This window comes from Podarcis erhardii (genome assembly GCF_964252035.2).
Source record: "Podarcis erhardii genome assembly, chromosome: 5".
Classification (NCBI taxonomy): domain Eukaryota; kingdom Metazoa; phylum Chordata; class Lepidosauria; order Squamata; family Lacertidae; genus Podarcis; species Podarcis erhardii.
This window is the reverse complement of record NC_138509.1, coordinates 56,810,191-56,954,053: the sequence shown is the minus strand read 5'-3', so window position 1 is coordinate 56,954,053 and position 143,863 is coordinate 56,810,191. Positions and strand designations below refer to the sequence as shown.

The 143,863-nt window shown below is 42.5% G+C and overlaps 3 protein-coding genes and 2 pseudogenes across 8 annotated transcripts; 3 read left to right on the top strand and 2 right to left on the bottom strand.

Annotated features, from left to right (window-relative positions):
* The first annotated feature begins 4,035 nt into the window (after positions 1-4,035).
* MFSD13A (major facilitator superfamily domain containing 13A) lies at positions 4,036-20,112 on the top strand. 3 transcript variants are annotated; one of them, XM_081864004.1, is made up of 10 exons: positions 4,036-4,092; positions 5,581-5,675; positions 7,961-8,232; positions 8,683-8,762; positions 10,071-10,520; positions 11,799-11,916; positions 12,766-12,862; positions 13,354-13,525; positions 14,332-14,525; positions 15,983-20,112. In XM_081864004.1, the coding sequence occupies exons 3-10, from the start codon at positions 8,068-8,070 to the stop codon at positions 16,234-16,236; spliced, it is 1,530 nt and encodes a 509-aa protein (XP_081720130.1). In that variant the 5' UTR covers positions 4,036-4,092; positions 5,581-5,675; positions 7,961-8,067; the 3' UTR covers positions 16,237-20,112. The 3 variants fall into 3 exon arrangements, with proteins under 3 accessions (XP_081720130.1, XP_081720131.1, XP_081720132.1); XM_081864005.1 differs by having other exon boundaries at positions 4,051-4,069; XM_081864006.1 differs by lacking the exon at positions 4,036-4,092 and adding an exon at positions 4,273-4,511.
* A 792-nt stretch (positions 20,113-20,904) lies between these two features.
* On the bottom strand, positions 20,905-36,110 carry ACTR1A (actin related protein 1A). The gene is made up of 11 exons (XM_081864009.1): positions 35,960-36,110; positions 33,308-33,372; positions 32,767-32,842; positions 31,517-31,642; positions 30,673-30,797; positions 29,685-29,901; positions 28,852-28,944; positions 27,199-27,373; positions 26,418-26,479; positions 25,758-25,798; positions 20,905-24,960 (listed from the first exon to the last, which is right to left on the bottom strand). The coding sequence occupies exons 1-11, from the start codon at positions 36,005-36,007 to the stop codon at positions 24,858-24,860; spliced, it is 1,131 nt and encodes a 376-aa protein (XP_081720135.1). The 5' UTR covers positions 36,008-36,110; the 3' UTR covers positions 20,905-24,857.
* Positions 36,111-50,800: 14,690 nt separating this feature from the next.
* SUFU (SUFU negative regulator of hedgehog signaling) lies at positions 50,801-122,044 on the top strand. 2 transcript variants are annotated; one of them, XM_081864003.1, is made up of 12 exons: positions 50,801-51,117; positions 58,076-58,210; positions 66,012-66,148; positions 74,724-74,866; positions 77,585-77,670; positions 79,060-79,132; positions 81,881-82,034; positions 82,948-83,059; positions 96,889-97,023; positions 97,833-97,971; positions 110,928-110,996; positions 115,266-122,044. In XM_081864003.1, the coding sequence occupies exons 1-12, from the start codon at positions 50,849-50,851 to the stop codon at positions 115,353-115,355; spliced, it is 1,542 nt and encodes a 513-aa protein (XP_081720129.1). In that variant the 5' UTR covers positions 50,801-50,848; the 3' UTR covers positions 115,356-122,044. The 2 variants fall into 2 exon arrangements, with proteins under 2 accessions (XP_081720129.1, XP_081720128.1); XM_081864002.1 differs by having other exon boundaries at positions 50,802-51,117; positions 81,878-82,034.
* Positions 116,387-131,192, bottom strand: LOC309342773 (peptidyl-prolyl cis-trans isomerase FKBP3 pseudogene; annotated as a pseudogene). The gene is made up of 2 exons: positions 130,639-131,192; positions 116,387-116,482 (listed from the first exon to the last, which is right to left on the bottom strand). The product of its transcript is annotated as a peptidyl-prolyl cis-trans isomerase FKBP3 pseudogene (transcript).
* Positions 131,193-134,075: 2,883 nt separating this feature from the next.
* On the top strand, positions 134,076-134,658 carry LOC309342039 (large ribosomal subunit protein eL20 pseudogene; annotated as a pseudogene). Its single transcript has one exon. The product of its transcript is annotated as a large ribosomal subunit protein eL20 pseudogene (transcript).
* Positions 134,659-143,863: the final 9,205 nt, after the last annotated feature.

Here is a 143,863-nt window from a genome sequence, read left to right as displayed (position 1 = left end):
AAATAATTTTCCCTTTTAACAGGATATGTGAACCCCGATAACAAAGTGTTTGTCCCTTTTTTCTCCCACAACAACTTTCTTTCTGTTCTGTGAAATCCCTGCTGTATTAACTTTCTTTCTGTTCTGTGAAATCCCTGCTGTATTAACTTTCTTTCTGTTCTGTGAAATCCCTGCTGTATTAGTGACTTCCATCTCTTCGTGGCTTTGACACTTTTTAAGTTACAAATAATCTGTTTTCATTTATTTAATCCGTTTTTCCATGATGTCTATGAAGCTAATCGAAGCACAACCAAACATTGTTTGTGGAATGGTATTTGTTTACCTTTTGCCTGAGCATTTCTTATTAATTCTGTCATTTTGGCTAGTTCAAGGTACTTGCACAACTTTAAATTGCCATTCATTTTTTCTTGGTATTAAGTCATTTCCCAGTATTTTGCTGTTAACATTCTAGCCGATATGGTCACATCAAGAAACACTCTTTTATTTTCATTGTTACTTCAGATTTCTTAAAATTCTGTGTCTTAGCATTTATTTATTTTGGTTCCTCATAGGTCATTGTGTGTGTGTGTGTGTGTGTGTGTGTGTTTTATTATTATTTTAACTGTGTCTTTTAAGTCCACCCTGCCCTTACAGGATATCACTTCTACAAGTGTGTTATTACAGATCCAATGAAAGACTTCGCCACCACAACAGAAGACACCAAAGTTTCAAAGTGATGTCTCTTTCAAAGGATATAGACTGCCGGGGGGAGTGGGGCTGACAAAGGGGGGTGGAGTTGAATTACAAGGACATTTTCTGACTTTTGAACCTCAAGATACATATATAAAATATCCCAATTGTCTCAAGATATGCAACTGATATTTAATTAGTTTGTTTTGTATTATGTGTTATTACGTAGGAATGTTGAAATGTGTCTGACAGTGTGTCATTTCCACAAATGGGGGGGGCTATTTTGTGGCTATTTTTGTGTGTAAGTGTTTTATGTCTAATGTCTTATTCCTTACACCCCAGTGGAGGATCCTCATACATTTTATACCTTTTAACAGATCAGGATATTATGTAGTCCAATGTTTAGACTTAGATAAATTTATTACCATATTTCGTTGTTTCACCTGGCACTCTGCCAACTTCCCTACCCATTTTAAAAAATGTGCTAAAACCCACTTTACCAAGGAGAAGCTTCTAAGATACATGAAGGTGGATATGCTTTGGTTTAGCAGGAATGATCCCTTATACAGTTAAATTGACTTATTTCGACAAGTGCCCCTTTAAGAATGGTTTTCTTTTAACAGATTGGTTTGAAGAGTTGAGAACCATGGGGAAAGATAAATTCAAATTGGACTCAGTTTGAATTGGGCAAGTGTATCCAGGCTGCAATTAGCTTTTGGTCCTTAAAGTGCAAGTGTGCAACTTCCCATGACTGCAAGACCAATAATAAAACCCCCATAGGAAGCCAAGGCAAGGACATTTCCCTCAGGACGTGCCCGAACCTATGGCAGCTGTGGTGAGTGCCAGGCAACATGGTTAATATGAAAGCCCTAAGTGGATTCACCAGGGATTGCCACTACTGTGAGACCACAGAAAAGCTACCTTGACACCTGAGAACACAAAAATGGCGGGGGACAAAGCAAACTGCATTTTTTTTCAGTCAGTAGTGGACCTTCCTGCTAAATGTAAAGCATAGACCACTACTGAACAAAATACAACAGGTGTCCTTTTTGCACTACTATACTTGCAAATGGCCTTAAGAGGCATGATTTGCAAGTCCCCTTCAGGTTTGCACAAACCCACACATCTAGTACGATAGATACAAAGTTATTATTTAGTGCATATCTATATAACGTAAACATACATTGTCTTGGTCCGTGTTGCTCCCTCCTTTGTTGCCCTGCTCAACCCACCTCCTTTTCCATTAGGGCCTATTCCCACTCACACGGCACCCCTACCTTCACCGAGATTTAGGGTGCGGAGAAAAGATTTGCAAGTTCTTACAGAACTTTAATGCAAATCTATCTCCGAATGGGGGACTGTTACGGAAGGGGGGGGGCATGTCTTCTTCACCTTCTTCTTCGCTACAATATATCAATTTATTTCCAATTGTCAAAAGGGACTAAAATCTATAAAATTCATAGAAAATCAGCGTGCCAGTTTGCTCAATTACTCTAGGACTCCATCACATCTCCCCTGTCCAGCATAATCCCTCAAGCAAAGTGTCAAGACCTTAATCCTTTCAAATTGTTCTGATCAGCCTTTCCTCCAGACAATGTCAGGTGGCAGACTATGCATATTTGAGACCATTGTCTTTTCATCCCCAGGAAGTGTTTATCTGTGCATATCTCCAGCTCTGCATATTCCCCCCTCCCTCCTCCATATGTTAATCTGTGTAACCCAACCTCCCTTTAATATATTCATGATGTAATCTGTGTAACCAAACCTCTCTTTAATATATTCATGACGTGTTTTGCACTGTATTCTGGGACATGGAGGGAGTTTCAAAAACTCATGTCACCCCTTTCTCACTGTTCAATCTCGCCTTGAACCTGTTGCGCAATAAACTTGGATCTTCTGCAGTTTGCTCCTGTCTCCGGCTGAGCTCATTTTCCTCCGCAGGGACCCACGGACTTAGTCCGATGAGCTGGGTGGCAGAGCAGCCTCGCACCCAGATTTTTGCCGTAACAAATGGAACTTACTCCAAGGTAAGTGGAGTTACAGATAGGTAGCCGTGTTGGTCTGCCATAGTCAAAACAAAAAAAATTCCTTCCAGTAGCACCTTAAAGACCAACTAAGTTAGTTCTTGGTATGAGCTTTCGTGTGCATGCACACTTCTTCAGATACACTGAAACAGAAGTTTCCAGACCCTTCTATATAGAGAAGGTGGGGAGGGGTATTACTCAGAAGGGTGGTGGGATTGGGTGATTGGCAGATAGCTGTGATGAGCCTGTTGACGACTCTTAAGGACTGCAATAGGTCTTACAGGAGGAAGCAAGGGGTGAAAAGGTGAAAAATGGCTTTGTCATGTATAATGAGATAAGAATCCAAGGTCTTTGCAACGCTAAATAACATTTAATTCCACATATCCTCATGTGGTTCAAGATTACAATTCTGAATTCTGCCTCGATAACACATTTTATTTGTGAAAAATATTAAAGGCAACATTCAACAAGCTCATTAAGGCAATTTAACTTGAATGTTTTATTTATAGATTTATATCCTACCTTTTTACAGTGTTTCAAGACAGTTAACAGCTAGCTACAAGAAAACATAATCATAATAAACATCACAGCAGCCAGAATGAATAAATCAAACCAGGAGGAGCCAGTAGAAATTCAAAAACAGAAAGAGCAATCCAAATGCCATTAAAAACATCAATATGTTGGTAATAATATATAGCTGAAGTTGGAGTTTGTTGAATTTATTGCGATTTTATAAGTTTTGAAAATGTTTTAAATGGACATTTCTCCCCCAGTACATTTTCGGAGCCTTTTTGGAGACAAATCACTATAGTTTGGAGAAAAGTAACACATTTTGTCAAATCATAGTATGCACTTGTTTTACTACATATAAATACCTTTTGCTGCATTAAAGTCTATAATTATATAATATATAGTAATAATGCCCTCACCTTTAAAAAAGAGTTGATAAAAAACCTATTGTTTTGAAGAACTATGTCGATGAGACTATAAACTGAATAACAAAATGTACGGTAAAATTTTAAAAGGAAATAATGGATTTTAATTTAAAAATGGGTTTTAAGATTTAATTTTTTTAAACTGGGGAGAATATAAATCTCAGGCCTTCTACCCAAATCTAGGAGCCACTCTTCGCAGAATCAGGAGCCTCTCTCTCCCCGCCCACTGGAGCGGCAAAACCCGATTGGCCCCTGGCTGAACGGCCGCTGTCCGTCGCGCCCGCACCAAAGATGGCGTCAAAGGAGTATTCCTTCAGTGTCAAAAATGGCCGCCGCGCAGGAGTCGCTTGACGCCGTGTAAAAGAGGGCGGGTTAGTGGGAAATGAAGTACGACTGCGCAAGTTTGATAAGGAAGAGGGCGAATCTGGGCCGGAGGTACAGGTACCGTCGGAGGGTAGAAGAAGGTGGGCTCTCGATTATTTTCCTGTTTGTAATGATCTGCCTGCGAAAGAGCTTTGTCAGGATTCTCCTCTTCCCACCCACCCCCCGCCCGACTGCAGAATGGTGTCTCCCCATTCATTCTGCCTTAATTGCCTGCTCCATAGAGCTACGTTGGGGTTGACGCGCAAGCACGATTTACCTCCCGGTGGGCGGTGAGTTAGGTGGGTGATGAGTTGGCCAAGATCTCCTGCGCTTACAGGAGTTTCTGCACCGACCCTGCGAGGAAGGCGTGCGCTCCCCTCCCTGGCCTTTTGCCCAGCTGCCTTTCGGTTGAATCGTGCCTTTCCCACTCCCCGTTTGTAACCCAGATGAAGGCTGGAAGTGGACTCACAAAGCCCACGAAAAGCTTATCCAGCAGTCCGCTTGTAAGGTGTCGTAAGAGGTGTGTGTAGATGTCCCCTTTAAGCTCCTGGATGTGGGAGAGGGGCTGGGGCTTGGCTGCATTTAACGACTTGGGCAAAACCTTCTCCCCACAAAGCTCTTCTCACCTGGCAACTCGAGGTGTAATTTCCAGCATGTTGAAAGAGGCATTGTGGCGAAACCCATGTTACCTTTTCCGGCTATTTTCTGCCTCGGTCTAAAATTCCTTGCAAAAGCAACTGAATCTTTCGTTTTGCTATTACTTTCTGTGTTTTGCAGCCCATTCCCTCCCAACTAGACACAATATAGGGTCCCTGGCTGAGAACATAGACAAGGCATTTTGATTGATATGGTGCCATCATTGCTCATGGTACCTTAGAGAGTTATAGATGTAAAAATAGACATTTCCCTGCCTCCAAAGAACTTAAAATAGTCTAGAACAGACAATGAGAAAAATCAACTATCAGTAAAACTTAGGTACGTCAGTCTGATCTTTGCTTGGAAATGCTTTCCACCCCATTCAGTTTCCAGCAGAGGCTTGATTATTAAGTGTTCAAACTGTGTTATGTGCTTTCTTCCAGCAGAAGGTCCATGAATCTCTGGCGGCACAGTTTAGTTTTCTAGCTCAAGCTGCTAAGCATCTGCCGTTTTAGATGTGGGGAAGCATAGTTTGATTCTCAGTAATGTCTCGGCAACATTTTGACTAATGGGTGCATAGACAGAAAAGGCTGCCTACAATATTAGTCAAAGCTATAACTCTACTTTCATGTATGAGGACGTGGTTGCATGTTGCTGAAACACGTCAGCTGATGTGGCTGAAAAAGAAGCGAAACTTCCTAGTTTCATTTTCAGGCTAACTAGCTCTAGAAAGATACCCTGATACTTATTCCCCTTATTTTACATTAATAACGTATTGGGCCCTAACTCTGAATTTAACTAATTTTTGAACTAATTTGAACTAATTTTAATCATCTTGTTCAAGCCACATTGCTAAAATATAAATCTGAGTAAATGTTTCTAAGATTAACTGAGCCCACTTCTGAATACCCAATGTGCCACTTAGTGCAAGGATGTATGTGTTTCATTTTTAGTGATGTTACCTACTAATGCCTTCAAGTTAAGGCAGTGACTGAACCAATGTGCCACTGCTGCAAGAGTTCATCCCTTCTTGTGTCATCTCTGCAAGGTATTGTAGTGCAATTATTTATTTTTAATTCATTTTAAGTTGTGATGTGCTGCTGAAAGAGGACTTGACAATAACCACTCATCTGGGGCAAGTTAAAACAGTGTCCAGGGCAAGATAAACCTGTATGCATTGTTTCCTTGCAATTCAATAAACAGTGCATGGATTGCTCCTCTTCCCTGTTCCCTTCCTGTTATTACATAGGTGGGCAGATGCCTGTGCAACACTCTCTGCACTTGTGATTCCGAAGAACTGGTATTTAGAGGCGCATTGCAGCCAATACAGGAAATAATATACAATCGTACCTTGGTTGTCGCACGCCTTGGTACTCGTACGTTTTGGCTCCTGAACAATTGAAACCTGGAAGTGAGTGTTCCAGTTTTCGAACTTTTTTTGGATGCCTCACGTCCGATGCGGCTTCCGATTGGCGGCAGGAGCTTACTGCAGCCAATCAGAAGTTGTGCTTTGGTTTCCAAATGTTTTGGAAGTCGAACGGACTTCTGGAATGAATTCCATTTGACTTCCAAGGTATGACTATACAGCCTTCATGGGATAGTAGCCATTGATAGCCTTATTCTCCATGAATTTGTTTTATCTTTTTTACATCTTGTGGCAGAAAATTTCTTAAGTTTAACTATGTGTACTGTGAAGAAGTACTTCCATTTATCCTGAGTCTTTCAAACTTCAGCTTCCTTGAATGGCCCCAAGTTCTTGTATTTTGATCAGTTTCAAATAATGGTATGGTTTTACTCCCACGCTGTGTTTTGGGAGTGGGCTACAGGAGCCCACGTGTGCTTCCATTAACCATGATGGATCAGTGGCTATCCTCAAACGGAACAGGTGGGGTAGCCCTCAGCTGGGCAGATGAAACCAGTTGTGCTCTGAGAACAAATGGGGTGTGAGAGCTGTTGATTCAGGTGCAATCCACTGGATTCACTAAACAACTTAGCACCGCAAACATTGTGGCTTTAAAATGTGGGATTACAACAGAAAACACAGTAGTGATGTGGCTGGTCTATAGAGATATATGCATGCTATAGATATGTTACTTTTTAGCAATTCATTCTGCAGCTGTTAGATAGGATGGCTAAACAGAACCACAGTGTTCAGATGTAGAGGGAAGGAATGGCAAATGGTCACTGCTGCCATCATGCCTTGCTCATGAAATTTGATTCAGTACTTGCTATTATTCAGTCAACAGAACACTATTGTGGATACTATTGGAAGCAAAACACAGAGAGAGATGGACCCAAATTAAGAGCTCGTTGTTAATTAGAGTAGGCCTACTGAAATAATGGACCTAAGTAAATTGATTTCATTGAATTTACTCTCAGTATGATTATTGTTGGATATTGGTAACTTCATCCCTTAGATTTGTTCCTTGCCCTTTGCTCTCCTCCTCCCATTGCCTTTGACACACAACAGCTGTTTTTAACTCTACTATGTTAAACTATGTTAACTCTACTATGTTTTTAACTCTACTACGCCAGTGTGGTGTAGTGGTTAAGAGCGGTAGTCTTGTAATCTGGGGGACCGGGTTCGAGTCTCCGCTCCTCCACATGCAGCTGCTGGGTGACCTTGGGCCAGTCACACTTCTTTGAAGTCTCTCAGCCCCACTCACCTCACAGAGTGTTTGTTGTGGGGGAGGAAGGGAAAGGAGATTGTTAGCCGCTTTGAGACTCCTGAAGGGGAGTGAAAGGCGGGATATCAAATCCAAACTCTTCTTCTTCTACTATAATGGAAGGCACACAGGTGAGACTTATCTTCTGCCCACTAAAGCTGTAAATGTAGGCAGTTGAAGGGCTACTTTTGGCATTGGTGATGGCCTTGTTTTTGAGCTGTTCATGGAAACTAGGAGACAGCTCCGTTTTCTGCAGCTGGTGTCTCCATGCAGGTCTCCTAACTATTCCTCACCTCTACACTCTCACCTGAAGCTATGGATACAAGCTAATCTGGGTCTCAAGCAGACAATGAAGAGCATTATAGGCAGCATATAAAAGCACAGTAGGCCCTCCTCTGTCTTCCTCGGCTCTGAAGGCTGCAGCCATCTGATGCCCTGGCTTAGCAAACCTTCTTTGCTACTGTAAGACAGCCTTAGCCTTTAAATCCTATTAGAAATCTCCTTTTGAACCAGAGAGCAAAAACTGCCTGCAGCTGGATTTTTTATTTTTTTATTTTGCCCCAAGCTAAATGGACCTGGTTCTTTTGGTGATGGTAGGTGGGTCAGGAAGAGGAAATGCACTGAATCTAAGAAACTGAACTGCACAATTTTGTTGTCTCTCTGACAGGGGTAATGATGGTTCGGCTCCATCCAAGAACTAGTAGGTGCTGGAGGGAGAGACCCTATTGGAACTGGAGGTGATGTGGGCAGCCCAAGGACTCTGAGTGAGCCACCATGGGTTTCAGGCTGTTGGCTTGCCTCTTCAGCCTGCCTGTTGCAGTGGTCTACGGGTCTCTGTCCCTCTTCATTTCCATTTTGCACAACGTCTTCCTCCTCTACTACGTGGACACCTTTGTTTCTGTATATAAGATTGATAAACTCTCCTTCTGGGTTGGAGAGGTGAGTTTTGAACTTTTTAACAACTTACATATCCTCCCTGGCTCGTGGCATCTTAAAGGCTAAAAATAGTGTATATTTTATGGCACAGCTTTTGTGAATAAGGTTCCTAAACTGTTCATCCTCAGTTGGCAGTTGTCTCTATCTGAAACAGTGGTAAATAGCGAGATTAAATGGCAATGAAGTGTAAAAAGTACAGTGTGTGGTGGCGATTTTACGTCAAACTTAAAATCAAGTAAGTGACCATTCACAAGGGCAGTATTTGATCTGGAGAGCACTGGCATAGAAAAGCTGTTGCTTATCGGTGACCACTTCCGTTATTGTTTGCAGAAGTCTTTAAGCCGGACATTGTTAACTACTAAAATAATAATTATGTCTGCAGCAGGAGGATTGGATGTTGAAGTGGTTTTAACCACAGGCTGTCTCACTGGGTATTCTGTGCTTTTCCTCCAGACTGTGTTTCTGATTTGGAACAGCCTTAACGATCCTCTCTTTGGCTGGCTGAGTGATCGGGCTTTCCTTAGCACGCAACAGTAAGTAGAGCTTTATTTATGTCCTGCATTGAATATTAAAGAGTTCTGAATTGCTATGAAGGGTCAAGGAGACCACTGAAAGAACATGTTTAAATGATTAGTTTCTTTTAACAAGCATATTTCTCTGGAGGCAACTCTCACAACTTTTAACCCATTCAGTTGTACATGTGGGCCTCGTTTTGACTAGCAGTCTGGTTGCCTTTCATCTCGTCCTCCCTCCCTCGTCTGGTACCAATAATGAGTTATATCCTTTTCCTCTTCTTGGAAATGGTGGATACTTGTTTTTATTTCTCTGAATAATGAATTTGCACACTGTGGTGGTGAATTATCCAGGTTTAGCTTCTTTGAGGAAGGGCCAGCATTCAGAAGGTTCCATTTTCAATCCCTGGCATCTCTAGCAAGAACTGGGAGAGACCCTGGTCAGAAACCCTGGAGAGCCCCTGCCAGTCAGGGCAAACAGCACTGAGTTGGGTAGACCAATGGTATGAGTCAGTTTAAGGCCATTTCCTGTGTGCACAATGGCACGGTGTGAGCATTATAAACAGCAAAAGTGGGACCTACAACAGTACACTGCAATGGAGTCTAAGCTTCCAGCCAGTCATGCTCTTTTTAAGGAACTGCTGTTTCTCTCCCCTCTTCTCCTGTTTTCTGGTTTTCTACAGCAGGTAGACAGTGTACTGTGGCCCCTGAGAATGCTCAGTCTATATTGAGCTGTTTTGTGTCCTCATCCCCTTAAGTTTTTTTTTCATTTTTACAAAATTTTGGATTCTTCCAAGCCTGCTGATGCCTCATTCCTGTGGGAGGATGGTGCTATTGCTGCATGAAGGTCCACACTTGAAGAATGAGTTAATAATAATAATAATAATAATAATAATAATAATAATAATAATATTTATACCCTGCCCATCTGGCTGGGCTTCCCCAGCCACTCTGGGCGGCTTCCAAAAAAATATTAAAATACTTTGAGTTTGTGGTATATATGCATGTGTGATGACAATGAAGGGGAGGTGGACCAGTGTCCAGAGTGACAAAGCAAATTGGCTTGCTAGAATGGTTTTGAGAAAACTCTACCTACACACACACACACACACACACACACACACACACTGGTTTAATGGGCTACAAACTTTTAGGCAATCGAAACAAAGCAGGAAGCAGAGTGCTAAACAGTGATGAAAGAGGGTAGCAGAAAGGCGAGGTGAATGGATAACACAAAAGATTGAAGAGGAGGAAAACCACTATGTAATTTTATAGTTGTAGGAGAGGGCCCATCCAATTTTCATGGGCAATGTGTTTCTTCTCTTGTAGGTCTGGAGTGGCGATTTCCACTCCGGAAGTGGTTTTGAAGAGACTCAAGGCCCTGAGCCGCAATGGCCCCCTCTTTGCTATGTCATTCCTGGCTTTCTGGATTGCCTGGGCCACCCCAGGCCTGCAGTTCCTCATCTGCCTCTGCCTGTATGACAGCTTCCTCACCATGGTGGATCTCAACCAGAACGCTTTGCTCGCTGACCTCGCTGTGTCCGCAAAGGACAGGACCGGCCTCAATTTCTACTCCTCACTCTTCAGTGCCATTGGCTCTCTCTCTGTCTTCATGTCCTATGCTGTGTGGAACAAGGAGGACTTCTTCTCCTTCCGGATATTTTGCGTGGTGCTGGCATTTGGCTCGGCAGCTGGTTTCACCCTGGCCACATGGCTCCTGAGGCAGAGGTTTCAGACTGAGGGACACGTGAAGTGGGATGAAAACGCAGCTTTGAAAGAGTGAGTGGCGCCGGGTTGTATAATAACCATTCTCCTTTTAAATATGCTGTCCAATGAGCATAGTGTATTGCTTGTAGGCCAACAGCGGACACTTTAACACGCTGCAAGGTTCTTTGAAACAGCAGGCACAAACATTCCCAAGTTCAGGGAGAGTGATTTGTAAGTAATATGTGTGCAGTTTGGTTACAAAACGAAGCATGCATTTGGGCTTCTTTGATTCATGGTTGATGGGAGGGCAAGGAAGCCATGCCTTCCTAGTGTGATGGAAAGCTTTTACACATTGAATTAGCTACCTACATGTGACCATGGCTTCAGTACCTGGGCTAATGGGATTTTACACTTTCTGGATGTGACTAGCTGGCATAAGCAGTAGGGTCTTGCCGGCAAGTGTCTTCTGGAGTTACCTTGCTTCTTGTTCCTTTCCTCTATCAAGGTTAGGAGCAGTGCCTACTTAGTACTAGCCGTGGTCTTGTTGTCTTTTTAAAAATTGTGCTTTTAAAATCTCTCTCCCTCTGTGTGTATTTTGCAAAGTGAAGGAAAAAAAGCACTGCATATAATTCAATAGATGCTAAGGCCCAGGTGGTCTACAGTATCTCATATGATTAAATATATTTAGTGATAGCTGAGTGCCAGTCTTTGCCCTTGCTCTGCCTGCCTTTCTATGAAAGTGTTAGATTCAGTATTCTGAGATGCAGAAGGATGAAAGAAGGTATTAGTATCCACAGTGTATAGATCTCACAACTGAATGTCCAATGCTGGTAGCAAAAAACTGGGGCAAAATACTGTATCGAACAGTCTGTCGAAATGATTTTCCAAATGTTTCTCTGTAAAAAAAATATGGTTCTGGCCTTCTCTGCTGGAGTTAATTCAGTGATACTAGTTAACCCCTAGTAGTTTTATCCTAATCAATTTTTAATCAAGCATAAATTGTATTTTTATTGCCTTTTGATTTTGTAAACTAGTTCAAAACATATTCTATGAAAAAGACAAAAGGCAGACTTCTCTGGTAAGAACATTAAGAACACAGTGTGATGGTTGTTATTGTTACAGAATCTAAATTGGCTGCGCAATAACATATTGAGTCATTTGCATTCTGCCATTTCAAGAAGATCATTTGTGACTGCCTTGGGACTATCCTGTATAATCTTTTCAAAAGCTCTGTAAGACTGCAAAAGTGACATGCTCAACCAGGTGAAGTCCGTGACCGAATACAGATTTGAACTTGGCACCTTACCCATCACTTGATACTGACTGAAATGTGCCCGTTTGTTCCTCCAGACTGTATATTGACCATCCATCTGTGCAACAAGAGAAGAGAATCACTCTGGCCGAGTACCTCAAGCAGCTCTCTCGACACCGCAACTTTCTCTGGTTTGTCTCTATGAACCTGATCCAGGTAGGTGTAGCATGGGCCCACCTATCAGAGTCCAGGTGGCCTCCCACATGACAGAATAAATCTTTCTTGCTCCTGAGGCCAACCTCCTGCCTATTGTAGCCAATAAATATTTGGCGAGGTGTGGATTAGAATGTGACACTGATCTGGATTTTTGTAGAATGAATTTCACAGGTCAGTCTGCAGCTGATGCACAGGCTTTATCAAAATAGCCTTTGATTTCCTGCACAGGCTCAAAGAAGGGCTTGCATGATGCATGTCTGTGATAAGAATCTGTGTTCTCAGGAAAATCCTTCCCTCTCCCACAGCAAATCAAGGCCTTCTGTTTGAGGAACAGAGCTGGAGCCAGCCTTTCAATGCCTATAGCACAGGGGCAAACAAAGGCTCTCTCTTCACCCCTCATCACTGTCGCTTGGTTGCATGAGGACAGTCCAGAAGGCTATTGGCATCAGCCCTCCTCTTGCCTCCAGGCAGATGCTGATATAGATACAGCCATCCTATGGTGTGGCACAAATGGGATGAGGGGAAATCAGCTGCTTCTGCACCTTAAATGATTGGAGCACAGCCTTTCAGGGTAATTTTGAGAGAGTGTGATGTCAAAGCAGAGCCCACGAGAGAGCATTCCCATTCCTCCCCCCCCCCCAACTGCCTCCCTGTGTCATAGATATTCTCTTCCTGTGCTCCTCTAGAGATTGTTGTGCACTCTGAGCGTCTTGGCACAACACCTCCATTTACCTCCCCACATGGCATGTTTGGTGTGGTTGGAATGAAGATTCCTGTTTTATGGTTTGATACATTACGTACTCTTCTAATTGCCATTTTTAGAGGTCTGACAAATGTCGTCTTTTGTAGGTTTTTCACTGCCACTTTAACAGCAACTTCTTTCCCCTCTTCCTGGAGCACCTGCTGTCTGATCGTATCTCACTCTCCATGGGATCATTTCTGCTTGGTGAGTCCAAGGTTGGGCATAGGAGGGAATGGAGGCTTGATTTCTAGAAATGGACTAGAGAGATCTGCCTAGAAACTGGTGGGGATTTGGGTGGGGAGGATTTATCCAAATTCAGATAAATGCAGCTTCTGTGAAAGAAGGATGAAAACTTGTTGCTGGATCTGCCTCTAGTGTGTTGGTTAGAGAAATCTTAAGCAATGCTAACCAGGATTATTTTACTCCTTGTGTGAGACTAGATCAGCCTTGGCTAACCTGGTACTCTCCAGATGTTTTGAACTACAGCTGGGAGTTGCAGTCCAAAGAATGAGGGCACAAAGTTTTTGAAGGCTGGGCTAGACAGATGGTCTCAAATGAAATTTTATTGTTTCCAACAGAATGCAAGTTTGTTTATTGCTGGTTGCCTGCATTGATACTTCGTTTGTTCCTTGTGACAATAATGAGCCATAGCTGAATGCTTGCTTTCTTTGAACCCATTTGGTTCTTCTCCTTAGGAGTTTCCTACGTGGCTCCTCATCTCAACAACCTCTACTTCCTGTCTCTCTGCCAGAGGTGGGGGGTATATGCAGTGGTGCGAGGGCTCTTCTTCCTGAAGCTGTTGCTCGGTGTGATTATGCTCCTTGCTGGACCAGATTGGATCTACCTGCTCTGCTTCTTCATAGCCAGGTACCCCACTCTCCTGCTAAGGCCCTGGGGAACTGGCCTGGGTATGAACAACAGGCCATGTCCATGGCATTGGGGTAGTTGATTAAGCATGTATTATGAGTCATAGAGCCAAAGCTAGACTCTAGACAGGAGTAGCCAATACCCTCCAGATGTTCTTGGTCCACATCTCCCATCAGACCCAACCATAAAGTCCCAACGGTCAGGGATGGTGAGAATTGTCATTTTTGGAACATGCTTTTGTGTGTTCTGTACTCCACCTTGATAGCTTTCTACTATGAAACTATCTAAATAAAGATTTAAAAAAATTATAGCCCATCAACATCTAGGGCTGGGTTTCACATTCGCTGCTCCTGCTGAACTGTAAATTCTTGGCCGTGTGCTCAGCTGTTTATATCTGCTGAGAATATGTCTATTCTCAGGATCATCCAGAGAGGCAACAGGTGAGTCCTTTATCTTCAGACGGGGTGAGGTGTTAGTTATATGCATGGGCACATGGGAATTAAGATCCTTAAAAACTCAACGTTTGTTGGTTTTTAAATAAAAATCCAGCTTTCGTGAATTTGGGGGATGGACTTTTTTAAAATGTGCTAATCTAGCTAAGAGTTGCTTGTGGTGAAAGCCCATGTGATCCAAGGCAGAACCTTTTTCCATTTGTTTTGTACTACCTCCTTGTAGGTCATACCCCCAAGTATGTAAATAGTAAGTTTTTCTGGTTCTTCTGTATATATTTTGTTTATCTGCAACCCTTTCAGGGTCCGCAGTGCCCGTGTCTGCTGTTAACCTTCCTGTTCTTCTCTTCTCCCCAGCAACCGCGTGTTCACAGAAGGGACCTGTAAGCTGCTGAACTTGGTGGTCACCGACCTGGTAGATGAAGACTTGGTGCTGAATCGAAGGCAGCAGGCTGCCTCGGCCCTCTTGTTTGGCATGGTTGCCTTGGTAACCAAACCAGGCCAGACCTTTGCCCCCTTGATTGGCACCTGGCTCCTGTGTGCTTATACAGGTAGGTGATAGGCTGGGCACATGGCTGAGCAGTGGAATGGGAATTGAGACGACAACAATTGATGGTTTCTCTGACTTCAGAGTGGAGGATAATTGTTAATAATATAGGGGAGGATGTTCATTTGGGACTCCCTACCCCTGCAGGATATTTCTTGGGTGTAGCTTGTACAATCTGTACCCCATCCTGACATGTTATGTCCCTGCTTAGGACACACTGTTCAAGGGTTCAGTTGCTGGAACATGAACTTACCATTAAGGAAGACTGTCTCTCCACAATGGAATGTTCAGTATTTGCTCTGTCTCCAGAGGAGCGCCTAGTGAGCTTGCTACTTGAAGCTGCAGGCTAGGGTGCTTAGTTGTGCACAGATCCTAGTTCCTCAGTACATATAAAGAGCCAAAGGCCCATCTAGTCCAGCTTTCTGCTCTCTCAGTGGCCAGCCAGATGCCCGTGGGAAGCCTGCAAGCAGGACCTGAGCACAACAGTGCTCTTCCCGGTTGTGATTCCCAGCATCTGGCACTCACTCGAACATAACCATCATGGCTAGCAGCTATTGATCTAATTCTCTTTTAAAGCCATTGAAGTTGGTGGCCATCATTGTCTCCTGCGGGAGCAAATCCTACATTTTGACTGTGAAGAGGTATTTCCTTGTCTCTCCTGAATCTTCCAATATTTAGCTCCGTTGGACGGCCCAGAGTTCAAGTAACAGGTGGGAGAAAAACCTTTCTGTGTCCACTTTCTCCACACCATGCCTCCTTTTCACAGAATCATAGAATTGTAGAGTTGGAAGGCACCACAAAAGTCATCTAGTCCAACCCTTCAGTGCGGGAATCATTTGCCCAACGTGGAGCACGAACCATGACCCTCAGGTTCAGAGTCTCATGCTCGACCTCTACCATGTCCCCTCTTACTCTGCAGGCACCTCTATCATGTCCCCTCTTACTCTGCAGGCACCTCTGTCATGTCCCCTCTTACTCCCTTTTCTCTAAATTAAAAAGCCACAAACATTGCAACTTTTCCTCATAGGGGAGTTGCCCCATTCCCCTGATGGTTGGCTGCCTTTTTTGGAACCTTTTCTAGGTGCCTTTTGACTACAGTTTCAAGGGAAAGGATGGTGTGGTGGGGTGGGATGGGATGGGATTTCCACCTCATGTTTCAAGGATGGAGCCCTCCCTCCAAGCAAACTCTCCTAAGCAGCCAAGAAAATGTCGTTCTTGGGGAAAGGTGCTGCCTTCTCCCTTTAAAAAGGAAAGTTCACAAAGATTGCTGCTTCCAGTGAATGGAAAGGAGGCGCCTGGATTTGCGGCTAGCGTAATAGAGGGAAGAAATTAAGAAGAGGTTTCAAGTAGAAATCACAGTGTCTCTTTTGCATGATCAACAGCTAGATTGAAACTGGACGCTCTCAACACTCATAATGTCAACAAGTCCACATTCAGCTTACTCAGCAATTTATGTTCCAGGTTACGACATTTTCCAGCGGGATGCCCTGAGCAATATCGTGAGTGCCCAGCCCAAGTTGGCTTCCAACACAGCCTGGGAACCGACGCTGCGCCAGGGCTGCTTCTACCTCCTTGTTTTTGTCCCCATCACATGTGCATTGCTGCAGCTCCTCAGCTGGTCACAATTCACCCTGCATGGGAGGCACCTCCAGAGAGTGAAAGCTCAGCGCCAGACTTTCACGGAAAGTCAGTCCCAAGAAATCAAGACTGTTTAATTTTCCCGTGTATCAGCAAAAAATGTCACTGATCGTTCTGGACTTCTGCAGAATCAACTCAACAAGGCGTGGGTAGAAGAAAAAGGGCAACTGATACTCTTCTTGGTTAAAGTTGGTGAGTGGAAGCTTTTGAGTTGGCGCTGCCATTACCTGGTTTTCAGCGTCACTTAAAAATGCACCTCCTTACGCAAACTTTTGGAGGAAATTGATTCAGCAAGGCCACATGTAATTGATGAAGGTCACGGGCAGTATTGATATGGTTTGGTTTCTAGTTACTAATGGTTTGGTTCTTTTTTTTTTTCTTGCTCAATTTTCTTTATATAAATATACAAAAGTTAAACACTCTTCCTTGCTTTTGGCAGGTCCATGCCTCTTTCTCCGGCACATGGCAGCAGATACAGATGTTGCCCTCTCTGATCTCCCAAATCCTCCTTGGCTTGCAGCTCCAATATTCTCTGGCTTTGGCTCTTGCTGGTCTCTTGCAGCAGCTACAACTGCTCCACCAGCTGCTTCTCCCTCTCATGGCTCTCTTGGAGCTTCTGGGCTGAGGTCTTGGCCTCCTCACGCAGCTGCCAGTTGAGGGCCCTGACATTCTTTAGCTCCTCGTCTAGGTTGTCCTCCCTCTTGTGGCTGGCCAGGTCCGCATCTGCTCACTCAGCTTATTGTTGACTCCCTCCATCCTGTTCTCCTTCTCTTGGAGCTCCTGGGTCAAGGCCTTGTCCTTCAGCAGCTTCAGCTCCTCCCCCTCCTTTCTGTCTATGTTTTGTTGCTCCTTTTCAATAGTTAGGCACTGGTTCTGCTCCTTATAATTTTGTACTTGGGCCTTAGGGTCCCTGGAGGCCCGCTTCTTATCACCCCCGCCAGCACCAGCAGGAGCAGCAGCTGACTTAGGGGCTGGCGCAGCTGCCGTCCCACGGGATCCTTTGTCATTGACAACTCTGATTCTCTTATTTTGCTGTAATTGTTCTAAATTTTAAAACACAGTATCATAGGCAGTAACCAACTCCAGCAAAGTTTCTGGTTTGCAGCTAAAGCACTTCCATAGTCTTTCAGCCTGTATGGCTGATAGTCCTTTTTGACCAAAGCTTCGTAATAAGCCGTATTTTTTGCTCCATAAGATGCACCTGACCATAAGACGCACCTAGTTTTTAGAGGAGGAAAACAAGAAAAAAATATTCTGAACGAAATAGTGGATGTATGATTTTTGTGGTTCATGCCGTGGCCACAGACATGATATGTGATCTGATGGTGAATTTGGGGTGACCCAATGCAAAAATCCTGAGGATCCTTGTGGATCCGTGCTTTGCAACCACATTTTTGTGCCATTGCAGCCCCACGAAACAGTGGATGCATGATTTTTTTGGTGCAGGCTATAGCCATGAACATGCTATGTGATTTGATGCTGAATTTGGGGTGACCCAATGCAAAAATCCTGAGGATCCATGCTTTTACCTCCCCCCTTCCAAGCAGCCTCCTTTATCGCTAGCGTCCGTTATCTCCCTCCTGATCGCTTGCCGATCAGTTGCTCAGTGGCTTCGTTTCAACACCCCCTTCCCTCTTGTTTGCCTTAGCGTCTTTTCCTTAGCTGGAGCAGTTTTTTGCTCCTCCTTTTCTTCTAACTTCTCCTCATTGCTTGTTTTAGTATTCCTGTCTCCTCTCCTTGCAAGTTCGCTGTCTTTACCTCCCCCCTTTACCTGCACCCTATCTCCCTCCCGATCGCTTGCCGATCAACTGCTCAGCGGCTTCCTTTCAACACCACCTTTCAACACTTTTCAACACAATCTGCTTTTCACCCATGGGCAATTTGGCTCCAGGGACCACGCATTCGCTCCATAAGATGCACAGACATTACCCCTTACTTTTTAGGAGAAAAAAGTGTGTCTTATGGAGCGAAAAATATGGCACCTCCTGGAGTGTCCCCCGCCCCCAAGGCAGGACTGTGTAGGATCCACCTTGAAGAGGTCATGAGAGTGTTAAAAGCTTGCATCTGCTATCTTCAGCCAAAGTTGGTCCAGAAAAAGTCATCACCTTGCCTTAAAAAAGAAAAAAGAAAATTCTTAATATTGACTTGCTGATCATGTTTATTTTTATTCATTCCAGAGGAAGTCACTGGGAAGCTAAGTAGTCAGGTAAAGATGCTGTATGTTACTAACAAGTTGATGGGGAAACGTTGAGTAAACTAGGAGTATCCTGGTACTTGTATCCTCACCTCTTGGGAACTGCATACATAGAGCCTTGGCTCTGATTTGGGTGCTAGATAGTAGGGTTGATACTTTCATCCTTCCCCTCTGCACTGGATTTGATTGTTTGGCATACCTCGCTCCCTGCACCCATCCTATCAGGGCATAGTTTAACTGTGAAAGCCAGAATCTCTTCAAAATGTGACTTGATTCCTTCCAGAAGACATCTGGGTACTCCACTTATAGTACATGCTCACTCTGTGGGGAAACAGCACTCTTCCTTCTCGGAATTTATCCTTTTCAAGAAAACAAGTGTGCCTGTTCTTACACTATCGCAGCCATGGCAGGATTTGTGCTGAAAGCGGGGGGGTCTGTGAGGTGGATGCAGAGCTGTGTCACCAGAAGCTTGGAGGTATACCTGGCCACCAAGTTTTGACGTCACAATGGGCTCAACCTTGAATGAAGCTGTTCCAAGCTGTTCTAGAATGAATTTCTAAAATTTCCCCAAGTCCTGTCCCCCTGGTCAGCATGGCCTGTGGTCAGGGATGATGGGAGCTGTGGTCAAGCATCATCTGGGAAGAGGACACAATTTCCCCATCCCTTCGCTTGGATGAAAGACCAGCCTCCTTTGTCAGGAGACACTCATCCTAGTTTTTCTATGGGACCAGATATTTTTTAAGATTGTAGCTATTATACTTACCAGCACAGGAATCTCCAAGGGCAACTTGAGGCTTATACTTGAGGTACTAGTCATTGTCGTCCCTTTCCTCCTCATGAGCAAAGCAATTTGGAGTTACGCTAGTCCCTACAGAATTGACTTAAGTGGACAAGACCTTGGAGAGTGGTACTATGCACGTGGCTGAGGGGGGGAAATGATGCCTTTTCCGAAGAAATGTCCTGCCCTGGAGGAGAGTTGACAGTTGCAAAACCAAGCTTGGCTGCAGAGTATCAGTCACAGGAAGTGGCCCATCACCTAATGACAAAAAGATTTACTAGACTGTAGATTACGGCCAAGACAGGGAGGAGAGACTTCCTGAGTTATTCCCTCAGGCTCCTAGAGGTAGCAAGTACCTCACTCCTCCTATTGCCTCTACAACCTAGGAAGGGCAAGCAGAATTTCCTCAGGACTGTTCTGCTCTTTCCACAACTCTCTTTTTCTGATGAGTCACCTCTGAGGGAAGCTAGGGGAATGCCAGGCTTCCCTGAAGTTATTCCAGAGCTGAATCTTCTTGGGTCTCTGAGGGATTGAGAATCACATCCTGCCTTCATCAAGCAGTGAAGGAGGAAGGCAGCTGGCTGTGTGAATCAGGGTTCAAGGCCTGTGACCCCCGAGTTCAATAGCTGCCTTCACTGGAATATCCCTCTGCTCTGGGTCCGAGACCCTTCTGGCCGCCGTTGTAGAAAACGGAAGAATCCAGATCTCCTTGGGACCAAATTGCATCCTTCTCTTTGTGTGCCGAAGGAGGTGGCACTTGGAGGGGGTGGGGAAGCGTTCTGAAGTTTCTACAGGCAGTAGCTCAGCCAGCCACTGTAATTGCCATTTCCCCTCTTGATTTGTGAGAGCAATGATGATGAGAAAATGTTTACAGTATCACTTTTGTATCACTCGATGGCTACATTCTAATTTATTTGTCTAATTTAACAAGCCAAGTGCGTTAAAACTTATTTCATTAAAGTGTCTTTCTTTTTAAAGCTATTTTTGTAGTGTGGTGTTTTGGGAATGTACACGGTAATCAAGATGGAGGGCTCTTTTAAAGAGCTGGTGTGAAAAGTTTATCCCCTTGCCAAGCCAAAAATTCTCATGCCTTCAACTATACCACTGAGCACAGCTTGTAGGATGTCCTTACCAGCTTGTAGAGCATCCTTGTTCCTGCAAGCATCTGCTTTTTATTTATTTATTGTGTATTCTATCTCCAAGAATGCCTCGTTTGGTTGGAAAGCCATTTTTACGGCTGGAATGCCCCTTGCTATACAAAAGAGAATCACACCAATTGCTCTGGCATGTACCCTTTGAAACCTGACCCTGAGATAATAGAACCTTTGAGCTGAAAAAAAGATTCTCCATTCCAGGCAGATGGTGACCAAGTGTGCAGAGAAGATGGGATGTTACATACAGGTCTGTTCTCTGCACAAGTACAAAATCCATGCTAGAATGGAGAATTACAAGAGGAAAACTTGTTGGCTTATTATTCCTTGCATTTGCTGTTTGAACTAGCACTCTAAGCCAAACTGCTCTTTTTAGTCCTGGAGCTCTACTACTAATTTATTCTACATTAAGCCCATAAATAAAGGTTCTAGTATAAAGGAGAAGTAATTAGCTGAAGAATTAGGGAACATCTGTTCTGAACTAATAGGTAAGCTAAATGTTGGCACCTATTGTAAGGAGCATCTTCACGACCTTGATCTTGAGTAAGCTGTCATAGCTGTAAGGAGAATGGCACTTGCTCATATTCCAGATCTTTTACGGTCCCATTAAACAGACAACACATTGTATATTAACAACTTTATTTAAGTACATTGGGCAGCACCCAGCAGTGGTTCACACATCTGTGCAAAGTACAGTGTCAGCCTGATAGAACCAATGCTAGATTGTAGGAAGCACCTGTCAGTTTGTTCATTGTGTAACATTGCTGCTTCAGATAACTGATGCGGAAAAAAAGGAAAAAACACAAAGGACCAGAGAGCAGGGGGCTAATGACCTACAGGGTTCCTTCCAACTCTACAGTTCTAGGATTCTCTCTCCTCCCCTATGTATTGCCTGAAACAGACTATGACACTAACCTAGGAGTTGCTCTGTCATGTCTACCAGTAGAAGCTGACATGCACTGGCTGTCATTGTTACTGTTTCCCTAGATTTGAAATTAGACATTTCATTAACACAAAACATGTTTTCAAACAGTTATTGGGGGGGGGGGGGGGGTAAAAGCTCTACTCCTGGTGGAAACTGTGAGAATCAAGGCCTTTATAGAAGAGCCTGAACTGAGTATGCAGGTATTTTAGACATCAGGCAGGTCAAACACAATGACATTCTTCTAGTATAAGGCAAGAAATATGGGCCCTTCTCTTTTACCTATGGCAGAAGATCGTAAGTTTTGTAGACCCTCCCATAAACATCTCGGGCTACCCTAATGGATGTACATCTTGCCAGCGGAGATGCTAATAGTCAGGACGACCCCTTTGGTATCTGTTCCACTGAAATCAACACTAAGACCTCCTCTCTGTGTTGGTCAAAACACTCCAACAAGATTTATGCAGCTGCCACCAAGTGAGCATGAAGTGTCAAAGCAAAGAATCTGTTAGCAATCACATTCAGATCTACTTGCTTCTCAAGCTTCATCTCCCCGATAGCAAAAGCATGTTTGCTTGAACGCAGGCTGAAAACCCAAGCAGCTAAGTTGAATAGGAACTGCCAGAGAAGACCAGTTTCAAGGCCTCATTCAGGGATGCAACAAACCTTTACATTCGGGTGTAGCTTATTGAAACAGGATCTGGACGCCATTCAAAACCATTAGCTGCTAGGCTCATTCTAGGAGAAATGTCATTTTACTCCAGTTGAAAAACCTACAGGGCTTGGTTCAATGAAGATGTATTAATACAACTGCTACTGTCTGAAGCAGGGAAGGAGAACCTTTGGCCCTCCAGATGTTACTGGACAGCTCTCGTTATCCTTAATCCTTGGCCATGGTGGCTGGGCCTGATGGAAGGTCAGCAACATCTGGAAGGCCACAGGTGCCCAGCCCTGGCCTTAAGAAGTAGGGGAGAGAGGGGTCTCCTGGCCATGCATGTGTCTTAAGAGGGACATCTGAGATGATAAAACCTATAGTAGATCATTCACTGTAATATTGTAATATGGCTCTGTGCTAGCTTTCAGTGGCTATGTCCACACGTGCTGAAAAAATGTACATTGCCCCAGCATTTGCTGTCTGGGCAGTCTTGCCCGCTCCTGCTTGGGGAAGCTTCATGATACATCACCTATGGGCCATGTTACTTGGAACTAAAGAGAAGAGAATACTGCTGAGATCCTAATCAGGACCCACCAATGGCACTACTCTGCCCAAGCACATCCTCTTTGCAGGTGCAGGAGGGGAAATGCCCTTAAGTAGCATAAGTCCGTCTTTGAAACACCAGCTACAACTTCTCTTGGGGATTATCCACACTTGCCTTTTGCTCCACTATTTCCAGGCACAGGTTTGCACTTAAAAAGCTCTGTGTCTGGCTCAGGTTGCTAAAGAGCAGGTTTTCCCAGGGAAAGCACTGATGGAAAAAGTAGAAGGGTGTCCTGGAAAGAATGGAGGAAAGGTAGATGTGGCCCAGCTCTTGCTTAGCTCAGATATACACCCACTTTCTTTCCAAGTGTAAGCCTGTTATCCTAATAGAGAAGCCTAAAACTTCCAATTCAGCTACTCTTCCTAAGGGCGCACCTGCTTTTAAAATTAGGAAGGGACTGAAGGACTAGGAAAGCTTATATTGTCACTGTTATCACCTCACATTTTTATTTGCAAGGTTTTTTAACACTGTGTGTGTGTGTGTGTGTGTTGCATAATACACAAAATTTGCACTGCATTTTAACTACCTATCTATTGTGTAGGAGAGGTTATGAGATGTCCCCATCCCTTAGGCCAGACAACAACTGCAGCTTTGAGCACTGAAGGGGCTCGGGCTGCTCCTAACAAACTAAATGGCCTATTCTAATCCTCATGACATTTTCTGAGAAAGCTGATGAGTTGAAGGGCAAAACTGAAGTTTGCAGCTAAAGCACAAGGGGTCCACATTCAAAATCAATCAGTGGTAACAAACAGGACAATATTTTGCCTCCACCTTGGATTTCTTGAGTCCCTGCACTCTCGCTTCCTATTAAAGTTTCTCTTCCAATTGTTGCCTACAGAGAGACAAAATGCTTGTTTCCTGCTGTCTCATCTTCTAACACTTAAGTGGCCAAGAATGTGAAATATTTGGTTTTCAGCAGCAGCATTAAAACAACAAAAATAACCCTTTACAATAAGAAGCACCAAATGTGTATATTTAAAAAAAGAATAAAAAAATCGATTCAAAGCAGATGATTTTTCCATTCCATTTCTGTAGCAGTACTGAAGCAGTCAAAGGATTTAACAATTAACTCTGGGATGACAGCCTCCCTCTGGAGGCCTCTTACTCAACTCCTAGTGCTCTAACAGAGTTTGTTGTTTCATCCTGCGGTGCATTCATGGAAACAGCCACTCCAAAAGTAACAGGGTACTCTAAGGAGCAGGGATAGTTGCAGGACTGACCCAACACTACTAAGCAAGTATGGTATTCCCAGTGCCGGTGCACATGTTAAAACAGGACGTGTAGTAGATAGTAGGACAGATAAAAATGGGGGGAACTAACTTTGGGCCCAGTTAGTAGATCAGTTACCATCAAAAGCTTTCAATAAATAAATTCTAAGAGCAATTACGGGGCTTCCCAGCAAGCGTGGCTGAATAGCCCCTTTGTGCGGGGATTGGGACGTGGGCATAAAGCCTCGGCCTTTCGGAAAGAATGAACACTGTAAACCGTGAGAACACACATGAGGCAGGGGAGGGGCTTGGCAGAAGGAAGAGAGAATGAGGCCACATTGCAGAGTGGCCCTGGGCACTTGGCTGCATGACAGACAACTGACTCATCACCAGATGCCAATGCAAGGACTGTCTAGCATAAAAAGGGAAGGGTGTTTCTGCTCTACACCATGCATTACAAACTAGTTCCTAAAATTAACTGCTCCAACCATCCTGTTGTGGTCCAGATTCTCACACACCATACTACAGATTCTCTCTCTCTCTCTCTCTCTCTCTCTCTCTCTCTCTCACTCACACACACACACACACACACACACACACACAGCCGTAAATGGGTTTGTAACAGCTTGGAATGTGCTTATCCTCTTTTGTGTGCAAGAGAATTCTAAAAGTAGAGGGGGGAGGCGATGAACTGGCCATCTAAAAAACGACTGCTGAGCAACTGAGAGGAACTGGATCGTAGTCAGTTGCTGTGCTCAGAGTTCCATGACGGACCTTCAACGTGGCCCATGTTCTTCCACCAGTCATTGGGAGCCCTATGCACTGGCCGCTTTGCCGCACTCTCATTTTCATCCTGCTAAGTTGCTCAGCTCCACAGCCATACTTGCCATCTTCTGCAACATAAATGTACTCCCCTCCCCACCCCCAAAACAAAGTCTATGGGCCAGCTGAAAAGGGGACAGAGCTTGCCCACAGGTTCATTCCAATTTCTCACTTGCCACCTGCAAAACCAATCAAAAGTCAAGCCGAAACCCCAGCCTTCCCTTCCCTCGGGAAAGTCCAGGGCATGCTGGCACTCATCTACCCATACACATACACACCAGTGGGGAGCTCCTCAGACACTGACTCAGGAAAGTGAGCCGAGAACAGGAACGACGCTCCAAGGAGACCCCAGAATGCTGCCAGGCTAGAAGGTTTTTCGATGGATTGCCCGGGAACTATCTTCCTCATATTCTTTCTTCGAAACCCACATTTTCTTAAATGTGTCCAGTGAAGCCAAGATGGAGCCTCTGTGGGGAAGACCAGACAAGGAAGTCAGCTAGGCCTCGGCTGGCCATGTGGCTATTTTCCCTTTCTCCTACAGTTATTTGTATTCAAACTATCCTCTGGAGAACCAACGGGGTTTTTTTGTTGTTGTTTTTTTGGAGGTTTCTCAACACTAATGCCAGAAGAGGTGGCCCTCCTACATCTTTTCATATCATGCGCACATGCAGGGGACATTCCAGGTGGCATTCGGTTCTCGAGGCCACCATGGATTCCTGGGCTCTGGGTGAATCAACTCGTCACCCCACAACATGCCCCAAAATCTTGTTACAGAAGATATGTGGGAGCTCATCAAAAGACAAAGAAATTGGAAATGATTCCCCAAAGGCAGACACGATAAAGAATGCTGCGCTGCTACAGCTGCAACAGCAACCTGCCCCATCCCTGTTAGGAGGACACACAGACTGCCCTGCTAGGGTATCTCTCCTCTTCTCTGCAGCATCCTCAAGTTGTGGTGCAGTTTCACCCTCCTCCAAAGGAGCCACCACATCACTCTACAACTATAGTAATTAGCTGTAGCTAATGGAAATTACTTTTAACTGGTTTTAATTTTGTCTCTTTCTATTAATGGTAACCCACCCTGGGACCATACGGTGAAGGGTGGGTAAGACATTCAATAATATTAAAAATGTAATCATCCACACCACACTGGATATGACTACAGGCCAGATTCTCCCTTTGCACTAGCTGCAAGTCCCTTCTTCCTCCACCTGAATTCGTGAGAGCTTTCATAGCGCAGCAAGTGGACTGATGCTGTACGTACCCAATCCATGTGGAATATAATCTCTCTTGAGGAGCAGATATCTGAGAAATAAAAGAAAGGTGGATTTAGATGGAGCCAGTATTCTCCACAATCTAAGCTCACCAAGTTCTTCCCTAGCATATTATTGTCATCACTTCCCATCAGTCCCATCTATGCTCCATCCAACTGGTCTGCAGTCTAGGATAGAGAGCCTCTCTGCAGCCTTTCTGGGTTGCATTTCGACTGCAGAAGCCACAGAGCAAACCATGATATTTTGCATATGTCAAAATGGCCTTTGGCTCCCAAAAGCTTGCCACAATAAATATGCTGGTCTTTCAGGTATCACACGACTCTGCCAGTTTTGTTGCAATGGACAGCTAAATCTCTGGAATGAGTGCTTTTGGAAGTGTCTGGGTATCTTTGAGTTAAAAGCACAGAGCAGTGATTCCAGTGCTGTCTCCATACCACTGTGCACATTACTGCAAACGGGCTGTGCGGAAAGACAAGAGTGAGAAGAGGACCCTGCAGACAGCCATTAACAGAGGAACTGCTCACACTGAACAACTAATGCACCCACTAGATAGAGATGATCAAATCCCATCTTCCACAGAGACCCAGTTCTGCTGAGAATACCATGGGTTACCCTCAGAGAGGCAAAAACCTAGAGAAAACACTACCTACCCTGATTTTGACATCCTTGGGGGCCAGTTTCTTCACTTCGCTCAGAAGCCTATCGCCAAAACCTGAACCAAAGACAAAAGTCAACTTCAGTTTCAAGGCAGCTGATTAAGATTCTGGCTTCTTTCCCCTGCAATCGATGGAGGCCCTGCATCCCCAAAGGGCTTGATTTCGGGACTTGGTAGTGATGGAGGAAATCTCCCCATCTTTTCACTTCTCTTCCTGCCTCCCACCCAGTTGGTAATGACAAGGAGCCTGCAGCCTCCACTATGGATGGTGCTGTGCTCCATTTCTTGCCCATACTCCTCACTAAAGAAAATATTTAAAAAGTTGGGGCATACTTCAGGCTTCCAGGTCTACAGAAACACTGACCTGGAAAGAGAACCAGAAAGTGGGGGGTTGCTTACTATATGGCAAGGTGTTGTCAATCCACAAATCTCAGGTAAATGATGCAATGGAAGGAAGGAAACCAAGCAGGGCAGAATGATGATGTCCCTTTGGTATTATATAGAAGACATGAGGAGAAGCCATTGATACTATTTCCTCAGATACCCAGCCTGCATATAAAGCCCCTTCTCCTCCAACTGGGCTGAAACCAGCATCTTTCTGCAACTCTCCTTTCCCCAGGGAAAGGAACCATAAGGACTTCCTTCTGCCCATCCTCACTCCTGGGAAGATAATGTAAACCTTGCTAGCTTCAAGGAAGAAGGGACAGAAAGGAGTCTCAAGTTAAGCTCAAAGCGCCAAGCATGTCCCCCAAAGGCAAAGAACCAACAGAAAGAACCTTTGAAGAGTGTTGAGCCTCCAGAGAGGACAATGTTGGAGAAGAGTGTCCGCCTCAAGTCCATATCTGACTTCTGAATGGCAAAAACCAGGACTTCGTGCAGCCCCTCGCACTCCTCCCCAATCAGATCTGGCCGGAACAACAACTCAGGGGCTCGGAATCGGGCAGGGCCAATCTGCAAACAGCACAAAAGAGAGAGTGGGCTTTTTTAAAAAATAATAATAATTTTTTTATTAATTTTTAGCATATAAAAATTTTAAGACATACCACACAAATTATTATACATATATCCTTATTTAGACTTCCTTCAGCATCTCTGATAGCCTTCCGTCTTGATTATTTCTCCTGCAATTCTTAACTTAATATTGCCTTTACATTTTCTAACAAATTGTTTCTTCCTTTCCATTTTTACAATATTTCTTAAATTACTCCACACAGAGCTTCAAGAGAGTGGGCTTTCTTGTTCCTATATAAGCAGTCTTTATGTGCTGATAGTGAGAAATACTACTACTACTACTACTACTACTAATAATAATAATAATAATTTATACCCCGCCCATCTGGCTGTGTTTCCCCTCCCACTCTGGGCGGCTCCCAACAGAATATTAATAATCATAGTAAAGCAATGAAACATTAAACACTAAAAACTGCCTTCAGATGTCTTCTAAAAGTCAGATAGGTGGGTGCCACTACTGAGAAGGCCCTCTGCCTGAAGTGATATACATGTAGAAGCTCAGAGCCAAAGGTCATATACTCCAGCCTTTTTGAGCAGACAAACTCAAGGAAGCTCTCCCAGTGAAGAAAACATTCCTATCGAGATGGCACCACCAATTACTAACATACGTATTTGTAGGGAAGTGAGCTGGTAAAAATTGTTACTGACTTGTTTGCAGGGCTGGTCTATCAACTTTAAAAAACAAATAAATTGGAGGAAGAGTCTGTTTTATCAAAGCCAAGTCTCAAACGTTGTCATATTAGATTCCATCAAGTTAAGAAACAAGTTTTTCCCCAAGTTTAATCAAAAACAACAGTGACCCAGCTAGCAAAGTAGATTCTTTCAGATATGATGCCTAGGAAATCAACAAGAAGGGAACTTAACGGACTATAAATAGACACCTTTGTTGAGTTTTAGAATAGACCACACCTGCAATCCATGTTAACAATCATAGACTCATAGAATCATAGAGCTGGAAGGGACTTTGAGGGTCATCTAGGAATCCTGCCCACCCACAGCTGTCCCTGGGTGGGCTCAAACCACCAACCTTCTGATTAACCGTCAGATGCACTGAGCCATTGTGCCACAGAAGGAACTTCCCCACAGTTAGCCAGGGGGATTCATTAAGCCTCACCAGTGTTCGCTGACACAGCAAATGAGGAGGAACAAAGCCACCAAAGGCAAGAAAACTAGAATGCTGGGTAGGGAGGGACACGCCAATATACTCTGCCTCAGGGTCCAATTATAACACTTGAAACACTTGGGCTGGAGCTTTTTCTTCCTCCAGAAATTTTCACAGGAAGACTTCCTATGTTGAACACCACAGGCCTAAAGGCAGACAACAGCCACAATTCCTAACCAGTCTGTTGATCTGTAGAATAATAACTGAGGCTTATTTAGCAACATCTGACTTCCAACAGGGCTGTCTCTGCACAAACCTCAATGGTGCTTCCATCTGGAAGGTAGTACTGAGCTTTCTCGGTTTCTAATGTCTCATCCTTCTGTGGGTTTATTGACAGGTAACAGGCCCGCTGTGGAAGAAAGACAAGCAGAGAGTACTAGTCAGTCAAGCACATTTTTTAAAAAGACACACTAGACACAAACACTGGTGAGAATACTCACATTACTCATGGCCCAGACACAATACATGAGATTGCTAACCAGAGGTCTCCCACAATATGCCAAGCATAGGACACACTGTTCTCAATGACATCTAGTATGAAAGGGTTTGCACTATGTATATGTGTCAGCACATGGGCATGTTTGGAAGTCTTCCTAAAACGCTACCACTTCAGAAAGTGGTGGCGGGGAGAAGTCATGTTTGAAAGCTTCCCCTTTTTGTAGGTTTTAAAAAGACTTATCTGACCATCGAAAGCTAGCAAGGATTATGTTCATTTTTTTGGATGTGCTAGTTTGTAGAAAGTTTCTGGCATGAAGGAGCGTTCGAACTTGTTACGTTCTGAAGAGAGATAGCCCCAGAAGGGATGTATCATGTCATTTTTCTGAACCCAGATTGGTCTTCCCTTTCTGTCTGAGAGATGGACCTAGTGCTAAGGGAAGGTGCCGTTGAAGAGCAGGGAAAATGCAGTTCTGCACTGGAGCTCAAAGTTCAGCTTCAGGAGGCATCTGCAGCTGCAGCAGCCCTCTCTTCCCAAGTCTTCCTGAAATCTTGACACAGACCCTGCTGGATACGGTGAGATACACCAGGTGTGGCACCCCATCCCATTCTACAGCGCTCAGTTCCCGCAGAAGACTAAGGGCACCCAGGCACCTCTTTGATGGTTTTGACGATTTCAAATTCAGATGACGTGTGGAAGTCGTAGCCTTCCTTCCGGAGATAAAGGCGAAGGAAACGAGAGACATCACGGCCAGCTATGTCAATCCGCATAATGGAATGGGGCATGGCAAAGCCTTCATAAATAGGAACCGCATGGGTGACCCCATCCCCAGAGTCCAACACCACTCCCGTAGTTCGCCCTGTCGCATAACTGCAAAAAGGAAATATGTTTCAGAACACACACACAAAACAGAATTTGCGGAAGTCAACGTTAACTAATGGGGCTCCCCAACATCATTTCCTAAGGTAATTGTTACTCCAGGACAACTTAATTTATTCTGACTTCTCTAGAACTAAGGAGCTATCTTTAAAAACAAAAACATACTGATGGTGATACTTCATTGGCTCAGACAACAAAGGGAGAAAGTTTATACTATACAGATACGCTCTGAAAAAGTGATAGGCTGGAGAACAAAACTAGAATTGATACAGAATACGAACAATGGTGATAAATTCTAACACAAATAGACACCTGAGCATTCATTTAGTTAAGAAGCCAGCATTTCTCGACGTAATCTTTGACAAGATCCAGGATGCAATCCTGTGCACACTTAGCTGAGAGTAAGCCCTTCTGAACACAATGCGGCCCACTGCTGAGTAAAAATGCACACGATTACACAAGCTAGTCACCCCGGCCAGCCCGCTTTCTTAAGGGAAAACAGACCCCATGCAAACCCATGTTTTGCATTGCAAAAAAATTGTTTCTCCTTCAAAGAATGTAAGAATAGCCTGCTGGATCAGGCCAATGGCCCATCCAGCATCCTATAATCGCAGTGGCCAACCAGATTCCTGTGGGAAACCAGGGAACAGAGCATTAACGAAAGAGGTGGAGCATAGCCATCCTGGCTAGTAGCCATTAATAGCCCTCTCTTCCATGAAAGAGAGTTCCAAGAAAGCAAATGGGGTGGGGGAAAGTACTTACAGGCTAAGCACAGCTTGCATGGAGATGAACAGGGCTGGCACATTAAAGGTTTCAAAGAAAACTTCAGCTGCTCTTTCACGGTTCTTGCGTGGGTTCAGGGGAGCCTCCGTCAGGAGTACAGGATGCTGGTGGTTGGGGACACAAAAGATTTGGCTGGGTAGGGTTCCGCCAGTGATCATATGGATGTTTCCAGGTCTCCCAAAGCAATGAACAGGCAACCCCAAGACTTTATTCGGCAGTGGAAGAATTTGTCACCAGTTGCAATAGGTTGAAAGAAGGGAGATTTTGCCAGGTTCACAATGATCTTGAAGAAGTTGTCATTCTAGAGGTTTTTGCCCCACCCCTTGTAACATGCTCTAGAGTGCTTCGTGTGAAAGGGGACTAACAGTCAAGCAAAAACGTTTGAAATGCAGAGTGGGCACGAGGAAAAACAACCCAAGTTGAAGCAAATGGCCAGGCAAATGCTCTTCTCCATTAAGTTTTGATTCAATGAACTTTGCCTTATTTCATTTTAATTCTTTTCTGTGGTTATTTACTACCCATTCATCCAACATTCAATAGCTTACAAAGCTATTTTTAAGAATTCAGTGAAATCACATTACATCAAACATATCTTAAAACCCTGTAAACTTGACATCCCTAATATATATATATTTACTAGTAAATACTTGAGTTAGTGAATACCGGGAGCTGTATGCAGGATAGTTATGATGTGGATAGATGATAAAGAATGGAAAATCCAAGTACAGAAAGCAGTAAGGGTGCAAAGCACTTCTACCCAACCAGATATGGGAGGCTTTCTTTGTTTGGCCACTTGGGGCTTGTGGATATAGAGTTAGCTCACCTCTTCAGAGAAGGTCTGGAGCTGGTCTTTTGAGTACACGTATTGCCAAATGCGTTCCATGTCATTCCAGTCCTTCACTATGCCGTGCTCCATAGGGTAGCGGATAGAAAGAAGGCCTCTGTGCTCCTGGGCAAAGCAAAAAACAAAACAAGGTACTTAGTCAATCAGAGGAAGGTCAAAAGAATCACCCGCTGTGTCCATCACAGAGACTTTGTAGCTCATTTCTTAATGGAGCTACTTTCCAGGAACCCCACTGAGCAGCACCATTTTAATAATAATAATAATAATAATAATAATAATAATATAATGGCACGCCTCTTGTGCAGGATGGAATACAGTCATACCTCGGGTTGAAGTAGCTTCGGGATAAGTATTTTCGGGTTGTGTGCTGCGGCAACCCGGAAGTAACGGAGCGCGTTACTTCCAGGTTTCACCGCTCGTGCATGCGCAGGCGCTCAAAATGACGTCACGCGCATGCGCGGAAGCAGCAACCCACGCACGCGCAGGTTGCATTTGCTTCTGGATGTGAACAGGGCTCCGGAACAGATCGCGTTCGCATCCAGAGGTACCACTGTATGTTATTGACAGTATGGAAGCAATGTTAATGAGAATCTCTATTCTTCTATTTAGAAACAAGGAGACAAATATGAAGATGGCTACTGTAGCCACTGTCCTTCCTTCATTCTGAATGTTCACGGTTCAAATTCAGGGACCATGGAAGAGTCAGGTGGCGACAGGTCACATGTCAGACTGATCAGGAACTTTGTCCTGAAATCAGCTCTTCTCCATTAGTGCATTCACTTTTCACTGATTTGATCAGGTCTGGACTTTGGCAAGCAGAGATATTCAGTCAGGGTCAGGGATGGCTTGAGTTGTAGTCCAACAACATCCAGAGGGCCACAGGTTCCCCAGTCCACAGCAGCTACTGGGCCTGAATTGTAAATTATACTGGCAACAGAAATGATGCACGATACACATCAGAGGTGCCCTATTGCTTAACAAACATGTGCACATGTTATGCAAGCTCTGTTATGCATAAACAAGGCATTCAGATATACTAAAGGCCTTCTGACTCCAAGATATTTCTAATGTGACCTGGTATTCTGGGCAAAATGTCCCAATCCTGAACTTGTTATCAGAAGAACCATAAGACTGGCAAGTGATGGTAAGCTTGAACCAAAGAGAGGGGACAGGTTTTCCCTTTCAGGTGCCTTACCCAAGGACAGAGGAGCACAATACAGCTGCCTTACCTCTGCTTTTGGTCCAATGAAAATGTCACCTTCCAAAGCTCCAGCCATAACCCGAACATGCTTTGGTCTGCCCACGCTGTAAGACATAGTGGAAAAAATAATCTCACAACACAAGGAATAGATTAAATAGTACAATTTATTCCTCAGTTTACTGCTGAGAGAGCATCCTAGAACCACTGATTAAGAAGTAGTACTTGAACAGCCTTGGGCGATGTGTCATATGCAAATCTCAGTACAGAAATAATATAGTTATGAGTTGAGGACTTAGGGTCGGTTTGGAAAAGAATATTCAAGGATACAAAACCCACAAGCAGCTATTACAGAGAATCCCAAAGCCCTTAGTATTAAGGAATTCTGCTCCACCACACCCAGTCAGGGCACCACACGGCCAGTCAGGGCAGATCTGAGAAGCTTGTGGTTTCAAGTCCCAGAGCCAGGGTAGAACCCAAGACCTACTCTTCTCCACAATGGGCACTGTGCTTGATATGGAATTCATGGAGCCTCAATAATATAATCCAGAATTGTGCACCAAGCTACTTACTAGTTTGGAAAGCAGTACTTGGGTATCTGATCACCTGCAAAGCCAGCTTTAATCATGCCAGAGCCCTGTGGAGCAGAAAAGAATTGAAGACAATTATAGAAAAACAGACCATTATTGTAAGGTGCTTCAGTTCCTGAAATATTTCTGGTAAAAATAAAATGAACAGTGCATCAGCCTAAATGTAGCACAAGTGATTTATCTGTAACCATCCCAATCTGTGCAAACAATGGCAAAACACCCCAGAAATTCCATGATAGTACTGTAAATGTGTTTGGAATGTCCATGTTGTAAGTGACCACCAGAGGGAGCAAATCCTATTTCCACTCTTCTCATCCAGTCCAGTCAAGTTGCAGAGTGCATTCAAGAAACAGAAATAATGCAGCAGATAAAACCAGATGTATGACTTATACACTGAAGCCAAAGATCCTATGTCCTAGTAACGTAACAGAATACAGAATCATTGCACGTATCTGGGCAACATCTGCTTTTGCAAGTCCCTTGGAAAAACAGCATGCAAAGTACTTCAGAAAACGTAGATCAGAGATGCAGAACCAGTGGCTCTCCAGATGTTGCCCAATTACAACTCCCATCCTCCCTGACCACTGGATATGCTGGCCGGGACTGATGGGAATTGGAGTCCAGGAGCAGTGAGAAGACCAGAGATTCCTCATTCCAGATGGAAATGTACAGAACAGTCTTAATTCAGTTCATGTTTCTTGCATGCAAGCAGACCAGTACGTCCATTCTGTCCTAGATCCATTCAATTTTTAAGGCAAAATCCTAAATAAATCTGCACACCTTTCAATTTAAAAATAAATAAATTATGGGGCAGTTACAAGATCGTCTAAAGGTATCCCTTGCTTATTTACTTTTAAAAAACCATTTCTACTTGCTCCAATGGTTAAAAAAGAAAAGAGCCAGAGAAGCCCTTGGACCATCCTATTGTTGTTTTTAAGTTAAATTGGAGTAAATTATCCTTGCAAACTAATCCACATGTCTGTGTTATGATCATGATCCATCAAATGGGTGGGAAGGTTTTGGTGGAGTGAACAAAAATCCTTTTCCATCCCTAAACCTTCCATAGATTAAATTTCCTGATTTCTGAACAGTTTTAATTTACTGCTCTTCTGTCCCTCAATAGCATTAGCAGCACAGTATCCTTAAGAGATTCCTCAGCCTGGTGGTGGTGTTTTTTTTGGGGGGGGGGCGGATCTGGGGAAAATACTAAGCTTACAAGCCAAATGATCTTTTATTTAATATATCACACTCTCTGCCCCTGAGGTGGTATGTGTAAAGTACCCCCAAAATCTCCATCCAGGCACTGACTAAGACTACATGTGCTCAGCTTCAACAAGGTTGCTGTGTCATGTGGCTTCTGATGATGCCCTCATCTATTAGCTATTTAAATATTTAGGAGACACTGGATACAGGAGAGAAATGATGTCAGTTTTAACAAGCTACCTAGCACGCACCTCTACAAAGTCCATTATTGCAGAACATTAGTAAGAAAGGATTGCATTTCCAGAGATTTCAGAGGAAGCTTTATATACATATTTAAATTGGCAGATTAAGCCCTCATACTAGCAAACAGGCAATGAAAGTGCAGGAAAATTCACTGTACTGCCCAAGGCCAAACAGAATGAAGAAAAAGCACTGAAGCCTCTCTGGGTGTGTGGGTGGGTGATACAAGCTCATGCTTCTAAATGAGAAGCGTAAGGGTCAGCAGAGGCAGCGTGATTAAGGAGAATAAAGGGAATCTTACTCATTTTGGTATTTTATTATTTCATAAAATTTACCCACCACATGACAGTAAAAAACAACAACCCTTTGCTTTAGAGTCAGCCTGTTTTATCACCCCTGCCAGACCTTTAGTGTTATTGTTTGAATAAAGGCCCAGGAGAAAGGTGTCGAAGGAATATGTAACCGGGGTTTTTTCAAGGCATTCTGGGAAGCACTGTTCTTAATACAGAACACATCATGTTGGAACCAGAGGCAGCATCTAACACTGGTTTCTACCTGCAGAAATGCCTGCTGGGAAGAATGGATACTGGCTTCTAGAGGAAAGCAGGACCCACAACCGAGGCATCACAGGAGGCTACACTCTTAAGAACATCACCAGACCACATACTCATTTCTCCACCACTAACCAATCATAACAAACCAGGCGAAATTTAAGGGTCAAGAAGACCAACTAGCACCGTCTAATCTCCAATAATAGCCAATGAACTTCAAAAAGGCGGGACAAGCTGGGGTCCTGAAGGCTTGAGTGGATAAACCCAAGCGAGTAGCAACATAAGGAGCCAATCAGAGGACGAAGAAGCCCAAAGGGCGTGAACTACCCCTTAATTAAGGCTCTGTTGTTCTTCGCAATGCCCCGCCCAGCGACTGACTGGCAGAGGAAGCAGCCAATGGGAACCCGGGCTGGGTCATCGAAAGGGAGACAAGAAGGACCAGCTTCGGGAAGCAGGTGATGGTGCACGAAGGACCGGGTGGAAAGGAAGGGGGAGCCTCCTGGGAAGAGGAGGGGCACCGAACGGCTTCCAGAGGGGAGTCCAAGGCCCCGGCAGCCCGCAGGGATCGCGGCAGAACTCCCCCGCCCCCACCTCCCCAGGGGGCCACAGCACAGAGGGGCCCAGTCAGGGCCGGACTCACGTTATCAATCACCACCGGCTGGTTCGCGATCACATCGTAGGACTCCATGGCGAGCGCCCGCGCGCCGCCGCCGCCGCCGCCTCAGTCAATGCCAAAGCAAAGCGACAGCGCAAGCGGCAAAGCGCATGCTCGGGACGCGAAGCGAAGCATGCTGGGAAACCGAGTTTCTTGTCGGGGGAAAGGAAAGCCCTCCTCCAGTTGGCTCGCCCGGGGTTTCAGGGAGAGATAGAAAGGGCTAGAGGGGACCATCGCGCTGCTCGAACGTGTCGTTTCGTGTTTCCGAGAAGAAATCAAATACTGTATAATACATGGCCTTGGGGCGGAAGTGAGAAATCAAAGCTTTAAGGTAGCTGCGCGACTGTGCCTTGGCGCGTCCACTCGCAAACAGAACAGAGCAGCCAAGAGAGGAGTTCATCCTTAAAAAATAAAAAAAGTTGTGCATTTAAATATTGTTCCACCTTGTTAAAACTATAGTCCTGACGATTCAAATGCCAATGAAAATGTAGTGCATTACATATACTGCTGTTACGGAAGGGGGGGGGGGCATGTCTTCTTCACCTTCTTCTTCGCTACAATATATCAATTTATTTCCAATTGTCAAAAGGGACTAAAATCTATAAAATTCATAGAAAATCAGCGTGCCAGTTTGCTCAATTACTCTAGGACTCCATCACATCTCCCCTGTCCAGCATAATCCCTCAAGCAAAGCGTCAAGACCTTAATCCTTTCAAATTGTTCTGATCAGCCTTTCCTCCAGGCAATGTCAGGTGGCAGACTATGCATATTTGAGACCATTGTCTTTTCATCCCCAGGAAGTGTTTATCTGTGCATATCTCCAGCTCTGCATATTCCCCCCTCCCTCCTCCATATGTTAATCTGTGCAACCCCTACCTTACTGAACTGCTGATCTGTGTAACCCCACCTTTCTGTGATGTATTCATGACGTGTTTTGCACTGTATTCTGGGACATGGAGGGAGTTTCAAAAACTCATGTCACCCCTTTCTCACTGTTCAATCTCGCCTTGAACCTGTTGCGCAATAAACTTGGATCTTCTGCAGTTTGCTCCTGTCTCCGGCTGAGCTCATTTTCCTCCGCAGGGACCCACGGACTTAGTCCGATGAGCTGGGTGGCAGAGCAGCCTCGCACCCAGATTTTTGCCGTAACAGTTGGCGCCCCACGTGGGGCATGCGGTTCTCCCGCGTTGCTGACCGGGGGCCCTGAAATCTTCAGCCGGCACCAGGCCATTTTGCCTGGGAAGATCCTTTGGACCCCCGGCCATCCTCCGGGCGGTAATCGAAAGCCCCAGGAGTTCAGCCGGGGAGCAAAGAGGGATCCAGCCGGCTTATTCATCAATCCGGGGATCATCATAGAAGACATGTGAGTATAAGGAAAAGGAAAAATCCAGTGCACTGGTGGGAAAGGGGTGGAAATCTCCTGGCAACTGAATTCTCTGCCCTCCTCTCTATCGCTCCTTCTCGCCTGTCTCTTGGTCCAATTGGTGAGAGAGACCGTGGACTGCTGCTCGACCCGAAAGGGGGGTTCTGAGCTCTATCTCTTTCTCTAAAAACCCTCCAGCCAGCCGCACCAATTGGGAGTCCGAAAGTAAGACGGAGAGACCCGACTTGAAAGATAGCCGACTCTCCGCAACGGGTATCCCAGTTGAAAGCAAGGGGCTGGAGTTCTTCTTCCGAACTTCCCGAGCGCCCTTACGGAGGGGGCAGGAAGGGGTCTTGCTTTCTGTATCAATCCCAGCCACACTGGTCGGTGCCACGTAACACGTGTATCGTGCGTGAGCCCGCTTCCAAAAGCAAGGGGGATTTTCGGTTCGAAACTCTATCCAGGGATCACCCGATCTGGCACCGCACGGCGCGGGCGTTCAGTAGGGCCCCTTTTCCTGAGATTGACGATAGGTAGGAGGTTGCCAGGAGGGATAGCCCATGAGGAATTGGGCGGGATCGGCAGAGTGGAAAAGGACCCCAGGTTATTGACTAAGGAAATAGGAAGGAATACCGGATAGCTAGAGCTCTTTAAAAACCCTCTAAGGAAGTTGCCAAGCGACTAAAGACCCCTCTTTACTATAAATCCCGTATTAAGTATATCAATCTCCTAGATATACCAATCCTTACCACCCTTTCTCTTCCCTCTTTCTGTCTAGACACGCGTAAAACATAAAATGGGTACCCAGGCTTCCAAACGCGAGCGGGCTCACTCTGGGAAGAAGGCTTCTAGAAAGCCATCTCAGTCTCAGAAGGACCCTGACTCTCCTCTCCAATTTGTCATCACGTATTGGAAGACGATTCCTGGCCACAAATTATTATCGAAGCAAAATTAGAGAACCTCTGTTCTGAAATCTGGCCTGCCAGCACCGCCTCCGCCAAGCCCGAATTGCGTTGGCCGGCTGGTTAACTGGTGGTGTTTGAAGAGGCAAGGAGGCTCTTAAAACCATGTGGGACCTTCCTACTAATTTCACTTAATGAAGCTAAAGGAAGCAGCCCAACTCCTTGCAATAACCAACTAAAGGATGAGAGTATATATGTTTACATGTTGTCTGTTATGTGTGTTGTGTGTTAATACATATATGAGAATATGTGTGTTTACATGTCGTCTGTTATGTGTGTTGTCTGTTCCTTCTGTCTCTGACAGACTGCCTTTCTTAAGCGCGCATAGTTTAAACTGCAAGCTTGCTTCAAAATTTAATTTTTAAGGAAGCCATGCTGGACCTTATCAGTCCTAAATAAGACAAAATGAGAATGAAAGGTGCAAATGTTTACCCCACCTCGTGCTCTGCCGCAACTTTTCAGATTGTGAGTCTACAGTCTATTTTGGAATGTGAATGTTTCTAATGTTTCTGGAATGTGAATGTTTCTAATGTGAATTAGATGTTTCTGCTGCAAAAGCGTAGTCGAGCACAACTGCTCTCTCAAGCTAAAATGCAGTGTATTTATTTCATGAAGCACATGCCTATGAAAGTATGGTCTTCCTTCTAAGAAAATATCTGAGTCCAGTTTTAACTTTGATTTGGTTGGACAGAAGAGTTATTGTAAGGCTCCTGATATCAGGCCTCTTTTCTTAGAAAATGCCCCCCCCCCTTTCATTCTGTCTCTTTCAGGGTTTTTTTTTTTTCCTTTCTCTTCTTCTGTGCCAGGTAAATTTACTTCTGAGTAAGCTTCCTTTAAAGGAAACTGCAAAAGGGGGGGGCATAGATTAGGTTTACTATTCCTCTGCAAATTCAGGAAAAATTGTCACTTTTGTATTCCCTTTAAATCAAATCTATGGCTGTTTTAACTATGCTTTATAAGAGATCCTCTCCCTATCTTAAGAAAATGTTCACTTCAATCTTTCTTTAAAGATCATTTGTCTAGGAACTTGCACTCTAAGGAACTTGCACGTCTAAAGAAGTAAACTCAAACTAATCTCAAGATCTGCTAAAGGGTTCTGTATAAAGTTGGGAATTTTTATTTTCTTCTTCCTTAGTACATGATAGGAGCACTGATTGTGCTCTCTTCCCCAGTAGTGCCTGTGTACATAAGTATGTGTGTGTAGTACAAATCTTGCTGTGAAATCTTGCTGTGAACCCTTTATTTTGGAGGGTTGGACTAGATGACCCCAGGGTCCCTTTTAGCTCTCCCAATTTGAGGCTGTGTGGAAGGACATGTGTCTGCAAGCATTGGAGGATTTGAGGGTAATTCTTAAATTCTGGTGTGGTGATGGAGTTGAAATTCAGCCTAGCTTTGCTCTTTAGTTTTAAAACATGAGAGGTGAAGCCGAAGCACAACTGAGAATATCAAGCATTTGAGTGATTACAGTGTTTATCATTTTGTCTACTATTAAAAAAAATCAGACTTCAAAGTCAATTCAAAGTTTAAGCACATCAAATACATATGAGTCTTGACCATTTATCCTGTAAATAAAGGGCAGAAAAAATTTGTCTGCAAATGGTAAGGCTGAAATGATTGGGAATATTAAAAATCTTATGAATTCTGACTCTGGCCATTTTCCCCCATATATAAGGGCGTGGCATTGTTCCACGAATGGCCAGAGGGATATTAGCCCTTTCCTGTACATAAAGGAAGCAGTCGCTTTGCTTGGGCTGAAATTGCTAGCTTTTGTTGGTGAATACTTCAATTGCTGAGTTTCTCTCTTTTGTTTTAAATCTAACCCTCTTTTAAAATCTACTTACCCTTCCCTTATTCAAATTCTAATTTTGCCAAAAGATGCAACATTTCAATAGTATAAAAGGTTTGCTGAGACATGAACTCCACACATGCACAGAGACTAGATCAGCAAGAAAAAAAAAAAAAAAAAAGAGGATAGGAAAAGAAATGAGAGAGAGAGAGAGGAAGGAGGGGGAACTGTAGGGAGTGAGAGGAGCTTGGGCTGAAGGGGGAAATTTATCCTAATTTCCTTATGTAAAAACTTGGAGCCACTGAGGGAAATCACCCTTAATGTGTCCTTTGCTCCAGGGGCTTCGCAAGACAAAAGGTGTGCCAAGTTTCAAATCTTAACATGATTAACATGCCAAATTCTTTTCACAGGTAAATTTCAAAGCACTCCCCCCCCCCAAGGGATTTAAAATCACAGACTTTGTGTGCATTTTAGGAACAGCATTTCCTGACAGGCTTCTCACATGAAATAATTTTTCCCTTTTAACAGGATATGTGAACCCCGATAACAAAGGTTTTTGTCCCTTCTTTTCTCCCACAGCAACTTTCTTTCCTGTTCTGTGAAACATGTCTGAATCCCTGCTGTATTTGTGACTTCCATCTCTTCGTGCCTTTGACGCTTTAAGTTACAAATAATCTCTTTTCATTTATTTAATCAGTTTTCCATGATGTCTACGAAATTAAGCGAAGCACAACCTAACATTGTTTGTGGAATGGTATTTGTTTACCCTTTGCCTGATCATTTCTTATTAATTCTGCCATTTTGGCTAGTTCAAGGTACTTGCACAACTTTAAATTGCCATTCATTTTCTTGGTATTAAGTCATTTCCCAGTATTTTGCTATTAACATTCTAACTGATGTGGTCACATCAAGAAACACTCTTTTATTTTCATTGTTACTTCAGATTTCTTAAAATTCTGTGTCTTAGCATTTATTTATTTTGGTTCCTCATAGGTCATTGTGTGTGTGTGTGTGTGTGTGTGTGTGTGTGTGTTTTATTATTATTTTAACTGTGTCTTTTAAGTCCACCCTGCCCTTACAGGATATCACTTCTACAAGTGTGTTATTACAGATCCAATGAAAGACTTCGCCACCACAACAGAAGACACCAAAGTTTCAAAGTGATGTCTCTTTCAAAGGATATAGACTGCCGGGGGGAGTGGGGCTGACAAAGGGGGGTGGAGTTGAATTACAAGGACATTTTCTGACTTTTGAACCTCAAGATACATATATAAAATATCCCAATTGTCTCAAGATATGCAACTGATATTTAATTAGTTTGTTTTGTATTATGTGTTATTACGTAGGAATGTTGAAATGTGTCTGACAGTGTCATTTCCACAAATGGGGGGGCTATTTTGTGGCTATTTTTGTGTGTAAGTGTTTTATGTCTAATGTCTTATTCCTTACACCCCAGTGGAGGATCCTCATACATTTTATACCTTTTAACAGATCAGGATATTATGTAGTCCAATGTTTAGACTTAGATAAATTTATTACCATATTTCGTTGTTTCACCTGGCACACTGCCAACCTTCCCTACCCATTTTAAAATGTGTTAAAACTCGCTTTACCAAGGAGAAGCTTCAGGAAGGTGTATATGCCTTGATTTAGCAGGAATGATCCCTTATAGAGTTAAATTGACTTATTTGGACAAGTGCCCTTTTAAGAATGGTTTTCTTTTAACAGATTGGTTTGAAGAGTTGAGAACCATGGGGAAAGATAAATTCAAATTGGACTCAGTTTGAATTGGGCAAGTGTATCCAGGCTGCAATTAGCTTTTGGTCCTTAAAGTGCAAGTGCGCAACTTCCCATGACTGCAAGACCAATAATAAAACCCCATAGGAAGCCAAGGCAAGGACATTTCCCTCAGGACGTGCCCGAACCTATGGCAGCTGTGGTGAGTGCCAGGCAACATGGTTAATATGAAAGCCCTAAGTGGATTCACCAGGGATTGCCACTACTGTGAGACCACAGAAAAGCTACCTTGACACCTGAGAACACAAAAATGGCGGGGGACAAAGCAAACTGCATTTTTTTTTCAGTCAGTAGTGGACCTTCCTGCTAAATGTAAAGCATAGACCACTAATGAACAAAATACAACAGGTGTCCTTTTTGCACTACTATACTTGCAAATGGCCTTAAGAGGCATGATTTGCAAGTCCCCTTCAGGTTTGCACAAACCCACACATCTAGTACGATAGATACAAAGTTATTATTTAGTGCATATCTATATAACGTAAACATACATTGTCTTGGTCCGTGTTGCTCCCTCCTTTGTTGCCCTGCTCAACCCACCTCCTTTTCCATTAGGGCCTATTCCCACTCACACGGCACCCCTACCTTCACCGAGATTTAGGGTGCGGAGAAAAGATTTGCAAGTTCTTACAGAACTTTAATGCAAATCTATCTCCGAATGGGGGACTGTTACGGAAGGGGGGGGGCATGTCTTCTTCACCTTCTTCTTCGCTACAATATATCAATTTATTTCCAATTGTCAAAAGGGACTAAAATCTATAAAATTCATAGAAAATCAGCGTGCCAGTTTGCTCAATTACTCTAGGACTCCATCACATCTCCCCTGTCCAGCATAATCCCTCAAGCAAAGCGTCAAGACCTTAATCCTTTCAAATTGTTCTGATCAGCCTTTCCTCCAGGCAATGTCAGGTGGCAGACTATGCATATTTGAGACCATTGTCTTTTCATCCCCAGGAAGTGTTTATCTGTGCATATCTCCAGCTCTGCATATTCCCCCCTCCCTCCTCCATATGTTAATCTGTGCAACCCCTACCTTACTGAACTGCTGATCTGTGTAACCCCACCTTTCTGTGATGTATTCATGACGTGTTTTGCACTGTATTCTGGGACATGGAGGGAGTTTCAAAAACTCATGTCACCCCTTTCTCACTGTTCAATCTCGCCTTGAACCTGTTGCGCAATAAACTTGGATCTTCTGCAGTTTGCTCCTGTCTCCGGCTGAGCTCATTTTCCTCCGCAGGGACCCACGGACTTAGTCCGATGAGCTGGGTGGCAGAGCAGCCTCGCACCCAGATTTTTGCCGTAACACTGCAGAGGTGCGGATAGGAGAGCTTGGCTTTCAACATCCGTGCAATGAAGATCCTTCTGAACACGGCAGGTTAGAGTCCGGCTACAGCGGATAATTCTTTATAGCCCCGTTAGGTTGGTTGGCCATCCGTCTGTCTCGGGAGACAAGGGAAGAGTTGTATTATATGTCTTTCTGTCTACTGCGAATTTAGAATATTGCAAGATAGCATATAACCCCATTTCATGTTACACCCAGTACAAGGTAAAATCTTAGTTTTCATCATTTAACAAAATCTGTTTCGAAACCGGAAGTTGAAGGGATCCGTCTGCTAATCATTTTATATCCCTAACGTGATGTTTCTGTTACTCTTCCGAAAGTGTACTTGCACTGGGCCGGAAGGCTTTTCTTCGCGGTGGATTGTGGGAACTGTAGTTCCATTGTGTGAGAGCCTTACAGCGAGAGTTCTTTGTGCAATCCACCCAATGCACGGATCATTGCTGTGCTCCTTTATTCTGCGTTGCTTGGCTGACCTTTATAAACTTCGACTGTGCCAATTTCTAGTATTGAATATGTTTGATTTCTAGCCTATCTCTCACCTCCCTGAACACACTGCCAAACATATTTTTCATAATCTCAAATTCTAGATCTGTAACATTTTGAATAATAAAATTCTATTATGACAATCTCGACGGTTTGAACATCCTGCCCTCCCAAAGCAACCATGTAGTCTTTCTCCCCACAATCACCCCACCCAATTTTGGAAGGGGTATAATGGATTCTCCCGCTAAAGGTCATATATATGGCAATACTTTTCTGTTGCGGGAGTGGGGGAATACCAGTTTTGAAACCATCTGCTTCTCTACAAAATGTGAGAAGCTGGATGATGTGAGGAAAATAAAAACCATTAGAAATATGTGACTTTAAGTTAATAGAGGGGAAAGCATTCAGGAAGAACCAGCAATTTGGAATACAGTGGTACCTCGGGTTACAGACGCTTCAGGTTACAGACTCTGCTAACCCAGAAATAGTACCTCGGGTTAAGAAACTTTGCTTCAGGATGAGAACAGAAATTGAGCGACGGTGGCGCAGCAGCAATGGGAGACCCCATTAGCTAAAGTGGTACCTCAGGTTAAGAACAGTTTCAGGTTAAGAACGGACCTCCAGAACGAATTAAGTTCTCAGGTTAAGTACTTAATTTGTGAAGCGTCTGTAAACTGAAGCGTATGTAATCCGAGGTACCACTGTACTGGATTCAAACTGTTGTGGGGCGGATAGTATCACAACCAAGAAAAGTATTCTCTGACTATACCAGGCATATTGGATTCATGGAATCCTCTTGGAAGATTGCCAACTTGCATTGACAATCTGATTCAATAGACTTTCCAATTTAGATGAATTTTTGTGCAAATTAATGTCACAAAACATTTGTTAACAGACCAATAGCCATAATAATTAGTGTACACTGAAATTAAAATACTTCAAATATGCAATCCAACTAGTGTGATTTATGAATATGTATTTTGAAGATATCAAATTAACATTTTTAAGGTTGCAGGTTTATATGTACACTTTCTTGGGATTAAATTGCACTGAACACAGTACAGCACAGTAAAAAAAGCTTAGTATTGCTCTGTACATCAGCAAGATCAACAAAAATCATATACACACATTTCAGTCCAGGTCTTCCACCTCTTACAATACCTTCCTTTGTATGTTTATGTAAGTCCCTTTGTGTTCAAGTTCTACGGGTAAGTGTCTTTAGGACTTTAGCCTAAGAAAACACCAAGTGTGCGCATTTGTCCTTTTCCCAGTCTTTTTTCCTGTCAGATCATAGGCAAAGATCAAACCTAGATTATGATACAGTATAGTTTTGTATTCTATGTACAGTGGTACCTCGGGTTACATACGCTTCAGGTTACAGATGCTTCAGGTTACAGACTCCACTAACCCAGAAATATTACCTCGGGTTAAGAACTTTGCTTCAGGATGAGAACAGAAATTGTGCTCTGGCGGTGCGGCGCAGCAGGAGGCCCCATTAGCTAAAGTGGTACTTCAGGTTAAGAACAGTTTCAGGTTAAGAACGGACCTCCAGAACGAATTAGGTTCTTAACCCAAGGTACCACTGTATTGTATAGTACCCCCGAAGGAGGATTTATATTCAAAGCATATTGGGCTCAGTAAAATATTCCTGTGCTCCTGCAGGTGCCCCCCCCCCACACAGTTACCCAGGGTGGGACTTGAACCACTGTCTTGTGTGTCCAATTGCCTTGCCATTTCCTGCTGTGCTGCCTGCCTGCTGTTAAATTAATTGTTCTTATTTGTGCTTGTGATCAATTTCATCCCTATCCCCAGCAAAATGCTGATTTCCCTCAGGAAGCCAATAATATAAACATGTAATGTGCAGTTTTATGAGCTATTATCCCGACAACAGGAGTAAAGCCATTCTCATGGGAAGCCTGTTGCCTTCTCCAAGCAAACCTCCAGCCATAGAAGCTTTTGCAGAGGAAGGCACCATGGCCTTTTTCAGCTGCTGGCTTGGTGTTGTATTTGGAGAAAATGGGTAGAGTGACATTGTGGGATCATTCAGCTCTCATTGTGAGTTGGCTGGTGACTCACTTATGACTTCCTTAGCTCTGGCTAAGCAGCCACTCATCCTACTGAAACTATAGTAGTCTTCCCCAACCTGCTGCCCTCCATATGTTGTGGATTACAGCTCCCATCCTCCCCAACCAGCTTGGAACATGGTCAGGGATGATGGGAATTGTATTCCAAAATTTCCGGAGAGCACTAGATTGGAGAAGAAAGATAAATTACAGTATCTGATGATTTCTCCTGAAAGATGAAGAGCTCATTCAGATCCCTCCACATTGGAACAATGAATGCTAGAAATTTGCTCCTCATCCTTTAGGACTCACATTGTTCCTACTCTTGGGCTGTATGGCTGCTGCTGAGAAACAGAGATGGTTCCATAAATGCTACATAGCATTGGTATGGTGGGGGCCTCTCCAAACAATGTTTTACAATTGCATGGCTGTTACTCATTTGCTGGCTGAGATATTAGTGCCTTTCCCCTGGGTCAGTGGTTCCCAGTTAGGGGTCCACGGAATGCACCCAGGGGGGTTGTGGCTCCATCCTTTGCCTCACCCTCAACTAATTTTTTTTGGTCATTTTTGCATAGTAATATCACAAATTGAATGGTCTGTTTTTTTAGTACACCTAAAATCCTTTGCTTATTAGGGGCTACCCCACATTTTGTTTTTTAAAAAATTGCTTTGCAGAGGTAGCTACCATGGAGTTATAAAATTTACAAAACTAGGGGGTCTGTGGCATGGCTTTTAAAAAATAGGGGGTCCTCAGTAATTAGATAATTGGGAACCACTGCTCTAGGTTGCACTTCTGTTGTGGGAATGCTGCACTTTCCAAGCACTCAAGACTATAATATTTTGTTTCTGGGAACAAGTGAATTTGCTCCTCTTCTGTTCCTGCAGCTCAGCTATAGATCCAGAAGCATTTCAGGGAAACTGCTTGATAAAATTGCCCCCCCCCCATTATGGAAATCCTATCCAGAATAGGTCATAAAGCCATCATCTATAGACGATGGAGACGTTGGGATGGGACGCGGGTGGTGCTGTGGGTTAAACTACAAAACCTAGGGCTTGCTGATCAGAAGGTCAGCGGTTCGAATCCCTGCAATGGGGGGAGCTCCCGTTGCTCGGTCCCTGCTCCTGCCAACCTAGCAGTTCAAAAGCATGTCAAAGTGCAAGTAGATAAATAGGTACCGCTCCAGTGGGAAGGTAAACGGCAGTTCCGTGTGCTGCTCTGGTTCGCCAGAAGCGGCTCAGTCATGCTGGCCACATGACCCGGAAAAACTGTCTGCGGACAAACGTCGGCTCCCTCTGCTAGTAAAGCAAGATGAGCGCTGCAACCCCAGAGTCATCCGCGACTGGACCTAACGGTCGGGGTCCCTTTACCTTTACCTTTATAGATGATGGAAGGTGGGAAGGGCTAAACTCCACTGATAGTGATGGAAACCCAATTGCTTCCCTCTCCTGTGTTCATCATTATGTCTTTGGATGGATACATCTTGAATTAGTTTGCTTGTTTTCAGTCCTCAACTGCAGTCACACTGTGTAATTACTGAGACCGCAGAATCTGATTCAGAGAAAAAGGATAATAGCTGGTTATCAGCATACTGATCTCATTGAAATCCATCCAATCTTGTCTACTGACCTTATATAAGAAAGGTTCACACAAACCCTCTCATACATGCATGGTATGAAGGTAGTGGGACTATGAGCTAGCCAATTAGGCTATCCCCTTATGTGGAGGACCTCTAAACACATGTAGGGCTCCTTCCCATAGTTTTCTAATTTGTGGCTGTGGTGGGGCTAAGGTACATATGCTTTAAACATGCCAAGTTTGTCTGCCCCCTGTGACAGATACTGAGCAGCAGGGTACAGCGAGTGGGTGACAACAGAACAGAAACATGCAGGACACTACAGAAAATATCCCAGAAGGTCACTGATCCCAGGAGGTTCATCACTGCATTTCATGCACAAAATGAGAGCAAAACCTCTCTTATGAATGCATGTGTGTCATAACCTAGGTGTGTTACCAAAAAGACAGGGGCAGTACTGTTGTCTATTTGAGAGGTATAAATATACTGGTTTCTAACTGCCTTGCTATTTATTTGCTAAGGGTTTGCTTGCATGCTTGAAAGGTGATGTGTACATTGCCTTGGGGGGTGGAAACAATGATCAGAAACCCAGTAACTAAGGCACTAATCCTATGCACACTTAGACTATAATGCTATGCATACCTTCCAGGGAGTGATACCTATCAGCTAAAGAAAGACCAATTCTAGAGATTTGCTTCCCCTGCTCCCTGTCAACAAGAGTGCATGAGAAGTTTGCAATTGGGTTCCCTTTTCCCTCTTCCCTGCCAATCTCATTTTTGTGCTGTGACTTCTTTTATATTGTAAGCCCGAGGGTGGGGATTGTCTTATTTTTTATTGCTCAATGTTGCCCTTGGAGCTTTGTTTGGCTGAAGAGCAGGGTAAAAACACATTTTTTTAAAAAATCCCTGTTGTACTTAGTTGAATTTACTTCTGAGTAGACATGCATAGAATTGCACTGCAAGAGCTGTGCAATAAGCGCTAGGAATAAGCACTTTTGAACTGACTTATCACTAGACACACATTGTATTGAGCTCTCATGCTGCAATGCTGTGCACAGTTATAGGGAAGTAAGTCCCATTGGTCTCAATAGGACTTTATTCAGAGCAAACATGCACAGGATTGGGGGTGCTTCCAAATCAGCTGCCGCTCTTCGTTAAGGAACTTTCCAATGGACACATTGGAGAAACCTTTTCAGTCAAGCACCACATTCCCTGGGGTGGAGTGGTTACACATGCCAGTGTGGGGCAGGGCCAGAAGCAAAAGTGGGGTGGGGAGTGGGGCAACAAATGCAAATGTTACCTTTGTACAGTGGGCTGGCAAGAAGCATCATCAATGTTCAAAACACATTCCAGCCAGGCAAAAACACAGTGCAAAACAGAGCCTGTGAGGGGTGTGGTCTGGGGAGAGGATGTTGCCAGAGGAAAGTTCCAAGGGTCTGATAGAGAAGCCTGGAATACCACATTTGGCCCCCAGATGTTCCTCACCTCTGCCTTAGTGTTATCCGTTTCCTTTTCAAAAGAGGCATTACAATAATATTTCAGGCGTCTGAGATACCTCTTCACTTTGGCATGTGTTCCCTTTGGTATGCGTTTCCCATTAGTGCTATTTTAGCAGTGTTTACATGCACACCAAAATACTTTTTCACCTCTTTTTTTCCTTATTTGTATAACAAATTAATGCAATGAAACTTTTTTTAAAAGCATTTGGGTGCATATTTTAAAAATTGACCCTAAAATGCCATGCTTAGGTACCTTGTTACTCTTCCACCAATATGGCCATACTATGCCCTTCAGTGTGGCTGAAACATAACACAACATATACGTTTAGAAAGTGCTATTCTCGATGAAATACGGAAAATCATTTGCAATCTCAGATGCAACTCACAAAGAGAAACTACCAATCAACACTAAAAGCTTGCAATCTGGAATTATGATGTCAATAAGCCCTATCTTTTGCAGGAGTAGAATCAAAGATGTACAATGTGACTAGAGTTTACAGAGAATTATATAGATGCTAGCTGAAGTTTTGGAGAAGTGTGTCCCCAAAAGTTTGATGATACATGGCTGCTCTATTTCTCTCTGACATCTGAGTTGGGAGAGGCTGAATACAGTCCAGAACACTTGCCTGGATGAAGTTGTGGAATGGATGAAGGCTAATAAACTGAGCTTCAATCTTGGGAAGAGGGAAACACTTTGGGTAGGTGGTTCTTCAGGATATTGGACACTTGCCTTTTCTGGATTGGGTTGTTGTGCCGCAGAAAGAAAAGGTTTTATGGGGTGCTCCTGGATCCATCTTTGTGTCAACTACAGCCATTCTTGGTCAGGGATAGCTTAACTGCAGCAATTGGTAATTCAGGACTTGATTACTGGAGTACACTGCATGTGGGATTATCCTTGTGCCTGGTCCAAAAGCTCCAACTGGTGTAAACTTCTGTGGCTAGACTTTTGATGGGGACAGACTAACTTCAGCTCATAATACTGGTGCTTAAAAGCTTGCACTGGCTGCTCATATATTACTGGGTGAGGTTCAAGGTTGATGTATTTACAAGTCCCTTAGCAACTTTGGTCCATGATATCTTAAAGACCAACAGATTCCTTATATCCCAGCCCAATCACAGAGCATATCTTGTAAGTACTGTTTCACTGAGTGTTGCTGTCCCAAGCCTGTGTTGTGTTTTCTTCTTTTGGTTTCTATGATGAATTTTAATTGTTCTTATTCATCCTAATTTTATGTACGCTGCTTAGAAATTCTGACAATGAAGCAGTATACAAACACGTGAAATAAATAAAATAGAGAAGCATGTATTTGAAGGATCAATTTATTTAAATCATTTTTAAGAGACAGATGGCTTGATTCTAAAGTTACTGGATTCTAAAGTTACTGGATGAAAACCTGGATTCAAATCCCACTCATTCTGGATGATACCTGGGGGTGGTTTGGACCTGTCACTCTTTTAGCCTTAACCAACCTCACAAGGTTCTTTTGACCCTGTAATGAAGGAGGAAGGGTGGAATAATAATAAGAAAAACATGATCATTGATGCTTGTTATCCTGAAATGACCTCATGTCGCCTCTACTTTGGCGTCGCGCGGAGTCCCCATATAGAAAGGGAGCAACTGCCAACCCCCATAGCAGAGAGCGAGCAGATGGCAAAGGGGCTTCAGACCAAGAGGAGCCCACGCCGCAACACCCTTCTCCCAATTTTTGCCACAAAACCCTGCTTTCCCACAGCCTGGCTGAGCTTGAAGCTCGGGCGACTCTTCCTGCCCCCCCCCCAGCCCTCCCTCTTCCCCCGGGCAGAAAGGCGTCTTGCAATGGCAGCTGGGCGTCGCTAGGTGTCAGGGTTGTGCCTCAGGAAGGGGTTAACGCGGCGTCGGCCCTTTGGCTTCACGGCGCGGGGGATTGGCGAAGTGGCCTGCCCGTCAAGGCGGGAGGGGGCGGGCCGCCGCCGCTCGGGGCCGGGGTCGCGAAAGGAGTTGGGAGCGACCATTTGGGCTGTGCATGCGGGGCAGGGCTGTCGTCCTTCGCTCGGCCCTTCCGGTGCCCCGCGGGGTGCGCAGCTCCCGCGCGCCCTCTCTTCCTCCGCCCAGCTTTGCAGGCTCCTCCATGGAGACCGCCGCCCCCGCTCCCCCCGGCCCCGCGGCGGCGGCGGCGGCGGCCCCCTTCCCTCCGCTCTTCCCCCCGGGGCTGCACGGCATCTACGGCGAGTGCCGGCGCCTGTACCCGGAGCAGCCCAACCCGCTGCAGGTCACCGCCATCATCAAGTACTGGTGAGTGGAGGGGGAGGAAGGAAGGAAGGAGCCGCTGTGGGGGGCGAGGGGCTCCCAGGGAGGGAGGGAGGGAGGCCTTGGGGGTCCCTGAAGGAGGTCCAGGGCCTGGGGCACTTTCTACGGGACAGGCTGCTGCTTGTATGCTGTGGGGTCGGCATTGGCTGTGGGGATGAGGGGCAGCGGGTGGGCGAAGAAGCCCCGGGAGGTAGCTAGGGGGCCAGGACTTGGCGACGGAGCTCGAGTGGGGTTGGGGGGGGGGGAGGGTCCCTGGGAAGGCCCGGAGGGGCTTTGTGGTGGGAGAGTTGGGGGGTTTCCCGGATGCCCTGGGCCTTTTCGCCTCGGAGGTGCCTGCTTTTAGTTCGGGGAGTTGGTAGGTGAGGGGCTGAGGCGGGAGGAGGGAGGTGGGTAGGTAGGTGAGCAGCAGCAGCAGCAGCAGCTCGGAGGTGGCGGGAGGGCGGCATCTCTCTGAGCGAGGAGGTGGGGGTCAGCCTCTTGGCCAGAGTCCTCAGCCCTCACAGGATGTGCAGATTTAGGCCTCAGTTGGAATAGGGAGTTTTAAGAGGGGGCCGTGACCTTTGCAGAGCTTCGTTCATTGATCTGGGCACAGTGTTGTGAAGAGGTGAGGGTGGAGGCGGCGTTGATATGAGAGGTGGGTTTTGCTAGGGAGCAGGCCGGTGGAACCTTGACCTGTGTGTGAGGTGGGTTGAGAGAGCAGCCATTCTTAAACTTTGGTATAAGTAGTCCCCTTATCAAGGATGTTGAAATACCTCTCCACCATGAGTAATACACTAGCTAGAGGACTTAGCTGAAGGTACTTTCCTTTTATTGAGGTAGAATCAAGTACTGAGTGGTGTTCCACTTGCTGCTTGCAAGTTTTGCAAAAGTGGGTGCATAGACTTAAGGAAGCCTCTCTATATTGCATTTGTTATTCAGACTGCTTTGTGACATTCTTGTGTAATACTTTTTGCAGAAGTGTGTTCCTTTCCCTCTGTTTTTCTTTTTTTCTCTCTACCTTCCTTCATCTTTCCTTCTCTCTAATTTTGTGTGCCTCTATAGTTAAATATATGCACGTGCTCTCTTTGATCTTCAGACAGGCAAAGACTTATTGTGCATGCCCTGAATGATTGCATGCAACTGTTTACACAAGGACTCTGTACAATTTACATGAATTGCTTCACCTGTGCTGATACTTAATATGTACATGTTGATTTGTTAGTGTGGCCCAATGCTGCATGTCCATCTCCTATGCACATCTCTTATATACATCTCTTATACACTTACATGCTATGCCTTTAAAGCACATTCAAAGCACATTTCTCTCATGGAATTCTGGGCACAGTAGTTAAGGGTTGCTGGGATTATTGGTTGTAGTTTGAATGTCCCAGCTGGAACTGTCTGTTCTCCGTTTTGTCGTTATTGCGATTCTAGGCTTTGTTGAGTCAAAAATATGCTATTAGGAGAATATTATGCATCTATACTCTTTTCATAATGGGAGGCCCTATTCACAAATATAAGTGATACCCATCATACCCATATTCAGGACAGGAAACCTAGTTAGGCAGTAGTTAGCTTAAACTGGTTTAATATAGTAATGTGTGCATTACCTTTTCCAATAAAATTTTCTGGCCATTTATGTTTAGTGACACCAGAATATTTTGTGCTGTGATGTCTTTAACTACTTTCTATGAATCTGGCTAATTCTTACTGGATGCAGTTTTACCACAGGCTGTTGGCATCTGATGTGGCAATGAGTTCCATAGATTGGGCATGACAAATCTGTTGGAATTTGCAATAAGCTAAAAAAAATAAAATACTGCATAGGCATAGATAGGATTTCACTGTGTTTCCACAAAATAAAATGCAAACTAGGAACTGCATTAACCTTATGTTGGTGAGAGTCAGGATAATTCTGCTTGTAGCAGAGCCATATGTAGATTAAAAAAGAAACTCCACCTATTTCAAGTAGTGTTGCCTTAGCTACTTTTATTTGTAGTGGTATTTGTATCTCCTTCAGTAACCCTACATAGCTCAGACCTGCTCTTCCTCAGTGAGAAATAGCAAGCATTAGGAGGTAGTCTGAAATGTCTGTTTGCCAAAGAATAGTTGTGAGACAAGCATCTAGCTTAGACAATGCTGTTCAAAACTTATTTGGAGTGCTCATCTTCTTTACCCTCCCAATGGCACATCTCTTTGGATGCTTGCACAGAGCTAATTTGTTATTTTGTGTTTCTGAGAAGCTCTTCTGTAAAGTTGTCTCTCCTCTTCATAACAACCACTTTCTTTGCCTATATAGAAATTGAAAATGCTGAAACAGCTGGTGTCATGGGCATGCTGTATGCCCTCTGCCCCTATCTTCCAGTTGGAAATTACCGTATTTTTCACCCTATAGGGCGCACCGGCCCATAGGGCACACCTAGTTTTTTTGGGGGGGGAATAAATAAATAAAAATTTATCTCCCCCCCCAGGCGCGGGGCTGGGGTGGGGGAAGCCCGAGCTTCCCCCAACCCCAGCCCCCAGAACAGGCTGCTGTCCGCAAGCCTTGGGAGCCCGGCGGGAACTCCGGTGGGCTCCCAAGGCTTGCGGATAGCTTCCTGAAGCCTGGTGCGCACCGACCCCTCTTGCTCTCCAGGCTTCAGCGAAAGCCTGCATTCGCCCTATAGGACGCACACACATTTCCCCTTCATTTTTGGAGGGGAAACAGTGTGTCCTATAGGGCGAAAAATACGGTAGCTTATGCCTTGGTTTGGGGTGAGAGCTGTAGCTTTGTGTCACACTGCAAGTACCAGTGAAGTTGCTTTGGCTGTTCTTTCTCTACATGCGTCTTTGAAGAAATAAGTTTCAAAAAGGAATGAAGCCTACAGGTTGTATGTATCTTCTTGTGTCACCTTACTTGTTGGAAAATTCCTATGCAGAAAGCACTTTCAGTTGATTTATGTCTGCTGAGAAGCCATAATTTGCTTGCTGCTCCCAGTCATGTCTACAGAGGGTGGAAACAGATCATAGAATTGTATAGGATTAGAAGGGACTCCAAGGGTAATCTAGTTCAACCCCCTTCGTTGCAGGAATCTCAACTAAATGGATGGATGAGGGAGCTCTGTATGCCAGCCATTAACTGTAACTAGATCAGGGTTGCCCAACTTTGCATGCCAAGTGGGCCATAAGAGTACTTTGACACAGAGCCCGCAGGCTGCACACTGCCTTGTCATGCAGCAGTGGGGTAGGGGGAGGGAAGTGAGGCCAAAATTTGAGGGGACACCCCCACCAAGCTCTCATGCTGCCTTCCCAAAGGCTAAGTTGAGGAGGAGGTATGAGGCTCTGGTAGGGTCCTAGAGCCCTCATACCTCATTCCCAAAGCACAGTGCCTCACTTACCTGGCTTTGGGAAGGCAGCACAAGGGCGGTGTGCGTGCGTGTGCGTGTGCGTGCGTGCGTGTGTGTGTGTATGTGTCTCAAATGCATACAGCCCTCAGGCCACAGATTGTACCACTCTAGCAAGGCCAGAGCTCAGGGATGATGGGAGTTGTAGTCCAACAACATCTGGGGACCCACAGGTTGAGAACCACTGCTCTAGATGAAGGTTGCATATGAAGCATCTTTATAGCTCAGTCAGTAGAGCATGAGACTCTTCATCTCAGGGTTGTGGGTTTGAGCCCCATATTGGGTGAAAGACTCATGCATTGCAGTGGTTGGGGTTGATGACGCTCATGGTCCCTTCCAACTTTACAATTCTGTGATGTTCAGATGGGATGCTAACACCCAGAATACAGGGACAATGTTTAGGTGATCTCTGTGTTAGGCTCATTTATCTTTTACAAAGAAGTTCATGAAACAAGTCATCATTTGAGCCATAGTCCATGACTGAATTTGTCAAATATTGGGAAACCTTTTAAAAAAGAACTGGAGAAGAAATTTGAATGACTCAGTTGGTGGCCATGAAGAACCGTGCATTTCTGTCCACTCAAACATACCGTAAACATGCTGCCTGTGGACTCCTAAGGTTATCAGTTACTTAAAGGGAGAAAGAACTAAAAGAATGTGTGACACCTTAAAAGCTAAGATTTCAGTTCTGACAATACCTACTCAGAAGTAAGTCCTGTTGTATTCAGAGGGACTTATCACAGGTAAGTGGGGTTAGGATTGCAGCCTACTACATTTTATTATGGCACCAATTTTCATGGACTATAGTTTGCCTATTTTTCCTTCCTCTGTGACAATTGAGGCAGCTAAATGATAAGCCAGGCAAGGTAACTTGCTGCCTCTATTCTTTTTTCTTCTGGCTGGTCCATCTGGCAACAGTTACTTATGTCAGTTCTTCCAGCCAAACTTGCAAGTCTTACCTGATCCATGTGTAGCACTTCCCACATTTCTAGTTTAAGTTCCTCTGGGCTCTTTGGGGAGGTAGGTTGGGATATAATATGTATGTATAGATAGATGTCGCTGCAAAGCATAGCATGCTGTGATATTGGGGGCCTGCAGCCCTTGCTGGTAGAGAAGGTGGTGAGGACAGTCTACCTCACATGCTGCCCCTTCTTCTGCATGCAAGGCAGTCTGTTCTAATGGTCTTTGTGAAGGAGGAGGGGTCTAGTCTGAGCTGGTGAACCAGCAGAAGCTGGGAAAGACTGTAAAGAGTATACTAAACATTGTATTATAGCCTCTTTCTTAGAAAGCTCTAGGCAAAAGCAAAATGAAAATATTTTCAGGAACAGTGGCTGGTGAATGCTCAAATAACATTCCCATTACTTTAGACAGTAGATTAGAATTATATATTTAAAAAAAAATATGTTCCTATCAGTTTTTGCTGTTACCAGTGGAATCAAGCATAGCTTTATTATTTATTTAATTTATAACATTCATATACCACTTGATTTTAAAAAGCCTCACAGTGGTTTACAAAAAGATAAAACAATATAATCAAGAAAAATGTACAACCATACTTAAAAACATACAAGAATTAAAATACTAAAACAAATTAAAATTACTTCAATCTATTACCAGTAATAGATGCTAGTTTCCCCTCATCTGTTCCCTTTCAAATGGAGATGCCATCCGAATATTTTATAGCATATAATCTAATACTTAAGCACTAAGCAGATTGCACTCTGCTTTTGGGTTGATTGATCAAACTGAGGACAGGTTTTCTTTTTAAAAGGGCTCTCTTCTCAGCTTTCTGTTTCTCAAAGTGGAACACAGCAATTCATGACTTAAACTTCAGTGTTTTTATGGAATAGTCTCCTAAAGTGTGTGCAAGAGTTATTTTTCATTAGTGAGAATGGTCTGATCAGCATACTCTGCTTTAGTTTCAGGCTCTCAAAAACAGTGCTGATTAAGCACTCTCCCAATGTTTTTAACACATTGAAGCTACATTGTGCTGCTTGCAAATATGGCCTTTGTCCCTGAGGCTAATGTTCTTTCTTCCAAATGAATCCTTTGGTAGAGGGAGTTTAGAAGCTTCACATCCTGTGTTAACCTTTGTGACTGTTCCAGAGAGAATTCTGAACAGTTATCTTGCTTATAATTGGGATTCATGAAAAAAAAACACCAGTGGTTAGACACAGCATGCAGCTGAAAATAATTTTTTACAGTACATAAAAAACAAAAGTAGGTGTTTTTGTGCATCAGAAATATTCTCCAAAAAACACAGTTGGGCAATACCTTTATTACAACCAACCAAAATCTCACAAAATGGTAGCAAGCCTTCTCATTCTCCAGAAATCCTCTTCATCAAGAAAGATGTAATTTAGAAGTGGGTGGGGGCAGCAGGCCTGTGCAGAGCTTGTCTGAGGCCTTGGGTGGGAGTCTTGTTCGATAAAGTTATAAACTCAAAAAAGCAGCTAGCCTCTAGTGGTGGGGGGGCAACCAGCTTAGTCCTCTGAGCCCTGGGGCAAGGGTACCCTGCTGTCCCCCACCTTTGCATGGGCCTGGGTGGGGAGGGCTACATAACTACACCACCCAGCTTCTGCCCTAGCTAAATGAGGAATGGTGAATGCCGACAGGGATGCAAACTAGATTTCCAAGATGGTGAACTCTGTGTGGATTGGGTCCCCTGCATCCTGCCCCCACCCCCTTGCAGTAGATGCACCAATAGTCTGGCACACATTTTCTTGCAGATTTTAAGAAGGTGGTATGCCTGGCATCACTACTGATTCTAACTGCTTTCATGAGTATGAATAGTAGCGATTCAGTGTATAATTGTTTGATTTAAAACAGCTTAATTGATTATTATAAGATGTCCTTAGTTAGGCAACTTTATTTTTAATTGCCATTTCTGCATCTTCCTGGAAACAAAGTAGCAATGCCTCTTGCTTTATAACTGTTGGTTTTACCTATATGTAAATGTATGTTATCAGATGATGGTCCTAATAGCATTTTGTGGAGCTGAAAATTCCACATTATTTCCTTCAGAGCAGAAAGCTTAGGTGGGAAATTATGTTATTCATTTTTGAAGATAATTAGGGCTTGCATTATGACGTGTGTGTTTTTTTAAAGTAATATTTTCTGTGGTTCTGTTTTGTGAACATTAATTGAGACAAATGACTTACTTTGGAGAAACACTTTAAATATATAGTAAATGCTTTTTAAAAAACTTTCTGACCTTTCTATCTTGTATTGGAAGGGACTGGCTCTTGTATACGAATTTTCATTCTTACTGCTCCTTTTGAAAAAGAAGCATTTTGTCTTGTGAGACATGCAGTATATTTTCAGACTTGCCTTTAATTTAGTAAACAAAAACACTAAAATGTTATTTGGTAATAAAACAAAATATATGAGATGCTTTGAAGGCATGGCAACAACATAGATCTAGGACAACAACAGCAGGGCAAAGTTCTTGCCTGGGTGCCATGAGTTTTTTCAGAAGGACGTGGGTTTAATGATATTGAGCGTTGATAAATGCATTTGCTGAAAATCACCCCCATCTCTAATACTGACCTGCAGCTTACTCTTGTCCTTTTTTCAAATAGGTTAGGTGGACCTGATCCTCTGGACTACGTCAGTATGTACAGGAATTTGGGGAGTCCATCCCAGAATGTTCCTGAGCACTGGCACTATGTAAGCTTTGGATTGAGTGACTTGTATGGTGATAACAGAGTACATGAGTAAGTTTTCAATAATTCCCATTTACTGTGGATTCTGGCTTTCTGTAGTAGACAGAAATGTGATAGAAGCAGCATGCATGCACACATACAAAAAGTAGGTTTATGTGACAAAGATAGAATGGGACTGTCTTTTCCCAGGGCATTGTTGCTGGCCTGCAAGTACCAGATTTCAACAAAAGTTAAAAAAAAATAGCTACTGGAATTCAATATGAAATTGCTAAACTAAAATTTTATCAGAAATTTTTATTTTATTTGTTCAGAGTTTAAGAGAAAATATCCCACTGTAGGTGTTAATTTAGCTTAGGAAGGATTATAATATTGCCAATTACTGCTATTGTGAATAGTCACTTTGCTTACTTTTCCATGGAAATGTTAAAGTTCCTGTAACACTTTATGGCCTTTGGCATTGCTGTTTACAATTCTCTGCCATTTATACCTCTATGTGTCTATCATGTTAGGTTCACACGTCATAAGGTAGTATACAGTCCATGAGCACCAAAGGCATGCTTTTGTTTTTTGCATTGCAACAGACTGTCAGAGCTGCCCTTCTCAAGTTCATACCGTATGTAATTGTTAAAACATGGCAGAACAACATGCAGATAGTTTCTGGGTGAAGATGTACGTTAGTTTTTACTAAGAAATATTTGTCTGTTCTTGCTTTTTCCCCATTTACAGAACGAGCATAATTTGATCCTGTGCTGTTTCAGGGTGAATTATGTTTGTATAAAAGTATTCGATGACTTGTATTTTAAATGTAAACATGTGTTTCCCCTATTTAATACTTTTAAAACAGCAGCTACAGCCATTTAAGGACAACTTTTCTAAAGCGTACACATACTAACAGTTACAACTAGCTGCCCTGCCCCTGTCCCCTGTGTTGCTAGTGAGACCCAGTCCTGAAGACTTCCTCTATTTTCTGCAGCGTAGACTGTCAGGGCAATGTTATTGGTCATAATCTGAGTAGACCCATTAAAATCAGTTCACTCAGCGTGCCTGTGGTGCTCATGGACTGTATACTACTTTAGGAAGTGTGAACCTAACATGAAATACCTTAAGTACATTGATTTCAGTGGATCTGTTTTGAATACAACTTAAATTGGTCTGCACTGAATATGGGTTGGTTACATACAACCTTTTAAACTGTAGCTTCATATCTGTTAACATTTTATTTAAATATGTAGTTGGTTAGGATAATAGTGTACTATGTTTCATTTTGGCCCTGTGACAGTGGGGGATTCAGATGAGTGGGTGCTGGGCTAACCTTAGGCTAGCCACAGAGAGGCCTGGTTATAGCAATCAGTGCAGTGGTGGCACAAGTTATTTGATCTGGAGTAAACTGCATTTCAGCTCATCCACAGTGGCGTAGCGTGGGTTGTCAGCACCCGGGGCAAGGCAAGTAATTTGCGCCCCCTAACCCGTGGATTTGCACCCCCTAACCCTAACCCCCAGATGTTGCGCCCGGTGTGGCCGGGCCCCCCTGCACCCCCCACGCTACGCCACTGCTCATCCAGCACCCTGCAAGCCTCTAGGACACAGTCCCACAGGCATCTGGTTGGCTGTTGTGAGAACAGGATGCTGGACTCCATAGGCCATTGGCCTGATCCAGCAGGCTCTGAGGTAATGCCTCTTCCCATATGGCACTAACTAGGCTTCAAGGTAGTCACAGAATCATAGAGTTGGAAGGGGAACCTAATTCAACTAAAGTACCTATGACAGAGGGCCATCCAACCTCTGCTTAAAAACCTCCAATGAAGGAGAATCCATCACTTTCCAAGGGAGTCTGTTCCACTGTTGAATAGCTCTTACCATTAGAAAGTTCTTCCTGATGTTAAGACTGAATCTCCTTTTTGTAACTTGAAGCCACTGGTTTAGGTTGGTAATATTTTCAGTTAATGAACTAATTTAATTCGTTACCCTGTTGCTAGCAACATAATGCCATTAGAATCAGCTCCTTGATGCTAAGTTTATGTGGAAAGGAAAGGGCCATGCCCACTAATCAGGGCAACACAGGCCCACAGTACTGTATTTTGAAATAAGCATGTCTAGCTTGAATTGAGGCCACTATTAATAATGGAATTGCAAACAGATGTAGCAAGTGAGGTGTGAATGTTAACTTTAATTTTATATTTTAATGATCCTGCAAAGGCTGAAATGTAGCCCACCCATGCCTCCTTGTTGACAGACTTACTTCTAGTTAGAAGGGTGTGGTTTTCATATTCTGCTTAAATACTGGTTGTTTAAATCTAAATAAATAAATTTATTTAAAAGCACTGTGGTGACATGAATTATTCCTGATTTTTAGATGTCACTTTCATTCAAAAATACTAGGCAAAAGAACTTTATGTTGTAATAGCAAACATGACACCAGCTTTAAACGTCAACATCTTCCGTCAGTACATTTGTCAGGATGGAGTTTGCAACTGTGGAATTAATATTGTTGAAATTGGATTCCTAAGTATATCAGGAAGAGGCAATATCTTTAGTTCTGATTCAGTTTAGGACTAAGGACAACTAACTTGCCCTTTTTGGTGTAGGATACCCGGAATACCCCTTTATCTTATTTTATTCTTTTATTTCATAAATTTTATACGCTGCTCGATTGTAAAAAAAGACCCACTCCTTGTGGTTTACAAAAAGATAAAACAAGAAAATCAAGAAAATATTACAACTCTACTTGTTGTCCAAACTATTTTACCCGTAGTAATTTAATTTTCTTTGAAAAGGAAGAAAATGAATGTCCCCATTTCATACACATTTGCTTAGGGCAATTTTATAAATCTTGAAACATTCAGCCACACACCTCAAATAGTATCCTGCCTCCCTCATTCACAGCATCAAGGCACTTTTTCATACTTCCTGTTCTCTGTTGGTGGTAGACCTCCCTTGAAGCCATGGCCACCTTGTGGAATTTATTTTCTTGTGTGTGTTTGGCTTTAAAATGTCATTTGTTTAAGGTAGTTAATGTAAAAGACGGGCCACCTACAGAGAGGCTGCCTTGCACTGCTTAAACTCTCACACAATCCCTGGAACTAAAACACATCCTTATTGTTAAATATTTTAGAGTTCAAGATTTTTTTTTAACTGTGGAGGGAGACTTGTTTTATGTTTACAGCACAGTAGTTGAACTTACAAGGAAGGCTGCTTTTAATAAAAGGAATGTAACCAAGTTTGGCTCGGGGCAAAGCATATCTTGCATGTTCTTCCTTGGAGAATAACCCTCTTTCCTTTCTAGTGTAATATAGTTTCCCAGTGTACTGTGATAGTAGTTGTGGTGTGGGGGCAGGGAGGACTGGCTGTTCAAGAACAGTAAAGCTAACAAATGTCCGAGTGCATTTTCTTTTCTTTTAAGACATTAGCACGTTGGCACTTTTGTTAACTCCTGACTTGCGCATTCTAGGTTAGAACTGAGAATCCCAATTCCCCTTTCGCTGAGTTCTTCAAGGTCTTTGGGAGATTTGGCTGCTGTGTGTGACCTGTGCTCTCACAAGCTAGTCCCCATTGCATCATTCCTCCTAACTATTTCTATCCTGCGTTGGGTGAACCCGAGCTGGATCCTGCTTGTTTTCTACATTGTTCAATATTCTGAGCCTCCTAAACTGCTAATTACTTGTTTTCTGATTAATTTGTGTCTGTTCATGGGCTCTGTAGGAATGGGAAAAATCCTGTTCCTTCTTGCAACAGGTCACTGAACTGACTAATTATAGCATTCTCTGTGAAGCCTAGAAAGGCAACATTATCAGATCTCTCTCTGTCTCCTTTGGCAAAGAACAGACATCAGCCAGATAAACTAAATGAAACTAATTGTTTTTATATATGTGAGTTACATACATTCCATGAAAACAATTCCAGTGTGGTTTGTATATTGTGTAATGTAAGACTAATTGAAAAAAATATTAGAGATACTTACTAGTTTGGATACTGAAAAGTTGAATACTGTCTGATCTTGAACATTGTCCCCCAGGAATTGTTTTAAATGTGATATTGCACCAGTGTGTGTGAGCTCACAGGAGCAAGAGTTTTGCAAGGAAAATTATTCTTGCTTATTATAAACTGAAAAGCAAACTTAATCCTACAGCAATTACACATGCTGTCTTCAGAGTCCTGATCTGTTAAGCCTTTCTGAGGAGTTGCTAACAATATGGACTAGATGACCCTCAACTCTGCAACTTATCTTCGGGTTGCCACAAGTATGGAGTGGGGGGGGGGTTAACTCTTTCCTCCTCTTCCTTAGGAATTTTCATCTCCAAACATGTTAGTTGCATTTGGAATAAGTTTCACATTGGCACTAGTGACTGCATTTGCATGTCATACAAAGCTGCAGATGGCAAACTTTGCATGAGCTGATCTTGGTCACTTCACTCCTCTCCACTTGTGCTTGGGAGAAACAAACAGCAACCTCCTGGCTTAGCATTGCTTCAAAACCAGGGATCAGCACAAGCAAACCAGCGTTGGCTTACCAATTGTGATTTGTCTGAGTAAAATAAACCATGCTATCTATTTTGCACATCACACTAAGCCAGGTATCATGGTTTGTTTCTCTCCATTTTGAGCAGGGGTGAACAAAGAAAGCACTATTGGCTTCTGCATGGTACATACGAATGTGCCTACATGTCTGGCACTGCTTCCCTCATTGACTAAGCACAATGAAAGTAAGCAGGGAACATGCTTCTTTCAGAATGATGAGCAGAGTTGTCCCTGCCTCTTTTGCATTATATTTCTGGTTAGGGACTTGCCCTTTAAAAAAATGAAATAAAAACCAAAGGTAGGAATCCAGGCCATCTAACATGCTTGAAGTGGACACCAGGTGATATAGTTCAAACTCAGTTAAGACCTGGCCAACTGAACAGTTAAGGCTCTTTCCCCTGTTAACCTTAACCAGTTCAAAATCATTCTTCCCAAGTTTTTCTTTCACCTATATGGATATCTGCATTTCTCACCCATAAATGAAAAAACAGCTTGATAGGAGGGGATGGTCATGAAACTAGAAAAAGACCAATGAAGAAAGAGTTGAGCAGTCTCTCCTCTTCTTCCCTGCTTGCCCTTTCCCCCCCTTTGGGCAGCATGGGGCATGTTGCTTTAGATTAAAATAAACAGTGTTGAGAGAAAAATCTCATGTAATACGTAGTTTGAGTCCAAGAGAGCAAAAATAGTGCAAAGTAAATGTCTAAAGTTGTTGGTTTCATGTAATTTGGCAGTGTGACAAGTCTAGCTTAATTTTCAGTTTTCATGTTCTAGCAGCATATTGTGGTATTGGGACACACTAGCATGCAAAGTACTGCAGACGTTACTAGCTGAATTGGGATTGGCTAATTGAAAAGGCTCCTGGCCTGTTTTAAAGCCTTCAGTGGTGTATATGTTGGCACTGTGTTAGCTTCTGAAAACAAAGTTCAAATTACACTGAAAATTGGCCTGAAGTGCTGTTTGTACTTTGCTCATTGGAATGGTGGCATAGTTACACATAAACAGTTACGTCCCCTTGCCTGCTGTCCCAGTGGTCATCTTCATAAATATGTTTACATGTAAGTACTCCTTGCTTTAAAGTAAATATGTGATATACTTTTCCCCCTGTCCAGTGAGAAAGAGTTACCTCATATCTTTCTTTCAATAATGTAGTTCTTTTACACTGGAATGTGGGGGAAATTACCTACTAAAGTGAGAATGTATACATTTTGGCAAAGAGCTTTAACTTTGAATTAGAAAGCCTGAATCTTGGGGGGCCTGTTAATGCAAAGAGAGAGATCAAAAATTTGTAGAGATCAAAATTTGTGTTTTAAAAACAGATAGACACTTTTAGTTTAATTATTTATGTCTACTTATAGTGAACTAGAATCATGTGTATTAAAATACAAGGAGAAGTTGTGAACCCCCTAGATGCTGGAATGTGGGGGTGTATATAGTAAGGCTTTAAAAATATGTGGATGTTTAGATTGAAATAGGAACACATTCACCTTTCTGCCAAGGACTCAGATGTGCTGATGTGATTTCTACTGGCCAAGTTTGAAATTAAAACGTAAGACATGAAAGTGCTATCATTTTAGCAGTAGTGAGTATAACTATAATGGAGAAGTTAAGCTTATCCACCCATACATGTCTTTGCTGATTGCCTTCCATAGTTAGCAGCATATAATCATATATATTACTTCTAAAACCATCTGACATTCTTACAAAAAAATTCAGATAACAATTCACAAATACAAAATAAAAGACTATGTTCTGAAATACAGGTGTCACAGGACACTGAATAATCAGATTTCTTAATTTACAAAGATGGTAGTTAATTGCTATTTCCCCCCCTCATATTTAATTGAAACAGTATTGCAGTCAGGGGATCATTCTGGGTATAAAGTTGTATGGCTTCCACCTAATTATAAAGACAGGTGTCCCCTCACTTATGCGCAACTGCATATACGCGCGGTGCCAGGAAACCATGAAATTATTCCATTCATACCCGGAAATGGCAGGAGAGAGCTGGAGAGTGCTCATGGCTTGTGAGGAGACCACCCCCCCAGAGTCTGATGTGGACATCAGTGAGGGCAAAGGAAACCCTGAAGAGATTGGAGGTGCAGCGGGGCTTTGTTTATGTTGCTCAGCCTCCCCACCTAATAGCTGATGTGTCGGTCCCAGAGCCTCTTGCTAGTCCAGGGGTCAGCAAACTTTTTCAGTAGGGGGCCGGTCCACTGTCACTCAGACCTTGTGGGGGGCTGGACTATATATTTTTTTGGGGGAGGGGAATGAACGAATTCCTACGCTCCACAAATAACCCAGAGATGCATTTTAAATAAAAGCACACATTCTACTCATGTAAAAACCCCAGGCAGGCCCCACAAATAACCCAGAGATGCATTTTAAATAAAAGGACACATTCTACTCATGTAAAAACATGCTGATTCCCAGACCGTCCGTGGGCCAGATTTAGAAGGCGATTGGGCCGGATTTGCCCCCTGGGCCTTAGCTTGCCTATCCATGTGATAGTCCCATAGCTTCAATTCTAGTTGTGGATATTTTTACATACAGTATTTTTGGTTCATATTGGAGAGAGAGCAGCAGAGAGGACGTTAAAAAGGTGTTTAGAGGGTGCTCCCCACTTTATGCAATTTCACTTATGCACATGTAGGCCTGGAACATAACCCCCGCATAGGTGGGGAGTTGCCTGTAAATCAGATGTCTAGCATCTTTCTCGCAAACTTCTGTAATTGGTCGGTTTAGTCATTACAGCATCCTTCCACATTTTATTAACACCATTTATTCACTGGTATTCCCAGTTGTTTCCAATGCTTTCTATATAACATTTGAGCAGCTTATGCTATATAACCAGCCAGTTCTAAATGCTCCCTTTAAATTGTATCTTTTGTATAGGTTAATTAATAGAAATAATAATAGATGTATACTTGTAGAGTGTCCCAGTTTATTTTCTGTATCATGGTAGTTGGCAAAGCCTGGAATGCAGGGCAAACATGTTTGGTAAATATAAACAGAATAGGAAATACAAATGTGTGTGGGAGAAAAGTAGATGATCCATCCATACAATTCCATTCCTTGACTTGATTTTCATGGTAATATTTTTTAAAAATAAATAAGATGCTAAAGTTGGGGAAGGCATTACAGCTCTTAGATCTTGGTAGGATCTGAGATAATTAACTCTTGGTCCTGAACAGATTTTGATGTCATTTTCTGAGACATATTTGGGGGTTCTTTCTAATGTTTTCCCTTGCACCAGGAATAAATGACGTAGTGGCATCATAATTTCATCTGCTTATGATGCTTTATTGTTGTGAAACCTTTTGTCATTAACTTCATCCAGGTTTACTGGATCAGACGGACCAAGTGGTTTTGGATTTGAACTGACATTTCGACTTAAGCGTGAAACCGGGGAATCTGCACCACCGACATGGCCAGCAGAGTTGATGCAAGGCTTAGCCAGATACGTCTTCCAATCAGGTACTATTTATGTGGCTTGTTTTATGTCAAAAGGTTGGTGATATTTGAGTTTTTTCTTTTGTTTTTGTAGTATGCCTTTTATGAGGCACTCAGCTTTTATTCCGTTTACTTACAACTAATATGTTTGTGAATTTTTGCATGACAGATCAAACAAATTCAAATATTTATTTGCTGGAAGTAAAATGAATAGAGTGAGATACTGCCATTTATATATTTGAGCCTTTTGAGACTGTTTCATGATTTGTGGATAACAAATGCGGCATCCAAGTATGATTATTCTTAATTCCTTTGATGCAGACTTCAGTAGTCTATGTCCAATTATCTTCATAATCTTGGCTTTGATCTCTCTTCATTTCATTCTTTTTATATGGATTGGTCCATAGAGAACTTTAGAATATCAGATATAAATATACAGACCAGCTTAAATCTTTAAATAACTGTGGTTGTTTTAATATATACCAATGTCATAAAACAAATATTATTACAGGCTGATTAAAATGCTAAAAATTACAAGCAAATATTATGGTGCAAATATGAAATGTATTTTTGCTACACATAAAATTACTGGAATAAAAACTGTGGGTTAATTTGATCTTGTGCTTTTTTGAAAAATTGAGCTTTTCTTTTGTTGAAACAATAAGCTAATCAGTCTATCTGTCTCGTGAAGTTGTTTAATTTCACCATATATGCCATATCCCAGATAATCAGTATCACAGTGTCTGTAGAGCTTATCCATTTTGGGCAAATCATTTTTGCTGCTGTCCATAAATGAGCTGTCATTTCTCAGGCCTTAAGGTATGCAAATATTATTATCTCAGCATCTCTTAGGAGATCATAACTCAGTATGCTTGTTATTTCTTTTAACACATTTCCAAAAGGGCCTACTCATTAAACCTACTCATGTTGTATGAATAGGCGTGTGCAGCACGTTTCTTTGGGGTGTGTAGCCAGGAAATTTTCTCTGTTTATTTCAACAAAGGAAGAAACGGAATAATAGGTAAAAGAAAATAGCAAAGAAAAGATAAAGCGGCAGAAAGCTAACAAAGCAACCATGAAAGAACGGCCAAGAAGCCAAAACAGGACATTTTTCACGCAGAGAAAAAGACCCATGTTGATCTCACCAAAGGCAGGTCAGATCTAGCTGAGGGCAGCCAGTGGGAGCTGGCAAGTCAATCAGCCAATGGGGGAGAGGGAGAATGGAATTTAAGATCCAGATAGGGAATGTCTGATAGAATGCAGGTGGAGATTGTCTGTGGGTTTGATAGGGACCTGGGATTGGAGATGGGGACTTTCTGTCTGGGTGGGCGGAAGGGGTCTCTGACTATGTGAGTGGAATTAGAAAGGGTTGATGTCAGTGAGGACAGATAATGAATTGACTGACAGTTAGAGATAGAGATTGTATGCGGACAGACAAGGTTCTATCTGCCTGGAGGGAAGGTCAAGACTCTAGAAGGGCTGGAAGTGTTTTATGGGGTAGTGTAAGGCAATAGTTATCCTAGAAAGAATTTATGTCTAGTGACAGGTTTAAATCATTTAAAAACAAACAAACTTAAAAGCTCTGTTTGAAACAGATTTGTACCTATCAAAAGTAACCATTAATCTACAATATAACATCTTGGAGTGTAAACAAAGTTCAAATTTTGTTCTAAAAGTGCCTTACCCTTATTTAGATGTTCTGAATGACGGTTAAGTGTTTGTGGGTTCTCCTTCACCTAATTATAATATATTGCTGCTGGTAAATATAATCACTATCACGAACAGTTAATTGAAAAACTTCTGAGGAAATATAGGCAGAGATTTATCTAAAACACACCTACAGGTAGTGGTCACATTACTGAGCTTAAGTGAAGGGTGTCTGTCACACCCTCCTCTTCCCATATTATTCCTGCTGGAGCCAGTCACCCCAACATTGCTTCCAGAAAGGAACGCAAGCAGAAGCTGCGGATCCATTCCAGCATTTTTATTCTGCCTGTGTCTCTCTTTGTCTTTTAAAAAAATGGTTATAATGAACCTATATTGCACACTGCTATAATAATGTATTTTTTAAAAAAAAAAACCTGATAGCCGAAAACCTTATTGATTTTCATGATCTAGGGAGAAAGCTGTTTCGGAGAAAGTAAGATGATAGGGCCTTCTGTGTATAGAAGAGCCCCTGCTGAGCCTCTGCTGTTGATTGCTGTTAGAATGTTGGCAACATCTAGCCATGAATACTTCAGTGTTACTCTCCTCTTCCTTCTGCTTCCCCAGAATGTTGGGCTTGAGTGGCCATTTTTTTTTTTTTTTTAGTGAATTATCAGGACTATATTTAAAAGGATTATAGAAGGCCTGGACTTCATGAAACTACAAAGCTTAAGCATCTTTTAAAGTTCTGCCAGCAGATTGAAAAATAGCTGTCTCCTCTTTTATTTCAATAATGCAAAGTACAAAGCAACTACTGATAATCTGTATTTATTCATTAAAAAAAAAAATCACAATTTTTATCCCTTCAGTTTATAAGCATGCCCACTCCTCATTGCACCATTAAGATTGGGGGAATGGGGAGATTTACTTCACCAGGAAAAACAAAACAAAAAACAAAACTGTACTTCTGTAAATGTGTCATTTCTCACAGGCATGGATGCTATTTTAGTTACATAAAGAATGACCCTTGGAGAACTAAAATCACTATGTGGGGCTCTGCGACAGAACTTTGCAGTGTGTCAGTGGTGTGTGCATGCTGAGCATCTGACTGAAGCAGGGGAAGTTTACATCAAAGGCTGTTTTAGATTTGGCTTGCTTCATGGAAAAAATGTTTATTTTTAGTTTCCAAACATTTTAAAAAATATAGCCAGTTTGCTTGCAAGTCATTGAGTGTGGGGATTTTCCATTTAATTATTTATTACAAATATATATGTTCATTTTGCACCCCAATTCAGATGGATTTGAGCCAAGATCATTGTAATAGTAGGCCAGGCCTAGACAATTAAGAGGGTCAGCTGTATTAAAGCTGTCCCACTTTCCAGTCATTCAACAAAGACAAAATAAAGACAGCTTCTTCGAGATTTTGCAAAACTTTTATTTCACGTTCAAACTCTAAACACAGAAGTGTACACATGAACTTCATAGGACTGTGCCGTAATATCTCTGTGTTTGGAACATCTAATTATATTTACAGTAATTTCTTCAAAGATGCATGGATTGCAAACAATAACTCTAGGCTACCCCCAGCTTCCTCTGTAAGAAAAGCAGAGAAAGGAAGTGACAAAACATTAGTATTTCTTCAGTTGCTTGCTCTTTTTATGAATAATATAATTTGTGCTATTAATATTTTTTAAATCTACATATGAATTTATTATAATTATGTCTATGTATACTTGGTGAAAAACAACTGTGCAAGTTTCTATGTATTTATTTCTTTAAAAATAAAAACCCTGGCAGTTCATACCAACTAAATAGAAAGGTCTTGTGCTGATTTTGGACAGTTCTCAAGTTTTAGGGAGCTACTTATTTATTCATTACTAAGGCAAAATATAAGGCTGTAACCATCAGAAAGATATATTGGGTAGGAATTAAATGTGTGGGAAAGAACCCAATCATAGCTGGCATTTTTTAAGAAATGGAGAAATGTGTCTGCTTTCAGATTTACAAAGTGTAGGTATTGTGTTAGATAGGGGACTTCTCTGTAAAGCTTTGCTTGTCAGGATTATTGTATGTGCATTTTAGCCAATGGGTGATAATATAAAGTTTTGAGTGGAAGAAGCCCAAAACATGGATAGCCACTGGCAAATAGGCATGTGCATAAGCTTTTCAAAACTATACTTACCCTCATTGCTTAACTACTTTAAGTGTTGAAATTCACAGTTTCCACTAAAACAGCTTCATGCTTCTGTTAATTCTAGAAGATGTTTTTTGTTTGCTACCATCTTTTGGCAGGATTTGACATTCTTTCAAAAAATAATGCCCAGTTGAAGTGTAATAACCAAATGGCTTGGAGTTTGAGAATGAGCAAGTGTGAGCATCAGACTTTTGCCCTTCTCCTTTATGTTGTAGGTGATGGAAATTTGTTTATTTGTTTACTAAAAATATTTTAAACTGTCCATCTGTAAAGATACGAGGGCAGTATGTAAAGGCCTTACAAAACAGAACATAAAAATAAAATACACTGAAAATAGTAAAGTTATCATTCAAAGCATTATTGACATGGAGGAAAGTAAAAACAAGACAAGCAGACTATAAAGCCAATTCTAAAATTTAAAAATGCCTGCAAAAACAATTAACTTTTAACCTGGAACCAAAATGATTGTAACATGGTGCCAGTCATTGCCATGATTCACATGACATATTGAAACCATAGTTTATGAATGAGCAGTGTGCTAGGGCATGCTGCATAAAAGACTACTCTATTCTCAAGCACAGTGGGCAGGAAACAAACCAGAGGTTGTCTTGCTGTTAACCACAAGGGTTGGGTTGCATGTTAACAGCTGGCCAGTCTCTGATTTGTATGGTAGGTTAGGCTGAGAGATTGTTATCAAGGTCACCCAGGGAGGGAGCTTCATGGCTGAATGGAGATTTGTACTTGGGTTTCCCCAGTCTCAGTTTGACATACGTTTTGCTTCTAGTATATCTAGCAATGTTATGTGTGGTTGACATGTGTCGCTGCAATAATTGGAGGCTTTACCTTGGACATTTTCTCTTAGTAGTAGTAGTTGCTGTGATGAGGACAGCAGCAGCTGTGGACCAGGGAAAGAGCTAACTCTTTCTTTTACATCTTCAAAAGTTGGCAGGCGTGAATGATTAAACCTGGTGTATAACGCAGAAACTCTCTCTGACAGCTAAGTAGGCTGCTCCTCCTGCCCCGCCTCTGCTTCCCAACAAAATGTTAATTGGCTGAAGCAGAATCTGGTAAGCACAGTACAGACAGAAGCCCTGTTGTGTCCTACACCCTTGTTTGTGCTACTCTTTCCACATCATTGTTCCTGTGTCAAGAATTTTGTTAAGTTGTCTTCAGTTTTAGGGTTGCAAGACCCTTTAGTTAGAACTGCTGAATTCACAGAAGAGAGGACGAATTATTAAACCACTATTTGATTAAAATCTTGCCTTAGAACTTGTGTTTTGTCACTAAACTCAAGTAGCATAGTAAGAGTCCTCTAGATTGTAACTTCATCTTAGTATTGTTGGGACTGCCATAGAAAGACTGATCTTGCATGACACTGTATGGTGAGTTAAGGCCTGGCTTTCAAGCTTTAACATCGGGTTTACTGGCTCTAGGGGATTTGAATTGGCCTTCATATCATTTTTCACATGGGTGGTTTTCTGTAGTTTAATTGAGCAGTCACTGTGAATTTTGTGGTTTGTGTGGGGAAGAGAGACATTTTTAAAGTAGTCTACACCCGAATAGACACAAACAGGTGGGTCTCCAGCAGAGACATTAGCATTTGAAAACCAGCTCCAAATGGCTAGGATTTCCCAGGAAAAGGAGTCTGGGCAGCAAAAAAATGCGGGGATCGATCAGCATAGAATTGAGTGAGCATTTGACATGCAGAATATTGTGACAGAAAGACAGGCTTCAAGAATGAATGCCTTTGTAGCTTTGTTCATTTTGGAGAACTGTGACTGTGAGGCCTTCATCATTAAAACATTTAGTTAATCAGCAGAATCTTGGATGATCCACCTGACCTGGGAAGTATTAGGAATTGAAATTTAAGTTAGACTGTTAAGTTTATTTAATGCTGTAGAACAACCACTTCTAGTTCTTCTTCCACTAAAGTCTTTAAATGCATGTGAAGTCCATTTTACACTGATTTTTAAACAACCAGTAAGTTCTTTTTTTCACACTATGCAACTGGTGTAACTGAACAGTTTATCATATTTAGTGTTAAGCAATTCTTATCTGATACTTTTCCTTATCTGCCAGTTAATGGAGAGGCATTTCCTTTATACTCATGTCAGCACTTATGTTCCCCACACCCAACCCTTTGGCCATATTGTTGTAGCTTGGTGATGATACAATGAGGCTGTTCTGGGAAACTGCAAAGGGTTTCCATTGGGGTGAAGGCATTTTCTGATCCAATCCTATGTACATCTTAAGTAGACTTGAAAATCTACTTAACTATTTTGCTCATTATTTTCTTCTTACTCTTATGGGCTACAGTGCATTACAAATAAATGTCCCTTTTGTTTATCTAAGCTGTAATGTTGTAAAATCTTCTCTGTGCTCAGAATCTGGGTGCTCCCCATACTCTACAGTTGTATTTCCATCGTCAGGATAATGTTGATATTGAGCAAACTGTCACAATTTTGGTTTAAGGTTTCTTAAATTTTAAATACGTTTTAAACCTCAATTCAGACTTCTATAGTCAAGGTTAGGAATCCTGGGTAGCTTGCTTTTTTTTTTTTTTTAAGTAAAAAGTCAAATTCAGCTTTTTAAAAAAATGTAGAACTAAATTTATGCCTAAATTAACAGTGAGGACATCTGGTGGATGATCAGAGTTACCACAAGAGGCTAAATAGATTCAGTCTTTTAACCTGTCAACTGAACAGAATTTGTCTGAAACTTTTCTGGTCACCAATTCATTAATGCTTGCTGAAATGATAGATCCATCCAAGATGTGTTCATTTGTACTGAATATAGTGATGTGTGAACTTCAGAAATGCAATAACAAGCATCAGTTGCAGAACACATTTTTTAAAAACCCTCTGCTTTTTTAAAGAGTTCTTGCTGTCTTGTTTTGCATTTGTAAACCTCCTTTCTGGGATTTATGTGCATTCTTGCACTGCCTTGGGAATTTGTAGTGCAAGGAAGGTTGGTGAGCTAATGAGCTTTCCTGGCCAACTGATATCTCATAGACTATGTGAGCCTGGAGCCTAGTTAGTATGATGAATCTAGATGTCACAGGTTCATAGTCAATATATAAACTTGAAATAATCTTAGTTTACATTTCAAGCAAGAGGAAGAATTTCATGTCAAGGGAGCTCTCCATGAAATATACGTAGGCATTCTAGACTGGGAATGTTTCTATTCAAAGCTCATTCATTTTGTCATGATCATGAGAATTTTCTAAAGAGCATCTTGGTATGGTGGGTCTCCTTTTAATCTACTGATAAAAGGTGCTAGAATGAAAAGAAGATTGGTATCATTGCAGAAGTGCATGGCTGTTAATTCAAGGTGTGAATGTTGCAATTTTAGGCCTGTTGAGAAGAAGGATCATCCATAAACAAACACAGATCAGTTTATATGATAATAGAGGAATGCTAGTCTTGATGCATATTACAGCATGCCATTGAGTGGGAGCAACTGAAGTGCACCATGCACATTTTGTGTGTATGAAGAGTATAAGATTAGGAATACCAGATGTCTGAACCAAGCAAGCTATAATGTGTTAATGAGATGAGTTCCACCTTACCTTCATTCCTGAAGTGTTGTCTGATTTAGAAAGCTCTATCTGCTTTCCTGACTCTCATTGTGACCATTTACAATCTGGCAAGAAGAAAGAAGATGATCAGTTCCTTCCTTAAATAATCTTTCAGACTTCATTATCATATGGTATCTCTCTATAGCAGGAGGAAAATAGTGCAGATCATGTACTTGTCACCTCTTCTATTGCCCAAATGGGAAAGTAACTTCAAACAGACTGTGAGGCTGGTTTTCATGATTGCATTTCAGTGGATTTGCTGCAGCTGGTATTTAAAGATTTGTTCCTGAGAAAGTAGATTCTAACCTCTTTTTTCCACTTGACTTCACAGCTAATGTTGAGCAGTTTAAATACAAAAATCAAATTGAGTGGGGAAGCTGATCATTTATGAAATGTGTGTTAAACCAGCATTTCAACAGCTGTGGTTCACCTGGAACCCCATTCTCCAACCAAATTCCAGGAGCCCTTGCATCTAGAAGACAGAGCCAAAAAAAAGCTGTGTTGTAGTTTGCTGTTCCTCTCCATGCTTTTAAACCTCCTGTTACCAAGCACTACATTATGTTTGTGAGGCCAGTGTACATTATCCATATGTAGTCCAGACTACAGTTGACTTGAAATAACTAAAATGCTTTGTCCAGCTGGTTGAGTGGAGCTGCAATTTGCATGTTAAATTAGAAGAATATACTACATACTGCTTAATATAGAACTGGGGCCACAGTCAGTCCCTGTGGCTCATGTGGGTCATTAGGTGAGATGGGGGAGGCAAATCTCCATGGCAGTCTGGAGCCAGAATCAGGCCTAATGCAACCATGTGATGGCAGTGGGGTCTGGTTTGATGCATGTGCACAATCACAGGTTGTTATGTACATTAACCACTCATCTTACATGAACCCCAACATACAGATTCCCTGTTCATAGGCAAGAGCTACTCGCCTTTCTATAATGTTGGTATTAACAAGTTGATGCACCAAATATCAACATAGCTTTATCAAGCAGTCTCTCTCCTTTTTTGTTTTTTGTACTATATCACCACTTAAGATGGGTAACAGTAATAGGAAAAATTATATATCTTGTTTTGTGAGGATGTTTCCTCAGCGTTGTTAAGGCTTTTTGTGCAGGCATCTTTTTTTTTTAAAGCAGCTAGAAATATGTATTCATTGCTCATATTTCTCTTTCCCCACTAGAAAATACATTTTGTAGTGGTGATCATGTATCGTGGCATAGTCCGTTAGACAACAGTGAGTCGAGGATCCAACATATGCTGCTGACTGAAGATCCACAAATGCAGCCAGTTCAAACACCATTTGGGGTGGTGACTTTTCTTCAGGTATGGTAACAGAATCAATATTCTGGGTATTCATTTAAGGAGCTAATAACTGAAATGAACAATGGAGTTTTCTTTGAAATGAGATTGTGGTACTTAAAAGCAGGTGCAGGTTTGGCATGGCTGAAAGCAAAACTAGATCTTTTCCATCATACATTATGGTAATATTTCATGTCACTTTAATAATATTTTTCAAATGTCAGGTTTTTTTATTGCTATGTATATCTAATATGATACTGAGCCTTTTCAGCTGTGAAAAGCTTTCCAGTACCCTGAGTAAATTCTGCATATTTTCTTGTTCTTGTCAACTTAATTGGATGAAGTGCTTTCATTCATGGAATGCATATTCTTGGATTCTGATTTCCAGGGGTTTTTTTATGGTGTGCTAGCCCTTGCCTTAAGAAGCATGGAGAAATGGTTCAGGTGATGTGCTATTGTTCAGGAAACCTCCAGTATAAGCTGAGGGAAAAGTTGAGGCCTGAATATTAATTCCCACTGTGATAATAACACTTGTCTGGTGAAGATCAGGAGTAAGGAGCCGGTGGCTGAGTTGGTCTGAGAGGGTACCCTGTGTAAGGTCTTACCAGAGGAAGGCCACACAACTGGGTTTTTTAAGTTGGCTAAACTGTTCAGGCAACCAGAAGTACAGCAATAGGAGCTTTGGGGTACAGAGGCTGATTGTCCCCGGTAACTGGACTGGGTTGTGGGAGTAATTGACTGGGGTGGAGGTTCAGAGAATTTGGCCTGAGGTAAAAGCTGCTTAAAGGCTAGTGTCAGGAACAGAAACTGTCACCAGGTAGCTTAGGATCCCAGTGTAAATTGTACAGTGTACAGTACATTGTACAGTAAACAAAGTACAGTGGTACCTTGGTTTAAGAACAGCTTAGTTTATGAACAACTTGGATTAAGAACACTGCAAACCTGGAAGTAGGTGTTTTGGTTTGTGAACTTTGCCTTGGAAGCAGAACATGTTCTGCTTCCTGTTGAGTGTGTTCCATTTGTAAATTGAGTCCCCCGCTGCTATGGGAAAGCACACCATGGTTCAAGAAAGCTTTGGTTTAAGAACGGACTTCTGGAACGGATTAAGTTCATAAACCAAGGTACCACTGTATTCCTTATGTACATAGTATCTTTTTAATACACCAACAATCTTAGTTGAAATACTTTCCAGCTTTAGTGTTTAGTGTTGGTGTCCATCTTATACCTAAGCTTAATATATCAGTTACTAGGAGGTTTTGTAAGTATTCTGAGAGTATTAATAGCAGCGGAAAAGTGAAGAACTGCAAATACATAAATCTGGGTTTAAACAGAGTAAAGCTGGGAGAATTGCTATCCCTGACTTTTTGCAAAATATTACTACTACAGTTGCTTATTCATAGGCCTTAACAGGGCAGCGGGAAAACTCTACCATGATACAGTCCGCAATATCTATTTTTTTACATACAAAACAAAGTATATTCCAACTGGTATTGAAGTATTGTAGTTAACTTAGCAATTATTGTGTGTTTAAAGGTTTTTTTAGTTTTTGTGTGTGTCTTGATTTCCGAGGCAGCTGGTGATATTTACTGATCTGGCATAGCTTGGTATGTTGCAATGGTAGCAAACTTGTTTAACCTCAGAATGATGTATTGGCTTCCACTATGCCAATGAACAGATCACTCCATATACAGTTGGCTGTGTGTATTATTCCAGAAAAGATCTAGGCTTTGCAGATGCAATATTGTTGCTTCATCTCTATGGTTCTGTTGAGGAGCTCAACATGTGAAAACAAATGTGAAGGATTTGTATAGCCATGCCCTTGTCCTTATTAGTCATCTTGCTAAGTTCTGACAGGAAGACTGAGAATGTGCCATGGGCTGACATATTTCCTTTTCCTTTTCCTTCTTCATTTCTGGGTTTCCTTTGACTATAGTTTGACATGATATTTGAATCAGGAAAGCTATGGTCAATACTAATCTAACCGCCCCAGGTACAAATCCATATTATGGAATTAGTACTTATCATAAGATGCCCAATCAGGGATCACAAAATCACAGAATTGTAGAATTGGAAGGGAACATGAGGATCACCTAGTCGCAACCCCCTGCAGTGCAGGAATCTTTTGTCCAACATGCAGCTCAAATCCATGATTCTGAGATTAAGAGTCTCATGCTCTACCAACTGTGATATCCTTCATAGTAAATCTAGGTAAAGGGACCCCTGAGACCATTAGGTCCAGTCGTGACCGACTCTGGGGTTGCGCACTCATCTCGCTCTATAGGCCAAGGGAGCCGGTGTTTGTCCGCAGACAGCTTCCGGGTCATGTGGCCAGCATGACTAAACCACTTCTGGCGAACCAGAGCAGCGCACGGAAACGCCGTTGTGCTTCCCGCCAGAGCGGTACCTATTTATCTACTTGCACCCCGGAGTGCTTTCGAACTGCTAGGTTAGCAGGAGCAGGGACCGAGCAACGGGAACTCACCCTGTCGCGGGGATTCGAAACGCTGACCTTCTGATTGGCAAATCCTAGGCTCTGTGGTTTAACCCACAGCGCCACCCGCGTCCCTCATAGTAAATCTAGTTCATGCTAAATGAAATCTAGATGAAATGTGATGGAGGAGGGATTTCTCAAAAAAGAGTGTATAACCAGAGTCTCAAGCCTTGGATATGGTACTCCAATGTAGAATCTGATCCTAATATATGTTATAAGTGTGTACCCTCCCCCTTTAACCCCTTTTCCAGATTGTTGGCGTCTGTACAGAGGAGCTTCATGCAGCACAGCAGTGGAACGGACAGGGTATATTGGAACTGCTTCGGACTGTTCCTGTGTAAGTACAGCATTGCCAGCTGACTAAAAACAGTATTATAAATATTCTTTAAAGAAATATTGCCTGATAAAGATGAATGCAATCATAAAAGCTTATAAATTCTACACCTGGAATAAATTATGTAGTTTGGGATATCTGCATATACATTGACATGGTTTATTCTGATGTCAAAGCTCAATTTGAATTTTTCAGTCTTTTTGCTCAAAGTTTGTGGAACCTTGTTCAGACCAGTGGCTACACACCCTCAAAGAGAACTTTGGGTGCAGGGGTGCATGCTGGAGGCAAAAGTGGGCAGGGTAAGAGGCATGGGTGGGCAGAGAATACCTCTCTACATTTTGTGAGATACATTCCACCCACATCAAAGTTAAGAGGTTTCTTCACTGTCCCACCCACCCCCATCTCTCCCACTTCCATCCAGGCCAAGTAAGAAGCATTAGTACAGTTTAAGGATACTTTCCATCCAGGCAAAAGCCCTTAAGGTTTGTGTGGAGCAGAACTGGTGGGGTTATGACATTGAGAGACACATGACCTAGTTGGGAGCTCCTGAGGGTCAGATGCAGAAACCTGAAGATCTGCATTTGGGCCCCACATATGAGGTTCTCTACCTCTGCTTGGGAATGTTCGAATATCTTTTATTTTAGAAATTAAATTAATCTAGAAATTCATATTTGACCATTTGCTTTTTCTGTATTTAAAATTCCATTATCAATTTTTAACCTTTTGCCCTAGAAAAGTATTTAAGTGCTCAGGCTTTTATTTAATACAAGCCCTCCACCCTTAAACATGAATTACAGAATTTCCACTTCTAGGAACGAAAGCTGTGGAACAAAGAAGCTCAATATGAGTATTATCTGAAGAAAACTGGTTTGTCATCTGTCTTGTACAGTTTAATTCTAGAGAAGTACAAGGATTACATGACTTTTGAGGTCCTTTCCAATTCTGTACTTTTATCTTTGGACATGAATAATCTTTTTGCTAATTGTTCTCTGCTTTCGAATTGAGGGGCCATTTATATGCCGGAAGGGTAAGTCCAGTCCAGGAAGATCCCTGTCTCTCTTTGATGTTACAACCATTTTTACCCTCTTGCTGTGAGATATTGCAGTCATACGGAAAATTGGGGTCTGTTTTCTTCATGATAAATGGGAAAACAGTACAGATTACCATCCTGTAGTTAAATTGTCCATTTTCTGTAGTTGAATTAGAGGCTTAACAATAATCCAACATCTAAAAAAATGGACAGGTAGAAGTGCTAATTATTCATCCAGAACCCCAAATTTATCCCTCCTTTCTGTCCCTCATCGCATTTGCACTAAAATCATTGGAGACCTAGAAGCATTGGAGCAATGGTAGTACAGTCACTTATTTTTCTTTTTTTGATTTTGTTTATAGAGCAGGAGGCCCATGGTTGATAACAGACATGCGACGTGGAGAGACCATATTTGAAATAGATCCACACCTGCAAGTATGTAACTATTCAATCTGATCCTAGATGACAGCAGAGCATTGCTTTCTTAGTCATGAGGAACAGCTACCTTCTGATAACTGAATGTGCTCAGGATAGACTTGTTGATTACTGTCAGAAGCTGCTGGGACTCAACCTGGGTATCTTTGGAATACCGTTTCCTAGAGGCAATGGTTGTAGATCACTGATTGCCTGATCAAAGTGTGATTGGCTTCACTGAGTGTCCCTGTACTCATTTCAACAGCTTAATATTGGGCAACTGGGCCACAAGCAGCTCAGTCTCCTACCCTACTGAACCTCTATTTTCCCTGCCTTGTCTGTTTTCTAGTGCACATGTGCTTTGGAGAGGGTGGGAATGAATGGGGAAGTCACTTGCTACATGCAATTTTCTCTGCAAGTTTACAAGGTACAACAATGACAGAGTAGGGTTCCTGTGCCTTTAACAGTTGTGCAGAAATTTAGCACATGTAATTATGAAGAATTTTATATACTAACCTTCACCAGAAGGACATAATAACCAACACAGCATACTCTGGTTCTCTTCAGATCATATTGAACAACACAGCAACCATACAGTACAAAAAGCTGAAAAGCAATTACCTCTGTACAGCTCTTAATAAAGCACAATGTCAAACTGTTCATAAATACATTTAATACAGAATTTTGTTGCTGTAGTAGGAGAAGCTTACCTTTCCAAATTTGGCATTAAAAATGGCGAAACACTGCATGTGTGAGTCTGGTAGGCCAGAGTGAAATTTTCTTTCACCATGCCAAAGAGCTAAGCATATTGATTGGTGCAGCAGAGAAATAAGTTTCTTAAATGTAGTTCCATTAGAGTTGAGTGTATATGTTTGCATGTGAAAAGAAAATTTGAATAAATATTTTCTCCTTGGTTTTTACTTTAAACTGCTGCAGTTGCTTCTCCTTGTGAGGCTCCCTTCACTGCTATATTTAGCTTAACAGCATCATCTGGTGGTGAATTTTAGAAGCTGACACAAGTAATTTTCCTAAGTTGCTCTGTCTACATTTTGAATTTCTGGTTTGCATGTAATGCAGGAAAACTATGTTCAGAACTTTTCATTCAGATATTCAGATTTAACCTTGTAGAATCACTATGAGGTTGATTCTTCGACAGTCAGGCACTGTTCAAAGGGGGAAATTTGATAATCACAAGTGACGCGTGTCGGGAGGATGTATTGAGGATTCATTGAAACCTATTCTTGATGTAACAACTTTTTGCAAAATTTAGTTTTGATGAATTAAAAGCTGTGGCTCACATTTCCTTTCCTTTAGCACAATGTGGGACAGTATAAAAGCCCTTCATTTCTCAAGTGCTGACTGCCAATAAAATGTAGAATGGGGATCCCCAATTTTCCATTTGAGAACTAGAGACTCTACCTTGGGTTCCAAACACACACCACCAAGTGCTCACATGGCAACCATACAAAGGCATACACATTCCCATCTCCCCCCTGCAATTAGGTTTTTTTTGGAGGGGGGGAAGTGTTTCAGCCTGTGATATTCCTGAAGTGTTCAGCTGGGGAGGTAAGAGTTAACTGTGGCTCCTCAGCTAGGAGATCACACACACACACACACGCACAGTTTTCTCCACCCCATAAATTACATTGGGGGACAGAGGGACATGTTATGGTAGAAAGCTACTTTAAAGCCTAATTACAGTGGGGAGTGTGTGGATGTTTTGGTGGGGAGGTCACAGCTGCTTGGATGGGGGCGGGGAAGGAAAGAGTAATCCTTCCCTTCTCCAGCAGTGACAACTTCAGACTTTGCCCCTCCTTTGGAATTAGACTTCAAAGAAGCCTTTTATTATAGCCAATAGAAGGCTTCCTTGAATCTTAATCGTGGTGAGGGGGGTGGTTTCAGGGTGAGGTTCACTCCAAAGAAGAGGATTAACCCTTTCCTCCCCAGCTGTGACCCTCAAAGTCACCCTCCCCTGCTGTAATTAGCCTTGGAAAAAGTCTTCTAATGGCCACACTAGAAGGCTTTTCATTATAAGTTGTATAAATATAGAGTTTTACTATTCCATATTTTAATATTCCAGAATGGCTTTGCATTGATATTTGAAATGTGTTTATATGTCTTCAATGGAATTCATTGATTTGTAGAAATGTATGGACACTTAGGTTATCATTCCAGTTTAAAAAGTTTTTTTAATGAGGCATAAGGGTGAGTAATTGAACTATATTTTTGTTTCTGAAATAATGTTTTGCCTGTCTGGGATTTTGACTATAACGATTTCTACTTACCTTTGTCTTAGATAATAATGACTGAGCCACAGAAAAAGACTCAGTGTTGAAATGTGTCTGGCTGTTTTGTTTTTAGAAGCCCTTGTTTTTAATTGGCAGTGGCTTGTAAGTGAAAAAGAAGTGCTTATATTTATATTCATTTATACTGTTCATTTTATCTTATGGAATATTAAAAATCTATTTTTATACAGTTTAGAATTGAATGTTTTCCCTTTAACTCTGTTAAGTTGCATTTTTGTCAAGGGTAGTGGAATCTTTTTTCCTTTGTTTTCACCAGAAGGCTGCTTTGAAGCCTAATTTCAAGAAGCCGGGGTGGGGGGTGGGATGACAAGGCAGGAGTTTGAAGACTTGCGGGCATCCACAGGCTCTGTGTTGGTGAACCACAATCTAGGAAAACATACTCCATGAGGTTGTAGTTCCTGTAGTGGCACAGGTGGGATTTTGGCTTCAAAAGACTTGGCTGTTTTGGATCTTTTTTAAGCAGGACAGAGTTGATAAAGGGATTGAGACCGACGGTTCGAACCTGAGTGGTGTCAGTGCTAAGTGTGCCTGGGATGATCTTAGCCGGCCGCCAGAGGATGACGAAGACAGTAGAAGTATCTGCATTGGCACACATCCCCGACGATTGTCTGGGAAAGGTAAGAGGGAACCCGGAAAGCCACTCAGAAGGTTGTTTTCTCAGCATCACAGCTAAGTTGGATGGAGTTCTCACACTGTTGTGTTTCTAAATAGGTACAATTTGTTTACAACTTGAAATACTTGCAGTATTCCTCCATTACAACCTTGATCTTTTGTTTTCATTCGATGTCAGCATACAAAAAATATAATGTTTTTGGACTATTATAAGAAGATAGTTCCCTATTTTTAAAAAATTCTTTTTACAAGTCACATACTTGATAATCACAGGTATTTTTAAAAGTAGTAGAAGGCATGGCTAAAAGTATGAAATTGGGAGGCTGTACTGCATCAAGTTATGTATTAAAACAGGAAACCAGATATTTGGTGTGCTTTATGAGGTCTTCATTAAATTTAATATGATTATTTTATGAGCAAAGTTGCTTTGTATGGAACTTGAATTTTTTGTTATATCAAGTTAAATTCAAAGCCCAAAACTCAAGGTTTAGCTCTCCCAACCCTCTCAATTTTTGCTCATTTATTTATAGCAAACCTGAATCACTTTGTGTGCTGCTCAGCAGTTAGTGTCGGTTCTGTGGTGTTTCATCTCCCCCCACCCTGCAACTACTCTCTTTTAAAACAAACAAAATTACATTTAACTTCTTCTTCTATAGCTTCTGATTGTGGTTTGGAGGGTAAGCACCATGAATAACAACAACAACAGTAAATTTACACAAACATACACACACACCCCTGACTGGGTTGCCCAGCCACTCGGCGGCTCCCAAATCAGCCAAGAATAATTTGTCTTAGTGCAAGAAAGGAAGGAAGCCATATGAGTGGGGAAGCGTGTGAAGTTTGTTTCTAATCTTCCGGTCCATGCTCTGGAGGACCATCTGAACTGAACCTGACTCAGTTTTTTAACTATCGTTTCAGATACAGAGCAAATCCGGGAGACTCTGCGAAGGGGACTTGAGATTAACAGCAAGCCTGTTCTGCCCCCAATTAACCATCAGAGACAGAATGGACTGAATAATGACAGAGCTCCGTAAGTTTAGTCTTGTGTTTGGGTCCTGAGGTGGTGGAAGATGTGTCTAATTTGGCTTAGCCTTGGGAAAATAATGGAAGGAAAGACTGGCTTAATGTTTCTAACCTGGTGATAGTTCTTTATGCAATACTTCTGTATGGCTCACAATCTAAAAGACAGAAATTGAAAAGGGAGAATGCAACATAAAGGTAGGCTTGTGTTTTAGAGCAGGTTCAGAATTTATAGACAGATGACCAAGAATTACACAGTGAGGATCTCTGATAGTTAAGTCATCCATGGTGTTACCAGACTGACAAAGTAGATGATATAAGCAAAGTGGATGATGGCCAGATAGGAACATAGATACTAATGGGTTAAATAAACGGGGCTCTGCAAAACAGGCCTAAGTGATCTTATCAGTGGGTGGGCAGAACATAAGCATGGCAATTAACTGATATTGTTATGAAATTAATTGATATTGCTATAATTTGGCTATTATTGGGGGAATATTGATAAACTAATAAACTTAATTGCAAAAAAAGAACATAAGCATGACTACTTATGGACTGCAAGCGAGTGAGTAAATGTGGAGGCCTGTCACTGATACTTGGGGTATTTTATGTTTCTCCTGCTTGCCATTCAGTTAATAGTAGAGCCTTCTTGGAAGCATATGTTCATCCTTCCCTTCATTTGAAGGCCTTTTGCACTTCATACATGAGATTATGACCAGTGCATTAGTAGCAATAAAGAAGAGCATTGTACTCTGAAATTTGTTTGTATAACTATTATACATTGCTTTTTTATGTTTTTCCTTCGTACTCTCTTTTGTGATAGTAACGAGGAGCAGAATTTGTTCTCAAAGGTGATTCTTAGCACTGTCAGTGTCTGCTATCTGTAGATGACTCAAAGGGGTGAATTATTTTAAAAAACACTGTCTTTCCGAGGGCAAGATCTCATCTTCTACATTTGCTATTCAGTATACCTTGGAGAGGATTACATTGTTGAATCTTGTTAAAAGTCTGTGAAAAAGCATAGCCAACTCGGACTTCCCATGAGAGACAGAGCCTTAGTAACTTTATCTATAAGCACTGCATCCTGGCCAGCCATTCATATGGGTATCAGCTTAATTACATCCTTCTAGTGTGGGAATCCATTACTTGGAACATTGTGTCCATCCAGTTCAGAACCAGTTGCTCTTTATAGAGCTCTAACAGAGTCTTCTTAATCATCTTGACAGAGACCAGGACATTGCAAGGATTGTCAGAATCTCTTCCTTCTGCAGGAGTCAGAAACACTTCTGTTCAAGAGTGAGAGAACAGTTCCCCTTGGGGAGGAGAGCAAGGGATTGTTCTTACTAATTTGCAGTTCCCAAGATAGGCAGATGGTTGCCCTCCAGTATTAGATCTTTTGTTGTTGAACATGTTTTGGCCACGTAGAACTCCATATGCCTTGTTTGCTAGAAATCCTGCTCCACTGAGCAGTTTGTGCCCTTAGCAGTTAGTTTTTGCCCTGAGCAGTTTGTGGACCTGAAAGACATATATCTTCATATTTCATCTTACGCATTGCATTGATGGTTTTTTAAAAAGCGCAGTGCCCTGTTTGAGGTGGCACCAACATCAACAATTCTGCTATCTTTGGGTTGTAGCAAATTATAGTCTTACCCATTGTAAACCCATTGAAAATAATGAGCATGGCTAACTTTGATCCATTAATTTAGTTGCCCTACTCGGAGTAAAATTTAGTTGGCTACACTAAGTGTGCTATTCCTTGCAGGAATAACTTGTGGACTTTTGTGTTCTGAACTCAGGATACACAAGCTTGAATCTTGCCAGAAAGCCCACCTGGAACCAATGCAAATGATCCATTGCCAATTTGCTATTTGATTCCTGATTTAGCGGTACATTTCCTTTATTGTAGGGCTTTGTCCCTTCAAAGGAATATCAGAAGTATATATAGCTTGTCTCTACTTGCCTTCCCCAGCTTGCTCTAACCACACATCCCTAAACACGTCTGCAGATGGCTTCTCTGTTCAGGGAATAAAATATTCCTGAACACAAATGACTGAGGCTTTACGTGTGCTAGGGAGACACTTTCCCACTGCATCCCTGCCTGTTCTTCCAGAGGATAAGCTGCTGTCCATCTGGTAGAGCTGACTCAGAAACTAGCTCACTTATTAAAATACACAGGAGTGTAGCACGAGTAGCTTTGCCTTGTTTTAGTCCAGTGCCCTCATGTAAGGCATACAGGGAACAACAGAGAGAAGAACGCAAATGGAGTTTTATTGAGAGAGTGTAACAAAATGGCAATTTAATGATTAACAATAAAAGCTATCCCTGAGACAGTGGGGATGCCAGCAAAACGAACGAGAAACACATACTTCAGTGTTTCCTAGAGATGCACTGAGTCCAGGTAGTTATAATCTGATAGGCTTCACCAGCCTGGTGTCCTCCAGATGTTTTTGATACTGCTTTCACCACCCTCTGACTATTGGTTGTGCTAGTTGGTGGCAGTTGTAGTTGAAAATATTTGGAAGGCACCAGGTTGGGAAAGTCGGCCTCTGATGTACAAAGACTTACAAAAGAGTAGGGTGGTCCCAAAATGATAATTTCCAGGTACACAAAAGGAAGTTTGTTGTTGCCTGTCACAAGAAAAGAGAGGGGGTGGGGTTTTTAAAAGTTAAGTTTAGATGGGTTTTACAGTAGGAGAGTATAAATTTCATTAAATAATAATAACTGCTGCGACTACTACTACACCTACTACTACTTCCAAGTGCCTTTTGTCAGAGTTTGTTAGAACTTTAATAGCTTACTTTCATCCCTCCCCAAAAATGTATATTTTAGAACCACCCCAAAATGGTGGTGGAATATTGCTCTCAGACAACATGTGGTTTATACCCTTGTCAAAGATGCTGTTCCAGAGTGCTCTAAATACTTGTGACAGGTTGGTATACTCATTGAAAGGGAGGTTGTTTGTGATCTCAGTACCCAAGTCATAAGTCAGTTCACTGGAATAAAGAGCAGTGACATGAGTCTTGAGGGTGTTTGAATAAACTCCACAGAGGTGGTATGTACTGTTAGCAAAGAATAAGATTATGAACAAGCAAAGGAATGTGAGAGGTTGTTGTAGGATAGGTTTGATGCAGTCTAAGAAGCCTTTATTACTTGCTTTGTATTCCATACTCTCTCTCTCCACACTGTGTTTTGTCAAGCCCATACTTTCTCGTTTAATCAGAACCAGGAATTATCAAAATTCCCAGCTGTTCCATAGGTTTTGCCAATAGCAAAAAGGTCTGCTGGTATCTTGCCAGTCTTTCTCAGAGATGTAGACTTTGTATGTACAGTAGTCTGGCTGATTGTCTTTGTTATCCTCTGTTGCTTTCTGGTAAGGCTAATACCTAACAGACATTTCAGGAGGGCAACATGGTCTTTCTTAATCTTCTTAAAGATCATCCAGCCTACACTAGGGTCCTCCAACCAAGAGAGGCTGCAGCAATAGAACAGGCAGTTCTTAAGTTGTGTAATTGACAGATTTTCCCATGTAAGCTAGCTTGCTGGTCTCCTGTATGTAGGATCGCACGTCATGAAGAAAATGAAGATTCTTACCTTTTATGTTGGAATTGCATTGTACTCATCTCCTCTTCAAGAGGAATATAACTGACATGATTTGAATTGCAGATTTTTGGTGGTGTGAAATAACTAAATGAGAAGCTACGGTGCCCTACTATTTGCTTCCAGATGGTTATAGAGGAAGGGGGAACTGTGCAGATTCAGTCCTGTGTGTGTGACTGAACAGAAGAGTCTAAGAATAACAGTTAACAGGGAATATTTGTTTTCTTTCTTCTAGGTAGCCTTAGATCGCCCTCTGTTGCATAATCAATAAACTGCAATACAGTCTATGCTGGGCTGGGCTAGAGATGCGATTGCATGTCTGCATGAATGTTGCTTCTTTGGGCTTCAGATATTTAAGGAGACCTACCTCTGAACTGAGCTATTGGCCTTTTAAGCTAGTGGAAGTAAGGAAGTGATGGCATAGTGATTGTTGCCATATTCCCAGTTGCCTTACCTCCAAGGGGTGTGACAGAGAATCATTTCACATGCTTGGCTTCCAGCAACTGCTGGGAGCAAACAAGCACAGGAATCAATATCCTTTGCCATTTTACTTGATCCTATGGCACATAGTGGTGGAAAATATTCTCCTGCATTCTGCATGAATCAAATGCAGCTACTTCTCACTGTTCTGGGGGGGATTGGTGGGATGTATGTGTGCTCAGTTTGGTGGATAGCTGAAAGGACTTTCAGTTTTGTAAATGCTTTTGGATATATTCTCAGAGCTATATGAAGAACCAGTTACTGTTGATAAAGCAGGTAGTATGTGGATTAACATGAACACTAGTTATGAGTGTTCTTTCTAATTACTGTTTCAGTTTCTCTCAAAGGAAAGTTATTGAAAGGAAGAAATTTATCTAACAGAGCAATTCTAACCATGTTTACTCAGTTCTACTGAATTTGATGGGGTTCACTCCCAGGCTAGTGAGGTTATGGGGCAGCCTAAATTACTTGCAGCAGTTCTTAAACAGGCCTCTAGTATCCTCAGGTTTTGTTTTGTTTTGTTTTGTTTAAAGAAGACTTTTTTTCTGCAGCTTTCCATGCACTTGATCAGAAGCATCTGGCACTGGCCACAGAATTTACTTTTCAGATTGGACTTTGGTTTGGCCAAGGATAGTGGCACATGGTATTAGGTCTACAAACTAAGCTGAAGACAAGTTCTCTACCGGAGCAATATATCTTGCATTGCGTTTGATCTTAAACTCTTCAGAGCATACTGAAGAAGGTTATTGCTACCTGTGATGTAGGTTCTTTTCTCATTAGCCTAGTAAGTGGAGGCCTATAGACAAAATTATCAAAATTATGTTTTTGTTCATAGCACTTATTGACTCAGTGTATATGCTGAAACGTATGACTAGCAAACCTGCAAAAAGTATTCATATTGGTTACCCAGTACTCTTGCTCTCAGTTTAGAAAGGAGTTCTTAAACTATCTTATGCTAAGCCTTTCAAATAGCTTGATCCCAAGCATTTTTCACCTGCAAATAGAGCAAATTCAACCATGGCAGTGTACTGTCACGGATATGGAGACTTTTTTCAGAGTCTCAGAACCAGAACAAATCTTTAGGATTAGGGTCTTGTTAAGGGTGGTGGTTTGGATTGTTTAAGCCCACCCAGATGCAGCTAGAGCACAGTTTAGGTAGCCATGCATTGCATATTGTGTTGGAGCAAGGGCAAGGCAGATCAATGAGTAAGATGGAGAGTTAAGATATGCAGCTTCTAAGGAAAATGAGGGGAACCATGGGAGCACCTCAGATAGTCAGGATTTGAAAAATGAAAAGCGCTCTTACTTCCAGGCATCATAATATATACCATCATGGAAAAGGTTAGTTCTCTGCCTCTTGGTCAAATAAAATGCCCAAAATAATGCATAAGAGAGAACTGGTATATGTAGTAAAATTGGAGTATTAGAATGGTTGTGTATGCTGAAGCTGTATTTTATTCTTTCTGGTGCATACTTTGTGATGGATGTCAGAAGAAAGGCTAGCACGGGCACACAACTGTCAGAACTGGCAACAGTCTTAAGCATGCTTTCAGCATAATGGGCTGGTATGAAATGCCCTGGCTCAGAGTAGCAAAGATCAGCCAGACTTCTTAATTTTCTCAGTACAATAAATCCTGCACCAGAAACCTTAACATATTTAAAGCTGCCTCTGCATCCCACTAGAAATCTAGGAGATGTAGATCAAACCGATGGTCTCGATACCTCAAAATGGGATTAGAAATAAAAGGGTGGGTGCCAGTTCTACTCCTGAGTAGGATCTAGTTGTATGTAACTCAAATTATTTTTCATGTATCTGTTAAACACCTTTTCTCAGTTAGAATGTTCTAAAGACCATTTGTAGTCTGTGATACAACATGGAATTAGTGTGAGTGCACCATTTGTTCAGGTGAAGCACAGGGAAGTTGTGTGGTATGAGAATCTAAAAGCAGTTTAAATAATGGGCTAACCAAAGCAATATTCTAGGCAGTAAGGCTTTCTCAACTATGAATATGGCAAAATTGAAGTATAAATGTCTTACTCAGCTTAATAGCGCTCAAATGCTGTATTTTTTCCAGTTCAGTTGTGAAGTGGAGGAGACTGACTTTCACAGTGCCAAGGTTGTTGCACTACATGCAAGTTAAACTCTACTAACATCCAATTATCATTTTCCTGTTTGCTGAATTGTCCTATCCTAGCATATAAAATGGACATAGTGTCAGTTAAAATGTAGCATCGAACTGTGGTTTGGCATTATATTATTGAGCCTTGAATTTGTGTGGTTAGATTCCTTCTTCAGCTGCCTGTGAACTCTGCTTTGCTTGCAATCTCTGGCTTTTGCAAAGCAGAATTTGTCTGGTTTGGATAAAATTGCAAAATATAGTTTGCTGCAAAGTAAGAGTTTGCAAGGAGTTCTGTGTCTGCGGTAGTTTTGTGCATGTGACTTTTTTATTTTAAACCAAGAATGGAATGGTTAAACTTTGTGTAGCAAGTAAATGTTGGAATATCTCCAAGGGTCTAAAGATTTTTACAAACTAGCATAAAGGGATGCTGATTTCAGCCATCCATTTCTAATGTGGCAAGAGGACCAACGGTGGTTGCAGGTTTGTGCATGTGGTCATGGCATGTTTTAACCAGGTTGTTTCTTCAGTCATTTTGCATATAGTAAAAAGATAAGGAGATGCTGCAGTATGTGGTTTTGCTGCAAGTTACCAGTTTGGCCAACTGCTGCACAAGCCTAGTGCCAAAGTCTAATGTGGCTGCAGCTAACAGCACTGCGGCTAACAGCACTGTTGTTCATCTCAGTTCACAAGATTTAAAAACCAATTCAGGCTGTTGGTAAGAACAGAAGATGGGGGAAGAAATAGTTGAAAGTCAGCAAAAGTCACCTTGGTAACTGCAGCATTACACTCGCTCAGAATGAAGAGACTTCAAACATGACTACAAACAGCTTTAAAGAAACAAAAAGAATTTAATCATCTAAAGAATTAATCTGACAACTGCCCACACTTACACCTCCCACAATCCTTCAATCACTAGGGAATGAGCTTTAATCTCAGATTCCCCTCCAGTTCCATAAAATGCTAGATATGCAGTCTTCAAACTGGGGCATTTCCGGCACACTGCTCTCATTCAAATGCTCTCCCTCTCCTAACACAGCAGCCTTGGCTTTTGTCAGTTTTTTGTTTCATTTCTTTCTGGATGCAAACCGAGGATCATGAATTATTTGTGTTGGTTGGGTGAAGCATTCAGTCTGGTGGAGATGTTTACAATATTTTTATGTGCTAGTTACTGCAAAAAAGAAAACTTGCGCCACCTTTTACTAACGCTTTTGGGAAGGAGCAGGGAGAGGCCAAGATGGGTGGTCACAAAAATACAAGTAATTGAAACAAAAGGCATGCTTAATTGTCATTTTTAAAGCTATAATTTTTAGATAAAAGAGAGTGCAGTAATGAATTATTGGGTTCCTCCCCTCCCACACTGATTCCCCCCCCCCCCCACTATCTAGGTTGCCTTCTTTTCCAAAGGCCAGGCATGGATTTTCATTCATGCTTGAAGAATGTGAAAATCTCCTGCATACTTGGTTTTCAGCTTAGTGTGTAGGTTATTGAACTTCTAATGTGTGGGTGGCCCTTCCAGTACCCTCCCATTCAAAGGTTGGCAAGGCAAAGAGAAGGGCCTTCACTTAGGAGACAAATTATATGGGGAATTCTACGCTTCCGGAGTCACTCTGTAAAGAAAATCTCTTGGTTTAACAGTTAGAACCAGCAAATCTGAATCACATATGGGTTACGGGGAGCTTATTGCAGGGACTTAATATATTGTCATGTTTTGAGAAGAAGCTCATCAGGATGTGGTCAAGCCAGGAAATGAGGCACAGTTCAGGTTAGGGGAACAGACTTCTGGAATACTGGAGCAGGCCGAGCTTTAAGGAGGAAATTGCAGCAGCAAAAGGCATGTGGAGGTTTCATGGACTTTTAAATCTGTTCTGTTCATTTTTCTGAGAAAGAAAAGTACCGTATTTTTCTCTCTATTAGACGCACCAGACGATTGGACGCACCTAGTTTTTAGGGGAGGAAAATAAGAACGCAAAGCATCCTGAGCTTAGAGGGAGCGCTCCTCCATCTTCGCTCAGGAGGCTTTGTGGGGCTACCCCTGAAGCCAGGAAAGCAAGCGGGATCGGTGCGCACCGATCCCTCTTGCCCTCCTGGCTTCAGCAAAAGCAAGCCTACTGGCTTTCCTCCCGCAGGAGCCGCGCACTCTGTCCCTTCTCCCACCTCCTGCAAAAGCCAGGGATAGCTGCGCGAAGCCTCCGCAGGGCAGCGGGATGAAGGCTCCCCACTCCCTTGCGGAGACTTTATGCCGTGGCTAAGCCAGAAGTTAGAACAGCCAGCGGGATCCCGCTTGCTGTCCTGGCTTCTTTAGCTGCGCGCAGCTTCTCTGGCCGGGAGAGGCTGCGCGCGGCTATGGCTTAAGCCAAGACAGCCAGTGGGATGATTCCCGCTCGCTGTCCTGGCTTCTTCTTTAGCCGCGTGCCTTCATCCCCTGCCCAGGAGAGGCTGCGCGCAGCTGAGGCTCCCCCAAGGGCCGCGCTCCCTTTAAAGATCACACAGAGTGTGTGTGCAGCTCTTTAAAGGGAGCGCTGAGCAGAGCCTCCCGCCTGTATTCGATGCATAAGACACACACACATTTCCCCTTACTTTTTAGGAGGGGAAATGTGCATCTTATAGAGCAAAAAATATGGTACATAAATATCCCTTGTTATGCTAACAGCCTATTCTGTATCAGTCCAGAATGAATGCTGGAATATGTAACTATAATGTAACCTGTGATCAGATACACAACATATGCTGTTGATAGTGGTGCAGCTACACTCTTGCCAGAAAAAGATACGGGCTTCTGAAGCTGCAGAGACACCTTTAAACAATAGTATTGGAATATTCTATTGATCTATGACATTCTGTGGACCCAGCTACAGCGATTCTGGATGCATAACACTGTATTTGGACAACATGGCATTTGCATTCTGGTCATTGTTGTTTTATGTATAGTTTGGTGGTCTGGTCAATAGCAGCCCCTGTCTCAGTAAGATGAATGAACCTGATCTTGTGATTAGGGCTTGGTGATGGAGGAGTTGGCACTGAAGCACAATTCATGTGAGCAAGTTAACACTAGAGCACAATCTACAGTAAGAACAGTTCTATCTGGGGGTTTTGTAAACAGAAGCACAGCTACGTAAATCTAAGTGGATACAGTTATTTCCATTATGCGCTAGAACTCCTGTGGTTTAGGGTTCTCTCAGCAGTGGACCTCATACAAAAACATAATGTGAGCCTAATCCCCAAAACTTGTAAATTTACTTGTAAATTGCTGTCTGGAGAAACACACAGCTGCCATTATTACTGATTTAACACTAGAGCCAAATATATTGTCACAGTTGGAGCATCAGAGTATAAGCATGAATTCTGCCCTTTTTTTAGCATTACGATGAATACTTAATCTCATTTTTTCTTATAACTACAGAGTAAAGACAGTTTGGTTCCAGTGTGCATAAGGTTTGCAACTGTTTTCTTAGCTTGCAACTTAGGGATGAAAATTTTCTCCATCACTATTTACCGTATTTTCCCGTGTATAGGACGCCCCCATGTATAAGACTCCCCCTATTTTGGGGGACTCCAAATTAAGAAAACACTCTTTAGCACTACCTGTGTATAAGACAAGCCCCAATTGTAAACCTAATTTTCTGGTAAAAACCCCCCTAGTCTTATACATGGAAAAATATGGTAATTTGTATGCCGTCTTTCCATACTTAAAACCATGCTCAAGACGGCTTACACGTGAAAAGATTTATATAATTACAAACATAACAAAAGTAGTCAAAAACAATGAATAAAGCATATCAAAAGTACACAACCATTATTGAACAATTTCTGCATAAATAAGATGTAAACATAAACATACAAAAAATAATATAACAGCACCAAAAAAAACCAGCAATCCCTCCTAAACAATGCCCCAACCCAAGAGTCTATTCAGCAGCCTCAGCTTTTGTAGCTGGAGTCAGTCAGTCGGCTCTGCCCTCCCAAGCCAGGTGGAACAGGCTAGTAAGGCAGGGAGCAAGTCTTCCACGACTCACAGCCAAAATTTGATATTCTTCTGGTGACTATATGCTGCTTTTAGGAGTTAGTGTCAGATAAATAGAATGTGTGGGTAGCAGGATAATTTTGCTAAATGTATATTGGAGATCAAGAAAGCTTAACTTAGTGGTCAATTGGCTGTTCAGTTATTTTAGAACAAAATGATAAACTGCCAAACTCATTATTCAAGATATTCAAGAGTCTGCTCCATGCTATGGTTGGTTTTTTAAAAAACAACAACAACAAAGCCCCCACCTATACATCAGTGCAGTTCTGTATCCTATCTAGTTTGAAAGCATTTGGTGGGGAGTGAAATGTATTTTCTCCAGAGGTTCCAGCTGTATCAACCTGAATGTTCTATGACCCACATGGCAACAGTTCTGAAATGGTGGGCTGGAATAAATCAGTGAGTCATAGAAGACATCCTTCTCTGCACTTCTTGCCAGGGTTCATTAAATTGGGTGGGGAATCTCTGGCCTCTCTCCCCATCCATATTTCTCACTAGCCCTGCTCTGTACCCTGATCAAGTGCTTTTGCCTCGGAGGAATGTGTCCTTGCCATTTCTTCTGGTTGTCAGAGTGGAGATGTGTAGAAATCTCTGAGTTGTACATAGTTGGGATATAGCCTGTTATAAGAAAGGTAAGAGTCACATCCATTACTCTACTTGCTTTTGGATCTGGCTGTATGCATGACTGGCATGAACACCCTGGAAGGTTGCCCAAGGGAATCTGTGGCCTTTTGTTGAAAAGTATTCCCCATGCTTGCCTTAGATGAAATCACAAAGGGTTTTGTTCACATCTTTCTTCACTATTTGCATGGAGAGATTTATTCCCTTTTTTCACCCTTAGATTATAGTAATCTAAATCAGGGTAGGGAACCAGTGGCCCTTCAAATGTTGTCTGGCTCTTCTATCGGCCCCAACCAGGGTGGCCAATAACCAGGAATGTTAGGAGCTAGAGTCCAGCAATATCCAGAGAACCGTAGCTTCCCCATCCTTTCTTTATGCCTTCCGTCTATTAAAGAATGGCTAGTATCTTATAGATAGGTTGGCATTAATAAAACTTTTACCGGCTTAGGTGTGATTCTTTCCACTGGATTTGTGCCTCACTGGGGAAACTGGCAGTAAGTGTTGAGGAAGGGTTGACAAAGTTTTCCAAATCCAAACTTTTGCGAAGAATCATGACCATGTTTGTCAGGGTTGTATAACCTGAAGGCAGTAGCTATGGCTATTTATTGCATGTGAACAACCGGCTACAGAGAAGTGATCCAATGTCATGTCCCTCCTGGAGGAATCCTTTTTGAGGGCTCACATGGAGTTCCTGAAGCTAAAATCACAATGGTGCAGTCTTTGGCAATGGCTCTTGAAGGAGTTCTGTTGATTCTGTGCCCTCGGGACAGGTAACCCCATCTTTGTCTTAGAGACAGTTGCCAAGTGGCCACCTAGTCCTCAAGAGTGCAGGTACCTAATGGTGCAGAATTGGTCAATCTCCAGCTGCAGGTACCTGCCTGAGAAATAAAGTATCCACTTGAGCAAAGAGATATTTGAGAATAAGCCACTCTTCACAAGTCGGGGCTCTGAAGACTTGAGGCTTAAAAGCCTTCAGTTCTAGACAGAGTCCTGGAACAATGTGTGTACCAGCTCCTAGACTTAAATATCCCCTGATTACCAAACTGTTCGCTAGGACCTCTAGCTACCACCCTGATGTTTGGACTTGAGACTGCCTTCAGATCTTGCTTCTCATTCTGACCTTGTGTTTGGACCTCAGACTGCCTTCAGACTGTGCTCCTGATATACACCTTCGCTAATTCCCATATGTAAATCAAGCAGCACTGGAAGAACTGACCAGATCTCTTTAAAATTCCATATAACAGTGATTGAAACTTTGCTTATAAGGCAACCAGACTTGTCGAGTACCACTTAGGGAGACGTTTCAAGTCTTCAGGTACCGTTGTGTGTGAATGTATATTTGAATCAATACTAAGTGTTAACAGACATGGTCATTCTTCCTTTAGTGACTCCATCATCACAGATGATGTCTAGAGGCATCAGTAACTTCTCACACTGATTCTAAGCTCACTATGATAATAAAATTGGCAGTAAGGTTGTTTCTACATTGAAGAGGATATGCACAGTGCCTTATAAGATGCCTGTAAAAATAGGCCATCTGTGATAGGATCTGGCTAGGCTGTGCAGTGAAAAATCCTCTGGAAAATATGCCTGTGGGTCTTTAACTGTGAAAAGGCAATATTATGAATATTTACTTGTGAATCATCCTATTTTACTCAGCGGGACATGCATGCTACATACATCTTGGCTATGTGAGAGGTTGGATGACTTAACAAATTTATGTAGGCATACAAATATTAATATGGATACTGCAGGAGCTTGGCTCTAGCAGGTTCCCAATATTTTCATGGTATGCTACCATCTCTAAGTGATTCCTCCAGCAGGGAAATGACATCAGGTCACTTCTCAGACGGATGTTCACATGCAGTGCATATAGCTCAGTGGTGCTTATAACCCCAAGGTTGCAGGTTCAGTCCCCGTAAGGGACAGCTGCATATTCCTGCATTGCAGGGTGTTGGATGAGAAGATCCTCAGGGTCCCTTCCAACTCTACAATTCTATGATTCTATATTCCCAACCCATAGCTATTACCTTCAGGTTATACAATCCTGACAAATGTCTTCATGATTTTTTGCAAAAGCTTGGATTTGAATTTTTTTGTCAACCCTTCCTCGACACTTCTGGCCAGTTTCCCCAGTGAGGCACCAATCGAAAGAATCACAAGACCTAAGCGTAGCCTGGATACTAGAAAGTATCTTTAAAAAATATAGATCATACTAAAATGAGAGTGTAGCCATTTTCAGGTGCCTCAAAGTCCTGAAACTTGTGAGATGAGGCAGCAGGAACAAGTGTGTTCGTTTCATCCCCCACCCTGCCTCTCTCTATTTTTTTGCCTTCTGCCTTGGGAAAGGAGAATGTCTGTCTGCAGTGGGAAGGCTTTTGTATCTGTAGTGGCTTCCTGTGTCTATTGGAATGCTTTCATAGGTTTGAAGGTAATAGTGGTGGACCTAGCACATTTTATATTACTGCCCCCCCCATGCTTCCTGTAACCACTTTGGAGCACATGAAGATGGATTTTTGGATGGATTTCCCCCCTAAACTGATTTTTGAATTCTGAATTTATTGTTATTCATGTTTTATACTGTGTTTTATGCTGTTTTTTGTTGCATCAATTAAGTGTTTTAAATTTGTTGTAAGCCGCCCTTAGCCCGGTTTTCTGAAACGGGAAGGGCGGGGTATAAATAAATTATTATTATTATTATTATTATTATTATTATTATTTATTAGAGCTGGAGAATAAGCTGCCTGTGAGCCAGAATTACTGGATCAAAATAGCATGTGATATGCTGGAATATTAAGTTGGAGGGTAGAACATAGTGTACTTTTGCTGAGGATGGTTGCATACAGCCATGCTCCTCTCTGCTGGAAAAGTGTGTTGTCCATTTTCCAGGGCACAGCTGTCTGCCTTTGCCATTAATAAAAAATCTTCTTTACAAAGTGATGTAAAGCAAAGTATTGGTCTTGGGCTCTAAATTCACGCCTATGTTTTTCTTTCTCTTAGGAGTCGGAAGGACAGCCTAGAAAGTGAAAGCTCAGCAACAATTATTCCTCATGAGTTGATTCGCACAAGACAGCTTGAGAGTGTGCACCTGAAATTCAACCAGGAATCAGGAGCATTGATTCCACTTTGTTTAAGGTGAGTAGTCAGCCTGGTTCGCTCAGTTGGTTAGAGCGTGGTGCTGATAACTCCAAGGTTGCAGGTTCAAACCCTGTATGGGATGGCTGCATATTCTTGCATTGCAGGGCATTGGACGAGATGATCCTCGGTGTTGATTCCAACTATAATTATGCGAACTACAGCTTTCTGTGAACTACCACCCTCTTGCTACTGTCACTTCAAGCACACTGTCACCATTTAACAAGGCATTTTGTCCACGTGACATTCACTTGTGAATGTACATGCTAATAATAATGCACTGGTACACAAGGCACTGCTTTTATCATACTTTAGTCCAATATACAGCCCTGTATCGATAGAATCCTAAGTAATTGTCAGCTGATTTGATTGATTTATGAAAGATTGTGTATTGCAGTTAGTGAGGAAGAGTACGATTGAGTGTGGTTATCGAAAGTGGAGTTTTGGTATGGAATTGCTTTCACTTGAGCTCCCTTATAACACACTCAGTAGTGTAGGAGCTAATTCCCTGTGGTGTGAACCCATGAGGCTGCACTATGCTCATCAGTATTGAAACTGAAACACAGGTCAAATCTAAGTTGTCGTCTTCTTTTTTACCCAGGGCCAAAATAGTCAGCAAGGGTCTTAATCATAGGTTCCTGTGGTCATGTTATGTTCACCCGCTTATGCCTTATATGAATTTAGAGTAATGTGCTTACATGCTGTGAGACTTGAGTAGTTTAGTGCTTATGATATAGCAGTGTGTCACATGGAGAAGATACTGTGGATTTAGAAATCACATTTATGAGTGTTTATATTTACTCTTCCAGGGGCAGACTATTACATGGACGGCACTTTACATACAAAAGTATTACGGGAGATACAGCAATCACTTTTGTGTCAACAGGAGTTGAAGGGGCCTTTGCTACAGAGGAGCATCCATATGCAGCACATGGGCCTTGGTTACAAGTAAGAGCTCTCTCATCCTCTTTCCATCTTGCTGCAGTCATTCCTTCCTTCTTCCCAAAAGAACATTTCTTCACTTCATTTTGCTATATTATTTTAAGGCCAAGGAAGCCTTTGCATTCTGCTGCAGTTTCTTTTGAAGTGTTTAGGAAAGAGAATTTAAAGCCAAAAAGTAATGGCAGTCTCTAATACTCTCTTCTGTGTAAACAGCAATTTTCTCTCCCAGAATCCCAGAACATTTTACAAACTCTGCATCCTCTCTTACCACTCTGCACCCTCTCTTACCACTGCAATGCAGCTACCTCTTGTAGTTACTGTTTTTGAACAGCACAATGCAGCCTAGAAGATAAGGTTACAATACTTGAACCCTTGAAAAACTCAAAAGGAAAATCAAAACTGCAGAAATGGGAACCTTGCAAAATGATCTTCGCCTAGGGCGCTGTTGTAAAGAGGCCTGGTTTTTGAGGAGAGAGGCACAGAATTCCTCTTCCCTTAAGATGAAACTGTAACACACTTTTGATTTAAGAGTTTTTTTCTTAAGATATCCACAACATGAATTCCTAGAAATGATAGCACTCCTCCCAGCCCCTTTGTACACCGGGTATGTTTCACCCTTCCTAAAATCCTGCCATCATAACTGCGTACATCCTCTAGGATGAGCTAGTGGGGGCAGGAAATAGAGGAACTATTTGAAACAACTGAGTGAAATCCATGCCTATGAAGGATGGAACTCTGCATGGCTTCTGTATCTCACAGTTAGGTTAGGACTCTTTCTTGTCTTGAAATACTTTCAAAGGCTGTAGCTTTGTGTATATAATCTACAACTAGTTAAGAAAAGGACAGGAAATTTAGATGTGTGGCCATTTCTGCCCCCTCACATTTTTCAAGATGCATTTCTTTTCTAAGAACCCTTCAGTTCTTTGCTCCTGTAGGTGTCACAATTGGGCTGGGTATAAACTTTTTTTAAAAAAAAAAATTATTAAGGCATATGAGCTTGATACACTTTTAGAACATGTTGAAGAGCTGTAGGAAGTCCCTGTCAGCTTGTTTTCTGAGAAATGGATTCGCTTTCCCAGCACACTAATGATTTAGGATAGACACTCAAAAGATCCAGTCCATTGTTCTGGTTCTTGTATTATTGCCTGTGGCCTCTGAATATTTGCTCCATATAATGGATTTTTAGGATTTGTCCATGTGGAAATGTATTGAAGAGCCCTGTATAGCTTCTCAGTTAGTGCTCTGGCTGTTAAGAAAGCACAGACGGAAAGTACAGACCCTTTTCAGAATAGACAAAGAATGATCTACATTTGCTGGTTGTGGGTGTGGCATTTTTGGAAATAACCTTACCCAGTTTCATGCACCTCTGGCCGTCCTTCTTGCTGCTACCTGCCCTATAATTAGACATAACTGACAGATATAGGAAAGCTAGAATGAGTAGTTAGGGCCTAGAGCAAGCAGGTTAGTAGGTGAACCTGTAGTTGTAGAATATTCTTGGTTTTCGAAATGAAATAGCACCTTGGCACAACCCATGTTTGGGCGGATGGAAGAGTACATTTGTCCACAGCAGAGGTTTTGTATAATCAGATAAAGAATTCCCCAATGTCAGGGACAAGCAGGAGTCCCAAGAGGTGGGCAGAGAAGGCACAGGGGTAGGAGGATGGGGTGGGGGAAAAGGCCAGTGATTTGTGGGGTTCTGTGCCACCTGTGAGGCAGGGGCTGGGGTTGGAGGAAGAGGAAGAGTCAGGGCGGGCAGGCAGTGGTGGGGGCTCCTCTGTCCCTCCCCTGCTGTCTCCAAGGACAAGGAGGGGCTTAAAGCGACAGGAGCAGCTGGAGCTGCTGTGCAGGTGAAGTCGCCAGTTGCTTGTGTGAGGGGGCTTAAGTGAGCTGGAAGGGGCATGGTTGCTCCAACTGTCTGGGCCAGAGTACAAGTCTGAAGAAGTAGGTGCCTAGCTAGCTAATTAGTAGGAGTGTTGTGTATATCCCTTGCAACTTAGGAGCTGATGTAGTTGAGTGTTTTGCCAACAAAGAACTAAACTACCAATTGCTTATCCTCGTTGGGGCTGGGTGTACTCTGGACACCCAACCATATTTACTCCCTGTTCGATTCTGTACCTAACAGTGTCTACTTGTACCCAGCCCTTTTGCTGTGTTTCATTTTTGTCTAGTAAGGAAGTGGAATATGTATGAAAGTGTAAAAAATGTGACCTCTAAATGAGTGCCTTGACTCCTCATTAGAAGCATAAAGGTATTTGGCTCTAAATGGAAAGCATGTTTTGGTTAACGATAACAAAAGAGAATATAGTAAGATTCAGACTATAAGCCTTTGCCTGTTTACTTTGGAATAAGCTCCACTGAACATAATGTGATTTACTCCTGAGTAGACATGTAGAGGATTATATTATGTTTCCTAATGTAAAAACCACCAGGAAATTGTGACAGCAAGGATGGATATTAAGGTGAGCATGTGGATATAAAGGTGAGCACGTGACTTAACTAAGGAAGATCCAGCTTGGACTTTTCTTGATTCTGAACATGATGAAATGTAAATGTTCAGCTATAAATTAAATACAATGTACATCCTTATAGAAAGATCTTTAAACCTTTTAGCAGTCAGCAATCCAGCTGTGCTTTCTGAATCTTGACACAGAGGTCAACCAGTGTTTTGTATGCCTTCTTTGGAAATATGGCACTCATGTTTCCCAAGCACCTTTTCCTTCTATTACTACTACCTTACAGAAAATCAGCTGCCAAAAACCCTAAGGTCATACTTCTACAGGAACAAGGTGTGTTTACCAAGAACTGATTAGCTCCACTTTAAGTACTAATCTTGCCAAGGCGAAGGTGAATTAAATTGAGCAAGAAAAAGCAGTTCATCCCCTTGTCTGATCCAGCAGGGCTGCTCTTAGATACCCTGACCTTAGCCTGTTTAAGGCTTTAAAAGGAAAACAAAACATAACCCAGTATTTTGCATTTAACTTGGAAGCAAACTACTCACTTCTCTGGTAAAAACAAACAAACAAAACCTTGGAAGCAAACTGAAATCCGGTCTAGATGTTTTAACTCTGAAATAATAAAATCCCTGGCAGTCAGTATCTGTTAATAGGCACACACTCTGCCTCAGTGAACATTGTTGAAAGACAGCCACACGTCCAATGGATTACAGCAGTGGCGAGATACCTCTGGAGGCAATTTCCCCCAATCCATGTCCACTTACCCCACACTTGACGTCACATGTCAGGCGTGAGGCAGGTGAAAAGACACAGCTGCATTGGGAGGAGGCTTTTATTTGGTGCCTTTTAAAATGGGTGTCAAATCCACTTCTGGGATTGGTTCTACACATGATCTCATCAGTGCAGCCAGTTCCTGCTGGAAGTGGGGCTCGCAGCTGCCACTGATGAACTGACTTGCAGTGACTACAGACCCCATTTTGTTTGACTTCATGGTTTGATTTCAACGATTGGCCCCACTTTGCTTACATGTGAGGTGATTGAACACCCAAATAAGGCTTCTGTCATGTTTGGATTTAGCTTCCACACCAAAAGTTCGCCCCCCTCAAAAAGCTACCATTGCTAGTACTTGATGCATGTACTATCCATTTTTCATACAGAGAGCATCCATTAGTCATAAAGTGAGCCTTCTGCCCTCAGTACAGCTCATAGTCCTTCCTCAATGTCTTTTTAAATACTCTCTTGCAGTTGCATACCTTTTTAAGCTCAGAACTTGCTGAGCTCCCTAACACCAACTTGCAACACACAATTCCAGATTGTTTAGGAATCTATATGCTCCCCCAAATAGTATTGGGGGGAGGAGTGCAACTTAATATTATTTAGAATTTATAATAATCTCATAGCAAATTAAGGTTTTTTGGCCACAAAATTTGAGGTTTTTTAGCATTACGTATTAAAGTCAACAAAGAAAACTTTTCTACAAGTTTTTTATACCTGCTAATCAGTTACACAAAGCTGAAACTTCAGGATTCCTTGTGTCAGCCTAGCTTAATTCCCTAACACCTTCCACTGTCTCCGGTATTGTTCAATGAGAAAATCACTTTGAGCCACAAAGATGCTAAGCAAGCAAGAAGTCTCATTTGTTAGCACTAAGCTTCTGTTTGTATGTTAGTTACTGTGGCAGTGTCTCTGATGTGTAACACTCATACTAATGCTGTACATGATCAAAGGCTTCCAGCAACGGTTTCACCTCCTCTGGAATAATGGCTGCCAAAAGCATCAGCACCTCTTTCTGAAGATATTGCTAAGGCAAACCTTTTCCTGGGGGCAGAGTGAATGCTTCAGGTGAGCATTAAAACAGCCATGCTGGGTCAAACAAATAGCCTATCCAGTGTTGTGTAATGGGATTTCTGTCATAGAAACCACATACAAAAATTTTAATAGCATTGGAGCTATTAAAACGGCATTTTCCATTTCTTCCTGTTTTCTTCCAGCATCTGTCGGTCCATGGTGTTAGGAATAGTCAAAGCATTAAAAAGCTAAGACAGAACTTGCATTAAGACAGTCCCTTTTCTGAAATAATAAAATGGCTGCTTCTTTCTTTATGTAGCAGCACTCATGCATTTGCCAGTGCCTTTGCTTTATTAAAGGACCACCCCTCTCTTGGCTCCATTGTGTCTTTATCTGCTTAACAGGCATTTGCAAATGCATAGTTGTTGCTTGCCCACTCTGAATTTGTATGTTTACATCTAACAATATACTGTAATGTGAAAGGTAAGAAAAATGGCAAACATCATTATTTTGAAACTGGCACAAATGTTCATTTTGCTGTAAATACACATGTTGGAGAAACTGGTGTGCTGAGCCTGACCTCACCTTCATCTAGGCGAAAACTCATTTGAAAAGCAGTCCTGTAATTTACAGTCTCTTTAACATGTTTAGCCATCTTTTGTAACATGGTTTTGCTTTTGGGTGTTACTATGCTGCTGGTGAGAAAAGTTCTACAGCTCAGAGCCAGGCTAGATACAACAGTAGGCAGCTGGTTTTTTAAACAGTATTTTAATAGTCACAGCCATGCCTCCCCCCTTGAAACTACAGTGTAAGAGGAAAGGGATAATGCCTCTCCCTGGGGCTGTCATTTGTCTTGGGCAGAAATTAATACCTTTCTAATATCTGCATGTGTTGACCCACAGAAAGAATGGTGTGGAGAGAGTGGTTAAAACACACTCCAGTTCTATGATTCTTGTTGGATCTCCCCTGCCACCCCCTCCCAGCTATTATTAAAGTATTAAAAATAGCAACACTATCTGCCTTCAGATGTAAGAAATGTGGGTAAGGAAACAGGGGCTGTTAGGGATGAGTATTCTAGCTCTGGCCTTCATCAGTTTTTGTCGTGCTCCACTTTGTAAAATGTGACTGTGTCTAGTGGGGGAGCCTTTAATATCTATAGAGGCTTCCAGCACATTTTGGAACCATACTTTCCCCTATAAGGAGCCTCCACAAATACAAAAATTCCCCTCCTTGACACAATCACTTCCTACAATTTAGACAGTGATAAAAATCTAATAACCAAAGAAGGCTGCTGCCATGCCTGATTATGCCTACAGGTATGAGCAGTGTAAAAAATGTCTCCTCTTGATGTTGCTGTGTGTTACCTGTTTCCAAATAAAATTTAACTTCCTATTAGTTGCGGAGCATAGGCATCTCAACAGGTGTAAGCCATAATGGGTGTATGAAACAGCCATGCCATAGGCATAGGCAGGATTTATGTTGGGGGGGGGGGAGGCAGGACACCCACCTGTCATCATCCTCTGTCTGGCAGATTTGGAATGAAATGTCTCAACAACTGTTTTAAATCACTTTCTTTTGCTCAGAAAAATCTGTCAAAAATCTTTCTACAGTTTCGACTTTTAGTTAAGTACTTTTATTTATTTACTTAATGGGGGGAGGCAGCCTCCCCCTCCCGGCTATGCCCATGAACCATGTTAAGAGGCAGTATGCCAGTGAATACAACAATATGCTTGGGAGCAACAGTGTTGGAGGGCTCTTGCCTTTATGTTGTGTTTGCCATCTTCCCAGGAGCTGGCCACTGTGAGAAATGGGTACTGCCTTTTAAGTAGTGGTAACAACTAATTCTGCGCTTGGTGTTGTCTAAGTGTAGCTGCATATGTGAACATTGGGAAAAAATACACAAGAAATTGCAGCAGCCACTGCTCATACCGCATTCAAAAGTGCCTGGCATTTGGCTTGTCAAGCAAGTATGCAGGGCAGCACTTGAACCAGGCCTGGCATGGGAAGTGAGAAGCTCCACTGTGCACATTGAAGTCACTATTAAGGTTTCAGTCTGCCATTTTGTTGATCACCCTTGCTAATCAAGTTCTTCTCAAGCTTTGGCTATATAACAGTAATAATAGCAACAGCTGTAACACATATTTTATTTATTTAACCCTTTGTCATGTAGGGTCCCAAGGTGGTATGCAACAGCATAGGGAAACAAGTCACAAACATGGCAAAACAGGTGAAAACCATAGCATCAGGTGAAAAAAGCAAACATAAGTTGTAACCAGCCAGACTCAAAACCAGTCCTTGGAATGTCCTACTATTCAGCCATTTTTGCCTCCTGTTAGCTACTTTTCTTTAATATTTAACAGAAGGCTAATCCTTAACAGACCTTGACTTGGGTTTTTATTTTTAGAGCAGGGAGCTTGATGTACCTTTTTGAAAGGTCCATGTCTTTGATGTGCATTGAATCACTCTTAGGTTTCATGTAGGTTTCATGCCCAAAAAATTCTGTTATGTTGATAAAGAAGGATTTCTCTTCATAAAAATCCTTATCCAAGCATTTCATAAGAAAATAAGGGTCTCTGACATGCAGTTTTTGAGATTACCTCTGAAGAGTAATTTCTTGTTCAATAAAATAATGACAATTTTTTTCTTTAAAGTTCCCCAAGTCTCAGTGGCATGTAGGGAATACAGTGGTGCCTCGCAAGACGAAAAGAATCCGTTCCACGATTCTCTTCGTCTAGCGGTTTTTTCGTCTTGCGAAGCAAGCCCATTGACGGCTTAGCGGATTAGCGCTATTAGTGGTTTAGCGGCTTAGCGGATCAGCTGATAAGCAGCTTAGCGGCTTAGAAAAAGGGGGGGGGGAACCCCGCAGGAACTTGCAAGACATTTTCGTCTTGCGAAGCAAGCCCATAGGAAAATTCATTTTGCGAAGCGCCTCCAAAACGGAAAACCCTTTCGTCTAGCGGGTTTTCGTCTTGCGAGGCGTTCGTCTTGCGGGGCACCACTGTACCAATATATGCTAAAGGTTTGTGGAACAATATAGGTTGAGTCTTTTGTGTCATTTCCTCAAGTCTCCCTTGAGTAGTGTAGCTTTACAGGGGAAGTGTGATGATTGTGACAAGCACATTCCAACACTATTACCAACACCCACCACAAACTGCTTTACTTGTTGCTTGAACAAACTTAGAGAGCTGACTTAATATATTGTACAATTGCTCTGTTCTAGTAAGGCTATCCAGAGGCAAGCATTTAGCAGTTTTATCACTTTCTCAAGATTTGTGTACATACATAGCACTGTGCAAATCATCCCCTAGGTTTGTTGAAGCAAAACAAGGCAATAGTGCCTTACCCTCTGCTAGGTGTTGAGAGGCACTATTAAGCCATGTTTAGCCTCTCTAGGGACCAGCATTGGGTTGATTCTACAGTCTAAGCTTGAATGACTCTGCCGCACCATCCCATTTTTAGCAGGAGAAGAAACAGTCAGCTCTCTCAAATTTGCAAGCTCTTGCCCCATTAAATTCCTGGCTGCTATTCATATAAGAAGGTCCATTAGCAGTATGAAGATGCAGGCCTCCCTCCCTCCCCTCCACTGTTGGAGGGAAGGAGGCACTGTTCTTGGCAATGTCTGTCCAGAATTGGGTAGGTACATTGCAGAGAATTGGAAACAAAGGGTCCCATGGCATCAGTGTTCTATTAGCATAAGTGTTCATGGGCTGGAGTCCACTTCATCAGATACACGTAGTATTATACACAGTTGGCAGTATGGGTATAGAGAAGGGAGAGAGAGAGAGAAAAGGGGGCCAAATGGCTGTGAACAGCAACAAGTACATAAAATTGTCACAACTATAAACCTGAAGAGAAGGCGAAAACATTCACAAAGGCAGCAATTGGTGATAATATAATTATCCTAAGTTTTGCAATTGTTAGTTAACATTTGTACTGAACAGGAAACTATTGTCTGTATTCAAGCCTGAACAGACTTGGACTTCTTGGTTCTAATTCAACAATTTCACGCTGGAGTCTCCTTATAAAATAATTTCAGAGAATGCAATTTTTCAGGTTAGTAACAGGGCTCTGGGATACTGAAATGTACTCTTACTGGTTTCTGAATGCTGCCATTTCTAGTGTCTGATTTGCGAACATTTCGTCTTTTGCATAGAGACTGACCTTTATGTAGAAGGACATTGCTGGCAGGTGACAATATATTACAAAGGAATATGAGCAGGTACACGAGTCCTTAACGTTAGGTCTTACAATAGTGCATCAACTTTGTCCTAAAAAACACTCAGGCATCTAGGGTTGCAGTAGGGTCTGTGTCCATGTACAGCTACTTAAAAAGATCTCGGCAAATATCAGACCCTGGGCAGGAGAGGCACTCCTTCTGGTAGTCAGAGCCCCAACTATTCCGGGCTTTCTATGTTAACCAGAACCTTGAATTTGAGAGTAGCTATCTTTAAGCAAGGATAAGTCAACTCAAGACCTGTGAGAAAACAGTATCATTGTTCAGGATGGCCTGTAGATCCTTGACATTATGCAGACATAGTTTACTTGTGAGCTGTACATGACAGGTAGTGTTCTGTCAATTTTTCCCCCTTACGGGATTTTCCTGTAGTAGATTATTTCTGGATACAAGTATAACCTTGATGATCCTGCTTTTTCACTTCATTGGGTGGGTGTTAATAGTTTAAGAAATGCCTGATGTAAATCCTAAAGGTGTGAGTCCCTGTCCAACAAGTTGGAACAGATGCAGTTCTCTTAATAAGACTTGGCTATGGACAGTGGATCTTGTGGTGTCTTTGTGGTGAAAGTTAGATTACAAATGTGCAGTGGGTTTCTGGCATAAGGTGATGCTTGTATTTTTATTGCATAAAAACACACTGGTGTCCAGAAAGTGAACTGGGTGCTTGAAGTGGTCCAGGTCCATGTTCAGACCATCAACCTAATTTAATAAACCTTAGTTTGTGTGGTTCCATTTAGTGGCTTAAACAATCGTTCGGAAGGACAAAAAATACTTCCTCAGGTTTTAGATGGTGTGAACATGTCACAGCAAGAACGGTCTAAGGTGGCAACTTTTATAAGTGAAATAATTACCAGGATTCCAACAACAAACTGCTTGTTCCCACAAAACACTTTTCCTCCATAGAAGCTGCAGCAGCATTGTCTCTCCCTACCCCAAAAAATGCTGTTTTGCTGTGGCACTTCAGCCACCTACCACATTTCTGTCATATCCGTGGTCATCATATCATCATTGTAGGCTGAGGAAGTTGTGTACAGAGGGACAGGTCAGTGGATTCTAGCATAGTTGAAGAAGTCAGACAATGTGTGTTGAAAATATAGCCTTTGGGGTACCTGGATCAAGGGAGAAGGATGGCAAAACCTAGCTTTGTTTCTCTTCTCCCCTTCCCTTGATTTGGGGTGAGAGAAATAAAGCTATATTTTGCAAGCAAAAGCAGAGAAGCCTCACTTGCTGCTGTTTCGAAGAGCAAGCAGGATTGCTCACCCTTCACATTAGCCAGTGCTTAGGGAGGGGGATTCTTTTAATGCTAATTTCAGGCATGTGAGAGCGCTCCCTGCAGGGTGCACTCTTGCATTCCTGCACCAAACAGGTTCGCTTGCCCTTTCATCTTACTCAGCAAAGAGCCCTCACATGCACCGAAAGCCCAGTTCTTAGGAGGATCGTTCTTCCTTCATGCTTGCTGCTAGGTAAAGGTGAAGGGACCCCTGACCATTAGGTCCAGTCGTGGCCAACTCTGGGGTTGCGGCGCTCATCTCGCTTTATTGGCCAAGGGAGCCGGCGTGCAGCTTCCGGGTCATGTGGCCAGCATGACTAAGCTGCTTCTGGTGAACTAGAGCAGCGCACGGAAATGCCGTTTACCTTCCCGCCGGAGCGGTGCCTATTTATCTACTTGCACTTTGATGTGCTTTTGAACTGCTAGGTTGGCAGGAGCAGGGACCGAGCAACGGGAGCTCACCCCGTCGCAGGGATTCGAACCGCCGACCTTCTGATCGGCAAGTCCTAGGCTCTGTGGTTTAACCCGCAGCGCCACCCGCGTCCTTTTACTGAGTTCCAAAAGCGCTATTTGAAATATCCATCCCCATTCTCCTTTAAACAGTGCTTTTATGCAACTCTTTGCTGAAACAGGAGCATGGGGCTTCTCAAAAGCACTGTTTGAAGCCACTTGCACACTTCTCTTGTGAGCAGGTGGTAGTGGCAGGGGGGAGAGTGTGAGAGACCTTTCTTCCCCACATTGCTGCTGTTGCCTGCGTACTTGTAGGAGAAGAACATGCGCTGCCTCAAACAGCACTTCTGAGCAGGATATAATTCCCACTCATGGGCAATTGAGCAGAGATTACATCCTGCTGGGAACAGAATACACAGCCAAGCCAGACTTAAACCCCATCCTCCCACTGATCTACTGACATCGGCAGGTAGGTGTGGTTTGGGAGAAATGGCCTCATGGGCCACATTGGTTCCCCACCCCTGCTGTATGAGATCGACTATTAGAATGAGAATGTTTCCAGGATACATCTGGGGTTGGGTAACAACCAGTGCAGACAAACCCTTTTTTCAGAGAACATCTATTCTTGGCCAGCCAAGTTTTTCCTGTTAACATTAGTTCATAAAATGTAATTTTAAGGAATTTGTTATTGTTTCTTGGCATCAACAACCAGACCTATAGAGTTACCTTTGCTTCCTCAAAACCTCCAGTTTCCTTTAGCCTTGCTGTAGAGACTCCCTCCAATGGATGAGAGAGAGGTTTTGCTGGGCATGCCACTCATACCTCTGCTTCTTCTTCTTTTTTCTTTTTTTTACATTTTTAGAAAATGTTTCAGCTTTCCTATTTTGTCATTGCATAGTATATGCCAAGCCTTCATTGTAAACAAGAAATGTGAGTTCAGTTGTGTTTTTTTAAGTGCTCTTGGTCAATGAAAGTGAGATTCAAATTCCTAACTGCTGATCCTGAATGATGGGGGAAATAGCCTCAAAATACAAACATGTCTTCTCCATAAACGTAAAGCATCATTTCTGTGTTTGCACAGTATTCTCATTGTTCCCTCTTGCCTAGTGTAATTCAGTGCTGCAAGATGTAGTGAGGGCCACAGGCTTAGATGACTTTAAAATGAGAGTGGCACACTTATAGAGGATGGGTGTATCACTGCATAATGTGATAGCTAAACAGAGCCTCCCAATCTCAGAGATTGTCTTTCTCTGAACATCCCTAGCTGAGGTGCAAACAGCAGAGGAGGGCTGTTTTCATACCCTGCTGTGGTCTTTCCCAAAGCATATTTCTAGTTATTGCTGTCCAGATATGTCCACTGTTTGCCCGAGCCTAGAAAACCTAGCATCGGTTGCTAAAGGCGGAGCACACTTGTAAGGTAGGGGGGGTGTTGTATGTTTTACAAACAGTCTCCATACAAAGGCAGAACCATGTCCTAGCTTGAGAAACCAGTTACAGCAGGCTAGTGAGGCAGGAACTGTTTGCACAATGCCACCAGGTCTTTTGAAGTGTTGTGGCATTTCAAAAGCCTCATAGTGAGTACCATTTGATAGCCTAGGGACTGTTTGCTGCTCTAGGGACTGTTTACCATGTTAGTTGTAGCTGAAAGTTTCCCTGGGAGGAAAAGATCCTCTTGGATGAGAGTTTTGAATGTGTGTAGAACAACAGAGATAGTTATCTCAGATTTTCCTATCATTTTCCTACAGGGAATCCCCCTCCCCAATAGGGGAATAAATGGCTACTGTCTGCTACCAGTCTCTTCATAGTGTCCTGTTGTTAGGAGCTCTTAAATATTCTCAAAAGGTGGTGCTCAGTTCAAGTTGAACATTTTTCAAAGAACAGGGCCTATTTGTTCAATTTCAACTTCTAAGCTTCTAAATCCCAGAAGAAATTAAATGAGGTGCCTAGAGCTATGACAGCCTGTGATGTTGATTTGCTGCAGATGTCACCTTTAATATCATGCACATCAAATGCATGCGATTTCTAGTGCAATGTGGTGCCGCCACTGCAGGAACAGTGCTGAATTTAAGGAATGCTGTGAAAAAGATATTATTGATAATAGCTAACTGTATAAGTCTCCTTAAAAGCCACGCAGTAGGAACTCTTGAGGGTGAAGACATGGGTAGGAGATAAGGGTTTTTGCTGCTATGCCTAAATGCCCTTGTGTATCTGGTTTATCTGACCCTTGCAGGAGAAACATGATTTGAGCTAGGGCAGGTATATCTTTTGTCTATTAGCGCTGGATTACGTCTTGGTATTTCAGGCATGGTTTAACGAAGAAGTTCTTTGAAGGTTAGATTATTTGACCCATTTGGTAGGAAATGTGTTTGCAGGCTAATAGTAGCTTGCTCCTCTTCCTCCTATCAGTTCATTGAAGCCTAAGGCTAGCTCATGGTGTTTCAGACAAAAAGCACCTCCTTTCTCCTATTGCCTGTCTTTTCAGATAATGTGATCTCTCTTCACAATTCTTAGCTTTTCTTCTTCTCTGAATCAAAGCTTTCAGTTTTTGACACAGGGAGAGAATTGATGATACAACTAGATTCCCTAATAATTGCAGCATTTTGTAGGTACTAGGGGAGGAAACAAACCGACCTCCAAGGGCTTTGTGAATTTCTGTATGAACAACAGTACAGTTTCTTCTCTGTGCACTAAGAAAGAGTCTGTTGCTTGGCAATTAGGTGAAGCTTGGAGCGTAAAAGAATAAAACTACTGTTTCTCCCTTTTGCAGATCCTGCTGACTGAAGAGTTTGTGGAAAGAATGCTGGAAGACCTAGAAGATCTGAATTCTTCAGAGGAAGTAAGTTTCTTAACTCTAATATCCAAAGGGACTCTTTCTGTATTCAGGGGGTTGATTTGCTTGGTTGATGGTTTGATGGCCTGGTTTCTTGGCTATAAATCCAGGGCTCATGTTTTCTTTGCTGTTATCACCCAGTCCTTGAAAATCCTTCATGTGGCCACCCCAAGATTATGTGGTCGGAGCACTGGGGATGGTAAAGATTGAATGTTCTATTTTAGGACATCTATGCTAGCCACTCCCCTGGCAGTTGTTGATGTCTTGGCAAAATTCCGACGGAATTCCTATCCCTTATAGTCTACTGAATGTAGACATAGACTTTGACTGTCCGTAATGACACCTTCTGTAGTTTTTTACTGCTTACTTGACAGCCTTGCATTGTGGTAAGAGCATTTATATGACTCCTGTGGGGCTGCTAATGGTTTTTCATGTGCATATCATAAGGTAATCCTCCCTAACATTCATTCATTGCCATGAAAAGCAAATAATCCTAATTCTCACAGTACCTGTTGACTCCAGTCAAGGTTTGTCTGCTTGTAGAACAGCCTTTCCTACTTCTACTGCCAAAACTGCCCTGTTGTTTAATTCTTACTGCTGAAGTTTTGTAGTCTCAGAATTAGAAGGCTGTGTTGTAATGAAAGTTACAGTAGTAGTTTATTTTTAAATTGACAAAGGATAAGGAGAGGGTGGCAGAAATTTACAGTCAAAGGAGATAACACAACCAACTTGGAACATGCACACCTGGTTTTCTGTAATGGAGTCTGTCTTGGGGCCTCTCCTGGCCAAAACTGAAACTTCCTTTTAAGGTGCAAGCTACTATAGAAAAGTTATTTTTAGGCATGCTTCATGTTTATTTTTAGGGGTGCTTCATAACAGTCTTCAGGGTTGGCAGTGGGGAACCATCTCCATTCCCCAAAGTCTTAGGTCAATGAGAAGTTTGGTTCATCCTATGAGGAGCTGGGAACTGCCTCTTGGTCAGGGCCAGAAAGACAGCTGGCTCGAGGACTGCACAGTAACCTAGAATCTTAAAACCACACAGGAAGGCTTGGCACACTTCTTACATGGATTAAAAATGGATTTGAGAGACATTTTGAGGAACAATCAACATCAAAAATGGGGGTGTGGTGTTTTTTTTACAGCAACAAAAACTAGAATGAAGTTAAAAGACTGTTTCATCTTGCATCTAGTACTTAACCCAGTAAATGTGAATGAAGTTGTCTTTCATTATTACGCCAAGTTTACTGCCTCCCTAATTTTTATTTATCTCAAGATCATCCAAGTTTTTAGTGAATAAATGATAGTTCTTTTTTTTTAATAATATTTATTAGCAATTTTTGTTTTAATTACAATACCAAAAGAATCAATACAACACATCTCTTAACATAATTTTCTTAACTTCTTGGACTCCCTCTCATCTCCCACTCCTGCATTCCTGACTGTAAATTTTTTCCAGCAAATTTATCTCCTTGTTTCTATTCTTATTGTCTAGTTTTCCGATGTTATATCTCTAATTTAAATATCCTTTATTTAGATCTTAAAAGTTTAAATATAACCGAAAATTTCCAAAACTTTATCTTTTCTTAAATTTAACTTATCTTCATATTTCTCCTCATCTAGCTTAATGGTGCCAAGTTGTTTTTACTCTAGCATCCTTCTTAACATTCATAAAGTTTACAATATTTTTGTAAATAGGTCTTGAATTTCTTCCAATCTTCTTCCGCCGTCTCTTCTCCCATGTCTCGGATTCTGCCAGTCATCTCAGCCATTTCCATGTAGTCTATCAGTTACATCTGCCATTCTTCCAGTGTGGGTAAATCTTGAGTTTTCCAATGCTTGGCGACGAGTATCCTTGCTGCTGTTGTTGCATACATAAAAAATGTTCGATCCTTCTTTAACACCTTCTGGCCGACAATACCCAGAAGGAAGGCCTCTGGTTTCTTAGGGAAGGTATACTTAAGTACCTTTTTCAGCTCATTATATAACATTTCCCAGAAGGCCTTCACTTTAGGGCAGGTCCACCAGAGGTGAAAGAATGTTCCTTCATTTTCCTTACATTTCCAACATTTGTTATCAGACAAGTGGTAAATTTTTGCAAGTTTGACTGGGGTCAAGTACCATCTATATATCATTTTCATAACATTCTCTTTCAAAGTATTACATGCAGTAAAATTCAACCCACTAGTCCACAACCTCTCCCAGTCCTCAAACATGATATTATATCCAATATCCTGTGCCCACTTTATCATAGCCGATTTAACCGTTTCATCTTGAGTGTTCCATTTTAACAGCAAGTTATACATTGAATAAATGATAGTTCTAAATTACTTTTTAAACATTTTTTCATGTGAAGAAATTATTGGAGGAGTTTTAAAATAAGTTTACCATTGAATGATCTTCCCTCAGTGAAGGAGAGCCTTAATGTGAACTTTCTCTTGATTTTCTGTGAGCGTGATCTACTGGTTTTCTCTGTTGACAGTAGGTTTCTGATATGCCCAGGATACCTGTTTTGTTTAGCTGCCAAGCTCTTAAACTCTCCCATCATGGTTAAGAGATTTCTTTAATGTTAACATATAAACACCTATACATTCTATCTCTCTTCAAATGACATTTTCTAGTTCAATTTCTTCAGTCACTCTTTGGGTTTTTGCTAGCTACCATTTTTCTCTGTACACTCATTTTAGAGTTGTACTCTGTCCTCCACTTTACCTGAAAAACATTTACATCATCATCCTTAAGTGTTAAATCATCCCGAACTTGATGATCCTCAACTCCTGTTTGCTTACCCTGAGAAGTTAAGTCTAAAAGCTGCTTTGTGACTTCTTTCATGTTCAGCACCAGCAGTTTGGTTACTTCAGTTGAAGTGGAGGGTGCCTCTTTTGCACAGGCTCAGCTTGTCCCAGAAGAGACCCTAATGTCTAGCAAATGACTGCTCTAAAATGCTTTGCTCAATAGTGTGATAGAAATTTCCTTAATCTATACTCTTCCTCTTCATACCACTATCACATCCAAGAACTAGGGCCCTGCAGTTCCATCAGTCTAGCTGGTCCTGTATGTGGAAGAGAGAGCATTTCTGAAAATACCACCTTGGAGGGCTTTGACTCAATGTTCTACTCGGCTGTTTTTCTAGAAAAAGAGGTGCCAGAACTCAGCATGAACACCTCCCTCGTTCTCTTCGAATGGCAATGGCGCCCACCTGAGAGCTGCTGGAACTGAGTTCTGGCAGAAAAAAAGCCCATGCAACTTAACCACTCCTCAGCCAGTGTGCACAATGGTCATTGACTCCTCCATCTAACAGTCCATCCAGCAAGTCTATCCAGTCTACAGTCTTCCCACCAAGCAGACACCACCCCCAACTTTGTGATTGCCTCTTACTAGACCCTTCCCCAAGCAATTCCTGTAAGTTATTAAGCACCCAAGAAATAGGACAGTTCTATGGAATTCCCCCCTCCCAATTCCTCAGCTAAGACCCTCATTCTCCATAATAGCAAATGAACTGTTGGCATGGAGTAAGGCTCCTCTTTGTGTCCCTGAATTCTGCCCCTCTATTTTTCAAAGTCAGCCTCAGGGGAATGAATTTGTTCCCAAATAACCAGGAGCTCATAAGTCCCTATATTTCTGCTAGTTTTCTAGTTTTGCTACTGTTTTTGTTACGTTCATGTGGGATTGATGTTAACCTTGAGAGGCATATTGGGACTTCACTTCCCCACGACCCTTGCATGATCCTTTATTTGCCAGTCTCGCCAGCTTCTTCCTCAACTACCTTATTGTGGGGTTTCACTTGTGTTTGCTGTATATCAAACCTATTTTAAAACTGTTTTATCACTGTATTTTCAATGTATTGAACTCCATGCGTGCTGCTGTACCCTGAAGTCTTATATGCATGATACGCTGGGCTAGAAAACCTCTGAATTCACTGACTCAGTCCTTCTTAAGCAGGTGCCAACAAAAAAAAAAGGCCCTGGTGAATTAAGAGAAAGCAAAGTAAGACAGTAATGCACAAGTGAGTGGTAGAAATAGGAAAAAAAATACTTGGCTATGTAATCTATGTAAACTGACCTGTGATCTTTGGATGAAGGGTGGTATACATTTTTAATAAATAATGATAAAATAACAGTCTTCTGTCCCAAATGAACACTTTGGAAAAAGATTTCCTTATTTACCTAATAGCTGGAAACTTTTGCTTCTATTGGGTCTAATGGTATTATTTTGTTTGCTTTGTGTATCATACATCATAGTAAGTTATATTAACTAATAACTTCTTTGCTTTTTTAGTTCAAACTTCCAAAGGAGTATAGTTGGCCTGAAAAGAAACTGAAAGTCTCCATCTTGCCTGATGCTGTATTTGACAACCCACTGCATTAAAGCCAGCTGACACCCACGAGCAACAAGTTGCTGTATGCTGCCCAGTGACTCATGGGATAATTTAGTGCAGTAAAAGCTCTTCCTGCAAATAAGAGATGCTGCTGCATATCCACTGCAAACAATGGAGGGGATACTCAACAGCAGTCCAGCCAGAATTCAATTCTTCCAGTACCTGGCATTCTCTTCCGTCATGGAAGAACTCTGAATAACCTGCATATGAATGAGTGCGAGAGTGAGGCAAGGAGAGAGAAGTATTTAACTATTAATAGTAGTTGTAAGAATTCCTTTCCCTACTGGCTCCAGAGGTCCCTGCAACCCCCAGCTCAGGGTTTATGTGCCTCATCTGCCTTGGCTTAATCACACAATTTTCAGGCGTAAACACACAATCCATTAGAAGTATTTTTTGTAACTATCAAATTCTTTAATTAGCCATGCTTCTCCTGGCCAGAATTATTCCTTCAGTGTGATTTTTTTTTTATTGCTCCAGAAAGGCCATTTTGTTTATACTTTATGTACACACAATCAAACTGAGGAAACACTGATCAGTTTTGATGCCACACTAGGGACTGATTTGGCAGGGGAATCATGGTCCCACTGGCTACACTGCCATGATGTTACAGAGGGGGCTGTACTTAAGCTGTCATTTTAGATTCTGAATTCTGAGGCCTATAAACATCCTATTTAAGTCAGGAGTTTGCCCTAGGGAAGAGATACAGCTTGGGTTATATTTAGGAAAAGGTTGCTTTAAAAAGTTCTGTGAAACCCAAGCCTAAGTGTTTTTCTTCAGAATGAAACTTAATGGTGTTCAGTGGGGCTTCCTACCAGGTAAGTATTTACTGGATTGTAGGATTAAACACCTATCTTAGTGTGTCCTAGGGTAATAGGCCAAAATGATAATTGATACTCTTCAAAGATAAGCAAAACTTCCTTTCATGGTCACCTGTAAAAGGGACAAGTACAAGGAGAACTGGGTTTCATAGGTATTTCTCATTGGGCTGTACAATGAGCGGAGGGCTTTGGGTGTTTATTTTCTAACTTGGTACAGCCAGATCTTCTGGGTTAACAATTCTGATACTGTATCCTTCCTGAAGTTTCCTATAGATTTGTACCAATTTTCCTGACTCATACTGCAGAGAAATAGAAAAGGGTACATGAGTTAAAGAGATGCCTGAAAACCTATTGCCTTGTTTCTAACTTGCCTTTAAAAACAAAGTTTCCCAAAGAACATTTATTTCTGCTGAAATCATGTTTTCACTTTCCATTCACATATTTTGGGAAGGCATATCTGTTAATTTTAATGCATATTGAGTCAGGCCATTTCAGAATGTTTTGAAAATTCAGCTTGATGTACTGTTGTATACACAGGCGTTAATTTTCAGAGTTATGGCCTGATTTTGAGACAGCTACACTGTATTTCTAACACCATTTTGTGCAGACGTTGACTTTGTGTTTATAGGCAGTTTGACTAACTTCCTAGGAGAGGAAAGTGGTAGTAGCTCCATAGCTCACCACCGAAAATGAAATCTGGCACTGCTAAAGCAGAAATCTACAACCTAAAACTATCTTCTGAAAGTTTCTGTTACAAAGTTTGTAGAAGGAAACATGTTGGTTCGCTTCCCTTCCCTTCCCAAGAGAATGAAAGTCCACTTCAACTAGGCAACTGTTCAAAATACCATGTTCTCTTGTTGTGTATACTTAGGTTCTTTAGAAATTTTGTCACGGGCATAAGTGACCTTCAGAAATTGCTCAGAATTGTTGTATACTGATGTACACCAGAATTTGTGTACACCCATGGGCTGATGGCTAGGGAACTGGACCTCGAGCAAGTTTAGATAGATATGTGCTGGTGACATAAAGTAGCTCACAATAAACTATTTAATATTGCCCACAGGCTCCCTGTCAGAATCCTAGACGCCTCACCTTTCACATTAAGTGACTTAGGATCACATGGTATACTAGTGTGGTCTGATGTTTAGGGCATACAAGGCAAAAAAGCTTTGGGAGTCATTCACTTAGTTTGTAGTATTTTGGAAGCTGTTGTGCTGTCGTGAGCACAATTCAAATGTGCTAATGTAAGCAAAATTGACTAACCGCTATTGCCAAATTGACTAAGCATAAAACACTGCAAGGTTGAAATAGGCCAAGCCATAGAAGGTTGTAGTGAAATCTTGTAAGGGGTCCCTGCTTATGAGGGAAATCTTTTGGCATTCAAATGGTGTGCTGTCACTCAAATGTTACTGTCAGATACCTAGCATATTTTCCCCACAAAAGCCATCCTTATTAGGCCTAGCTTTCACAAACAGCAGCTGGGATGATAAAGCTGTTTCTTGACTGCTGTTCTTAGGACTGCAATGGAGTCTCATATGACAGAATGCTCCTCTGTGCAAGAGAAAAAATCCTTGCACATAGAAAACTGGCATGTCAGGGAGGAGAGTAGAAACCTTCTGCCTGACGTTAATTTCCTATGTACATAGAAATGTTATTGGATGAAGGAGAATTCAATTATGTGAGGCTTGAGAAGTCATTTCTAGAGTCTAAACTGTCTGGCTTTTCTACAATTTATCTTGGAAGCCTTGTGTTCCATAGTAGTTTAATTAATGTAGTGAGGCTTTACACAGCTATACTGTCTCATTTGGTACTCTCTATAGTTTACCCTCTATGGATGCAGTAAAGAGCTGAGGAGTTTCCTATCTGAGAAATGAAAGAATCCACGGAGGGAAAGCCAGAAATCCTATGAAATGTTAATCTGGAAATGAAAAAAAAATATTGTGGGTTTTTCAGGAAGGATCTGTGAGCTGGAGACTAGACTACAGTCTTCTGTGGCTTTTGATAGTTTGCTGCAAAGTCCACACTGATGTTACATTTTTCCATAACCTTTTAAACGTTTTGTTCTGCATGAGCATTCCTTTAGAGAGAAAGAACTGGTCCAAAGTGTATTTAAAATGACGGTCTTGTAGGGTTTGCAGAGTATTCAGATTTCATATCTGCCTGAAAGTACCCACAAATTACTACCTTGGCAAATCAAAGGTAAAGTGTCTTGGTGTTTAATCAGTAACAGTTTATGGCAGTAACTGCTAGAAACTATTATTCTTGGCTTCCCAGAGGACTTAATGGAATGGAGCTTGGTCTCTCCGTTTACTGTGTATTGCTAACTTTTCACTGTGGTCACTTATGCTGACCATTCCTCCCACCCTAAGACAAGGCAGGAAGAGTTTACTTTGCACTCTTGTTCTCCACTTGCTAGTTACTAAAGTGGCTAACAGGAAACTGGAGCTTTGGCTGTTCTTCAGTTGGTTTGCACCTGCTGCTTAATCCCTTCAGCACCTGGAGCTGTAAACACCATTCCTCGGTTGCTGCGACAATTATTAACTTTCAGTGCAGCTGTTGCACCAGCCATGTGCCAGGACAGTGCTAACCTAGCCATCAGACCAAATGGCAACAAAAGAGCCATTCCAGAGGGTTTACTGTCAAAATATGAAGCAGTCAGTAAGTAAGTGAGCAAAATATAGATGGGCTGTAGAATTTCACATGAGAACACTGCAAGCTATAAGAATATAGTTTTAGCAAAACAAAAAAATTCCATCCCCACTTTTGTGGGTTTCCTCTCCCCCATGGCACTGACATTGGTAGCAAGGGAAGTTATAAAAACAGAATCCACTCCCCTCTTCAAAGCACACTCATCGGCTGTGTTTGCATGTAAGGTTAAACCATAGTTAATATTTAACTGTGGTTTAATGTGAATGAGCAGCATGCTGGTGCACACTGCTCAAAAGTCCCTGCTTTGCTCCTCCCTCGCTCTTGGCTGCATCATACTGGGAGCAACAAACTACAAGACTTGACTTGTCATGTCGTCCAAACCCATGCTCCTGATTTGTTTGGGGGAACCAAGCCATGTGTTTAAGTTTAGATGACACACCACCTGTGGATTGTTGCTCCCAGCTCATTCCGGCACACTGCTCATTTGCATTAAACCATATTACACATGTCAATTTGAAGCTGAAGGGGCTGCTCAAAGTGCTAACTGGCTGGACATTTGTGACACCATGAAACAACCTCTGCCTGTAATAATTTTCAGCTTCAGAATAAATGATGGCTCTTTAATCATCAATAAGTCAGGCACTGTATGATTGTTTAAATGCAAGGTCCTACCAGCAGCACTTTAAAGATAACAAGAATGACAGGCAGCTCAGCAGAGAAGGGTGAGGGTGGCCTAGAAACCAGTGCTCAATGCAAAGAGAGTGTGTGAGAGAGAGAGTCTAAAGAATGAGGGTTACTGAGCTTACCCCATAGGGACAAAAGAAGCTTGCTCCTGTACTTCTGTGTGCACCATTAGATATAATAGCTCAGGATTTTGTTTTTCTGGTGTGTAAATCTGAACTTTGCCACTAAGCCAGATGGTTGGTTGGACAGAGATGCTCTACATGCACACTTCAAGCTTCTTCAGCATGTTTTGCACTGCACCATGATCACCCACTTAGCTTTGCAGATCTGAAGTGTCAGGCACTTCTATGGCAGATGAAAGCATGGGTTTCACATCTGCATGCATGCTGGTGGAGTTCGTTGCTGCTGTAGGGATTGCTCCATCTCATCACACTTGTGTTTTTCTAGCAGCAGGGAAAAAATCATGAACTGTTTTAAAGAAAAGCCCTTTACACATAAAAGCAAGGGAAGTAAGGGTCAGAAAGCAAATGTATTTGCAGAAGTGTTTTTAATGGCTTGGGGCAAAAATGTGTTAATGTTTAATGTTTCTCTCCACCACTACCATCATTGTAAATTATAGGAACAGAAAGAATACTTTCATATTCTGGCAGCCCTATGTTACTGTAGCTTTTCCTACCTTTAGTTGTTCCGTCTCTTTTGAATCCTCCTTTGCTGAGCATCCAAAATGTCAAACAGAAAATGAGCCTGTAGCTGATGAGGGTTTCAAAAGGATCCCTAGGCTGACCTGCCTCTCAGACAATTAACCCATGGGCATTATGCACTTTTCAGCTTCTTCATTTCATACACAATTATTTTTTCCTCAGATTGCTTACAGACCATAAAGTCATAATAAGTGGTACATTAGCTTTACAGTATCATTCCAAGGCTGTCATAAAGGTATGCCTTTTCTACTTTCTGCCAGCCAGCTAATAAGGAGGTTGGAGAAGTATTCTGAAATACCCTTTCCATCTACCTACTTTTATGATTCACTGTTGAAATGTGGAAGCCTGATAGCAGAATAGCGTAATGAATGCCAGCGTGTGAAGTAAATGTTTAAAGGGCTCAATCAAATACACTTTAATTTCAGAAAACAGATTTGTTTAAAAGCACAGACCAGAATCTGCTTACCAGCTGATGGTTCTGGTTTTGCAAACACTTCTCTTACTACTCTCCTCGCCCTCCTGCACACATTTCCCTTTGCTTGTTTCCTAGTTTGGGTTGAAATCAACATGGCTGCTGTTTTCTTTCCTGGGCCCTGATGGCAAAGGTCTGCATTCATCACTGCTCCTCTACATAATAGAAAAAGAGGGGGAGAATGGTTTGAGCCTTGTTGACAATAGTGCATGTTAGTGTAAGCCCTTCAATAAGAGAGGATAGCCACTGCCAGCCCTGGTTAATATTCTGGGGAAACACAGGAGTGTGCAATTGTCTTCAAAGGATCTGTTGGCTCAGGTTTAAGCCGAGTATCCCTTTCGCTAGTTTCCCTTTCAACACTGAACAGAATCTCAATTCTGTATAAAGACTTCACCTACCTTAGGGAAAGCGAAACCTATTAAAGTGATAAAACCAGTGAGTTAATTCAAAAGATTCTGTGCTCTGATTGCTGATGAATTACACAGTCTGGGGCCTGGCTTTTCTGGAGTTGCAGTTCACAATTTAGCAGGATCAAACTGCCATTGTGGAAGAAAGCTCCTAAAAGCCACGGGCTTTGTGGCCCAGCCCCCATTCTTAGGGCCATTCCGTGTGCTGGATCTTGGGTGGGAGGGCTCAGGAGCATAGCATTGGTGTTCAGTTCTAGCAGATCAGATTGTCGCTGCTGCTAAACACAGCAAATGAGACTTAAAGGAATAAATTAAGGTAATGTTACACTGCAGGTTTGCCTTTGCCTTCCTTTCTTGAGACTGTTTTATATCGGTAGGAACCAGAGTTCACTGTTAAAGCAGGGTGGATTTTTTATTTTATTTTTAACATGATAGTGCTCTTGTTGTTACTGTAGTTTTATAATTTGGATGGCTGTAGTGCTAGAAAACAAAATGAGTGGTTTTGCTTTTGGAGGACCTAATCCTTAGACCTGCTCAACTTTTAATTCTGACTGCTGAGGCTACTTTTACCAGCTTCAGCTGAGATGAACCTTTTTGTAGTTCATCTATGTGGCACGTGTGTGTGTGTGTGTGTGTGTGTGTGTGTGTGTGTGTTTCTCAACAAAAATCTTAAGGACATTGCAGAAGCTGTCTGAAAATGGCTTGCCATTCCTGCAGTGAAATTCTCAGTACTTTGTAGTATGCCTTTTTTTCTACCAAAAAAACAATGGGAACCTAAACTAGCAGAGGTTTTAAAAATATTTTATATTAGTTTCTAATGTATATTCTTACATTATCACAGTGCCGGTGTGTGTTCACCTGCGCAAAACTACTTTTTGTAATATTTTTGTGATCACAAAGCTTTGTTTCCCTCCTGTGTATTCAAAGTGCATTAAACTTGTTTGCATAGTTGTGTCTTGTGTGCATTTATTGAGTGATTGCAGAACTGATAAATGAGACTTTATACTCTAACTCTTGTTTAACTTTCTCATTCCAGTGCTTTACAAGCTTCAGCCAGGTTAGGGGGCCCTTTGTCTGCACACAAACGTAAGAGCCTGGGCCCCAGCATTTGCTTATCAACGGTCCTCTGATGTGGTCTGTTTCCTTTTGCACAATATGATCTGCCTCAGGAGAAGGCTTGTATTAATAATTTCCATGGCACTTACTTTGAAGTGGTAGGTGCTTTTACAATTTTTTATCAGTTTTACCCTCACAACCACAGTTGCACATTAAGTTGCTCTGATTAACGTTTTTGTGTGTACTATATTTGGATAGGCTGGATATACCATAACCGCTGTGGTCGAGAATGGATTGAGTTCTGTACTCTGATCAACGACTCCAAGGTTCAAGTCACACTCCTACAAATCACATTCCCATGGGTAGTAGTGGCCACTGGTACTGTTACCACACTGAATTGCAGATGGAGCGTGATAGTGACTTGTCTTAACGACAATCATTTGTGCATTAAATTGGATCCTAAAATAATGGCTTGAGGACAAGTGTTCGAAGTTTTAATGCCTATAATAGGGCTGTTGGGGTTTTTGTCTCTGCAAGAAAGAACAAAGAGAATGAAGGTGATTAATATATCATTTATATTTCCTAGCTTCCTTGCAATGTATCTGTGAAAAACACCTGGCTTTATTTAAGTAATAACAGGCAAGTCTTGGCCTTCACACAAAATGAACCTTATTTGTATACACAAACGTCTTGTTCATCAAACATTGCAGTTTAAATGAAGACACCTTCCTCAGAGGTTAGAAATACTCACTGAGGCTTGGTCCCACCATAACACTCTGTTCTGTAGAGGACCTAACTCCTACAGAGGGTCTTCCTTTCTTCAGCCTGTGTTGGGGATGGTTAGCTCTATCGGACTAGATCAGGGGAACCTCAAGCTCAAGAGCCAAACAGGGCCTTTCAGACCTCTCTGTCTCCAGGCTATACTCCTCACTGACATTGCTTTGCACCTGAATGTTTTTGCTTGGCTGCAGTGTGTTTTGAACACTGATTGTGCCTCTTGCTTTTCTGGATTTGGGGCGGGGGAGGGCTGTGCAAGTGTAAAAACTAGCCTACCAGTGTACAAAGGTAAAAAATTACGTTTGTTGCCCCACCTAGCCCATATTCCTGTACAACTCCCACAGTCAATTGTGGAGGTATCATGTGAAGCATGCTGTGGCACACCAGACACATCCATGCCCAAACTGCACGGATCCCCTATTCTGTTGTACTTTGCCTGCATAGAAATACTGTGGCTGCTCACTGGATCTTGTTTCTCACTTTAATGCATCAATGCTCTTGAATGGCAGAGGCCTATAGCATTGGAAGTTATTGCTGCTAGGGAAGATTGTGTCTCATGTATCCAGTGGTCACTTTGAGGACCAATAGACGCATATTCCATCTACATTTCAGTGTTGCTAAATTCACATCTTTTCCCCAAAAATTGTAAATAAAATCTTTGTCATCCAAATTTCTAGCTACAGTACCTGTCTGAATTCTGATTCAGTGAATCTCAGCCCTGATGGGTTTCTCTGTGTTTTTACAGCCACATTAAGAACCACACAAAATGGCGCTTATGTGTTATAAAGAGCTAAAGGAAATTGACAAGATGGAGCTCCTCTGTGCTTCATTCGTGCCTGAAATTGAATTGGAGACTCCCAAAGTCAACGAGTGGTACATCCACAATTTTAATCAAAGATCCTTAGCAGTCTAGCATTGCCTGTGGGTTTGGGTCAAAGGAGGACATGGAATCAATTCCACATAGATAGGGCTGTCAGGGGGTGTCTTGTTTTTGTATTTTGCATCGCTATAGTATCTGTTGTGGGATCAGCATCCTAATTCTAGTGTTGAATGTGGAGGAGAGCTTTAATGAAGGCTGGACAAGGACTTGCAGTATTCAGCAAATGAAGGGTGAGGGAAGAGGCCTGTACAGTTACTTGTTCATCCTCTACAGCCTTGGAGAGTGTAGAGTGTAGGTTAAAAGCATGAACTTTTTCGGGGGGGGGGGGAGCCATTTCCATCTGTATCATCAAGGATCAGGGAGAACACATTTAAAGTTTCACTGAGATGGTATTTCACTTTCAGTAGGATATATAATCATCTCATTTGGAGTTGCAGAGGTTGGAATATCCCTCCACATGTGGTGGCAGTGTACAAGGCTCCAGTCATTCTGGTCAAATGTTTTTATGTGAGTCCTGCATTTATATTAGCAGTCTTTCAAAATGATTTGGCAGAAGTAACGGATAAGGAGCTAACAATTTTCCTCTTGAAGATTGCTAGGCCATTTATAACCTGGACATGAAAAACAGAAGAGGGGTCTGCAGTTGAGCGATGATACACACAAGTGTGGGATATTGTATTACTATAAGAACAAATGCAAAAGTCTAAAGGCTTCAGAAGGGAATTAAGACAAGGAATATTTTATGAACTAAGGTATGAATATATTTCATATATAATTATAGGTGATCTGAGAACCACCTGATAATTGGAAATTGATGGCAGGATTTGTTTATTTGACAGGGAAGCCGTTTTGATTCCTCTGTTGGACTTTCTCCCCATGTTTATATGGATTTTGTTACTGTTTGATATTCCCTGAGATAAATATTAGTGTTCTTAATCAAAGGTGTGTGTGTGTGAACTTTATTGGAAGACTAACAGTTCAAATCTCATCTCAGGAACTCTGTAGGTACCCATAGGTCAAAGGGGGATAACCTAGGCTTCCAAATGATTGATGCTGGACTACAGAAACCATCATTCCTGAGCATTGATGGAGCTGATGGAAGTTGGTAGTCACAGGTTTATAAAACTGTAGAATTGGAAGAGACCCTGAGGATCATCTGGTCCAACCCCTTGCAAAGCAGGAATCTCAATTAAAGCATACGTTACAGATTTATGCTTTAACATCTGGAGGGTCACCAGTTCCTCACCCATGCTTTAGGCAAAGCCCTGATTCAGGCTTGTTACTGAACCCTTACAGCCCACTCCTGTCTCCATCACGCCATTCAATGCCCAGTTCCTTACTAAAAATTACAGATGTTTCCATTATATGAAACTGGAAAGTGGTGCATAACACGAGATACCTGCAGAGTTGGTTCACTCTTAACTCATACTCTGGGATTTATTTCAGTGCAGAATTTGGAATTTCTTTTTGTGTTGAATGCATATAGGGCATTCTCATATGATACAGAAAGTTAGATCTTGCTGACACACAAGATAGTAGGTGCATACAGATTAAGAGTATATCTACACGGGTGTGGGAGGTACAGAATACCAGCAAGAATGGGACATTGATTTACTCAGCCATTTAGAAAGAGTTCTGTGCTCACCACCCTCAGGCAATGCGCATCTGGCCTATGGCACAAAGTTAATATTTCAACTGCTTTGAGGTTGGGCTGAATGCTAAATATCCACTGAGGCTGGAGGAGGCATACGTCTGCAGCATACAGGCAGCTATGGGCTTGCTCTTGCAGACCAGCCAACATTTACCTCTTTAGGCAGCAGTCAACTAATAATGGGGCTGACACTGTTTCCCTCCCACTTCCAAATCTTTTCTACTATCCCAGAGTGAACTCTAGTTTTTGATTGTTTCTTCTAAAGGGCTGCAGAACGTTTTTATTGCCACTGATTTCCTTACCATCGTCGTAAAGTTCAGACATGCTTTGCAAAAGCTGAGCTGCTCAGTCTGCAATTTTTTTTGCTCTGAAGCAACTGAAACAAGGAAAAAATAAGGTACAGTAATGCACTCCCAGGCATTGATCCTAGCAGCAATGAGAGAAGCAAACCACAAAGGATCGGGGGGGGGGGGGGAGCACAAGGAGTTGCTACTAGTATAGTAGCTGTGTGATCCTACTAGTCCCATCTGGTCCAATGGTGGCAGACTGCTGCAGTGTTCTGCAAAACATGTATCTGGAAGTGCCCTTAGGCATCTGGTCAGCCTTAACATTGGGCAATATGAAACAACCTGGTTTTTGAACTTTGAAGATGCATCAAGGATGCTGTGCAGAAAGTGAATGCTAAGATTTAAATAACTGATCTCCCAACTCTGTTGGCATTAGTGTCTGCATGAGCTAAGGAAAAAGCAGGAAGGGGCTTGTGCTGCAGATTAAGTTGCCCAGAAATACGTGCGACCAGTAGTTATTATTTATTAAATGTATATACTATCCATCAGAGGATCACAGGGCAGTTTACAGTATAGAAACACAAAAATGTGTAACGTAATACCCACTACACACACACACAGTTCTAAAGGCCATAGATTGTTTAATCAGTCAAAGGCCTGCTTGAATGCTTTCGCCTAGTACCTAAAGATACGTAATGAAGGCACCAGGTGAGCTCCCTGGGGAGAGCATTCCACAAGCAGGGAGCCACTGCAGAAAAGGTCAGTTCTCGTGTTGCCACCCTCCGGACCTCTTGTGGAGGGGACACACAAATAAGGGCCTCAGGTGATGGTCAAAGGGTCCAGTCCTGTGATTATATGGAGAGAGGCAGTCCTTGAGGTATTGCGGCCTTGAACCGTTTAAGGCTTTATAGATCAAATCTGCACTTTATAATAATAGTATACTACTACTCTAACTGGACTGGGTTGCCCCAGCCACTATTGGCGGCATCCAACAAAGATACCAAAAAAAATATGCCTCCTTTAGAGCCAAACTTTCTTGCAGAGGTGGAGATTTTCCAACTAAAAAATAAAATACTGTTTTCCTCCCATTTCCCCCTGCCTTATTCTGTATCTTGCAAATGGAGGAAACTGAACTCGGTTAATTGAGCCAGACCTCTCTCCTTGTGCAGTGAAAAGGCAAGACCAGACTAACGTTCTGCTGGTCACAGACTGGAGGATACTGGGTACAGCTCCTGAACTGCCTGCATGCCTTACTATGCTCCAATGGCCTGCCCCCTGTTTTCATATCCTCTTCTCCTTCCTTATCAGGGCTTGGGGGCAGGGTGAGCTGGGGCATGGGGCACTGCAGGGTGGCTGAGGGGGAGGCAGCGAATGGACACAAGCCCCACACTGCCTTTTTGGGCAACATGGTGTCTGCAGGTGCCCAAGCCACCGCGTCACTCCCAGGCGAGCTGCAGGCACTGCGGTAAGTGCTGCCCCCACGGTAAGTGGCCACCTAGTGTGACCCCACCCCCTACCTATGCTAGTGTTCCTTATTCTCATTTGTGTTTTTTAAAAAAACCAAAAGTTTTTGAAATCTAGATCTTGGAAGCAAATGTGCTCTGCAAAATAAATGCTGCATTGCACAGTTTTGTTTTGTTTTTTTGCATATTTTGGCACACAGAAATCTCATTGTGCTCTGATTATGGTAACTACCTGTGAATGGACCCTAGTTTTCTGGTGCCTTGCAAGCTAATCCCTGAGATTCAGTTTTTAAAATAGTTTTTTAAAGTGTGTTTCTAGCTTTCGTGTTTACTGCTATGTTTGGCTATGTGCAACAAGCCATACCGGATAAAGGTGCTGCATGCGGCTTTTAAAGGGCAGGTGTTAGTGCAGGAGCTTAGGCATTCCTGTCATCTCCACAACACCATTTTACTGGGAGGAGCCTTCCCTGAATCTGGTATCTGTGGGACCCAGGATCATCAGCTGTTCATCTGCATTTGCTAGATTCTCATTCACTTGGTTCCCTGCTCTCTCCCTAGCCTGACTGCTTGTGCCGCGTGGCTGTTTTCTCAACTCTGCCTACACAAGTTGTGTTTGTGAGGGCTTAGCCAGATTACTAAGTAACACTTCCTGGAACTTGCTATAAGCATTCACTTGGCCCCCACACAGTCTTTGGTTTCCTGCTTTGGCTAGCCTGAAACCTATTAGGAGCTTTAACGTGTAGATTCTTCTGTTTAAATAAAAACACAGCAGTTTCTCTCTTTCTCACCTCCCACCCACCTTCTCCAGGTCAGAGTCACAGTCCTGCTTAAGAAAGAAAGAGAGATTAAAGATCTTTCTTTTGAGTTATAAAGGTCTAATAAACAGACTGGCTGTGGGGGAAATAATTATCCACAGGTAAGTCATTTTCACAGCTCCAGGCTGGCTGAAAACATGTTAGGATCATTGGGGCCTCTTTGGTTAGCGTGTTGGGACTAGGACCTGGCACACCAGGGTTCAAATCCTGACTCATACATAAAGTTCACTGAGTGATCTTGGGTTCCTTGGAGGAAAGGAAAGGTGGGATATTATATATATATATATATATATATAGCCACGAGAAACGCCCTGAAAGCCCTGCACATGTCAGTTTGCAGGCTATTGTCGCAACACTGTTGAATGCAGTATTCAGTGACTCTCAGAAAAATTGCATGTGCTGTAACTTGATAAAAGTGCATGGCAGCCTAGCAGCGTCAGCACCACAAAATGCCACGGAAGAACAGGTGAGTGAAGATCTACATCAGTTCGGGGGGGGGGGCGGGATAAAGATTTACATTGGAATCTGCTGCTGTTGTGGATCCTGCCACCCGAGGCAATTCCCTACCTTGCCTCATGGGTGGGCAGCCTTGCTGCCTAGACACAACTCAGTGTCCTTGGTTCTGTGTCAGGAAATACACCTCCTTCCTACAACTACCATGAGCTCATCTACACCATACAGTCAAGGCAATGGCTGCTCCCAAAGGACTTGGGGAACTGGTTTGTTGAAGGTGCTCATGAGGGGGATATTACTGTTCCTGTGATTCTTTGGGAGAAGCCATGTCCTTTGAAAGAATGATGTGGATCTGACCTTAGTGAAGAGGCCCAGAATATCTTCTAGCTCTTTGAGATGGACAGAGCAACCCACATCTATGAGAGGAGGAAACAGAGTACATAGGTGGATAAGAAACTAATGCATTACAGGCCAGGCTATTTGTCCATCTAGGCTAGGCATCCCCAACTTTCGGCCCTCCAGATGTTTTGGACTACAATTCCCATCATCCCTGACCACTGGTCCTGTTAGCTAGGGATCATGAGAGTTGTAGGCCAAAACATCTGAAGGGCCACAGGTTGGGGATGCCTGATCTAGGCAAACCCAAGATTGCTTTTCAGGGTCTTGGGCACTTGCTACCTGATTCTTATAACTGGAGATGCCCTGGATTGAACCTTAGCCCTTCTTCAGGCCAAATGCCTGCTCTCTACTCACTGACCTATGGTTCCTCTGTCTTTCTCTGATCACGAAGCTGACTTCATTGCTACTTTTTCTCCTAACTTAGCCTTCTTTCCTCCCTCGTTTTGCTTTCCCTTGGATTTTATACTGAGAATTTTTCTTAGACCCTTTTTATCTTCAATGAGCTTAGCAAGCATTCCCTAATTAACATAGAGGTTAAACCTAAACTCAAGTTAATTTGGGTTACTGGAAAGCAGCTTGGAATTTTGATGGTGGTGCAGGTGTGTGAAAAAGAAGGGAGAAAGATGGGCAAGAAACCTGGGCCTTTCCCTGCAGCTGGTTGCACTGCAGACAGCTCCCTGCAGGGTGCCTGTCAGATGTCAGGCAAGAGATCATAAAGGCAGGTGGGGGATGAGACAGGCTGGCAGGTCAGTAGCAGGCAGGCTGTGAGCAGGTTGACCGTAAGCCAGAAACCTGGAGGTATGGTACATGATCTGCCTTGCAGTGAGTCAGACCTGTCTAGCTCTGTGTTGCCAACGCGGACTGGCAGCAGCCTCCAGGATTTCCAGCATTGGTCTCTCCCAGCCTTACCTGGAGATGCTGGGGATGGAACCTGGAACCTTTCGCATTTAAACCAGATTCTTTGTCACTTAACTATGGCCCTTAGCCACCTCACTCAAGCCCCTCCCCCTGCCCCCATTATGCAGTAGCCAGACTGATGGAAGACAGGAGGTTTGTGGGCCTTAATAGCACCTGATCAGGTCTCCACAAGCACCTGGCTTTCTATGTCAAGAGGTTCACAGGCTTCTTAAGGAACAGCCTATAGAATTCTTCCCTCCCCCAGCTAGCAGGCTTGTTGATGTGTGGATTTGGTGTGCTCCTGGTTTATTCTATTATATTTAGCAAGATTTATATACCACTTACTTGAAAAATAAATCAACGGTTTGCATAAGTAATTGATCCACATGGCTTTGTATTCAATTCAGGCCCTGTGGCCATCCCTGGACACTTTTTATACGCACAGTAATGACGAGGCGAACAGCAAGAAATGGTTTGGTGGGATGTTGTGTGAGCTCTATGGCTGTAGTATTGCATAACCCAGACCCATAAGATGGGTGAGTACCGTACTTTTCCCTCTATAAGTTGTCCCCCTGTATAAGACCCCCCCTATTTTTGTGGACTCAAGTTTTAATTAAATGAGGGGAGATGGCCCAAAGCTGTTGAGCTCCTACCCCCATGCAACTGCCTAGATTGTTTCCTGCACACAGTGGCATTGGGGGAAGTTGCACTCCCTGGCAGCACGCAGCTTCTCCACCCCACCCCACCCCACCCCACGCAGCTGTGGGCAGGGTAACACTCCCGCTCGCTGCAGCATCGGGGGAGTTGCACTCCTGACAACTGGCTGACTGGCGGGCGTGCCGCTCCCCCCCCCCATGCCACTACCTGTGTATTGGACAACCCCAGTTTTTTAAAAAATAAATAAATAAACTGCCCTTTCTTCCTATAATCCCATTCTGGTTCGATTTCCAGGTGAGCATTCTCCCCTTTGCTCATGGTCAGCAGAGCTTCGTCCCAGCCTTGTATCACTTTTCCAATGCTGACTGTGAAGCTCAGTGGTTTTGCAGCTTTCTTTTTCTTTGAACTTGTCTGAATATTACTATCGAAGACTGCTCCATCTTGCAGCTTCCCTGCATACCAACATTGAACGACATCACCCTTTTGGGGTAAGTTGATTTTATCCCCCTTCTTCAGTACTGACTTTGTATATTTTGGGGGGCCCTCATCCACAGCTTCCTCAGGCTTTGTCTCCTTGGGCTTCTCCTCATCAATCTTGACATTTTTCACTTGCTCTACTACATGCTCTGGACTCTCAGTACCCTTAAATCTCTTGGTTTCAAAGAGCTCGTTATGATCAGCTGCTCCTTACTGGCTGTCTTGGCCACATTTTTTATCTGTCCTAGTAGTTTGTGCTCTGACAGGAACTTGTGCACTGCCATGGCATCGCCTCCTTGCAAGCGTCGCCGCCTCACACAAGGGAGGGCTCCCTCATGAAGCCGGCACTCATGACCCCAGTTTTTTTACACAATTTTTTAGTCAAAAAACCTCGTCTAATACACGGAAAAATACGGTAAGTCTGTGGGGAAACAGCTCCCTTAAATCCAGGGAGGTTCTTTGTGGCCTTCCATGAGGACAATGTAATATCAATGAATGAACTACAAAGCCTCAAATCAGCTCACCAGCCTGCATTCTGCCATGGAAAGAGCATCTGGTTTGAGCAAAGCTATTCTAGGCTTTGAAGCTCAGTGGGTGGCCTTGAGCAAGGTGTGTGTGCTTTCAGCCTAACCTACCTTTCAGGCTTGCTGGGAGGATAAATGAGGCAAGAGCTGCAGAGCATTGCACACTCTGAAAAGTGCTAGAGAGCTATATCACATTAGTTGAATTTCCTTCTGGGTTTGAAGGTTGAACATGGCAATACTTTGCATGCTGTATGTCCTTGGGTGCCCCTCTGCTTTTTAAAAAGGTATTGGGTAGTGGAGCTGGAAAGGACTTAAAAGCCTTTAGAGGGGAGGCCAGACTTCAGACTTGTAGTACCTATTTTGTGTTTGACTTGAACCTCAAGATCTGCCACCTGGGGCCAGGTGTAAAAGACATACACTTAAGATGAAAGAATAGGGTACTTTGAAGTAGCTGCTGAGCACAAGGATTTGTTTTGGGTACCAGCTGAACTTACAGTCCTCCTGCATCAAAATCCATTCCTGGTTAACCCAAGTGTTCTTAACTGGATTTGAAAGAAGGAGCCATTTAGTTGTTGCCATTGCCAAACAATTGGGAGTCAGAATTCTTGTTGATCTACTGCAGATCACAAGGAGAGTTACCAGTAGATCCTGATCTACCTTCTGCCCAGCCCTGGCCTATAGCCATGCCCACCTTAATGCCTTTCCCCTAACATATTGGGGAAACAACAAAAGATCATTCGGCAAGCTGTGCATTTTCTTATTTGTAGCCATCAATGTGTCATAGTAGCTATAGCAAGATAACTGACATAGTCACCCACCCACCCATTATGGGCTCTTGTAATCAATGGCTGGAAAATGATCTGTAGCGTTGGGTATGAGTTGAAATGTTTCAATTAGTTGAATGGAGGAAGGCCGTATCTCAATGGCAGAGCACCTGTCATGCATGCAACAGGTCTCAGGTTCAATCCCCAGCAGTGCTGTTGTTGTTATTAATTGAATTTATATATCCAGATACGGCTGGGAGAGACTCGCACCTGAAAGCCTGGAGAACTACTCCCTTTCTGTGCAAGCAATGCTGAGCTAGATGGAGAAAAATCTAACTTGCTATAAGGCATCTTACTATGACTCAACTTTCTGAGTTCCAGGAAAAATTGGGTGCAGCTCGGTTTAGGAAGAATGGAGGATCAATTCTAGAGCTCCTTGCAGCCATCCCAGTGTCCTCAGGGAATTTGTGAAGCAACTGGCTTCATTGCTCTGCTGAGAGGCAGTATTGGGTAATGGGGGATCAACCCTTTTTTTCTGAGACAGCATTAATGTGTTGCTAATGATCTGGGATTTTTAATGGGTGGCCTAGATGAAAGAACTAATCCTACAGTGCTTGACCCTTCCCAGCCTGCGACCCCATACCACCAAAGGAAATAGATGGGGATAGCTGCTCACTCCTTCCCTCTCTGCTTAGAAAGGGTCACAACCTCCCAATGCCCATTTGTGATCTCCCCCCAAAGGTCACGACCCTCTTATTCTGAGTGTTGGCCAAAGGAAAGAACACTCCGGATGTTGGCAGGGAGGAGAGGAGATTTTATTCTTTCCCATCTTAATTAGTCTGCTTTGATTGACTAAAATTCTGGGCACCCGAAAGGGCCTTAGTTTTGTAAGAGCCCTCAAGAAGAAATACCTTCTCATCAGGGACATACAGTTCTGCAGCCCAAGCTCTGAGCCCTTTAGTCAAAGCAAGGACTGAGGCATTGTCTAAGATCCATTGAGCAGAAGGGAATATATGACTCAACGTCATTCTCCAACCACTGGGAAAGCTCTGTGGTGATTGGGAATGGAGGGTCTTTTGGGGGGAAGAAATACTGGATGTGACCCCAGGCAGAGGTCGGCTGTGTGTCTGAAAGATTTAGCCCTGGTTGACAGTGTCTAATTGTTTTTCATTAATTGTGACACAGAGTGAATGGCAGGGCCTTATGGTCACGTTGGGGTGCTGCATGAGACTCTGAAGCCCTTTCCTGCCAATCTCTGCTATGACAAATGTTTCTTTTTCTACCTGATGCTCAGTAAGGTGCCCCAAATCAGATATCTTCCCGTGGACAAAGGACAGGCAGTGCAAGGGACTGCAGGCCTTCAAGCTTTACCATACAGGCAGATTGAACATGGTCACTGCTTTCCTTTGACTGCTATTGTTCAGTTATAAGGAGGTGCAATGCATTTTTAATTGGGTGATTGCATAATTGCAAATTTTCTTTTTATAGATATATAAAAAGTATGTCCTGCCCCTGATCACTAGTGATAATGGGACGAGTCACAACAGTTTTCAAATTCAGAAACTAATAAAAGTAAAAATACATTTCAATGTGCCCAAGTCAAAAGTCCTGGCAGTAGAGGAAGGTCTTCAGCTGGCGCTGGAAGATAGACCAAGTAGAAACCACATTATCCTGATGTGGAGTGCTCTTGCCAAGAAGGCCCTTTGTTGAGTTGTAGATCTCCTGATCTCAGCTGAGGAGGACCCCACCAGAAGGGCCTTCCCAACCAGCCTCACTGTCCAGGGAAGAGTATGTGGGAAGAGACGTTCCTTCAGATTTCCAACCATTCCAAATTGGGATTCCTCACCTGCTGCATCCGACCAAAAGCCCCACCTTATTTCCTTTTCTGGGTGGCAGTGAGAGAGGCAGCACCATGAAGGCGTCGGGCACCCTGAGGGAGTACAAAGTTGTTGGGAGATGCCTCCCCACTCCTAAGTGCCCAACACCACCTCTCTATCGTATGCGCATCTTTGCTCCTAATCATGTTGTTGCAAAGTTCCGTTTCTGGTACTTTGTCTCTCAGCTGAAGAAGATGAAGAAATCTTCTGGGGAAATTGTGTATTGTGGACAGGTTTTTGAGAAGTCTCTGTTGAAGGTAAAAAATTTCGGTATCTGGCTGCGTTATGATTCTCGTAGTGGAACTCATAACATGTACAGGGAGTACAGGGATTTGACAACTGCTGGAGCTGTTACACAGTGCTATCACGATATGGGAGCTCGTGCTCACTCAATTCAGATCATGAAGGTTGAAGAGATTGCTGCTAGCAAGTGCCGCAGACCAGCTGTCAAGCAGTTCCATGATTCCAAAATCAAGTTCCCTCTGCCACATAGAGTTCTGCGTCATCAACATAAGCCACGCTTCACCACCAAGAGACCAAACACATTCTTCTAAATACATTTGCTCTGAGTTTCAATAAAGTTCTTTTTGAACTTCTAAAAAAAAAAAAAAAAAGCCCCACCTTATCTAGCATTTCACTCAACATTGGCCAACTAGGTGCCTATGAGAAGCCTGCAAGTCATACCATGGTTAAGAGTATATGGCTAGTATTGGAGGTCCAAAGTTCAATTCTTGCCCAGCCTTGAAGCTCAGTTATGGGTAGGCTTAACATATTATTAAAGAACAGAATTGCCAAACATAAAGAAGAACAAGTCTTGCTACAAGCAGACAAAAACAGTGGGGCTTCCATAAGAAGAGCCAGCATGGCTACCTATTAGGTTTTGCTGTTGGTATTATGATACAATACGGAAAAGGTTGAACTCTATGTGATGCGTTTTCCAATACCATAGACTCTACTTCTTACTCAGCAAAGAGTTCTAGGAATCCATTCTAAATCACATGAAAACTTCTTTATTTTTGCATTTTACTGGGCAGGATCTTCTCATGGGCTACCAATTGCAAGGTCCTCAATACCAGATATGTCATGGGATTTCCAGTGTTGGGGAACTAGCATTTGATATTTGTGTGACCCCCTGGAGCCATCTCTTCTGCTCTTCCATCATTCAACAGGTCTAATATGGTATGAACATCCTCTGATCCAGGTTGTCTAAGACCAAACCAATTCTGTTTTCTCTTCAAGCAGATTCTGGTCCTGTCTCTTTAAAACAGTCAGTATGAGAGCTTAAAACTACCTTTAATGGAAAGCTCAGTGATGGAAAAAATGCCCTGTGGAAACATGGGGCTAAATCTACAACTTAGGCAAGGGTTACGTTCCAGGGATCGCACCCTCAAGCCAAGATCACATAGAAGCAGAACACATTGGGTGCAATGGTGGATAGGACTGTCAAAGTCCCTTTTCCTGGATTCCACCCCCTTTCCATTTAAAATATATATATTTTGCCAAACGCGTAAAGCTGAATGTGTGTAAGTTGCAGGCTTACTGTACCAATTCTCTGCTTGTGACATATGTTGCACAACTCTGTTGAAAAAGCAGGGGTTTGATTAAAATGGGGCTGCCTCGTAGACGAGTTCCCTGCCTTCATATTCAGCACCTCAGCTTAGATATAGAGATATTAATCGGAAATCCTTGGGAGGGAGGTCAGCAAATTGCCATTTCCCATCCCTCCTCTGTTTAAATTAGTTTCAGACCAGTAGCTGCTTCCTGTGGCTATTGGATTCTTAGCACTTGTCTCTCCAACATCTTACCCTGCTGCACCCCACTGACAAGTATTCTCCACTGTAGGAGAGAGAGATACCTAAGATCTGTGGGAAAGCAGTAGATGGCAGCTCCTGTGGTCCCCCTCCCATCTGAATTTCATTAGAAGCACCTTCTGGCTAACCAGTTTCTCATTAATAATGGAATTGTTCAGAGCAGGTGCTCATCTGTGTGTCTGTTGAATCTTTGTTTACTGTTAACTGTTCACTTGCAAGGGATTTAAACACCATTGGCCAGGAGTAATTTACTATCCTGTGGCACTGCAGGATATATTTTTGTCCTTTCAGAGTTGGTACACCAAAGTGTTTACAATTCAGTATGCAACATATATCACTCTGTGGCTCAGCACATAGACATGGGACAGCAGTTTTCCTGGCTGTTGGTCCAAAGGCTTTCTTCACATTCAACACTCTTCAAGCAGACTGTGTTGTTTTGCTTGCAGTTAAACATCCAAGAGTAGTCCGTTGAAACTTGCTGAGAATTCTGCCTTTTCCCCTTTGAAATGCCCTTCCTCCAGTGCTTGGAACCACCAGAAGCTAGAGGCTAATTCTATATAAGTAAAGGTAAAGGTACCCCTGACCAACAGGTCCAGTCGTGACCGACTCTGGGGTTGCGCGCTCATCTCGCTCAAGAGGCCTGGAGCTGGTGCTTGTCCAAAGACAGCTTCTGGGTCACGTGGCCAGCGTGACTAAGCCGCAGCTGGCGAGATAGCACAAGCGCAGCACACGGAAACGCCGTTTACCTTCCCGCTGGAGAGCAGTCCCAATTTATCTACTCACACTTTGAGGTGCTTTCGAACTGCTAGGTGGGCAGGAGCTGGGACCAAGCAACGGGAGCTCACCCTGTCGCGGGGATTTGAACCGCCGACCTTTCGATCAGCAAGTCCTAGGCTCTGTGGTTTAACCCACAGCGCCACCCGCGTCCCTAATTCTATATAATGGAAAGCTAATAACCGATACCTCCAGACCAACTATCAAATTGTGATGCTGAAATGTACAATTGCAGCTGTGCATATTCCTATGCCCGCAGTAAGTATATTGATCTACAGCTGAGGATTTTATTCATTTTAGTACCTTTTGGCCTGGTTTCCCCTCCTCCTCTTACATTTTTAGTACCTCACTGCTTGCTTTGAACATTTAAATTGCAAGCAATGCTGGGGTGACCTGGAACACAGCTGGAGCCTCTCCGAAAGCATCAGTTTTGCATATGAAATGCACAATCTCTTTCTCTTCCTCTTTGCTCTGCTGCTTCTGAGGCTGTCTAACATTTTGTCAAGACGGATCAGCCCAAAAGCTATGTTGCTGTTTCAGATTCCCCAAACGTCTTTCATAGTAACTGTTGGGTGTCCAGCTTCTTTGTGTTGCAGGAGAAGTCTCGCCCACACCTCATAACTCTTCCCCGCTTCCAATGCAGAGTCTAAGAACCCAGCAGCCAGGAACGTCACCTGACCCTTATCAAGAACGGCTTGATGCAAACACTCAGAGAATGCGAAATCCGCCAGGGCACCTAAGATAGATAGGGGTGCCAGTGTCAGATTTTGAATGGACGTTTATCTTTTAAGAGCTACATAAAAAGGAAAGCTATACCTAGTGAAACTTCCCCTGTCACTAGGTTGCAGTGATGGGGGAAGTTGCACATCATAGAATTTCTCCTCCACTTTCTTATATGCAACTCTTAAAAGAACAGGATGTCCTGTGGTGAGGCAAGGCCCAACCTGGGTATAAGACGAGGCAAGGTTAAGGACTGGAGACAGAGTTCTGAAGTTGCTTCTGTGGATAACAAACTGAATCGAGCCCTTCTAGCAGGCATGTTCAAACTTGGCCCTCCAGATGTTTTGGGACTACAACTCCCATCATCCCTAGCTAACAGGACCAGTGGTCAGGGATGATGGGAATTGTAGTCCCAAAACATCTGGAGGGCCAAGTTTGGCCATGCCTGCCTTATAGAGTAGTAGCAGCAGCAGGTGCAGCTCAATTGTTAGTCCCACCTGAACTACAAGATGCTGGTCTACTGAAGAAGGCTGGATCCCTTTAAGTAATCTACTGCAATGGAGCAAGGAGCTTCAGTCTTGTGCAGTGGAATCCTCCAAATATTTTAATAATGGACATGCACTCTTACCCTTGGGTCAAGACAGTACTAGAGAAGAGCTTGCTGGATCAGGCCCATGGCCCATCTAATCCATCATTCTCTTCTTACACTGGCCAACCAGATGCCCATGAGAGGACCAAAAGCAGGTCCCAAGTACAACAGCACCCTCTCTGCTTGTGGTTCCCAGCTACCCATCACCCGGCAAAGAGGAATCTTGACTGTTGACACAGGAGCTTTCTATGGGGCCTGGGTGATGACCTTTCAATGCGAAGGCCAGACAGGCCTCTTCCAGTTTGACTCCTTAAGGCTTTGTGAATAAACTTCCTAAACAGCACTGGGGGGGGGTAGCAGCCAATGAAATGTCCGCCAGATGTTGTTGTATTCCATAGCCAGGAATGACAGGAGTTGTAGCTCATCCATCTCTGGAGGGCACCATATTTGGCTACCCTTGCTAAAGAGGAGATAGGACAGGGGAGCAGACTGCAATGAAAGTGATGGTAGAACACGAAAACAGTGCCTTGGAGATCATTGCCTTGGAGAGCCCAGGCCCACCATTCCAATCATCCCTGATCTTTCATACTTTGGAAGTATACTGTTTGCAAAATCATACAGCATTGGAGGTGAATGTTCCACCACATCTATTTGGTTTATGAGGCAAAAAAGGTTGTTTCGCCTTGACTTCTAAAAGCACTCTCTAAGCTTCAGCTATTTCGAATTCTTGAGAGTGCTGCAGGGTAAGGTGTATTTAAAACAGCACTGGCAGATGTGGAGAGAGAGAAAGTGTGTATAGATCAAGGGTGGGGAACCTGTGGCTCTCCAGGTGTTGCTGAACTACACCTCCCATCATCCTTAATCATTGGCTATGTGGACTGGGGCTGATGGGAGTTGAAGTCCAACAACATCTGAAGGGCCACATTGAACCTTGTTTTTACTCAAGGGAAATTCGCTCTTTAGTGCTGGGATAAGTGCTTGCATTTTTGGACTTGTATAATGTAAGAGTTAGTTCCCATTCTAGAAAGGGTATTCACTTTCGCCTTGTGCAACTTGGCTGCTGCTACGGATTGTATCTAGTTTTCCTTCTGCTGCTACACACTGTGGATGGGAATGGAGTTTTGATAGAAGAAGGGAGATGATATTTTGCAACCACTTAATTCAAGCCCTTCCTTGGGCAGGCAGCCGTGGAGAACTTTCAGTAGCTGTCTGGCTACATGCTAGACTGATTCTTTGATAATATGCAGAGTTAGTCTCTTGCAGCAATAAAGTCTTGCAGCACCTTAGAGCTGAAGGTTTAGACGAACAGATTTATTGTAGCATAATAAGCTTTTGTGGGCTACAATCAGGTGCGCAAAGTGTTGTCCTGAGTTGCAGGATGTGTGTGAGGTTGGTTGGGATGGTTGCCTGTCTGTGGGGGAGGGAGTGTTCACAGTTGTGTCCTCCCCCCCCAAAAAAAACCTATCTATGTGTGTGTGATACACACACAGCTCAGGATTATGCTTCATTTATAAATAAAGTGGGCTCTGTTCTTATGCCGTAATAAATTTGTTAGTCTTTCAGATGCAGCAAATGTGAATGGTCCCTTCACATATTCTCACTCTAAACAGGATTAATTTGCTTCAGATGTGCATAATTTTGTAATCGCATACAGCATGTGACCCCTGATTGGTTGAGGATCCCTGAGGAGGAATGAAATTGGGGGTGGGGGAAGGAATGACCATTGAAGCAGCAGCAAGGGCAGAGGAGGCTTTGAATAGTAGTGAACAGCCATGAAAAAAAGGTTGGATTTGGGGCAACTGCAATCTGGGAAACAGTAAAACATTTGGTAAAAAGTTAATGGGGTCTTGATTATCACCCTATTATATCTAGATCTATCTCCATTTCCTTACTTTACTGTTGCTCATCAAACCTGACCCAGGACTCCTGTTGTTCCACCCCCAATTTATGCCCATCAATTCTTTTTCAGCATGCATGAACCCTGGTCCACCTTTTGCAACGTCTTTTCCTTTTGAGGTTTTCAGCACTGCCAGATCAGTACTGAGACTGACCTTTCTTCTTCTTCAAGTACTTGTAGATTAGATATTGGACCTGGACCAGGGGATTACTATTTCTGTACATTTTGGAATTTTGTAAGCTGTGCAACTTTGTTGCTCGGTTCATTTGTTTTTTAAAACATGGTCTGCGATATTTTATGCATTGTGACTTTGCTGTTATTTTTATTTGTTATAGTCTAGTAGTGATTTTGTGTAAAGATCATTGTGGGGAGAGATTTTCTGTTTAATTATTTGCTGATTTTAACAGTTGCTTTTATCATGTAATAGATTTCAAGCAGATTATTGAATATAACTTTAATTGATTGACTTGCTTATTTTTGTCGACTTGTCACATTTTTCATTATGATTTATTTGCCTTGGATCTGATGGTTTTAGGGTGTGTGATCTTGGTTGTATATTTTGTTGTTTCTGTGGCTTGTAAACTGCCTTGTGTTCAGCAATGTAGAAAGGTGGTATACAAATTAAGAATAAAATGAAAAGAGTCTTTGTTGTTGTCTATAATATAGTGGTAGGACTTGTGGGCTTGAGCTGCACTGTGGTGCTTAGCACAAGGCTGTGTATAGAAGGGAAGGAGATGAAATCTTTGTTTCCTAAAATGTTCATTTCCGTCATGTATCTGCCAAGGTCTAGTATGGTGATTGATGAGATGAAATAACCAAGAGGCATTTCTGCTTCTTATCGGTGAGGGTTCTGCAGTGTGTACTTTTTTAAGAGCCTGTGCCTCCAAATCAAGGATGGGGGAAAAAACTGTGGCCCTTCGGTTGTTGTTTGGCTAAAGCTCCCATTAATCCCACACTAGAATGATAGTGTGATAGGAGTTGCAGTCCAGCAACATCTGGTTCCCCATCCCTGTTCTAAACAGAGAAGCAGCCCAGGGAGATTAAGGTAACCAAGGAAGTGGCTCTGTGCCAGACTGAAAATGGGTGGGCCTCCCTTCCTCAACTCCCTGGTAGTTAGAAAGAACAGAGTGGAGAGTTTAGTTGTGTGCAAGCTAGAAACTAGAATCAGGCCAGCAAGTTAGGGCGTCAGAGCCATGCCTGATTTCTGCTTGAATTCAAGCTATGTGGCTATGGGAGAAACAAGACCCTGTCTCTTGTTCTAAAGGAAACACAAACCCTGGGTAAGCACCTGGAACCTCTGGAATTTAGCACTGCTCAGAGATTGGGGTAGCATGCAACGTTACTATCCTACAGAAAGAAGCATCTTCAGAGACAAGCTGTCATTTACTCCTGTTGGATAGTTTGTCAGCGGGGGAATATACAGGTAATATAAATTAAAACAAATGAATGTTTCATACCAGTTATTCTAAAATGTGCTTGTTTGCAACAAGCTGAAAAGTACATTTGAGACAATAATAAGCTCCATTTAAATTATGCCCTTTTTGATACATCCCTCCCTGGGTTTGGAAGTACACAGAGGTAAGGATAGATAGCTTTTTATCTTTACATGCCTGCTTTTTTCTTATTCTTTTTGGTAGCAAATCAGGTGGTGGCAATATCCAGGTGTTTGGGTTTTTTTGCTTTGATAACATGAGCATAAGGAATCAATTGTATGCAAAGAACTATGGGAGACAAGAGTCCTAAGAGGAGAGGCAGCAAGAGTTGGGTATATCTATTCAGCAGAAGAGATTAGTAAGAGGTTATGTCATAGCTATCTTCAAATATCTGAAGGGCTGTGACATAGATTATTTGTTTTCCACTGCTCCTGAGGGGAGGGCCCAAACTAACAGGTTCAAATTACAAGATGGAGAATTTTGATTAAACATTAGGAAGAACTTTCCAACTAGGGGAACAGGCTGCCTTGGAAGGTGGTGGACTCTTGTTCGTTATAAGTTTTTAAAGCACTGGTTGGGTAAGCACCTCTCAGGGATGCTACCATCCAGAGGAAGCAGACCCATTGGATGACATTTGTGGCCCCTTCCATCTCTCTTCATTCTGTAATGTCTTTTAATGAGGAGTCATCTAGTCAACTATCATGAGAAATAGCAGGAAGTTTGTATACATGTATAGGGATGGAAACACTTTACTTTCAATATATGTTCCAGCCAACATCAAATCTGTCTCCAACAATCACAGGCTGTGGGAAAATAATTCAAGGGCCTTGGGGAAATAGTTGGGGGGAGAGAATGGCAACCAGTACATTAAAGAAGCTGAGGTCAGAGTGGAGGTTTTCAGGCTGCTTGCTTAGTGATCAATGCCAGGGCTGGTGCTAGAGGCGAGCAAACAGGGTGACTGCACTCAGTGCCACATCACAGCATGCATCTGTGTGCTGAGATGACTTTGGTGTGTGCTGAACCTCTACAGCACTGATTTATCCTTAAAAGATTCCAAATCCTGAACAATCCTGCTGGATGGGGAAGCCATATGATTTTACTGGGGGGCTTGAAGAGAGAAGACAGATGTGTGATTCTAAACGTGGCAGAAGCAATCTAATACTGTTTCCACTGCTCTAAGGGCTGATCCAGCATGCAGTTTGTTAATAGGCAGATCTTTAATTCTAGCTGCAAAACTGCACTCGCACAACAGATAGTCACTACAGTTCCCCCCCCCCTTCACTTCTGGTAACACTTTTTAATGCCTCCCACATCTGACTTAGGGAATTTTCAGTTCCATTGCAGCAACTTGGCAAGTGGCTTTGAACAAATGACCTACCGAGCTGCAGTTAATATGTGAGAACGGTAATACTGAGTTGAAAATGACCTATTGGCAACGTTCCATAGGTGTTTCTATTTTAAATTGTTATATTTTACCATTGCAATCTGTGACCCTCCAGATGTTGCTGGCCTACATAAGGATCAGGCCAAAGGCTTATCTAGTCCAACATCCTGTTCTCACAGTGGCCAACTAGATGTCTGAGAAAATTCAAGCAAGCAGGGCACGAATGCAAGAGCACTCACCTCACTTGTGAATTCCAACAACTGGTATTCGGAGGCATCCTACCTCAGACAGTCAAGGTAGAACATTTCCATCCTGGCATCCATTAATGTGTCTCATCCTAGCAATTTGGTGTTATGAGCAAACTTTGCTGCCTCACTGTTAACCCCTAACCCTAGAACATTTATGAACAAGTTTAAAAGTGCAGGTTCCAATATTGATGCTTAGGGGACTCCACTCTTTACATCCCTCCACTTCTTCTTCAGGAAGGTTTAGACCGAATCCTGACAATACTGATCCACAAGAGAAGTTCTCCTCTTATGCCACAACTGCTAAGCTTATTCAGGTGTCTTTGGTGAAGGGCAATATCAAAAGCTTGTGAAAGTCTAAGTACACAGTGTCAACTGGATCACCTCTGCCTATGTGCTTGTTGACACGTTCAAAGAACTCTAAGAGAGCCACTGGAGAGCCAGTGTGGTGTAGTGGTTAGGAGCTGTAGACTCGTAATCTGGGGAACCAGGTTCGCATCTCTGCTCCTCCACATGCAGCTGCTGGGTGACCTTGGCTAGTCACACTTCTCTGAAGTCTCTCAGCCCCACTCACCTCACAGAGTGTTTGTTGTGGGGGAGGAAGGGAAAGGAGAATGTTAGCCGCTTTGAGACTCCTTTGGGTAGTGCTAAAGCAGGATATCAAATCCAAACTCTTCTTCTTCTACTTCTTCTAAAAGGTAAGCGAAAGAGGACTTGCCCTTGCAGAAGTCATGCTGGTTCCGCTTCAGCAAAGCTCATTATTCTATATGCCTGGCATTTTTATCATTTATAATGCTTTCCACCAGTTTTCACAGAACAGATGTTAAGGTAACCATCCAATAATTTCCTGGATCCCCTCCCCCACAAAAAAACTGGTGTTATGTTGGCCACTTTCTCGTCCTCAGGTAAAGATGCAAAAGAGTACCCTCACAAACTT

Coding starts and splice junctions, on each gene's coding strand:
- SUFU (XM_081864002.1), top strand. CDS start 50,849: ATGCGGGGCAGGGCTGTCGTCCTTCGCTCGGCCCTTCCGGTGCCCCGC. Junction 58,211..66,011: donor GGTGATAACAGAGTACATGA/GTAAGTTTTCAA, acceptor AACTTCATCCAG/GTTTACTGGATCAGACGGAC. Junction 74,867..77,584: donor GGGTGGTGACTTTTCTTCAG/GTATGGTAACAG, acceptor CCCCTTTTCCAG/ATTGTTGGCGTCTGTACAGA.
- MFSD13A (XM_081864004.1), top strand. CDS start 8,068: ATGGGTTTCAGGCTGTTGGCTTGCCTCTTCAGCCTGCCTGTTGCAGTG. Junction 8,233..8,682: donor TCTCCTTCTGGGTTGGAGAG/GTGAGTTTTGAA, acceptor CTTTTCCTCCAG/ACTGTGTTTCTGATTTGGAA. Junction 12,863..13,353: donor CATGGGATCATTTCTGCTTG/GTGAGTCCAAGG, acceptor TCTTCTCCTTAG/GAGTTTCCTACGTGGCTCCT.
- ACTR1A (XM_081864009.1), bottom strand. CDS start 36,007: ATGGAGTCCTACGATGTGATCGCGAACCAGCCGGTGGTGATTGATAAC. Junction 29,902..30,672: donor ATGCAAGCTGTGCTTAGCCT/GTAAGTACTTTC, acceptor TCCTTTTTGCAG/TTATGCGACAGGGCGAACTA. Junction 25,799..26,417: donor CCAAGGATGTCAAAATCAGG/GTAGGTAGTGTT, acceptor TTTATTTCTCAG/ATATCTGCTCCTCAAGAGAG.